This window comes from Aspergillus japonicus (assembly GCF_003184785.1).
Source record: "Aspergillus japonicus CBS 114.51 unplaced genomic scaffold BO86scaffold_29, whole genome shotgun sequence".
NCBI classification, from domain to species: Eukaryota; Fungi; Ascomycota; class Eurotiomycetes; order Eurotiales; family Aspergillaceae; genus Aspergillus; species Aspergillus japonicus.
The window spans coordinates 154,150-275,760 of NW_020291666.1; the positions used below are offsets into that span (position 1 = coordinate 154,150).

Sequence of the window (121,611 nt, forward strand, 5' to 3'; positions counted from 1 at the left end):
GAGGGGTACAGGTACAGGTACAGGTCCAAGTCTGTAAAAGGAATCATCACTACCTAGTAGGTACAGTGCTGGATGGAGTACTGTACTTCCTGTGTTCCCCTAGACAAGAACCCGAGGTAGAGAGACTATCGTTATCCAGACAAAGAAACCTCTGCATCATCAAATGTGTCAGGCAGGCAAAGCAGACTAGAGGACGATCTCCCGTCCTTCCTCACATCGCTCGACCAAGGCAGCCAGCAGCCAGCAGCCAGTCCCAAGAATAACAACCAAGTAAGCTCGAGAAACATGCAGCGGCCCACTGCGGATCCCTATTATGGATAAACCCTTTCTTTCTCTCCAAACCGGCTTTTCTGTTGATCCTCCTTTCGTCCTTTGTACCCCGAGGGTTTTCTCACCGGAGCTTGCGGCGAGCCCTTTTCGTTTTCCTATCGGGGAAGACATCCCGCGCGATCTGGCCGTTGGCCAGAGACATAGACCCTAGAACGGGAAACGGTCGATGGAGCCTGACTACTGCGCTGTGGTGTTGATCACCTGCCGATTTGTAATGGGTGCAACGGTGGTGCTACTGGAGTATAACGCAAGGCAGAACGAGATTGGGCCTAAACGCAGCCCGAGAACCTGTTGCCATTGCCAGCTAGTAGGGGACAATGGCCAGGCAGTGACTCGCCGAGCAGGCGACTTCATGGCTGTTGATGCGAGCTGGCCAGGAATTGACAATACCGCTTCGTCAAAACGTCTGCAGCTAGCGCCTGAGACAGCATCCGCGCAAATGGATGGATTAGACTACTGCTCGTTGCAAAGTGCTTCGAGGAATGCCCTCGCTTCCGGCCGCGGCGTCGGTCCACTTAGTCACATGGTCTCATTTGGTAGGAGAACTGGCGGCCTGCTCTCCAGCTGCAACGGCCGCAGCGGCCACGGCAGCTGAGTTACTGGAGCCTGCACTGGCGACATTGCTGGCATGGGCCAGTAAGAACTTACAGCAGGTGAGGGTATACTTGCAAGCACGCGTCCAAGTCTCATCGTTCTGGTTGAACCCAAGCTTGATGCTCGCATCGCCAATCCGGTCCTTTTTGATCTCGTATGGCAACTTCAAACCCGTCACCGCGGTGCCCGTGTAACCTCGCCGATTGGAGCCCGCCGGCACCGGAGCCTTCTCCACAAACTCGCCCAGTTGACGTAGACATTCCAGAAAAGCCACCATTCCGGCGTCAAACCGGCGGTGAAGCCACGGCAGGTTCAGCGGCAGCTCGCCCGACGAGAACAGATCCAGCGTGGTGACCTTGTGCGCCGCCGATGCTCCTGGGTTGCTTCCACCGATCACGGATTGAGCCGGAGATGTTCGGGTCGGGTCGAGTCGGTCAATCCGAGACATCGAACCCATCGGCTTGATTTGATACCCCTGGAACTGGAACCCCAGCTTGCTAGCAATAGTCGCCAGCAGCAGAGCCGTCTGTCCCCAAGCGGCGTTGATCTCTGGCCAGTCGACCGACGGGTTAGCCAAGCGACCGAGTCGCAGCCCGTTGATGGTGCCGAAGTAGCCATCGTGCCCGATGCAGAACGCATCGTTGTAGACATTCGTCCTCTGTAGCCTCTCCAGCTGCCGGGAATCATGGTCATACTTCATGTTCAGCGCATCGCGTTCGTTCTGGAACTCGGAAAGCGTGAGGGCGAAGGCATTGCGATCCCGCCAGAACTTCTCTTCTTCGAGATCCAGCTGACGGGATTCATCCTCCAGCCCGGCGATTTCCTCATCTAAGGCGGCCTTTTCCTTCTCGAGGGCCACAAGCTCCGCAAACGCAGCCTCCTCCGCAGCCAGCGTCTCCTGCAGAGATTGCTGCGCAGCCTCCAGCTCCTCCGTCGTCGGGACCGAAGACTTTAGATCGCGCAGAAAAGAGCTGTATGCATCTCGCTCTTTCTTCGCGTCTGCCAGCCGTTTCTCCATCCCCTCCACCAGGAGATCGGTACATTCCAGACAGATAGGGTGATCAATGTCCGAACGGGCGGAGATGATGTCAAATAGCCGGGCGGTTCGTTCGACCTGGTCTGCAAACGACCCGTCGTCGATGCCTCCTCGACCATGATCGTGGTTGGAAGGGTTGCCGACGGGCCTGGTGCCGTGTGGTGAACCGTCGCCGTTCCCATTCGTCCCGGGGATTATCCCGTGAGGCGGCCCCACTTGCGACTCGGTGAGCATCACAAACGACATGTTCCCGCTATCGCCGCGACCGAGTCTCGCGGGATGGGGTTGATTGCGAGCCGCCTGCCGCGGAGGGGGGATGGATCTTCGGTTGTACACGGGGGCTGTGGATTGCTTGGATACCCGGTCGTAGAGCTCCCATCGTTCTTGCGGGTAGCTCGGCTTGGAGGACGAGTGGGCGCCATGGTCTGGGACGGATTTGCCCGTGGAGCCTACAGGAGGCGTGCTTGATCAGTTCAATGCTCGAGAGATACACATGGTGGTAAGATGTGACCACTGCACTTACCGACTAGCAGGTCGAAGGCAGCCGGGTTGAGCGACTCGAGAGAGCCATCCAGTTTGAGAGGCGTGCGGCAGTTTTGGCAATACATGGTTGCGAAGGTGTTGTCCGTAACTCCTCATTCATCCTCGTCTGGAAAGTGTGAAGGTAACAGCTTAGTGTGGAGAAGAGGAGGTGGAGGGAAGATGGACATCAATAAGGGTGGTGGTGGTGGTGGTGGTGGTGTTGTAAGAGTTTACTGACTGTAAGTCGAGTGTAACTTAACTGTCGGTTCGGCAGGGGCAGATGAGACGAGACGTCATGCGGCACTGGTGAATGGCGGGTGCGCGCGCCGCGTGTTTTTGGCGTCGTCCGCGGGGGCCTTCAAAAAAGAGCTGGCGAACCTGCACTACAAGAATATCACCGATTGCTCGTGCCTCACCTCTAGGCAATCCACAGTAGAACCCGGGCTGGCGACCGATGATTCCGATTATCTACCTTCTTAGACCAGCGATCAGTCCTCCGCCTTGTGCCATCAAATTGCAATCGCACTGTCATTGAATGAAAGCGCATAATCTCATTTGCAGAATTGACCGTCTGTGTATGCAATACTCAACTCTTTCCTTATTCTAAACTGCGCACCTTCCCTTCATTACTAGCACCAGAGCAACACAGGCTAACAGTTCTCAAGATTGAGCGGTGTTACTTCAAAGGCGCGACTACACAACCCAAAAATCCTACCTACATCCAGCGTCCCTGCTCCGCCGAATCAACACTCAACTCACTCCCTCTTCCCACACCCCCCCAAACCCCCGATAGCTACTAGCATGGAGCGACCTACCAAGCGCGCCCGGTTCGCATCCCCAGTCGAACCCGAGGGAGACGGCGGGGACGATATCGACCTCCACGAGGCACGGGCGCAGAACGACCAACGCCTGAAGTCCATCTTCGAGGGCATCTTCGAGAAATACGGTCGGGACTTTACAGACGTGGGCGATGAGATTGATCTACAGACGGGCAAGATCATTGTGAATAATGGGCATATCCAAGAACTAGAGGGAGAAGAGGAGGAAGCCGAAAACGATGATCACCGTTCCGCAACGACGAACCGGGATTGGCGACGGCTCGAGCAGGAGCGGTCTGTTGCGGAGGAGGAGGGAAGTCTGCCTGAAAATCCCGGTCATTTGGCCGCAGGCATGGATGGGGATGATGATGATGATGGTGAGGCTCCGGATGATGATCGCTCACGGCCTCTCTCTCCCGTGCTGCCGTCGATCCAGGAACTGCAGGCTGGGTTGGGGATACAGCACCACCTGGCGGCTGGGGAAGAGGACACCGGCAAGCGTGACTCGAATTTACATGGTCAAGCGGATGACGACGACGATGCGGCTAGTGTGGACTCCTTGCTGGATAATACGCTACGCATCGAGAGCATCCTGGATCAATCCACCAGCGACAAACTCGTGAGCGAAAAAGCAAAACCTGCGGCTGAAGTAACCGCCCAATCACACAGCAACCGGCGTAGTGAGGCGGTGGAGGAGCTATGGCGGGTGCCTGAAATCGACGCGAGCTTCTCCACGCCGACATGGAACAGGTCACGTCCGGCGGCGTCCACCGTGAATCGCGTTCGCTCGCAGTCTCCACCGGGAGCTGGCTCCCTATGGTCATTGCCTAGGAAGTCGCGACGGGCTCCGCAGAAGAGCCACGCAGGGGCAGCGATGAAAAGCAAACCGCAGCGGAAAGTCACCCAGTCGAGCCCCGTGGTTTGCGACTGGTCCTTTGCAGAGACCCCCGATGGAGATGAGTCCGACGACCCGTTGCAGGAAGACTACGAACCATCGCCCACCCCCAAGCGGAGCATACATGTCCGCAAGACACCCGTGAAAGAACAGACACCGCGTCAATTGAACTATCAATGCTCGGATTGCAAGCAGGTCTTCGTACGTCACGGCTACATTACCCATCTCAGGGAAATTGCCTCCAGACCCTTCGACGGCCAACACGATCGAGCTGAGGTGACCCGCCGACTCGATGCCCTGGCTAAAGAGCCTACTCCGAAGTCGAAGTCCAAGACTACCACATCTATCACGCCAAATATTCTTACAAGTTCGCGCGCAAACGAACTTGTGGATAATAACTCTACTCCTACCAAGAAACGTGCTCGAAATGTCATCCAGCCCGATGAAGCGAGGCTGATCATCACAATGAGACAGGTACAGGGGAAGAAATGGAACGAGATCCTTGACTGCCTTCCGCACACGAAGCTGACCTCGCTTACCCAATGGAATCGCAATCACTGGAGTGATCGCCGGGCTAATCCACCGCCATTGTCCAAGCCTTGGTCTGAAGCCGAGCGGGCCGTTCTAGACAAATTCAAAGAGCAGCAGGGCCTTAGCTGGACCACGATCCGCCAAGGGCTACCTGGCCGACCACATGCCGAGATTGAATTCGAGTTGTTGCAGCTCTGGGCTGGCACTGATACGCAGTGATGCTGTTCAGCAACCGTAATGATTGGACGGCAGGCTCGATCGGTCCCGACGAATCGAATAGCAGATGAACCACAACTGAGTCAGGACCCCCGATTCTGACATGCAGTCCGTCAGCGGGACCGATCGGCCCCGGCACGTCAACTTTCCAGGTCCCGAGATTCGTGTCGTGACCCACTAGGTCGAAAGAAGCGAGCGATGGCGTTCTGCTGTCATAGCCCAACCGGATGAAACCAAGTAAATCTCAGACTGTCGGATTGGGCGGCAGCCGAACAAATTATACTCCCTGTCAGACACTAGCTGCAGTAACCATACGTGGAAGTAGCTTTTTGGGCTTCGCCGCCTCCCCAGGGGTCAACCCTTGTCCATGTTCCTGCCGTGTCTTTGTCCTTCATTGTGGACCCCGGTTAATTTTCTTGTGGGCTTGATATATCACGCGCCTACTCCTCATCCGTGGCATCCGTTGCAGTTAACACATCTTCAAGCTTGGTGTCAACCGCGCCTCCGACGTCTCCTGCCTTCGCCCAGAACCGTGAGAGGTGCCGTGACCCTGAGTCGGACAGGACCGTCACAATTCTGTGGCCGGGGCCAAGCTTCATCGCTGTCCTGACGGCAGCGAAGCCTGTAGTAAGGTGGTTTAGCCACAATCCGGTGAACATGAGAATTTAGGGCAAGACTTACAGTTTACGGCACTGCTACTACCCACGAACAAACCGTCCTTCTCTACAAGCCATCTAGCCATTGCCAAGGCCTGTGCATCGGTCACCCGAACAGCGTCGTTGACCAGCTCCTTGCCCGCTTCGAAGTTGGCTGTCACCCGGTTGATCCCGATGCCCTCGACAATGGTGTCCACCTGTCTACGTCGCCTAGTGCCTTCTCTTTCTTTTACGTCGAACATGACCCCGTAACGGACTCTGTTGTACAGCCCACTGCCTTGAGGATCGGCTAACACCACACTGAGATTGGGGATGCGCGGCTTCAGGAAAAGTGCCACACCAGAGATGGTGCCACCGGTGCCCGCTCCGGCAATAAAGGCATCCAATTTTCCGTCACACTGAGCATAGATCTCGGGCCCTGTGCCGTTGTAGTGGGCTCGCCAATTGGCTTCATTCTCGAACTGATCCGCAAAGAATCCTCTTCCGCTGGCGGTGGAGGATGCAGTTTGTTCCTGGGCAAGCGAGCGTGCGCGATTGACGAAATTGTCTTTTTCGACAATGGGGGCCGGTGGCACGCGGTCTACTATCGCGCCCAGCTTCAACAACAGATTCGACTTCTCAATAGCCTGGTCGGATGGCATGCAGCTATGGTTGGGTCAGTATATGGCAATGCGGTGGCTGTCAACTTAACACGAACATATGGGCCAGATAGCCCTTGGCTCGCGCCAAAGAGGCTAGGGAGATTCCCGTGGAACCGGAAGTGCCTTCGTAGATGGTGTCCCCTGAATGAGGTCTTAGGAACCCGTGCTCTTCGGCCTGTATGGAGTGTGAGAGGGTTATCCCGGTATGTCACGGAAAGGACCTGCATACAATTTGAATCATGCTCAGCGCAACCCGGTCCTTCGAGCTCTGTCCAGCTCCATTCAGAAACTAGAAAATAAGTCAGCCAATTTTTGAGCATCTTTGCCTGGCCCCCAAGACGTAGATCTGAGGTAGAGGCAAATGACGTACTTCGGCCTTGCCTAATATCTCGCAGCCCGTGGCATCGGATAAGGATTTGATACGAAAGAGGGGAGTGTTCCCGATGCAACCTTCAATGCCCTCGACGATGGCCGGTGGACCTGGTCTTGCGGCGAGAGTCTCGGTGGAGAGAGAGAGGTCCTCGGAGTCTGTCGCGGGCTGGGATTGACGACGAGCTAGATATTCATGAATACGCTGTTCTAACTCGGGGTACACCAGATCCTTGAATCCAATGGTAAGAAGAACACCTGCGACGAAGGCAGTGCCAATATAGAGACGGGAATGGTCATCCATAATTGCGGAGAAGGGGGGGGGGGAAGATCAGTCCAACGAAGAGATTCCCCGCGGTGATGGTGATGGTAGGCAAGTTATATCTAAGTTGATGGCGGGCGGAAGAAAAGCTTGGACCCACCGCTGCGCGACCGCCGCCTCTCCGCCTCCCTTCCCTCTCGTCTCGTCTCCTCTCGTCTCGTCTCGTGCTCTCCCCGAGCTTTCCTTCTTGCTCCTCTTCCTACCGCCCCACGAGCGATCATCTACGTCCTTCCCATGGACTCTCCAGTCCTCAATCAACTGCTTAGGCAGTTATTTCGACATCCCGCCTGTCAATCTTTCAAATCTACTCCCTCCCTCTCCGCGCGCCGACCGGGTTGCGTACGCCTGTCCCCGTCCCATCCGCACCACCGTCAACAATGTCGACCCTTCCTCCGAAAAGCCCCCGGCACTAAGAAAGCCTCCAACGATGGCACGATCTGGAACGAACGTCGCTTCATCACCCGAGACATCTCGGAGGAATTGCAGAAGTATCCGATGGTCACGGCCAAAGAACTCCGCCATCACCGCGAGCGGCCGCGGCAGGTGAAGATGTGGGGACGGGAGTTCATCGATGGTAAGGGAAATCGTCGTTGTGAAGGCTGGCTGCTGCTGCTGCTCCTCTGCTGCTGCTGCTGCTGCTGCTGCTGCGACTGGACAACCACTAATAAACTCGGGGTCTCCCTTTTACAGACAGTTTGTACAATCTTCAATACGGCTACTTCTCCCAACATGCCACCATCTTCAGCCCCGGGGAGCCCTTCATCTTCAACGACATCGCCGATGGGCCCGCGTTCCACACCATGTTACGGAATCGCTACACGGAGTTCGAGGACCGGTTAGACGAAGCCGAGCCCGACGTCGCCCGCCAGCTGTGGCATACCCCGACGGAGCTCTTCCAGCCGTACTACGGCGAGACGATCGCGCGGTACCTGGTGTCGAACTATAAGCTGACGCTGTACCCGTACCACGATCTGATCATCTACGAGATGGGCGCCGGCAACGGAACGATGATGCGGAACGTGCTGGACTACATCCGCGAGGTGGACTACGAGGTCTACCAGCGGACCAAGTACAAGATCATCGAGATCTCGCCGGCGCTGGCGAGTCTGCAGCTGAAGAACCTGGTCGCGTCGGCCGAGTCGGCCGGCCACCGGGACCGCCTCGAGATCATCAACCGGTCGATCTTCGACTGGAACACGTACGTGCACTCGCCGTGCTTCTTCCTGGCGCTGGAGGTGTTCGACAACTTCTCGCACGACATCATCCGCTACGACCTCAAGACGGAGCAGCCGCAGCAGGGCGGGGTCCTGATCGACGCGGACGGCGAGTTCCACGAGTGGTACCGCGACTACCTGGACCCGGTGGCCGCGCGGTTCCTGCGCGTGCGCCAGGCGGCCGCCCGGCGCCCGTTCCCGTCGCCCCTGGGGCCGAAGTACATGCGCATCCTGCGGCCGTACCTGCCGGCCGCGGGCCAGTTCTCGCCGCCGGAGTACATCCCCACCCGGCTCATGCAGTTCTTCGACATCCTCAACAACTACTTCCCGGGCCACCGGCTGGTGGCGAGCGACTTCAGCTCGCTGCCGGACGCGGTGCGCGGGCTGAATGGGCCTGTGGTGCAGACTCGGTTCGAGCGGCGCACCATCCCTGTGACGACCCCCTATGTAAGTTCCTGGTTTCACGTCGTGAAGAAAGCTTTCTGACTGGCACGCAGGTCCAACAAGGATACTTCGATATCTTCTTCCCGACCGACTTCAACGTGATTGAGGACATGTACCGGGCGATCACCGGCAAGTTGACGCAGGTGGTGAGCCACGAAGACTTCATGCAGCGCTGGGCGTACATTGCAGACACGGAGACGCGGAACGGGGAGAACCCGATGCTGACGTGGTACAAGAACGCCAGCATGCTGATGACTGTATGAGTGAGGAGTGAGGGATTGATGAGGTGTATGATACAGATACCAAGCATGGCCTACTATCTGTCTTATCTCGGCGGCTACAGCACGGTATCCGGAACTCGGCAATCTGCAGGCGATAGATAGCTGGATAGGCGGAATATATTCTATGATTGGCGTGCTACCGTGGTTGAGGGTCTATTGTGACATAGATAGTGAAGGTGCTGGTGCTGATGCTGATGCTGATGCTGCCAGGGGTGGGGGATGCTGTGCCCAATCCGAGTGAATCGTTATTATCTCCTATCTTCATACTGCGGAGTAACCAAAGGACTCTATCAGTCGTTGGGTATAGCATCCATCCCAATGGCAGATACTCGTATAAGTGAGGATTCTTCTCCGCATGAACCCCGCTCCATTTCCATTGATTTCCCCTCGTTCCGAAACCATAAACTCCCCCTCCACATCGACTATACAACCACACCACACCCTTCCCTTCACAACCTCAACCCCCACCCCCCGACCAACGACACAACCAGACAATCAAGAAAACCGCCAAGATGACAATGACCCAAACCCTCCCGCCAACCCCGACCTGGAAACCCACCGTCTACGCCAAACGCCAGGCCCAACTCGCCGCCATCCCCGAAGCCTGGCGTCTCCCCAACCCACCCCCGACCCCCACCCCCAGCAGCACCGACGACAGTCCCCCAAAACAAGAACAAGACACCCTCACCACCATCCGCACCAGCGACATCCTCACGGCCCAAGAGCTCGCATGGACCGAAACGCCCGACACCACCACGCTCCTCGCGGCCCTCGCCGCGGGGCAGATCACCTCCGTGCAACTGACGACCGCCTTCTGCAAGCGCGCCGCCCTCGCGCAGCAGCTGACCAAATGCCTGACGGAGATCTTCTTCGATCGGGCGCTGGCGCGCGCCAAGTGGCTGGACGAGGAGCTCGCGCGGACCGGGCAGCCGCGGGGCCCGCTGCATGGGCTGCCGGTTTCGATTAAGGATCGGTTTGATCTCGAGGGGGTGGATACTACTGTTGGTTTGTTTTCCTTTCCCTTTTCCTTTTCCTTTCCCCTTCGGGAGGGGGTTTCGTTGAGGGGGCCCGGGGGGGCGGGGGGCATTGGGGCATGTGTGCTATAGGCTCAGGCTCAGGCTCAGGCTCAGGCTAATTCCTATGATGGGGTATGTGTGTGTGTGCAGGCTGGGTCGGACTCATCGACAAACCCGCCCGCAGGTCCAGCTCGATTGCGCGGCTGCTCGAGTCGATGGGCGCGGTGCTGTACGTCAAGACGAATGTGCCGCAGTCGCTGATGGTTTGTGCCTGTCCTGTCCTGTCCTGTCCTGTCCTGTCCTGGCGGGGTTGTGAGATGGTTGGCTGATCTAGTGCTGGGTCTGGGTGAAAGATGTCCGACTCCTACAACCACGTCTTCGGGCAGTCGATCAACGCGTTCAACCGCCAGCTCATCTCCGGCGGCAGTTCCGGCGGCGAGGGGGCGTTGATCGGCGCCCGGGGCAGTGTGCTCGGCATCGGGACGGATATCGGGGGCTCGATTCGCATCCCCGCGGCGTTGCAGGGGTTGTATTCGGTTTGTCCGTCGAGGGGCCGCGTGCCGTGGGATTGTTCTTTGTAGGTTCCTTTCTCTTTTTTTCCTGGGGTGGGTGTCTGGGAGAGTGTAGGGGAGAGTGTCCGGGATGGTAGAAGAAGGCTGACACAGTATGCAAGCATGCACCAACACTACATGGTGCCCCCCGTCGCCGGCCCGATGGCCCGCAGCCTCGCCTCGATCGAGCACTTCATGGCCTCCCTGCTGGCCTCGGAGCCCTGGACCCTCGACCCGGGTTGCATTCCGATCCCCTGGCGCACGGAGCTGGCCCTCAAGCCTGCCACCAAGAAGCTGCGGGTGGCCATCATCCACGACGACGGGGTCGTCAAGCCGCAGCCGCCGATTGCGCGGGCGATGCGCGAGGTGGAGCGCAAGTTGGTGGAGGCCGGGCATGAGGGTGTGTCCTCCTTTCCTTTCCCTTTCCCTTTCCCCTTCCGTTTCCCCTTCCGTTCAAACTACAACCCAGATGTCCAGGCTATATGCGCTTGACACCACCCGCTCAATCAAGCCATGCTAACCAGATGAGGGGAGGAAAGTAATCCCCTGGCCCGCGACCGCGCTACACAAAGAAGGCACCGCGCTGTGGACGAAAGCCATCCTCGCCGACGGCGGCCAGCACTGTCGGTACCTGTGCGACATCGTCGGGGAGCCGCTGATCGAGGGGATGGTCGTGGGGACGTCGGAGGATGAGTTGTCGGTGGAGGAGCGGGAGAAGGTACGGGCTGCCTGGCCCCCTGTTCCTATTCCTATTCCTGTTCCTGTTCCTATTCTATCAACATCAACCCTACCTTACCCCTTTCCCTTACCACCACCCATCATCCTCCCCCACAGTCGAAGACAGGTAGTAACGATAGGCTACAGCTCGAAGAAACGAAATACACCTACCAAGAAACCTACCTCGCGCACTGGACGACCAGCGGCATCGACGCCCTCCTGATGCCCGTGACGCCGTGGGTCGGCTACCGCCCGAAGTCCTGGGTCGTCAGCGCCCAGTGGCTCGGGTACACGGCGCTGTGGAATCTGCTCGATTACGCGGCGGTCACGGTGCCGGTGACCTGCGCGGATGCCGGGGTCGATTGTCCAGAGGGTAACAGCGACAGCGAGATCATCCGGGAGTGGAGGGCGCATGTGCCCCGCAATGCGTCGGATCGGTTCAATTATTTGCAGTGTGGGTTTTGCCTTCCCTCTCTTTCTGGTCATCTTTGGGGGGATGAGTTTAGGGTTTGGACTAACTGACTAACTAACTAAATAACTAACGTTCTTCCAGACGATATTGATCTAGTCAAGGATATGCCGGTGACGGTGCAGGTGGTTGGGGGCAAGTTCGGGGAGGAGAAGGCGGTTGCTGTTGCGAAGGTTTTGGATGAGGTTCTGAGGTAGATTCAGATTTCTGGTGTATGGAGTGGAAGTTGTATATGGATATCAACCTACATATACATACAAAGAACACCGCTAGTATGCGGAACTCAGATCACACAGGCGATGAAAAATTAGATATGGTGAGATATGGACTGCTACCGCTAGATATGATACAAACTTATCCCGTGAACATAAATACCCCGCTCCACCAAGCGCAACCTCAAGTCCTAGAGTTTCGCCTGCGGCTCACGCTCACTGTTATTCTGCCACGCAAACCCAATCTTCTTGCCGATCCCGGGCTCGACGATCACATTCACCACGGTGACCTGCTCGCTCGCGAACCCCTGCCGCGTCGCCGCGACCAGCTCCTCCTCCGTCCGCACGAAGAACCCGCGGCCGCCGCACATGGTCGCCAGCATCTCGTACCGGGTCTCGTACAGCAGACTCGTCGAGCGCAGGCCGCGGGTCCCGTCCGCGCTGGCCTTGGTGTCGTTCTGCGCCGTCTGGTCCTGCAGCGCCGTCCACTCGGCCGCCGAGGTTGTGTCCCCGTGGTAGATGCCCGAGTTGTTGACGACGAAGATCAGCGCGGGGATGCGGTAGCGCGCTAGGGTCTCGATCTCCATGGCGCTGAACCCGAAGGCGCTGTCGCCTTCGAAGGCGACGATTTTCTTCGGCGTCGACGCGCCGGAACCGCCCGCGGCTGCACCCGCCCCGGGCAGCGCGTTGTACGCTTCGTGCGCCGCGGCGATGTACCCCATCCCCACGCCCATCGTCGCGTACGTGCCCGCGTCCAGGCGCTGGCGCGGGTGCTCGACGCTGAAGATCGACCGCGAGATGTCCATCGTGTTCGCGCCCTCGGACACATACACCACGCCGCCATCGCCGCCCGCCGGGTGACTCAGCTCATCCAGCGTCGACTTGATGAGGTGGAAGGCCCGCTGGTACGTCATCGGGGCATCCGTCGGGGTCGGGCGGTTGGCCGCCTGGGCCGCGGCCTTGGTATTCTTCTCGATCGATGCGTCCAGCACGTCCAGGAAGGTTTTGTCAGCAGCACCGGCATCACCAGCAACCGGGGCATAGCGCCAATTCGCCAAGGCGGCGACCAGCTGGTCCACGACCAGGGAGATGTCGCCGACGATGCCCAGCTCGGCGGCGCCGGCGTTGCGGCCGATCTCCTCGGCGCACAGGTCGACCTGGATGATCTTGGCGGTGGGGGACCACTTGGGCGGCTCGCCGAAGTGGAGGATCCAGTTGAGGCGGGCGCCGAGCACGAGCACGACGTCCGCGTGCTTCAGCGCCGCGCTGCGGGCGCTCGACACGTTGCGCGCGTGCGAGTCCGGCAACACCCCTTTCCCCATCGGGGTCGGGAGGAAGGGCAGCCCCGTGCGGTCGACCAGCCGGCGCAGCTGGGCCTCCGCCCGCGCGTACGCCGCCCCCTTGCCCACCACCAGCAGCGGCGCCTGCGCCGTCTTCAGCAGCTGCGCCGCCTTGAGGATCAACGCCGGGTCGCCGCTGGCCTTGGGCGGCGCGGCCACCCGCATCGTCTCCGGCGGGGGCAGCAGCTGCCGACAGTGGTCTGCCGCCGCGCGACCCTGGATGATGTCGGCGGGCAGGTCGACGAAGGTCGGGCCCGGACGCCCGTACCAGCAGGTCCGGTAGGCGTTCTTCACCGCCCCCGGGATGAAGTCCAGCGACGAGGCGCGCACCGCCAGCTTGGTGTGCGGCGTCAGGAAGGAGATGGCGTCGAGTTCCTGGAAGGCGCCCTTGGTGATGGCCGTGGTCTCGGCCGAGCCGGCCAGCACCAGTAAGGGGAAGTTGTTGGCGGTGGCATTGCCGATCTGGTTCGGGGGAATGGCTTTGTTAGCACGAGACGTAGATAGAGGTCGTTACAGCCAAGAAGTCCTGTAGGAACCACGTAGATGACAGGGAGATGGCAGCAATTAGGCGCTTGACAAAAAACTCACCCCAGCCAACGTATGAAGAACCCCCGGACCTCCCACGACGAGACAGACACCGGGTCGTCCGGTCATGTACCCATAAACACTGGCGGCATAGCTGCAAGCCTGCTCGTTGCGGAAGGCCACGAAGCGAATGCCCAGATTGATGGCCTCCTCGGCAATCTCCACGACGGGAATTCCGACAATGCCAAAGATCACGGTGACGCCGAGATCGCGCAGCGTCCGGGCGATGATCTGGGCCCCGGTGACAGAAGCCATTGTGTTTTTGGGGGATGTGATTGGGGAAAGAGCTTGGCAGCTTGGCAGGATGGTAATTAATTAGTGTAGGGCTGAATAGCTAGTACTGAGTAGTAATTATGAGTTAAAAGGCTGGCTGCTCAGCAGTCCAGGGAAATGGTTGGGGTTGGGGGGGTTGTGGGGAACGATAGGCAGCGACGAAGTGAGGTTGTTAAGTTGTAACAATGCAAATGCCACAATCGGCCGAGGCACAACCATTTATCGGCATGACGCAACAGCCGGTTTCTTGCCCGAGGCAGCCATACAACACTTGCATGCCTATACCTATACCTATGAGATCGGTGTACTCTCTATAGAGGAGATGAACTCTCATGCACTCATGCACTCTTGATCATCTTCTGCAGCCGCACAACCTTGTATTGTATTGTATAGTCTTGATGTTGCTGCCCTCCTGCTATGCTGCTACCAATGGTATCTACCCATCCCCTCATTTCCAAAGAACATACATGAACTTGATCAAATTCAAACTCGCTATGCTTCCTGCCAGCAGAATCGTCCTAGAACTCGAATTCCTTCCGGAACACATTGACGTCCATCCCTGCTACGACCTGATCGGCCAGGTCCCGCCGTCCCATCTGGCTGAACACCCGCCGCAGCGTGTCGTACAGGTTGGTGCTTTGGTTCTGGCTGACGTGGAGCATGCGTTCCAGCTGTTCGTCGGCGATGCCCCCCTCGCCGCCGATGATCTCGCGCGCCCGTTCCCGACCCTCTTGCTCGACGACCCGGTGCATCGACAGGGCGCCCAGGAGGTGCTGCGCGGCCTCGGGGTAGCAGCCGATGTTGATGCAGGAGACGCCCAGGTTGTAGCGAGCCCGGACGAAGTTGGGGTTGATGTTCAGTGCCTGCTCGTACGCCTCGATGGCCTCCTCGGACCGACCGGAGTTGGCCAGCGTGGCGCCGAGGCGGTTCCAGAGCAGGTGCAGCTGCTCCTGTTGGTTGGTGGTTCCCGACTCCGTCGAGGCCAGCGCAGCCGAGAAGCAGTCGACCGCCTTGTCGTACTCTTCGGCGCAGTAGAACAGAACACCCAGACCCACCTGCACGTCCGGGTCCATCTGCTCACCCGACGGAGACAGCTGAGCAGCCTGGATGAAGAGGTCAGTGACCCGGTCGTGGAGCAGCTGACGATCCGTGAATCCAAGATCAGCGTCTTCTGATACATCCTTGGGGTCGATGATCTGCGGGTACTTGACGGAGAGCCAGCGCTCCAAAGTACGGTAGGCGGTAGAATCGTAGCCCTCATTCGTGTAAGAGACGGCCAGACCCATGAGCGCGTCCAAGTTGCCGGCATCGATCTTCAGGGCCTGCTCCAGAGCTCGGATCGCGGGCAACTCTTTCTCGTTCTGAGCCTGCGCGGTTCCCAGCATTGTCCAGGCCTGTACGTGCTGCGGGTCCTTCTGGACCGCCGCCTCGAAGGCCAGCGCAGCCAGCGACAGGTTGCCACCTTCCCGCATAATCTTGACACCTTCTTCGAATGGGTTGTTGACGTTCTGGAAAACATTGTCTTCCTCGAACAGGTACTCGCCTAGTTGCGGGTTGCGGAACCGCGTGTTGAGCGTCTCGAATCCATCCCAGTCGCCCATATCGCCCATGTGCAGGTTCTCGTCGATGTTGAAATCGGTCTCACCCTCCGCGAATTTCCTATTCACTGCCGCCTCAGCCTGAACTCTTTGCCACACGTTTTCAAACGCATCGAAATTCTCCTCGATGGCGGTGGTAGTAGTGGTGGGGACTGACCTGTCCAGCTCATTCAGCTCGGCCTCCATGGCCGCGTTGGCCGCATCGTCCAGCGTCCGGGTATCCGCCGTCTCCATCTCCGCGAACTGCGCCTCCCAGTTCTCGTCGTCGAGCTCCACCATCCGCCCCTTACCCTTGTCCTGCGTGACCGCCTCGGCCGGTTGCTGCTGGTGCATGGCCATCGGGCCGAAGTTCTGATGCATCATCCCCATCCCACCACCCATGCCCATGTAGCCCATCGGACGCTGGTAACCAGCCAGCATCGGGGACGGGGCGGAGGCGACCGCGGGGTGAGCTGCCTGGGGCATGCCCGTTCGACTCTGTTGTTGGAACCGGGCGAATTCGGCCGGGTTGAACCCCGCGGGGGCGTTCATCATCGGACCCTGGGAGCCATTGAAGGCGGCCTCCATCCGTGCATGCTCACCGGCATCGAACTCCGCCGCCCAGCCCGGAGATCCTGTCCGTTGGGGTGCGTTCTGGAACTGGTCCAGTTCACGTCTGAGTTGTTCCATCGCGAAGGGCTGGGGGCTAGCGCCCGGCAGCTGGCCGGGTTGTTGGGAAAATTCGTCCATCATCTAACACATCCGAAAGAGCAAGCATCAGTGGAATGGAACACACGGCAGTGGGCCACTCCCTCTTCCCCGCGGGGAGAGTGAGGAGGGGGTGGGGTGGGTTGGATGGAATCTGGAGTTACCTACCTGGTCCTGACCACCCATCATTCCTCTGGACCGCATGCCTTCCTGCATGCCTCCCGGACCGCGTCCGACGAGGCGATCACGCTGCAGCGACTTGTCATCTTGGACATGCTTCGTAAACTGCGTCAGCGGGTTTCCGGCTGTGGAGCACTCGGCGCCACCAAGGAACGACATGTTGTGGGAATATGTGCAGCGACCGCGCTATTCAGTTCTCACGTAGAATAGTTCATATGTATTGAGAATAGGATAAGAGAGAACCAGTGGTAGAAGAGACAAAAGAGGGAGAGATAAGAGGGCGAGAGAGAGGGGAGAGAGAAGGAATAACTGAGGAGACTCGCCCCGAGATGGGCTCTCTAAGCACAAAGACGTGGGGTTTCGGCGCGGCTTCGCTGCCGACCCGCGGACAGATACCGAGGCTCCCCGAAAGTCACGTGTGTCCTGCCATTTGGTTTCCGTCTGTCTACGCCCTACGTGATACTGAATACTGGAATAAGCAGGAAGTGGTGAATGGAATGGACTGGACGACATAATTTTGTAATATACATGAGAAAAATTAGCTTGATATACACTCAAGACTATTACACCTCAGTGTAGACCAAGTGGAATATCTGGAACAAAGCCTCATCCCCTACTCCTGCTGCTGCTGCGGCTGCTCCTCCTCCACCTGCCGCGAGTTAGGGTTGTTGATGCCCTTGTGCTTGGAGCTGTAGTCCAGGCGCAGCTTCTTCCCATAGGGCATCTTTTTGCTGAGAATCTCCATGGCATTGGACGCGCTCTCGAGGTCAACGAAGTCGGCATGGGCGAAGCCACGGGGCTGTCCGGTGCGGCGGTCAATCGCCACGCGCACATCGATGACGTTGACCACGTCGTTGAACAGATCGTTGAGATCACGGTCGGTCATCTCAAAGGGCAGGTTGCCGATGTAGAGCGACTTCGAAGGGGGCGACACCTTGTGCTTCTTCATGCCGTTCTGCGCGAACATGACGCTGATACGACGGCCCTCGAAGATCTGCAGGTGCATCTCTTCGATGGCACGCTGAGCCGACTCGATCGATTCGAAATCCACGTAACCGAATCTAAAGTGAAAGGCATCCCCCGGGTCAGAATCTACACATCAAGAACGGGAACTGGCGCGCTTACCCCTTGCTGATTCCCCGCTGGTCGTGGATGAGGTTCACTCTCTGTACATCTCCGAACTTCATGAAGAATCGTCTGAGGTCATCGCTCGTGACGTCGTAGAAAAGGTTGCCAACGAAGATGGTGGTCTTCGGCTCCGGCTCCTCCCGGTTGAAAGCTCCTCTGTATCTGCGGATACCAGATTCGCCATTGCCATCTTGATCCCGCTGGTAGAAACGTTGTCTCGGAGCTTCCGAAGCGAAAGACTCCTCGGAAGCAGCTTGCTCAGGCGCAGCGGCCTCCTCAGAAGAGTTCTCCTTCTGATCGGCGTACTGCGAAACAGCCTCGGCGATGCTCTCGTTGCTGGTCTCGGGAGACTGCTCGGTGGTGCTGGGAGCTACGGGCTTGTTCTGAGCATCGTCGCTGTTCCACCGGCTTTGAAGCTGAGACTGAACGGGTCTGCTGGCGAAAGCAAAGCGCAACGAGCTGGACGCGTTGGAGCGCGGTACAGAGCGAATGGCGACTCTGCTAGGAACAATCAACAGCCGAGAGGCTGCTTGGCGGAAGCAATACCTGAGTGAAAGCAATCCTGTTAGACAAATACTACCAATGGCAAATGGCACTGAGGAATGGACTCACATTTTGTGTTCAAAAAAATGAATTAATTAAGGGATAAAAAGTGATAGGAAAAGGATGAAGTTTTCTCAACCCAAGAATTTAGTGGCAAAAGAGATGCTTCGGGGAAATTGGCAGTAACGAAAACTTCCCTTATCAGACAGTCACGTGAGGGATATCAGCAGACCAGACCATGCCTAATGTGTACTCGACAATCTGCTGCGCCGGAATGAATGTGCCCGGCCTCGAGGATCTCCTGAAATGCATGTTGCATATTGCTTCAGATATAATATGAGGGGAATGACCGATCTAGACCCGAAAATAGTTACCTCTGCTTTTGCGCGTTCATCAGAGTACTGTACACTAAAACCTACAGACGAGAATGAACAACCGACAACAAGGAGATCAATTATAGAGTGTAGATGACTAGTATTTGCATGACCTATCATAACGTGTCTTTGCGTAATATACATCCATTCCTCAATCGAATATCCATGCCGATTCGATCGTAGGGCACGAATATGATGAATAGCGGTGAAAACGAACGAGAAAGAGCCCAGCCCAGACCAGCCTTTTGAGACCAACCGCATCCTATTCGCCATCCTGTCAAGCTGAAGATCAGTCCTGCATAAATTTGGAACACGACGCAAGTACATTTCACATGAAATGGAATCCAGATTCCCGGCCAACTTTTTATTCATTAGATGTAGTCAGATCCTAGAACGGCAGACACAAAAGAACTCGAACAACATCGTTTAGGTTCCTGGACCGCTACTTGGGTTGTTGAGAGGGGATGGGTTGACAGGATAGCCTGTCGTGGACATGGCAACATTGTTGCCCTCATAGCTGTTAGCATCAGGGGAGAACATATTTGGGCCACGAGGCATAGAACGCATGCGTTCCGGAGCGCTATTTTGTGTGGCTGGCAATTGGGCTGAGGATAGAGGACTTGGGCCCGGTTGTTGCTGTTGCATGTCTCCCGATGGCCACCATTGCGAAGGTATGTCCATTGCTGAACTTTGTATATAGGTATCCCAAGCATCCTTTGATTGTGGTCAGCCATGAATACTTTTACAGGGGATTGGTGTGTTAGCCTACCCAGTCCAGGTTCAGCTGCATATCGGGCACCTGCCCAAACATCGCGCTAAATGGCGAAGGGGCCCCCGGAATCTCTGCCGCGTTTGCAAAGCCACTTTGCATGGGCATTTGTGTGTCTGCCATCTTGTATGCAGGGTCGTTGAGGGTCAATTGACTCGAAGCCATGGGACTCATTCCACTGCTCAGGAGTCCCAATGTCATTGCGGCACTTTGTTTCTCATCCTGTGGTTCAAAAACCGGCGCAGACGCGGTATTACTTTCCGAAAATCCCAAATTCAGCTTGGCAAGCATCACTCCCAGAGCTCCGGCAGCTTTCCATGCATCGATAGTCTCATCACGAAGCTCGTCCCAGATTTCTCGGGTTCGTTGGAGCGCAGCCACCATCTCATCGCGACGTTCCTTAGTCCAGGAGTAAGGATCACTAGGGGTTCGACCCGATGCCTGGAGTTGCTGTCCATGATAAAGATCGAGGCAAAGAATGGTTGCAGCAAGCAGATAGTCGGAAGAGCCAAGTGAGGTTAGCTTGTTGTACCTGCTGCGTAGACGACCTGTGGGCCGAGTCTCGTCATGGAGCATGGATTGGAATCGCAGCAGTTCCATTGCAGAGTCCAGGCAGGTCCGCCTCGAGTAACTAAATCGAGGGTTCTCCCGTGCTCGTACAAGGTATTGTCGATGAAGCACGCATTGTGCTTTGTGATACACGCTCGCAACCTAGAGATGGTCAACACTGCACAAAGCATTTCAACAAGGACAGAACTTACTGCAAATCGTGACATAATCAAGTTTGGAGAGTCTAATGGGCAATCTTCGATAGGCCGAACGAGTAGGTGCTCCGGGATCAAGTCACGAGCTTGACGAAGCTCCGCATCAAGCTCCATCACTTTGTCGTAAGACGTTGCAGTCTGACAACGTGAAGTGTGCTCGCCGACATGGCCGAAAGTGTACGTCAGCCGCGCTTTCGCAATCAAGAACGATATCGGCGTCGGTTCATTTGCTGGACGGGAAGGCGGAAGTTCTTGACAATTCTCATCAAAGTCGTCATCATACAGATTTCGAGGGAGCTCAGTATCACTGTCAGTGGAGCGGATCATGCTCGGCAACCCAACTTGGGAGGAGAACAATAGGTCCGCCTGCCGTACAAAGGTCCAGACGCGGCGGCGCATCTCTCCTTGAAACGGGGTAATGTTGGGGAACATCTTGGAGTCACGATGGTAGCCCATCCTCATAGCCAAGCGCGCGATCACCCCCACGAGAACCCACACCGACACATCTGCTTCCCTGGTTTGACAGAAGTCACCATGAAGATGGAAGATCAGACTCTCAATGACGTACGGGTATGGTTTAGTGTAGTCAGCCAGAGTAAGACACTGAGCCACAAGGTTTCTGAACGTTCCAGCCATGTCCAGGGACTTGCCCCGAAATTCCGGGGGTTCGTCTCCATTGCGATGGTACGAAAGCATAGCTAGTCGCATCATGGCAAAAAGCATGCCAATCCATATCGTGCATGTCTGGGACGGATCTTCCCAATGTTTGTTGTACTAGCTGGGTTTAGCGATACGGTAGTCTTGTAGGGTGATGAACAGATGAGTCTTACCTGTGCCTGGAAAGTGGGCCCGTGAAGAATGTCTACTTCGGAGTGAGTACTGACATAAGGTGTATGCAAAAAGACGTCTGACTTACGTGTTGATGGGTCATAGCAGCTGAAATAGCGCGCGATCAGCATATCGGTCGTATATTTAGAAGGGAAGGACGACATGATTTCCGCCCGAGTCGCAGGTTTCATTGCCCCAAAGAGCAGAGCGGAACCTTGGACGTCAGTCGGAAGTTGGGTTGTCTTCAGCTTCTCGGTCTGCTCCTCGTATTGTTTCTTGTGAGTGGAGAAATAATTTCGGACTTCCGCAATCTGAAGCAGGCGTTAATCGCTTGACGATAGCTCTGGTGCACGCAGGCAACTTACATCGCTAAGGACCGATGCCCAATGTACCTCGCTGATATAATAGGACTTGTTGTTGTCAAACTTCATGATTCCAAACGACTTTGTGACCTGCTCGGTATCACTGTCCTCGGGGCCGCCAGGCGTTTCATCTTCCACATCTATATCGACCGTGTTCGGTACAGACCCCGTGCTGCTGCTACTGCCGGAAATCGCAGCCATGGCCGCTGCGGGGCCTGCGGACTGGGATCCATTAGTCATGAGCGACAGGACGAGGCTCTCAAGTCGATCGATCCTATTCTGCATATCATCTGGAGAGCTCGCAGCTGACGGCTGCGACACATTCTTTTTTCGCGCACCTGCTTGAGCGTACGAGCACGAAGTCGCATCACCCCGCTTGATGCAGTTTTCGCAGGGATGGGCACGGTTGCATTTCAGCCTGATGACTCCACTGTTAGCACAAATGGAAAGGCGGCAAGCGAGGCAGGTGCTTACTTTCGATGCCGGCATGGCGCACATGAGAGGGGAACTCGGTTTCTCTTCCTGATGACTCTGAATTGTCCTTCCGGGGAGAATGCGCCAGCGCTCGACGAGGTTGTGGATGGAGGTGTCGGAGACATATTGAGCTATATTATAACGATCACCTGCGAAACGGTGTTTGCGAGAGTGACTCGGATGAAAATGCGGAGAGGGAAAGAATGGCCTGTCCAGAGACGACTAATGAACCCGTTGAGTATCGCGTAGGATTTCGGCGCCAATATGTCTAAGGGGATTTGGTCCGGAAGTTTGTCCGGTCGACGGCGCAAGTTGTGATGGACAATATGATAAGACCAATGTAATCGGCGCGCAGCCCTCTGGAAGTCTGCGAGCGTAGCCAATACCCGCGCTGTTTATCAAGAGCCCTTATTGCACAACAATTCTCGATCCAGCGGTTGGATCGCAATAGTTGCGCTGAACGCGATCGAGCAGGCTTATGGTACGATCGAGGGGCGCGCGGCGATGGGCGACCGAAGAAGACCGCTGTCCGTCGTGGTTGAACAGGCTTAGAAGACACGGGCTAGTGTTAACTCGACCTTGAAAACAACAGCACAAAGAATCACGTTGCACACGGATCGAAACGACAAGAAAAGAAAGTGCCGAACAACGAGACGAGGAGGAGGCAGAGAAGAGATCCAATGAGGGGCACGATCGGCGAACTGCCTTCGCGGTCGAACTGGGGGAGAAACAGAGGCAAGCAGCCGGTCAAGCTGGGCTTATCGGGCTTAGTATTAAATTGGTGATAGAAAGAAGAGAGAAGAGCAAGTCCAGGTTGATCGTTCCGTGAAGAGGCACGTAGTTGGAGTAGTAGAATTGAAGGAAGGAACGACCTTGCGAAACAAAGGGTAAGTAAGGTAGTGGTAGTAGTAAGAGTAGAATAGGTTATTATCTCCGTTATCACCTCAAAGGCGGTCAGTAGGTAGGCACAGTAGGTACACACAGCTGACGTAAAGACAGTGACAGTCACACGCAAGTGAAGTGACAGATGACAAACTTAATAGTACGGAATATACTGCATCTGATAAACGGGCAGGTCGCAGGTCGCAGCTTGGCTGACAGAAAAGACAAGACGCAACGGTAAAATGGAAATGCGGTTAATTAATACGTAGTGGGAGAGGGGGGCTCGGAGCTGAGTGAGTTGAAGAGAGACTAAGGTAGAACTACCTTAGACCATGCAACCGCCCGTCTTACGGAAACCCCGACACTAAACGTGGTTGGCGCGTCGGCCATCAATGGATGCTTACTACTGCATGGGTTGACTCACTTGACTCACTCGCTCTAAACCGAGAGATAAGCAATGGAAAAGGAATCGAGAGCAAGCGGGCAGCTGAGGTAACTTGGAATGGTCTTGCACACATGTTTCCTTTACTATACATTGTATTTGCATTCTGCCCTTGACCCCCATGTCAAAATGCAGGGAAACGCTGTCGCATATACCAGACAAAGATTCGGCATGCAAAGATACATTGCTCGCAAAGATAAGAGTTCCTCCTATCAATAGCTACAGACTTTCGGTTGTTTCCTTCTTCCGTATGTTGATGTTGGCCCCTGGTTTACTCTGGATTTTGGCTTATTCTCAAGGTATACTCAAGATTTGGCGAAAGGTCTTGTTCTGGAATAGATATATGCATGAACTGAGCAATGAAGCACCGCGCGACGCAGCGATCAGTTTTCACCACCGAAGTTCCAACTCCGCTGGTTGTGGTTTCTCACGCTCTGCCGTTGAGGGGGCGCCATCTTCGTGGGCTCTGGTGACTGGTCATATGTATCCCAGGATGGCTCCAGGGCCTTAACGGCCTTTTGACGGTCTCCGGGAATAGGCTTTCTGTTTTCCGCGTTGCGCTTGCTATCGCGAGGCGACTCGTCGGCCATATCCCAGTGGGTCTCGAGCTCCTTCTTCCGGTTGGCGCCATTGTTGTTGACTCGGGAGAGGGGTGGGTTTGCGTCCTGAGAGAATTCATCGTCTTCCTTGTTGTCGAAAAGGTGGCTCTTGTAAAGGCCCATACCTTTGTTCTGGAATGAGCTGATAATGCGGCCGCCCGCTCTCTCTTCAGGGGTGTCAGTCAACGAAAAATGACTTTCAGCATTAGGACGGGGGTGCTGCGCCCGTGATCGAACCGGGACGGATTTGGGTTCCTGCTCATCATCGCCCCAACCAAAGTGACGGATTTCCTCTCCTCGAAGTTGGCGCTTGGGCTTTTCGGGGGTCACAAAGTCTTCAAAATCCCAGTGAGGGGCCTGGCGAGACACAGGGCGCCCAGGCTTCTCATGGACCTCCCTGGTGCTGTTGTCCCCGCCAAGCTCGAAGTGTTCATAACGTTTGGGGTGAGCCTTGTACGCAATCTGCTGGAGTCCTTCTTTGGCGGCAGTCTCATCGTCATCAAAGATGCGCGATGGTTGTAGGTTCTTGGTGCCAGCCTTAGGGGGGATTCGCTTTCTGGATGGCGACGCGTCGGGAGTCTCGTTGTCGAAGTCACCTTCGGTACTGAGGAAGAGCTCGCCGTAGTCGCGCGCTGGAGGCTGGGCAGACGCAGGGGCACGCGGGGCACGCACAGGTTCTCCTCGGTCCTTGCTGTCCTTGCCTGGCGAAAGAAGTTCGAACAGGGAGTCGGCGGCATGCGGGTCCTTGATGTACTTTTTCCCTGGAGAGGCGACCTGGCGCCCCGAAACACGCGCTTGCTCCTCCGTGGAGGCAGGCGGGGCAGGCGCAGAAGCTGACCCCGGCCCGTGATCGCTGGGACTCGATGAGATGGCGGATTTGAGAAGGCGGAACTGGTCTTTGGCATCACGAATGGGCCAACCACGAGCACGCGAACCGATCACTTCGACTTGTTTCAGTAACGAAGCTTGGTCCCAGTAGATGCGGACATTCTGGATTTGCTGCTGAGCGTTGAAGCGAACAATGTGGACCTAATTGCATTTAAGTATCTGGTTAGCTCGACACAGTCGTATGGAAAGTGAAAGGGTATTGGGCGCATATTTACCGTGGGAAAGGTAGCGACATGATCGGCCAGGAAATTGTCGTCAAGCTGGGGAAGGTACGCCCCGCCACCAGATAGAAACTCCAGAGTAGTTTCAATATCCAAGCAGAGAGAGTTGGTGCTTTCGAAGGCGTCCAGAATGGTCTCCGACTTGGTCTTGACAATGCGCTGCTGTTTGCTGAAATGGCTGACAATCGCAGCGTCACCGTCTACCTTTGTAGTAGTCGTGATGTAAACGAGGGACGCATCAGTGGCCAACGGAACCGACTTGGGGTTGGTCAGGAACCGGCTGTACACATCTTTCAAAGACATGATTTCCGCGACTGGGTTGGCGGAGTTTCAGTTAACGAATGTAAAGGGATGCGGGGGAGATCGGGAGGGAGAGGAGAGGACAGAACACAGCCAGCCGGATGCTGTTGGCGAAGGGGAAGTGGAATGGCAAGATGTGGATGTGGGGGGGAAAACAGAGGCCAAGAGTGAGAAACTGAAGTAGCGAGAGAGAAGGAGAGAGTTGGTGTCTGAGGTGTGAAAGAGAGTAAGTAGCGTACGGAGTAGTAGTGTCTGTGTACAGTACAGTAGTTGGTAGTGCTGAGGAACCCAAAAGAGAAGAGGGACAACAGCGCAGCGGACAGTGTCAGTGCAAGACGGGGAGGGGAGGTGCAGCCAATTACTACCTAGTAGGTAGTCCCAGTCCACTCCGTCCTGATTCACATGCGTAATTTGGGCCCATGCGCTGAGAAGACTTCGGTTAGAATTCCTTAACTATGCGTACTGTACTGTACTGTACAGCACTACTCTTCCCTCTGGGGGTGATTCTGTGTTTGCCATTCCTCTATGTTTACATGTTTAGTGAATGCTTGTCAAAACACATTTTTCTCCGGCCAATCCCAGTGACTACATATAGTACAAACCGGTGCTCCCTAGAAGCATTCAAGGTTGTCAGCATTCTGGGTCTATGGCAAAATCCCCATAACATCAGCAGCATTCAATACTCCCATGTTCTGCCACGGATGGACTGGGGAAATTGCCTGCGCACGGCTCCGACGATGGAGACTGGACACACCAGCGTTTCACAATCCGTTTCTCCGGCAACTGGTGATGCATTCGATCACTCCCCACAAGCACAAGCACCAGCATGAATAATGCGCTGAATGCAATGCGGACACCTTTTCTTGTATAGTACTAGGTGTAGTACAGTGCTTATGCACTGCATACTGGGTGCCTGCACCTGAACTAAGGAGTCATCTCACAACATAAACAGTCATTCATATCTATTTAATTCTATCCAAGTTACTCTTACCATGTTTGATTTTGACTGTACAAAACAACGCTTTTTTCTTATAAAAATTACGTAGCCGATCACGGCTCCGACCATCCGTTCTCGATGTTCTTGTCTTATCTTGTGTTGCCTTGCCATACACACAATAGTCATGTGCGAGACCGATGCTTAGGCGTTGAGGCAGCCCTGTCCGCCTGCGCGGGCTTTTTTTTTTTTTTTTTGCCAGGATAAGCAAGATACCATCCCCCCAAATGATATCCCGCTTGGAGAAACTTTTCGATGCGCTTCTGTGAGGCCTCAGCAAGCGCATCGTCCGGGCATCAAGTTGAGTAGATGATGCTGCGGGCGTCTCTATATAGCGATGGGAGTGGTGGTACGACAGGCTAAAGAGTTCAGGCTTCCTTTGCAGTGGCGTTGGTATCCTCGGATAGAAGAAAAGGAAGAGAAATTCTCATTCCAAGCAAATTACAAGGGTCTGGTGGGAAGTCATGCGCATCAGTAAACCGTTCATCCGTAGCGGATTGGCCACAACTCACCCCAAGAAATCCTCTTTGATTGTACCGATGGCATTGATTGCCGCAACGTCGGGCTTCACACCCAGGATCTTGAGCCGCAGGCTCGTTCCCTTCTCGATCACCTGGTCTGCATGATCCGTATACTGGGGCGGTACCGTGTTGGGTTCCCATTTGATATCAGAGGGAATGTTCTTTTCATCAGTCCGTTAGCGTTCAAGTTCAGACTACCCTCCCCACGCCTAATGTTCGGTATACCTTTCGCGCAATGAACACAGACAACGGTCCCGCCAGAGTGAAGATTCCAGTAGGCTTGACAGAGGTTACGATCGCATCAACCTGCAATTTCCACGGTCAGCGTTGAGGTTAGCCGTGCTGGCAACTCTTCGCAACGTACAGTCTCGCCTCGGAACGGTTTCCAGATAATTGCGCGATATTTGATCGTGTACTCCGCTTGTCCGCTGCCGGGCATCACACGTCCTTCGCCGATATCTACCATGTCCATGACGCAGATCACAAAGTGATCGCCTGTACATCGACCTTCTTCCTCCTCATTTAACCGGGTGATGAGATATTCCCGCATGTTGGGTCCGAAGAAGGACGGGTGCAAGGTAATGACCTTGGTTTCTTCCTTGAGGAAGAACATGATGTCTGTCTGATATTCCTTTTGCTTTCCAAGATTGCACGCGCGATTATCGGAGGTCGAAGATGTGTTTGACACGAAGATTGTTGACCGGTAGCGTTGGTTACCGATGCGTGAATCGGGGCGAACGAAAGCGCTTTAATCGCTTTGATGTTCTGGGTGAGACGGAGTCAATATGCAGGAATCGTGTAGCGATCGTGATCGTGGTGCTAAATGCGCAAAGAGCAATGGCTATTGAAGCTCAATGATTAGTATCAACAACTCGTAGCGCGCGTAAAATCTGGTAGAAGACGTGTTAAACAAAGAACAATGCAGAGGTGGAATCGAGCAAAAAGTGGCCCCAGTCTGAAAGAGAACTGAAGGCAGCCCACGGAACTTCAAGAGCAACCAGGTGATTTGACTCCGCTGTCAATCGAGCGACAATCACCGTGTCTGATCCGCGGGAGCTCGACCAAGTCACATGACAGGGGCGGAGAATAACGAGTGTTACCGTACAGATACCGACCATTACGCCCAGGGTGCTGGATTGGTGGGTAATCTGGCTTCCTAGTGAGGGAATTTCAGTACCTCGGAGGTACAATCATGAGACGAACGGGTGTAAGAATTCACAATATCCTCGGCCCTTCTTGAGTCTCTGTACAACGAATGACGTTGGCACAAGCAACAAACGGTTTGACATAAAATGTCTTATCCTTCCACCTGATCAGGCAACACCTTGTTTGTTGTGGGGAGGAAAGGTAGTCATCTCGCTCTGGATATCGGCTTTCTCCATTTCACTGCTCTTTGCCTTGCCCGACAAGACCCCTGCATCTTCAGTGTTACCATGGCTTTAAATCTTGAGAAGCAGCTACTCTTTGTGAGGCCCATTCTGCGGCACCCCGCCGCGCCCCTCTGATCAAGAGACTCAGTCGCTAACCAACGCATCCTCCAGTATGGCGCCTACCACAATAATCCCGTACGTGCAAAGCTTTTCTATAAATCGTCTCAGGGCTCGGTTCCTGACTTTTTTTTTTCAGGTGAATGTTGCGATTCACATGACATGTGTGCCTATACTTCTCTTCACGGGCATTGCCCTGGTATGACACTCGACACCGGACAACCCAGCAGCATATTCCCTGACACCGTGCTACTCACTAGGCATCTAACACACCCACCCTCATCCCCACGCCTGAGTCTTTGCAGGTTGAGAATCTGCCTCTCAACCTTGGGACGATCGCAGCTATAGTATACTCGATGTTTTACATCCTCCTGGAGCCCGTAGCCGGTGCCCTAGCGACGCCGCTCATCATCGGCAGTGCGGCTGGTGCGAATCACCTTCTCAGTGCCTACGGCACGAGCGCCAACTACTGGTTTGGTGGAATTCACGTGGTTTCGTGGCTGGCGCAATTTGTCGGCCATGGTGCCTTCGAGAAACGGGCCCCTGCACTGCTGGACAATCTGGTGCAGGCTCTACTGCTCGCTCCCCTTTTCATCTGGATGGAGATTCTGTTCTTCTTCGGATATCGCCCCGAGCTGAAGAAGAGGTACCATGAGAGTGTGAACAAGGAGGTCGCGGCATTCAAGGCTCAGAAGAACAAGGCAAGCAAGTGATCGGATCGCGAATCCAGTTTGAGAGCCATAGGTGGTTTCCAGTCTTCGGTGGTAATCAAGATTGTCTGGCTATTTCCAAAGCGACAATAGCGTTCTTTTCGACTTGGCAGCTTGTCTACAAGGTGAGGATGGGAGGTCTGAGTGCAGTAATGTGGTGTTTTGAGAATGTGTGGTGATTTGGATGACAACAATTTGTCTAGTGGTTGGTACCATGAATGAATGAGTTGCAGATTCTCAGGTAAATAAAGTGGGTGTTGTCTGAACTGGTAGGTTCAAGCTACTGTACTGAGTAGGAATCTTAGACCTCACGTTAAAGTGGAGCATGATGTAAGTTACTGAAATCGGAAGAGGATTGGAGGGGGTGACAGGGTTTGCTGCGGCAAGGTTCGGGTTGGCACCCAAGAGCCATTGAGCGACGCCAGCAATCTGGAGGCACAAAGAAAAGAACTGCAACCCATGAGAGAAGATGGTGTAAGAGATGAGACGACCTAGAAAAGAAAAGAGGATTTGAAAGACGACGTCTCAACCGATTGACCGCCTGGAAGGATTGTTCCGTCGTAGATGCATGGACAGCACAGTAGTGGATGGAGACGGAGACGGGGAAAGAATTCCCACCGGAACAACCGGTCAAGCAAGCAAGGCAAGTTTTGGTTTGCTGGCACTGGCACTGGCACTGGCAGCAGCTAGACTAGCAGGGCCTCTGTGCTTGCTGCAGTGCGCGGGCTGCTGCGGGCGGTTGCTGCGACGAAAATGCAGATGAGTAAGCCAGCCAACCAGCCAGCAGTATCCGCAGATCCGAGAGAGAGAGAAACTGAAATACAGTGGAAATGAAAATTGGGAACGGACAGGTGGCCCGGGAGAGCCTAGTAACCAAGCAACCAGCCACGGCGTGCTAGGTATGTTTCAACCCATTTATTTTCATGAAGACGAATGTATAGGGTTGTCTTACAGGGACTAGAATCATTGAGAAAAATAGAAACATAAAGTAAAGGTAAAATCAGATAGACGATCGGTTTGTTCAAACCAAAAATAATAAATACATCACCCGGCGTTTTCGTTTTCTTGGGGACGGGTGGGTTGTCCCGTGAGCGCACTAGGGCGGCTTCGGAGGTTGGTGAGGCTCGGCAAACTAGGATTAGTGCCAGTTCTGAGAGAGAATCCCTCCCAACCCCGACGACAAAGCTCTCCTCTCCTCCATCCACAATCCTTTCTCCTCTTCTTCCCTTTCCCCCCCCCTCCCCCCCAATTACATCTCTCCTTCAGAGAAACCACTCTCCCACACCTCTGAACCCTTTTCACAATGTTCAGGAACGCTTTGCGGCAGTCTAGCCGCACCGTTGCGGCTGCCTCTGCCACTGGCAGAATCGCTTCCGTGAGTCTCATCCCTGTCCAAGTCGCCATCGTCCATTCAATTCGACCTTCTACATCGGGGATGTCATCTCAATGATGCTCCCAATCGCCTCTCTACCCATCGCAATGCATACTATCAGCTTTTGACGCGTTTTGACTGCGTGGTTGTGGTGTTGACAAATTTTGCCTACGTCTTCAGGTTCGCGCCGCTGTTCCCGGCCCCATCTCTGGTGCCTCCAAGCAGATCCGCTCCTACGCTGCTGAGGCCAAGGCCTCTCCCACTGAGGTCTCTTCCATCCTCGAGCAGAGAATCCGTGGTGTTCAGGAGGAGGCTGGTCTCGCCGAGACTGGACGTGTCCTTTCCGTCGGGTACGTGACGAAATCCTTCCGCTGAAAAATTCGGACGCGCTCTCAATATCATCGAATTCATCGAAAAATCATCGAGAAACCATCGAAATTACGGCCGTCAACACTTCTCTCAGGGAACTACCATTCAACTAACACGATTATGTCAACAGTGACGGTATCGCTCGTGTCCATGGCATGACCAACGTCCAGGCTGAGGAGCTGGTCGAGTACGTGCACTCCCTCGCCAATGAGTAAATGATGTATCAGATCACTAACAATTCCTTAGGTTCGCCTCCGGTGTTAAGGGTATGTGCATGAACCTCGAAGCCGGCCAGGTCGGTGTCGTGCTTTTCGGTTCCGACCGTCTCGTCAGGGAGGGTGAGACTGTCAAGCGTACCGGAGAGATTGTATGTTTCCGTTGGATCCGGACTGTCATGTCATTTTTGCTAATACTCTCAACTAGGTTGATGTTCCCGTTGGTCCTGAGATGCTCGGCCGTGTCGTCGACGCTCTCGGTAACCCCATCGATGGCAAGGGTCCCATCAACACCAAGGCCAAGAGCCGTGCTCAGCTCAAGGCCCCTGGTATCTTGCCCCGTCACTCCGTCAACCAGCCCGTCCAGACTGGTCTTAAGTGTGTCGACTCCATGGTCCCCATCGGCCGTGGTCAGCGTGAGTTGATCATTGGTGACCGTCAGACCGGTAAGACCGCTGTCGCCCTTGACGCTATCCTCAACCAGAAGCGTTGGAACAACACCTCCAGCGACGAGAGCAAGAAGCTGTACTGTATCTACGTTGCCGTCGGTCAGAAGCGTTCCACCGTCGCTCAGCTCGTCAAGACCCTTGAGGAGAACGACTCCATGAAGTACTCCATCATCGTCGCTGCTACCGCCTCCGAGGCTGCTCCCCTTCAGTACCTCGCTCCCTTCACTGGTTGCGCCATGGGTGAGTGGTTCCGTGACAACGGCCGCCACGCCGTTATCATCTACGACGATCTCTCCAAGCAGGCCGTCGCCTACCGTCAGATGTCTCTTCTGCTCCGTCGTCCCCCTGGACGTGAGGCCTACCCCGGTGACGTTTTCTACCTCCACTCTCGTCTCCTCGAGCGTGCTGCCAAGATGAACGACAAGCACGGTGGTGGTTCCCTTACTGCCCTCCCCGTCATTGAGACCCAGGGTGGTGATGTGTCTGCCTACATTCCCACCAACGTCATTTCCATCACTGACGGCCAGATCTTCTTGGAGGCTGAGCTGTTCTACAAGGGTATCCGCCCTGCCATTAACGTCGGTTTGTCCGTCTCCCGTGTCGGTTCCGCTGCCCAGGTCAAGGCCATGAAGCAGGTCGCCGGTTCCCTGAAGCTGTTCTTGGCTCAGTACCGTGAGGTTGCTGCCTTCGCCCAGTTCGGTTCCGATCTCGATGCCTCCACCAAGCAGACCCTCAACCGTGGTGAGCGTCTCACCGAGCTTCTCAAGCAGAAGCAGTACTCCCCCATGTCCGTCCCCGACATGGTCCCCCTGATCTTCGCTGGTGTCAACGGTTACCTTGACTCCATCCCCGTCGCCAAGATCCTCACCTGGGAGTCCGACTTCCTTGCTCACCTCAAGAGCAACCACCCCGAGATCCAGGAGACCATTGAGAAGGAGGGCCAGGTCAGCAAGGACCTCGAGGCTCAGCTCAAGGAGGTCATTGTCAACTTCAACAAGTCCTTCAACGCATAGGTGAGCAAATGGCCTCTGGGTGATTAGTCCACCGTGTACTGTTTTTATCCTGACTCTATCTGTATAGACAAGATAGCTTGTACAATTTGAGACCACTGTTTTGTTTTTGTTGTTAAAACCCGGAGCTTCGGATCGGTCGAACACGGCGCTGGATGTAACCGCATCTTTCCTGATGGTATACCCATCTGATATTCTGTAGCTATGACGCAAGGTAAAACGGTGGGACGAGGAAGGCAAAAAGATACGATTAATATCCTGTACGTTTAGATCTTTTCGCGCGACAAATGAAAGGGGGTAGTGGGAACAGATTCATCGACTTTGGATCCGGAATGGTCCAGCTGGTCTTTGCCCATGATCCCGCCATTGTCTACATATATGCAGCCTGAATATGATTTCTTTTGTTCCATTGACCGGCTGGCCAGTTCTCTCCGGTGGAGACTGTAATCGAAACCCCAATCTCCAAACTTCGTCAATAATCCGGGGTAAACAAGGGGGCGTAAGTAGAGGGCGAGATCGATTTCGGCACAGAAGGAACAGACATGGACCGGGCACGGCATTGCCGCGTATTGCCCCGGTTTCTTATTGTCTGAATCTGGTATCCATGTGGTAAGAGCTTGGGACCAGGTTCTCCACCGATTTAGTTCGAATGTCTGCACTAAACGTACTGCTTGCTCAGGCTAATTCAATTCGTAGAATAGTTAGTGCACTCCCTGGTCCTTCAATGACTGACTGGCGCCGATGGGCGGCCGAATGCGGGCATGCAGTGCCTTTTTATCGATAAGCGAGCAGTCTTTCCGTCCCAAATTTTCTTCCATACCCCTCCAACCATAGCCCATCTCAATCCCCCCAAAAGACTGTCTATCGATTTTGTTTGGTTGCTTACACAATTTCTCTATCTTCGCCCAGATGGCTTCTGCTACAGATTCGGCTCCGGCCTCCTGCAAGGTCATGCTTTCCAAGCATGTCGCCAACCGCCTGCTCGAGGAAGTTCAAGAGGGCGTGAAGATGCTTGAGAAGCCGCCTCACCTGGTCGGATTCCTTGCAAACAACGACCCTGCGGCTTTGATGTATGCCCAATGGACGGAAAAGACTTGCATAGAAAAGTGAGCACTCTTTTTCCCATGTTCTTTTCAGTTGGGCGTCTCCGTTTCTGTCTTCTGGAGCGTCGCCCCTATGACTCCCCAACCTGCGATGTCGGAGCCGGTGCGGCAAGCGGTGGCATCGGGGTCATATATGAGTCACGTCGTAGCTAATGTAGTCTTTGTTTCTCTATCGTATAGTGGTTTCCGCTACTCCCTCCGTGAAGTTGCCCGGGACGATCTCGAGCAAGCCATCCTCAATGCCAACGTCGATTCCGATGTTGACGGCATCATCGTATACTACCCCATCTTCAACAACCGCCAGGACCAGTACCTGCAGCAGATCGTCGACGTATCCAAAGATGTAGAGGGTCTCACCCACCGGTACATCTTCAACATGTACCAGAACATCCGCTTCCTGGACCCGGAAACCAAGCGTCAGAAGTGCATCCTCCCCTGCACTCCCCTGGCCATCATCAAGATCCTCGAGTACCTGAACATCTACAACACGATATTGCCCTACGGCAACCGCCTCTTCGGTCACACCATCTGCGTGGTGAACCGCTCCGAGGTCGTGGGACGCCCGCTCGCCGCGTTGTTGGCCAACGATGGTGCTTGTGTGTACAGTATCGACATCACCGGCATCCAGAAGTTCACGCGTGGTGAGGGCCTAAAGAAGGGCAGACACGAGGTCGTGGAGCTCGAAGGAAAGACCCTGAAGGACGTGGTGCCCCTCTGTGACGTTGTCATCTCCGGTGTCCCCGGTGAGAAGTACAAGTTCGACACCAGCCTTCTCAGAGAGGGTGCTGTGTGCCTCAACTTCTCCAGCGAGAAGGTATGCTTGCCAACCGATCCATAGAGGTCTATCCTTATACTGCAGATATATCTGACATTGATGTGAAACAGAACTTCGGACCCGAGGTGAAGGAGAAGGCCTCCATCTTCGTGCCTTCCACTGGAAAGGTGACGATCGTTGTCCTGCTTAGAAACCTGTTGGTACGTAGGACATTCCCGCATCATCCTGATGAAGAGTCCAGCAGCTGACCGTTACACACAGAGACTCATCCAGAACAAGAGATTGGATGATGTGAAACCCGCCGAGGCCACTGAGCGCCCGGGCACTCTGGAAGCTGCCTCGTAAAACGCCCACAGTGGTGATACCTCTTTTTCATTCCACAAAATATAGCACCGAGAGACGTTATAACAGAGTTGGCCATAGATTTTCTTACATTCCTCTATTCTGTTTGAGCTTGTCGAACCCTTCATGTAAATCACCTTGTCAATGCGACACTGCTGCGCTGTTTTGATTATGAGCATCTTTGGATTGAAAAGTTTGGGAGGGGGACCCTAGCGCTACAAATACTATACCGTTGAATGCTTTCCATGGAAAGTGGTTATGGCTTCAAATCGCAGTCAAGCTACTATCTCAAGAGAACCCCGCAAGATACGATTTGGAAAAGAGAGCCTGACATCACACCAGATACATTCCCAAACGTTGCGCCATTTTGACATGCAGATCCGATAATCACCCTGGATGTTTTTGTTCGTGGTAAAACGAGGGTTCATTACGCCGTGGGTTCACTTCCTCTTCTGCCCACCCTTGCCCCCTTCGCCGTGATCCGCCTCCTGCACGGCGACATGACTCGCAACACCGCCCGTCTTCTTCTGAATCTCGTTCGCCGCGAGCCGCAGAACCTCAATCTCGCTCGCCAACCAGTCGCGGAGCGGCTGGATGTGGAACGTCCCGTCGGCTGCAAACCACTTCGTGAAGGACGTTTCGATCTCCTTCTCCTGGATCACCTTGCCCGCCGGAGACGTGTACTGAACCTTGAGCTTATAAAGCGGGGAATGCTTCTTGACGGAGGAGCGGATCACAATCTAGAGTAGCAAGAACAAGCGTTAGCCCCCATATATAAACTTTTGAATGGCTGGTTCCTGTGCCATGCACCGGGGCAATGGACATACTGTTTCACCCGACTTGCGCTTGCCTCGGAACACCTCGCCCGCCTCGACGGCCCAGATCCAGTATGTGAGAAGGGAGTTCAGAATGAAGTACGATGCGACGGCCGCCAGGATCCACGGTGAGCGAGTCGCCTCCCACTTCAGCATGCGGTCTGCGTAGAAGGTGAACCCGGCAATGGCGACGGCCGAGTAGCCCAGCAGCAAGCGCACGTTCAGCATGGTGTTGTCTTGGGTAAATCGGTAGGGTTGCGGCAGGGTGGTGAGGTGTGGTGCCAGGGCATCGTCGGTGGTGGATTTCAGATCTGATAGAAGAACCGTTAGTATGAAGTGGCTTCAATATCTTGCAGCCTTGATCGCAGAAGGCAAGCTGCTGCTGCTTGCAGTGGGAGTATTCGAGCAGCAGGCCTATGAAGTAAACATGCATGCATTGACTAACCATTGCTCGAGTAAACAGGCACCTTGGGTGCCTCTGCGGACGACATTGGTGAGTCCCCTTGTGGTAGATGAGGATACACTAGCAATTCTTAATCCAGAGGGATAAGCTTCTGGTAGTTGACGTTTCCTGAGACAATTTGAAAAAGATGACGGTCTTTGTCGGAAGAGTTGCGGCGAGCTGTCCCTTTCGCAAGGCTAAAGCGGCATGCGCCAAGGCAGTAAGGCCGCCGCCGCCCGTCCACCCCATCCGACTTCGTGGGGGAGCTCCCCGTCTCCATCAGCCTAGTTCTCTCAGCTTCTTGGTTCGAATTGAGCAACGATTTCCTTCATCTTGCAACCACATATCATTCCACAATGGCATTGCAGGGGGTAGAGCAGACGATCCTTCGGGATCCCGCTCTCTTGTACGTTGTTCACCCCATTTCCATAGGAGTAAAATGACCTGGTGTGCAAGTCAAAACTGACTCGAGACGGACGGCACGACCTAGCTATTGGATCGTATTCCCCATTACGATTGTCATGGTACGCTTCCATCAAACCCCATCGAACACCTCTCTCGCAAATGCTAAGACCTAAGACAAAAAGATCCTGACCGGCATCCTCCGCCACTACGCCACCGTGCTGATGAACAACCCGCCGAAACCCGCCGCGACGCTGGCCGAATCCCGCGAACGCCTGGGCCTCATCCGCGGCGTCAACTTCCGCAACAACGCCTACGTGCTCAGCCCGGAGTCGTGCGAGATGCGCCGCAAGTACCTCATCGCCGCCTACCAGGAAGGGGCGTTCCTCAAGGACCCGGAGAACCGCGGCCAGCCGCCGGCGAACCCCATGACGGATCCCGCGGGCATGGAGGCGATGATGGGCATGATGAAGGGGAACATGATGATGATGATCCCGCAGACGTTGATCATGAGCTGGATTAATGCTTTCTTTTCGGGGTTTGTGATTTGTAAGTTTCTTTTTTTTTTCGTTATGTCTTTGTGTGGGTGGGGTGAGAGAGCTAACTTGGGGGGTACGATGCGAAAGTGAAATTGCCCTTCCCTCTTACGATTCGGTTTAAGTCGATGCTGCAGTCCGGCGTGATGACTCGGGATCTGGATGTGCGATGGGTGTCGAGTCTTTCTTGGTACTTTTTGAATCTGTTTGGGCTGCAGTCTGTGTTTGGGTTTATCTTGGGAAGCGATAATGGTGAGTCAAGTTCCGCATGCGACACTGTTTTGTGTCTGTGTTAGGGGAATAATTTGTGCTAATTGGGGGTATGTGAACAGCTGCCAGCCAGATGGCCCAGCAGATGGCTGGTATGAACCCTGCGGCCGGCATGAACCCCTTCCAGCCGGGTCAGGACCCCGATAAGATGTATCAGAATGAGGCGGAGAACCTTGCGGTTATGGAGCACTTCTGCATCCTGGATGGAATCGAGGAGCGCATCTTGCAGAACTATGGCTCCAGCGGAGCGTATTAATGTGGTCGTTGTCGGGGGGTGTAGACTTGCTTTGGGTGTGGTAAAGCTCACAATGTAAAGCTCGTATCTAGTGTGATGACGCAGGTCAAGATAGCTATTTGTTTTTTGAAAAATGTTATATTATCACCAAAATCTAAATGTCAATACATGAAAATGGTGGCTGTTCATCATAACCTACTTTGAAGGGTTGTCACTGCGGAAGTCGCCCATCCCGCAACATATATCTACACACATCCGTCCGCTATACACTATACCTAGCGATAATTAATCACCCCATCAAGCACCCACACCTCACCATTCGCAACCTTCTCAGCAATACTATCAACCTCCACATCACCCGGTTGAATCTATCCCACACCGAAATTAGCCCACCCCCAACAAGGGAGACAGTTAAGAAGACCTACCCGAATCTTATCCCCAACCCTGGCCCACGTCAACTTATCGCCCGCCAACGTCTCGGCCTCCTCCCCTTCCTTCCAGGGGCTCGTCGCCACAACATGCGCCTTGACAAACCGCTCGAGATTCCTGGTGGCGCGATCCTGGCCCTCCTGCCCCTCGTACGCCTGCTGCTCGCCGAACCGCGCGATGTCATCCGGGTTCTCCCACGGCTTGCGCGGCAGCTCCTGGATGGCGCTGTTGCGCGGCGCCAGCACGGTAACGTTGTGGGCTGCGTCGTCGAGCCGCGCCTCGACGGACTCGAACTGCCGTGTCAGCGAGGCGAAGACGTTCACGCCGCGGGCCTTGGGGAGGACGTCGGAGAGGATGATTCCGTTCTCATCGGTGTTTCCTCCGGCGTGTTTGGGGCTGTTGCTGTTGTTGTTATCGTCCTCGGGCGGGAGCACGGCGTTGGTTGAGGGGTTACTGCTACTGCCCATTATTGCTGGTGCTGCTGCGCCTGCTTGTAGGGGTAGTTGGTTGACGAGCCACTGCTTTAGGTTGAGGGTATCGAGATGAGGTCTCTCGCCGAGGGGACGGGGGAGGCGTTTGCGGAACTGTAGGTCCCAGGACGCTGCGGTGGCTGTGGGGATGAGTGTTACTGTGAGTAGAAGGACTAGTAGTATAAAGGTTATTCTCAGTTGAAGTCTTTGCATCTTGACATGGACAAAGAGTTGTTGGTGGTGGTGGTTGCAGCTATATAGTTTACTGTCTATAGTTTGGGGGTGGTCAGCGCGCGCGCGGGCCCATGACGCAACGGGGCCGAACCGGCGGAAGACCAAACCCACACGTGATATCTATCGATAAGGGTCTTAGCCTGACAGCGTCATGTTTCCGGTCGCGGAGATTAGCAAGCGCGGGGAGTGGGAATTTGAAAGTCCCCATGCAGTGACATTGTAATCTCTCGATCATCTTGCGCAAATACAACAAGACACAAAAGAAAACCACGCAACCAGCATGTCGGCATTGCAGACTTTCCTGCTGGTCGTGGACCACGATAAGCAGGAGGCCAAGCAGATTGCTGAACGAGTTGCTCAAGGTAAGCTTTTCTCTTTCAAAGGCCGGTCGGGTACAGGACTCTTCTAACTTGCACGCATGGAAAGATGTGGAGAATAAGAAGACGACACTCATCGAAGTCGTGCAGTCGCTAGGGGAATACATCAACGATGACGATCCAATTCTTCGCGGCAAAGCGGTCTCCTACCTCACTGCGATCATCAAGGAGCTGCCCGCCAAGTTCCTCTCGAGGCAACAGATTCAGGTTCTGACGACTTTCTTCTGTGACCGGATTCAGGATGGAGGGGCGGTTGCGGGGCTGGAGACGTTGCAGAAGCTGGACCGGTTCAACAAGCCTCTGGCTGAAGAGGTTGCTCGGGCGTGAGTGCTTGCTCTTCCCCAGTCGAGCAATGTGCATTGCATGGGCAGAGGGGGCTGACTTGCGCGCACAGGATCTTTGAACAATTTCAGGAGCTGCAGTCTCGTTCCCAGTCTCAACGATTCCAAGTGTATCAGTTGCTGAACGAATTGATGCTGAATTATCGTGGCGGTGCGTTTTGGGGACCATCCTATCTCCCGGGGCTACGAGCAAGAGTATACTGACTGGTATAGCACTTCATGATATGGGTGATGAGTCTCTGGTTGGAATTGTGGATCTTGTTACCGGCGAGAAGGATCCTCGCAATCTGATGATGGTGTTTTCCATACTCAAAGTGGTCATGGTGGAATGGGACATCTCCAACCATGCGGAGGTACGTGCTGCATGGAATCTGCTTAGAGGACTGCCAAAGCTGACCTCTGAAGCTGCTGTTTGACTCGGCCTACAATTACTTCCCCATCACCTTCAGACCCCCACCAAACGACCCGTATGGCATCACGGCTCAAGATTTGAAGGACCGCCTGCAGGACTGCATTTCCTCAAACAGTCTCTTTGCTCCGCACTCTATCCCTTCTTTGCTGGATAAGATGGACTCGACCTCACCAAATGTCAAGGTATGCTGTCTATGTTCTGGGTGAGAACTGTCTCCAGGCTGACTTGCTTAAAGAGAGACGCTCTCAATGCTTTGATCGCCTGTATTGAGTCGTATGACCCTAACACGGTGTCCCGCTATTCCATCACGATATGGGAGACCCTGAAGTTCGAGATCCTCAACGCCCAGGAAGAGTTCCTCTCCGAACTGTCCCTCCTGGTGCTGAAGGGTATTGCTAAGCGTTTGTCAGAGGGTGTCTCGCAGATCTCTGATCAGCTGCCTCTTGCACAATATTTGCGCCCCATCACCAAAGAGTGTAACGAGCAACTGCGGGAGCCCCAACAGAAGCAGGCAAAGCCTGCTCAGCAGATCCTCAGCGCTATCTCCTCTGCTTCCGCTCCCGCGTTCACACTAATAATCCAGGCAGTCGTGGCACCGCTCTTGACTATTTACCAAGAGGCTGACGGCATCGCCAAGCAACGAGCTCTCCTGGATACACTCAGTGTTCTCTTTGACTCCTCTATCAAGGTGTTCGGTGAATGGACCTCGCGTGACGCAGAGGTTGCTTTCGAGAACCCCCTATTGGAGTTTAAGGATCAGTTCTCCGAGATCTTCGGCCAGGCATTGATGGGTGCTATCAAGGAAGAGGTTTCGTTCCGCATCTCTGCGTTGAAGGGATTTTTGCGCTTGTCGGTTCTGCGCGACTTCTTCCAAGACAACGAGATTGGCTTGTTTGTGCAGTATCTCGACGAGATCCTCCTGAAGGAGGAGTCTGTTGGCCGTGACGACCTCAAGAAGGAGGCGATCGTTGCTCTGACGGAAATCTCCAAGCACAAGCCTCGTTTAATCCTGGACATCACGTTCCCTGCGTTTGTGGCCACGCTCCCTGACTTGATCGAAGCGGACAGCGGCTACATGAACACCCTCGACGTGCTTGCAAAGATCAGTGTTGAGAAGGATATTTTTGAGACCCTGGTTCGAAGATTGCTCAGCAAGCTGAGCATTCTGCTGCAACAGGAGCAATCGGGCTCCGTGGAGTACCCACGCGCCATCCTCCTCACTATTCTCTACGTTATGAACCAGAGAAAGATGGAGGAAGACCCGAACCTGGAGTTCTACTATGACAAGATCGTGGTCAGCCTGTGCCGCAGCGCTGCGGTGACTGCTACCTCAACCACGACGTCAAACAACATCCTCCGCGACGCCACCGTCCTTGACATCCTCGGACGCGTCTGCAACCTGCTGGTCCGAGCTCTACCCAGAAACAAGCAGGACGAGATCGCGCAGAATGTCTATACTCTCTTCACATCGGCCGAGGAGTTCCAACCGGTGCCCTTCGCGCCGTCGCCCAGCGCCGACCAGAAGCGTACGATGATCCTGTCGACCTTCATCCTCGCGGGGCTCCCAGCCGACGTGCAGAACCTGCCCTACACCACCAACCCCAACATGTCCGCCCTCCTCACGGACATCGCCACCCGGGCTACTGGCGAGACGGAGCTGGCGACCCAGTATGCCTTCCTGCGGCACCTGGCTCTCCTGGCCAACAAGTTCCTCCCCAAGTCCGACCTCCCGCTCGCGTCGGACCTGTTCTACACCCTCCTGCCTCCCGGCAGCGAAACCAGCGAAGTAGTCCCCGGCACGATCCACGCCGTCTTCTGGCTCTCCAAGGGCCTCATCCTCCGCCTCGCCCCAACGACCACCCAACTCCTCACCTCCCTCCTCACCCTCGTCTCGTCCCCCGACGAAGCAACCAGCCTCACCGCCGCGCGCAGCTTCTCCATCCTCCTCCGGGATGACGAGATCCTCTCCGCCACCAACGGCGCCAACATCCGCCTCCTAAGCAAACAACGCGTCTTCACCACCCTAACCCCACTCATCTCCTCGCGCATACGCGAAGTCAACATCTCCTCTTCCACCTCCAGCCCCCCGCAAGAAACCCAACACATCAAACCCGCCCACCTCACCGCGCTAAGCGGCATCCTCTCGACCATAACCCCAGACCTCGTCCTCCCCGAACTCCCCACCCTCCTCCCGCTCCTCCTCCAATCCCTCGACCTCCAAACCGCAAACTCAACCCCCGTCCGCCTCGCCACCCTCGCCACCCTGGCCGTCATAATCCGCGACAACGGCGTCCCCGTCATCGACAAATGCGGCCACGTCCAGAGCCTCGTCACCCGCCTCCTGGCCACAGCGGCCATCACCCGGGCCAACCACCACCCAAAGCTGCGCGTCGACGCCCTGACCTGCCTGTACCTGCTCGCGCAGGCGCCCACGGACGCCCCCGCACTGGCCCGCGCCGGCCGCCTCTCGCCGCTCCTGGCCGTCAAGAGCCAGGTGGTCCGCGCGCTGCGGGCGGTGCTGGACGATCCGCGCCGGGACGTGCGCAAGGCGGCGGTCGATGCGCGCGCCGCGTGGCTGCGCGGCGTCGATGATGCGCCCGAGGAGGAGGATTGATCCCCCTCTCTCTCTCTTAGTCACAACAGCATTGATGAGGGGGGAGTTGTGCTAGAGTGTATGTTTGTTGATTTGTAGATGTGCGGTTCTAGGTTATAGATTCAGGGGATCGTCTATCTGATCTGACCTGTTGTGTATGTTGTGGTGGGATGGGGAAGGTATACGTTTACAGTATGGTACTGTGCGTGGGACGGATACAGATGCAGATGCAGATAAGGATATACAGGAGTGTTTATAAAAGTGCTTAGAATTTGGGACCTGTCTATAGGGCTCGTGATGGATAATACACTTACACCAGGAATTTAGATGCGAATGGCCCTCGTGAAATCAGGTCTAGTAAGCATAGCTACAGATGATAACTTATAGGCTCCCTTGGACGGTCCAATAGTCAAGGCAGGGTATTGTCTCTGGCCCGATTACCTATTTTGGAACTCCTGAGATAGTAATATGCTGAACTGAAACTTTACGCGCCCATTTGCTCATGAGAAGGACTAAAACAAGCCAATTGGAATTGTAAAATTATGAGATATTATCAAACCGCCCTCCCCCTCATACCATCTACCCAAGCCAACCAACACCCACTGTAGGAACAGGATTGAACCCCAGCCCAACCCCGGCATCCATAAATCTTGAAAATACAGTCTGGCTTCTTCAACTCCCTATCTCCTCTGCCATTACAACTCCCCAGAAACGGACCGTAGGTCATACTCTCAACGTCCTGAATTAAATCAAGCTCCTTACTGATGGCAGAAAATTTCCTCTTCTTAGCCGCCGACACCGTAAAAGACTCAACCCCGTCGAGTGAAGCAAAGGGAGAAGCCATCATGCGCGGTATCGGATGGCACAGCAGGGGAATCAACAGTACATGTAGCCGTGCACTCGAGGTGCCCTCGCCGTCAAATCAGTCTACTGCCCCTGCCATGTACGGAGACACCCTCCCAACAAACAGCCCCTACCACACCTCAAAAAGGAAAGCTCAAAGGTACAGTAGACTACCAATACTCCTGTGGCGAAAAGATATCCACCTGCGCCGGGTACCGGACGACCCCCTTGGAATCCACCCGGACACCTAGAGTATCTTCACTGCTCTGCGAGTCGTCATCCTCACCTCCATATGACATGCCGACCACGCCACGCGCCCGCGCACTGCTGCGGAACGAGGCGGTGGTAGTAAGGGGCTCAATCGGGACGTCCATCCCGGGTCGAGCATTCCAATACCCTACCGCGTCGATGCGCTGGATCACCGTCCTGGCTAGGCGGAGCATATCTCCGAGACCGGCGTGACCGATGGCTTTGGCGACGGCACTGGGAGTCTCGTCTTCAGTCTTGCCCTCGTTCGCAGTTGCGTCACCGATCAAAGCAGCAGCGTCGCGGCCGAACAGGTCAATTCCGCGCCAGTCGGTTGTTGGCTCGCCAACTTCGAGGTCGGCGTTGGAATTGAGAAGAGAGTCGATTGCAGGACTGACCAGGGATACCTCATACCACAGTCGGCCGTTGCTCACCATCTCCGCCGGTGCTGTGGCACGAGCTCGCTTGACTTCTGGCTCATTATAGTGCTTGCCGAAGAGCAGGTCTTGCACTTCAGTGATCTGCAGGAAGATATGGGAAGTGGGATTGATGTCGTCCTCATTGATGGCCTTGTCAGGGCTGGTAGCCACAGTAGCTGAAGCCGGCTCCCGAGTGATACAGGCAGCAGCCTCGTCGCGTTGCAGATGGCGGTGGCGAGTCCAGCGCTTCATGTACATCTTTTCCAGTGTCACTTTATTCTCCATCTCAGTGGGCAGGCGTGTGTAAATGCAAATGAGGTTGCGATCCGGTTCGACCCATATGCTCTTGGCGAGGTGCTGGGCGATCTGTTCAATGTCCGGGTTGCTCTCGCCAACAAATCCCATCACTTGGTTGACCGACATATTGGCATCCCATGTGTAGGCTGGAAAGTGAAAGTTGACCCCTCCTAGTTTCTTTCCAGGCTCCCGAACGCTGTATCCCCCATTTTCGTCGATGACTACCATGTACACTTGATTGGACCGGGTGCGGAGGTGGAATTCGCAGGACACGCCGTAATCCGTGTAATCCTGCTCAAACAGACGAAGTTTGCCATCGGCCTTGGAAGTACGAATGTCCACAATATGGTCAATGTCGGCACCAGAGGTCGTGAGTCGCTTGATGAACTTGGTGGTTGGAGCCGAAAGGCCGGACTGTGGACGAAACAGTTTTTTCCAAGCATCTGCAGTCATGGTTTCTTCTCTGTAGGACTTCGGAAGAAGGGGTACCAGAATCAGACCGAATTGCATCTCGATGTTCATCGCCCCGGGAAAGCATGCTGCCGAGTCGAGGATTGGGATGATAGCATCATAGAGACTTTTCACCTGCCGTTGAATGCTCTCATCTTTCACCGGAGCTGGCTTCGGCACGACCAAGCTTGCAGCTGGTTTCTGACCTTCAGGAGAACTGACAGGTTTTTTCTTCGGCTTGCCGATGCCCCAGGAATCTTCTAGTGTCGCTTGTCTCCTTGCCTTAGCCTCGGCTTTGCTTTTAGCAGTGGTCGCACTCTTAGCAGCCCTGTGCCGTGTGTGGCGAAACTCTCTGGAAGTGACCTCGCTTGAAGACTCCTTCTCCAAGCGCTGTGCTCTTTCCAAATCAGTCACCATAGCCCTCACCCATGCCTCATTTGCTTGACTGCGTGAGGCGGCGGCATTCGGGAGTTCGTCTGCCGTAGGCAGTACTTCAACTGCCGCTGAATTGTTGCTCTGACGCAAAGCATTAAGCCTTGCATCTTGACTCATCAGGTTGCTGCTGCGCCAGGAGGCTGCTTCCCGGCCAGAATCTGAATCGCTGGAATTCAAGAGGTTGCCAACCCCAATAGTCAGCCCGACAAGGTCAGACGTGTTTTTGTCTAGCAGGATTGTGGTTTCGGAGCTGCTGCCGCATGGTGATGATGCTATAGGAAGTAGTGCGGGCTGATCAAAAGAAACAACTTGGGTGCTGGTAGTAGTGCTGACTGGCACGTCGATATCGATCAATTGATTCTGACGGGCGACCTTCCGTAGTGCGGCTGGACCAATGCTGGGATTACCTCGTCTGCCAAAGGACCGTTGTGGCGATGATCTCGCAAGACCGTACTTGGTCGAATCGAACTTTGACGACATACTCCGATTGTCCTCTGAGGACCGCGCTTGGGCCCGAGGTTGAGACTGGGAGTTAGGTACCTTAGCCTCCATCTTGACGCTCTGCAAGTCCTGGTCCCCATTTTTGACATCATACTGCATAACCCAGCGTCTACGGAGTGACAGATCGGTTCCCTCCGGATCTGGAGATGTAGGTTTTGGTGATCTGGGTTCAGCCGGTGGAAGAGTTGTCGTAGAAGCTGGTTTGGTTTCAGGGAGTGAGGGAGCGGCCTGTGCTTTCTGCTTGATACTGGCTGGAGCGACCCTGCGCACTTTCACACCGGCCGGTCTCTGAAGCCCAGGTGCTTCGAGGCCGTCGCGTGGTGTACGGGCAGGAATCTTGGGAACAGGAGCTTGGAGAGTCGGGACTGGACCCTGAGTACTAAGAGTCTGGTTGATGCTAGGAGCCACGGATTCCTGCTCAGGGATATCCTTCTCCACTCGCGCCCCTTCAACAACCCACTGGTTCACCTGCTTCGCCTTCTCGACAGTCAAGTAAGGGTGCAGCGAGGGTGGGACAGCTATGGTCATCACATCGGTTCTCGGGATAGCGCTTTCAGCCATTTCATACACCGTATCGTATCCCTCATCGCTACCAAGCGGCTGGAAGGTGAAATCATTCCAGATGCGAGATTTTCCAGGGTCGTAAACAAGATGAGGCGGGTTCGCCAGATTGGGAGGTAGTTTCAACGCGTGAGTTTCTCCGTCGATCGCATATTGTATTGAAACATACATATCACCAGGATCGAGGCGTGGGTCTAGAGTCAGGTCTGCTAGAACTCGACGCTCCGCAATCGGGTTCAAGGTGTTGCACTTCACGAGGCGATAGCGCAACGCATCGTCTTCCGGCGACACAAGGACGTTGGTCGTGATAGGACGCTGAACACATGCCTAGCACACCAGTGAGCCAGTGCTGCTTCGAGATGTCAAGAAATGGACCTACCAATGGCCTCTCAACTCGAGTAAGCTTAGTCAGGGCGTCATCTACATCCACTTCACTGGTACCCGTGACTTGGATTCCCTTGGTATCGTCGAGCATAGTGATCTCGGTTGAAGTGAGGTCGGCAATGCTAGCCAGTAGTTTCCTGGATTCGAAGGAGAAGCATCCCACCCCGCCATTCGGCGAGAGCCAGAGTTTGGTGATATGGATAGATGAGGTAGGGATCAGTTCGCAGCCATCCTCCAGGCATGGGTTCATTTCATCCTCATTGCCGAGGTTTTGGAGACTAGATGTCATATCTAATTGGTAAATGCGCGGTTCCTGCATCGAGTTCATGGGATTAGTAGATGAGTCGGTCAAACGGCCAAGATGACAGGAAATAGAAAGGGTCAGGCTCTAACATCAAGTAGATCTTTGTATTCGTTCCCAGAAATGGTGTTGGAAACAATCTCAGCGACCTGTTTTGCGTGTTGTTCCCCAAGACCTTCGACTGAGATGACCTTGAAGGGTGAATAGGTCAGCGAAGTTTGGACAAAGGGATGTGACAAGGGAAGCTTGCATTGTAAAGCTTAACATATTCAATATTGCAGTCATGTTGCGAAGTCGCAGCCCTGACAGAGCTAAGTCAATAAAGCTGAGCCAGAAAACTGATTGACGGCACGCCATACTTGATCTCTTCACTAACTTCCCGAATCTGAATCAGATTGTCAGATTGGCATAGTCTTTCTTGTGAATGCGACAAGTACTTACACCAATGGGCTCAAAGCCCCATGTAGAGGCGAGCACCAGACGCTGTTCCATTTCGGCAAATTGCACTTCAACGACGGCGAGGAGGGAGGGCGGCGGGCGACGGGCGACAACAGAACGCGGCCCCAAGGCAGCTCTTGGCCTAAGTGATGGTTTACAAAACCGATTTATGAAGATTGTTGCTGCCAAACTCCGAGGAAGGGTATCGCGTAATGGAATCAATAATGTGATAGTAAGAAGAACATGGGATGAGGTAGATGGGAAAAGAGAAGATGGTGGAGCGTGGGAAGAGGGAGGAAGGAGGGAGGAAGGGAAGGGTAGTAGCAACAAACAGTGTTGGTCTGAGGGACAACATACTATACCCCAGATAACCGTGAACTCCAGGTGACAACCGGTCAAGTACATACGATGGCACTGCACGATGACGGTGCGTGATGGCAGTGTGCGAAGACAGTATGTGAAGACGGCGTACAAAGACACTGTACAAAGACAGTGCAATCAAACAGAAAGCGGATCAATGCAGCCAACGGTTACTCCTTTACTTCCTTGCCATCGAGCAACCAAACGGTTTGTCATTCTCAAAAGTGCAAGTTGGCACATATTAGCGTAATGTTGCATATGTATCTATCAAAGTATACTGAAGTATATTGTGTCTGGACAGCACTGTACGTTGAACAAGATAGTGACAAGTAGGGACATGACGGTCTATGTTTCCCAGGGTATCAAGCACTCCCAAACTCCTTATATCTCCCAGAGATATGCCAGGGAGCAAATATGAATAAAATAACAGTGGGTAAGAAACAGATAAAATGAAGGTTGGAGATGAAATGGGAAGAATGAAGAGTACAAGAATGGAATGCAGAATATGCATGATATCATGGTCCCTGATCACGACGACTGCCATGTTGATGTAGCGGATGAAAAGGTTTCCATTGGGATGCTGCTGGATTGCAGGCTCGAGATCTTCCACGATCAAGGTGGTCAACGTGCCCGCCGTTGACTTGAGCCTGGCAATCGAAGGGGCCCATGGCAGTAAATATTGCTTAGACCGTCATAGACTTGGGGATATTCATTGGGCGTCTTTGACTTGCTGCTTGAGTTGAATGATCCACTTCATCGTTCCTTCGGTCTCTTTCAGCGAAGTCAGGGCGGCGTCGATCTTGGCATCGCCTTGCCGGCCCGACTCAATCAGCGTTCGGAGATCTTCGTCTTGCGCCCGCTTGTAGGTCTGGAAGTTGGCGTATAGCAGGTCGAATCGGTCTCGGTTGAGCTCAATCTCCCGGTCCTTCTCGGCCATGATTGCATCCAAGCGCTCCAACTTGGTGTTCTTGTCGTCGAACTGCTTCTTCATGGTCGTGATATCATCCCTGATCGACTTGAGCCGTCTCTGCTGCTCCGCTCGTTCCCGGTGTGCCGATTTGGCCAGAACATCGTACTGGGTTCGCGAATGATTGGAGATCTCCTGCAACTCGGCGCATTTGCGGTGGAAATCGTCGCGGGCGACCCCCATCAGTTGGTTGACTTTCTTGGCCTCGCCCTCCGCCTGAACCCTCCGGTCCTTCTCGGTCTGCACCTCCGCACGTAGCTCATCGATCTTCTTGTCTTTCCGCACGATCGAATGGAGGTTCGTCTCGTTCGCTTGCTCGAGGTTCCGGAGACGTTCGGTCATGTTCTGGACCTGAACCTTGAAGGCATCGTTCATGCGCTGCGTCTCTTCGGCGCGGGAGCGATAGAGACTACACTCCCGGGTCAAGCGCGCGACTTCTTCTTGGAGGTTATGGATAACGCGCCCGGACTTGCCCGTGGCCGCATGACCGACAGCCGACGACCATTCAGTTGCCGGAGGATCTTGGTTGGTATCGTGGTTCGCGACGCCGTTGGTGCCGCTGGGGGACGTGGGTCTCACGGGTTCTGTTTCGCAATACACATGAGCAAACTATGGGAAACGATGCGCCGTGGGAGGGTCTTTCCAGCCGACGCTGGGTCGCAAATCCACACGGAGGCAAAACGTACCTGGCGAGGAAGGGGCGGGCGGAGCCCCATTCAGCTGGTCGGGGTTCGAGATTTCATTGAAGAGTCCATTGTATTGATGCATATTCAACTGCGTTTCCACATGGGGAAGGCTGACACGAGGCGCTCGACGAGGATCTGACGTAGGCAGCGAAAGCATGTCCGGGTCAGCATGGTTGGTTCCTGGCTTGGGTGACTTCTTGCCCCGACCGAATCGGGCCATTCCGACCATAACGGGGAATGGGTGGAATGTTCAATCTGTTTGGGTTTGGGGATGAAGGTGAAAGCGCCGCAATTGGCAAAGGTGCAGGTGAGAAGAGCGGAGCAGGAATCCAAAGCAGGAACCTGCCCCAGAGGAGGAAGAGGAAGCAGGCGTTTTGTTTTGTTGGGCTGCAGTAAGGGGAAGAGTTCAGTTTGACAACCAGTCCGGCCCCGAACCTGACCTGTAAACACAACCAAACGCAGCTGACAGCGCACACCCACACGGAGGAATCAACAAAGCAATTGTTGGAAGGGGCGGAAGTGGCAGGGAAAGGGGACGGACGAATGGTGCGGACGACGATTGAATGGCGACACAAGATGAAAGAAGGGGGAGAGCAGAAAAGCACATACCACGAAGTGGATCAAGGCTTGATTGCAGGAGATCTGCAGCAGGAACAGTGAAATGATGGTCAGTCTGATGCTTATTCATCGCCGAGACATCACAAATAATCTCCGAAGGGGGGGGGGAGTTGCGGGTGGTGGACGAGGGGTTGCTGAAGGGGTTGCTGGAGGAAGGTGAAGAGATGCAGCAGAAAAATCGATCGATGAAGTAAATTGCTTCCCAAAACATACCGTCACTGTCCAAGCACCACAACGTGGGGTGGCGCCAGCACAAACTGGGCTGATTAATCTGAAGATCCTGGCAGGTCCGGTAAGAATAGGCACTGAGGAAGAAATGATCCTAAAGTTGGTAAAACTGGTAGTTCAAAATATCCAAGATGAAAGAAAGGAAGACAGGAAGAAAAGATGAAGAGGCAGAAGAGGAAAAGGAAGGAAAAGAGTGAGTGTGTGAGAGAGAGTGTAGTCTTATTCAAAGAAAAGACAGTAGCCAGCAGGAAATGATAGATAATGAATGACTGGTAACAAACAATTACTGAATAATATGATCGATCTGCTGTCAAGCTTGAACTCTCTTAACTCTTTTGCCGCCACTAACCAACTCAACTGGTCAAACACCCAATCCTTTGTCTTCCTTTTGGTCCGCCTGAACTACCGTTCGGAACTGTCATCTACAAACAAGTATGGAGTACAGTACAATTCAGTCCTGTCAGATTGTTTATTAATAGCAGTAGCGGCAGCACTGTGGATTACTCAATCTGATCACACAAAACTCGAGCACTGTGAAGGCGTCTTGACTGATCTGCAAGCCCAGTCCCGAGAAAAGGATTGTGGCTCGCCCTCGGCCCGACCCCTGTAGTGTCTGGAGAGAAGATATATATATACACAACAGAAGAGAAAGAGAAGCGAAAATGAAAACCTCAACCAACGCCTGTCGCCCAGAGCAATCCCAGCACCGCTCGGTCTCATGCGAGTTGATCTGAAGAAGAACGATAAACCTAGACACGCACGAACCAAGTTCTGACAACCAAGTAAGACCAAGTTCAATGTTTGCCAAGCATTACCGGGAAGTTCGTCCAAGTCTACTAGACGAGGTAAGCCACCATGGCAAGAGCACCCAACATGAAACCCATCCCCGTCGCGCGAACAGAGGCAGCACCACTCTGCATATAGGCAGCCATAGCAGTCTTGCTGTTGGCGGCCCCGGCTGCGTTCGCACTGGGGTCGTTGGCGGCATTGACGGTGAAAGTCTGGCCATCATTGCCCTTCTGGACTGTCTGCATCTCATCGTGAGGGGCTGTGTCGGTAGGGTATGCAGTTGCAATTGGAGTGGCAGGGCTAGGAGCTGGAGGGATCACTGAGGCTACCAGCACCGTTGGGCTGGGTTTGAGGACTGGGGTAGACGCGGCCTTGGTCGCTGGGCTTGCTGGAACCCCACCGGTGACCTGTAAAAGCCCCGAGTAGTTCACATAGCCGTTCTGCTGGATCTGGAAGGCATAGTCGTCGCCGTTCTCTATCGTGGAGTCCGGAATCCAGGTGAAGGAGCCTCCCTGGGCGTTGCTTGCCAGGGTCTGGACGGTGTCCAGGTTCTGAGAATTGCCCTTCCGCAGTGTGACGGTCACGGGCTAGATTGGGCGTTAGCGAATGGAACGCAGCATCAAGGAGGAGTGGTAGCAGCATACAGCATCCGAGTCCGTCTGCCAATTCAGAGTGGTAGGCTGGCCAGCACGAATGACCGAGGGCCATTGGGTGAAAGACAAAGCTGCTTCGGCAATCCCGATCTGAGCCAGGCATGCAAAGGCCGCAGCAAGAGAGCTTGACGCGCGCATCTTGATATCGAGTCGTGATGGACTGGTATGAGAAAGATGGTTCTTCACGTGTGGAGTGTCTTGGACTGCAGGTTTCTTGCTGCAAAGAGATTCTTGGGATGCAGAGTGATATCAAAGAAACCTGACCGACTCTTGTGGACCTGCTAGATATCGAAAGACACAGACTATGCCTTCTTCGCTGTGGTTAGTATCGAAACAACAATACGTACCTCGTTGACTTGTCGGACCCAGGACTGGCGCGAAGTATCTGTGGTCGAGTGGGAAGGCGAGAGCAAGGTAGAAAAAGAAAGCCCGTGAGAAGGCTTGAGGCAGAAGATAGCTCTTTATTGGCGACCAAAACAACGCGTTGCCAAACAATCGATCTGCCTGAATGCCAATGGAGGCGAAAGGGCGCACATGCCGGGCTTGTTTTGTAGCATTCCTGGGGGAGGGTTTGTACTTGGCATGAGTACAACAACAAGCTGGGGAATGACTGAGCAGCAGAACTCCAAGCTCTACCGCTCGCTCGTGGCTTTACGGGTGGCGCTCAGGAGAGTTGCCTAAGAGAGTGAGTTCATCATAATGATTTCGACTCATGCTATACTGCCGGCATATCAGCAGAGCAGCAGTGCTGGGAGTAGCTGTTCGTGATCATCCAGGTGCTGGCTGAGTGTGTGGTTCGTTCTCTCAGAATGGTCCCTTGGATCGACCAGGAATGCAAGACCTGCTGCATGGCTCGTGATGATCCAGAGGAAGCACAGCGATGAGAGAGAGGTCGAGAGTCTCATTTCGCCCTGAACGAGAATTAAAGGGCCGTCCATGGCATGAGCACCATATCCTTGTGGCACGTCAGAGCAATAGGGTCCTGAGCGAACCGCTCCCTCCCTTCAGACACCTTGATAGAAGGTAAAAAGCTCGTCAAATTACCGAACACTACTTCGGGTATCCATTGTTTTGGTTTTCCACCTTGGGGAAAAATGTCAGTGCGGATGGACGGTTTTTACCTGCAAGGGGCAACACAGGACAGGAGTGGACGCAGCCGATCAACCCCATATTCGCCACGATCGAGCCCATCCTCACTCGTCTTACTCCTGGCCGATCATCGCCGCTGATGAAATCACCCACCCGATTAGCGAGTATGTGGTTCATGCAGGCCCGATCCTCTATACCAAGTCTTGGCGCATCGACAGCCGCCCCCCCCCCCCAAAGACGGATTGCCGTTCAGACACAGGACGTTTACGGCCTCACCTCAGAGGAACAGACACCGCAGACCCAAACTCTCGCTTTGCCGACTCCTCGACCAAGCCAGACTTGTTGCGGAATCGCTCGCGCACGATCGGGACGGTTCAAGAATCGCAACGGTGACATCTGCCCCGAACCTCCCGATGCCGGCTGCCGATTACCGAATGCGGAGATGCAGAGGACCTCACCTCCAGCACGCATTGCACGGGTCGACTGCCAAAGTTAATCGGCTCTTCATCCCGGTGCAAGCTCACCAAGCTTCACGGATATGGGTCCAGTGACCGGATGCATCACTGGGTCTCTTCTCACGGAGGTTACTGTTGCTTTCCGAGTGCCCACTGCACCCTGGTCTGTTCCTTCCACGATGGGGACGAGCACAGAGAAAGAAAAGGACGACACCAGCCCAGATGGCGGATGCTGTCATCATGTTCTCTTCTTACTCTCTCTCCCTCTCGCTATTTCACAATCAACTATCATTCTTACCACTAAACCTTACCAATGGCATAAAAAAGCTGTCGCGTCACTCGTTAAGTTACCATCAGCCACGCTCGTTTCCACACCCTCATAACCTCGTCTGTCGCTACCACCAGACCCAGCTTAACTTCGACCCATCCTTCCATAACATAGAAACCAACGTCAAAAAAAATACCAGCATCTGGAATGTTACACGCAGGCATATCCGCGATACCAGTGCCCGGTGCATCAATATCCTCAGCCTCACCAGCAACCCTAACCCACACGCCCGAGACAACAACAACAACAGAAACCACCCCAACAACCCAGACCCCCCAACGCTTCTACCGCCTCAAAAACCAAGAACCGACCACTACTCCCCCCACCGCGAATCCCCCCACCACCCCCGCGCACCTAATCGAAACCACGCGCCGCACCGCGCTCTACACGCTCACCCTGTGCCGCAACGTCATCACGATCCTGGAGTTAACGCGGCTCCGCAAATCCCGGATCGGCTTGCTGCACTGGCTCGAGTTCTGGAACCGGTACTACGGACGGCGGTTCGGGCGGGCGCTGGCCGCGCACGTCACGCAGGCGCTGGGCCGCGTGGACGCGCTGTTCCGGGGCGTGGCGGCGGACCTGCACCAGCTGACGCAGCGGGTGCAGCACGCGGTGGCGACGGCGCTGCACACGGAGCACGAGATTCTGGGGCTACTCGAGCGCATGGAGGACGAGGTCGGGGTGCGGCGCCGGCGGCGCCGGAAGAAGGCCCAGGCCATTCTGGGCGGCATGCGCGCGCGGCTCGAGGCCATCCCCGTCAAGGTGAGCGATGAGTTGCTGGATGATCTCAAGCGCGGCGTGTTTGCGTTGGATGTCTATTGTGATTATTATCCTGGCGATGAAGGGACCGGGGTGGTAGGGTCTTCGGCTGGGGTTGGAGGGGAGGATGGGCGTCGTGGTGGTGGTGGTGGTGGTGCGTGGACGGAGACGCGGTATATCACGCGCAGGCCGGTGAGTACGTTGGCCGTGTCGGGGACGCTGGGTTGGTCCTCGTCCTCGTCCGGGTCTGGGTCCGCGGCGAATGGGGCCTGGATGTCGTTGTCGATGCCGGTGCATCTTCCTGACAGGTTTGATCGTCGGCTTGGTCATTCTGCCCATTGAAAATGCTCTCGCCTTTCCTTTCTTTTCTCGAACTCATAGACTTTTGATTTTTTTTTTTTTACCCTGGAGCTTCCTTCCCCGGTTAGGAGGGCAGATACCACCACCACACTCCTTCGTGCAAATCATGCTAGTGAGAATGCGGATGTAGTTGGTTAGATAGAATAGGATAGAATTAGCAATTGCTCACTTTTGCCCCGCCCAAGGTATGGCGCCCAACTACACTCCTTAAATTTCTTGGGTGATTGGGAAATATGGATAGTGATATATATCGAATTATGTACAGAAGGTTAGTGATATATTGCTTTTAGTCGTAACCGCCCCGCGCCACTTTCTCCCCACGCTATGCAAACTCCCAGAGCCCTCGGAGCAAGCTGCCCGGCGCGGTATCCTCGCCGCCGTCCTCCTCCAGCAGACGGTCGGTGAAGATTCGGCGGGGGATCTGGTACTCGACGACGGGGATGCGCTTGAACGGCTTGTCCTCGGAGCCCAGCTCGGCCTGCAGCATGCCCTGGTAGGTGTAGTCGAGGAAGTCCTCGAGGTGGTAGAACTGCTTGGTGAACTGCTCGGCGAGGATGCGGACGATGGCGGCGACGTTGGGGTGGTAGTGCGACTGCAGGGTCTCGAGCTCCCACAGACTGCTGTCGAGGGCGCCGGAGCGGACGGGGTCGGGCTCGCGCGGGTCGTAGGGGTCGTCCATGCCGCGGGCGGCGAGGAGGGCCTGGCGGTCGGCGTCGCGGATGGGGCGGTGCAGCATGAAGGCGCAGGTGGGGTGCTCCTTGAGCAGGTTGTAGACGAAGGGGGCGATGGCGACGATGGCCGGGGGCGGGGCGTTGAGGGCGAGGCGCGCGAGGCGCTTGATGAAGCTGGCGATGAGGGCGGCGGGGAGATGCGTCGAGGCGAGGAAGGTGTTCATCAGGCGGAAGAAGCGCGACCGGTGCTTTGAGTGCAGCAGGTCCGCGTCCAGCAGCGAGTACAGCTTCGGGTAGAACTGCGGGTAGTCCAGGTTCTTCTCCTGGATCAGGTAGAACAGCCCGGACAGCGCCAACAGCGACGTCGCCCCGCCCACGTTGTAGGAGTCCGTCAGGAAGTCCATCAGCAGCTCCGGCCGCAGGAACCACGGCTCGATGTTGTGCACCATGATCCGCAGCAGATGCTTGCGCTGCGCGTCCGACAGGGTGTTGCGCAGGATCGCCAGCCAGGCCTCCTGCGCGTGCTTCTTGTGCGACTTCGCCGACACCACCCGCTTGTTGTTCTTGCTGGTTTTCGTGTAGAAGCTCTCGAACTCGTGCTCGGGCGTGGGTATCGAGTCGCAGGCCGACAGGATGGTGATCAATGTGTCGATGGTTGCGGAGCTGCGTGGCGTGCTTGCGTATTCACTTGAGACCAGGCGTTAGCTTGATGAGAACGTGCATTGAACGAGATTGACATACGAGATCTGTATGAAGGTATAGTAGCGCACGTCCTCGAACTCCTTGGCCTTCTCGATGAACTCGGACAGGACCGCCTGGCCATTGTTGGCCTCCACAACCGCTTCCACGACATTCTTGAAAAGACCCGTCAACCAGATACCCTCTTCTCCGGGAAGATGTGTGGCGCGCTCGTTGACAATGCAGAGACACAAGGTTAAGGCGGTGATCTATTCGACCGACGGTTAGTCTACCTCTGCCCGTGTTGAAGATGGCATCGCAGGAACGAACCTGAGACGAGGGATCGCTCTCGCGAATGATAGAGAGCAGAGCCTTCTGATATTCCTTGAGACGCTCCTTCAACCACGCAACAATGATCTTTTCGTTCTCGGCGGCCCGGCTCGACTCGGTCAAGTTTCCTCCCGCGATCAATCGGCTGAATACACGACACAGAGCCAACGCGGCGGGGACATTCGGTTTATTGGCAGACCCTTGGGTGGTGAGCATGGAAATCAGGGTTGCGATATTGTTGTAGTGCTTTCGCGATTCGGAGATTTGGTCTTCCAGCCGTTGGATGTCGGCCGTCGCATCGGCGGACTCAGTGTCCGCGACGGCACGGCGTTTCGACGAAGGCACGCCGCTCTCTTTGACATTCTTTCTTTTCTTGGAGGCCGGAGCCATGGCGATCGGGGCAGGCATCGTGGACCGAATCGAATCGACAAATCGCAAAACCGGCGTAAATGGAGGAGCGCTAGCTAGTCCACCGCAGGGCCACTTTTTTTTGGGGGGGAGGGATAAGAGAAAGAGAGAATCCCTCCTCCTCGGTTAGGCGGTTTCTCCGGCCCACGACACCAGGCCCAAAGGGGTTTAGTGTCTTCCGCACCGCCCAAACCGCCATCCCGAACCTCACTCAGTCTCCTCATTTCCGTTCCAAACCCATCCACACCCTGTCACGGTTCCTGTCCATCGCTACAATGGCTTCGCGTTTGGCTAAGAGCACCCTCGGTATGCCCGCTCTTGCTCTCACTTACAACACCCACTTGACATTGGTCATTAACCCCCCTCGCTAGGTGCCGCCCGGTTGCGGCCGACCCTTCCCTCGCGCAATGTCGCTCCCATCACGGCCACTTTGACCGCGTCCCGGTCGGTCTCCAGCGTCCCTACTGAGGACCCCAGGAAGAAGGCTCAGTCCATCCTCGATGCTCTCCCCGGCAACTCCCTGGTCTCCAAGACTGCCACGCTCTCCGCCGCCGCCGGTCTGTCCATCGCCGCCATCAGCAACGAGCTCTACGTGATGAACGAGGAAACCGTTGCTGCGTTCTGTCTGCTCAGCGTCTTCACTGCCGTCTTCAAGTACGGTGGTCCCGCTTACCGCGAGTGGGCTGAGGGCCAGGTCCAGAAGCACAAGGACATCCTCAACGCTGCCCGTGCCGACCACACCAGCGCCGTCAAGCAGCGTATGGAGAACGTCAAGGAGCTGTCCGGTGTCGTTGAGGTCACCAAGCAGCTCTTTGCTGTTTCCAAGGTACGCCTTTTTATATATCTCTGGCATCGAGTCTGGGAGGGGCCGTTGCTAACGATGACGTAGGAAACCGCCCAGCTTGAGGCCAAGGCCTACGAGCTCGAGCAGCGCACTGCTCTGGCCACCGAGGCCAAGCAGGTCCTCGACTCGTGGGTCCGCTACGAGGGTCAGGTCAAGCAGCGCCAGCAGCGCGAGCTTGCTGACAGCGTCATCGCCAAGATCCACAAGGAGCTCGAGAACCCCAAGGTTCTTCAGCAGATCCTCCAGCAGAGCGTTGCTGATGTCGAGCGTAAGTTAGATGATTGTAGGTGCTACTGCGAGATGCTAACTTGGGATCCAGGCATCATGTCCTCCAAGGCCCAGTAAACGAACTCTGCATGGATAGCTTTGCTATAAGAATCATGTACAAATTAAAGATCATTTCTGTTATCAGTTAGAAATACCAAGTACCACTGGTCGAGAGTCCCGGTATGCCTGTAAGAGCTTACGAGAGCTTCGACTTCAGCATTAATCCCTTTTTCTTTGGCAATTGGAGGGCGCTGGATTGTAGTTGTACCTGTAACCTCACCGCCATGACACCGAGTAGCCTAAGTAGGAGCTTTGCCTGCTATTGCACTTCTCTACATATTCCTCTGACTTGCAGCGATAGACTTCTAGGCTAACTATAATATATGGAGTGATCGAATTACACTCGAGCCCATGACGAATGCACAATGACTTAGCAGGGGTGTTGTGGACCAAACGCCACGCCACGCCACGTACAAGCACTGCCATCACCGTCTCACCTCCCGCTGTCCTTGTGTATTCAATATATGACAAAAGCAATCAAAGCGCGATGAAAGAAATTGCCGCCAAGCCGACAGCCGGGGGAGAAATGCTCCAAGCCTCCAACCATGGTTTGCGGTTGGGCCGGGGATAAAAACTCCCCTTATAACCACCAGGTGTTATTATCATTATTATTATTATCGATTCGATGGATAGATTTGGTTTGATGGCGAGAACCGAGTTTCTTTTCTGCACCCTTTTAACAAACAAACACGCACACAGCCTTCGAACCCGAACCCCCCAGTCCAGCCCAGCCCAGCCCAGCGCTTATTATTCTGATTCTTGGTATGCCGGCCGCCCGCGCACCCCGACCGAAGTGAAGTAAGAGGGAAGAGGGAAGAAGAGAATAGGCTGGCAGTGAATCTGACCTGATGAACTTAACTTCGACTACTCCTACCCCTGCTTTTGCTGCGACTCCAACTACCACTACCACTACTACTACTACGACGTATAACTTCCAATCTCATCGTGCCTGCTACTTCCCCAGTTCTGCCTCCCAAATTCCTTTCCCCCTTCCAAAACCCCAAGGGGAAATCCTAACCGGCAAACAGAAACCGTCTCCGTCTCCACTTTTCCCATTCCTCCGCCGATAAGCCGTATACTTCCGTGGCTCTGCCCCCGGGGTCTGCGCAACAATGCCACTTCGCGACAAGCTCCAACGTCATAAGGAGTCCCAATCCCTCACCACCAACACCTACACCACCTCTACAGACCAGGATGGCTCCACCACAGCTGCTGGAGGGATGGCACCCACGACGCCCGTGAGCAGCCACAATCCCACCGTCCCGCAATTCACCTTCATCCGCACCGACACCACCACCCAAGAAGTGATCCGCCCGCCCGTCTTCGAGGGGGACGCCCCGGACCCTGCACCACCACCAACAGAATCACTCTCTCCGCCGTCCTCGCACCACCGCAAATCCCTCAACCCCTTCCGTCGGTCGCGAGCGCCCTCACAATCCTCAGGCGTGACGTCCCCGCCGCGAGCCCGGGGCGAAGGCCGGCTGTCGCATCTGCTGCATCTGGACCGCAGCGGTGGTGGAGGTGGTGGTGGTGGTGGTAGCGGTGGCGGCGGGTGGTCACGGAGTTCGAGCTCCTCGTCCGTGAACATCCCACCCGACCTTCCGCGGATTATCACCAGTGGTGGTGGGAAGGGGGGCGATACCGCTGCGGCGCGGGAGGATGTGGAGGCCGAGTGGGAGCGGCGGGCGACGGTGCTGGTGCAACGGAATCCGCAGTTCGCGGCGTGTCTGTCGCCGACGGGGTCCACGGCGCCCACGGGGTTTGGGATGGACGGGGCGGTGGCGTCGCGGTCGCGGAGTTCGAGTTGCAGTCGGATTAATGATCCGGATGGGGATGTGAGTTTTCTTTTTGGTTGGGAGGAGCAGGGGTTGTGTGGCTGACGCGGCGGGCGAGAATAGGTTAATATCCAGGCGGCGATTCGGCTTCATGAGGCTGGAGGTATGTCTTGGTCCTTCGGGAGATGCTTCAGGAGTGTTTTCCTCGTTGCTAATGTTGTGTGCTGTGCGTGATGTCAGATCTGGAACGATCCACCGAGATGTTTGGTCGCTTAGCCGATCCCGAAGGGGCCAACAATGCGCTCAGCCAAGTGCTCTATGGGCTTGCACTTCGGTAAGACCTGACTACGGTTGCGAGCTAGCGCAGTGATACGGACTGACACCGTCCTTAGACATGGCTGGGGATGCGCGCCAGACCAGGACAAGGCGATCACGTATCTTTCGGCCGCGGCGGCCAATTCGGCCTCGGTCGAGTCCGAGGCGCTCCAGGCCGGCATCAAGAAAGGGGGCGCGGCCAAGGGCGAGCTGACGCTGGCGATCTTCGAGCTGGCCAACTGCTTCCGGAATGGTTGGGGCGTCAAGAAGGACCCTGTCGCGGCACGACAGTACTACGAGACGGCCGCCAACCTCGGCGATACGGACGCGATGAACGAGGTTGCTTGGTGCTACCTGGAAGGGTTCGGAGGGAAGAAGGACAAAGTAAGCCTTGGGTCTGCTCGGGCATCAAGATTTTGAGGCTCGGTCGCATCACTGCTAGGGAAGTAAAAACTAATTTGGGGACATAGTTCGCGGCCGCCAGATACTATCGATTGGCAGAGGAGAAAGGGAGCAAGATCATGGGCAATTCTTGGTAGGTTCTGCAGTGACCTTCATCACCTGCAGCGAACGGGGGGGGGATGGGGATTGATAGGCGCTCGTGGAGTTTTGGCCGGGACGCTTCCAGCCAACCAACGGCCCGTTCCCCTCTTTTTGCACTACACTACCGAGCGAAGTACTCAGGCTGACATGACGTTTTTGATGGATGACAGGATCTGGAAGGACAAGTACAGCCCGCATTGAATGTGTCGTTGATGGTAAATTTGGACCGATGACGACGGTCTGGCCCCCGTCCACGATCCGGCTCTAGGTTTGGTGGAGCTGAGCTGAGCTGAGCCGAACATGAATGAACAATTGATACCCCAGCAACAAGGCTGAGACTGAGACCGTCTCTCTCGGTAGCAGGCGTTAAGACCGTGCCGTCCCATGCCGCCTCACATGTTGACGTTGGGGACACAGACCTTGCAGATAGAAAGACCTAGACTTGGCGGTTATGGCCTCTTCACGTCATCTTCTCCTCGGGACTCACTACTAGACTACTGTTACTGCTGTAATCACACAATTAGCCAGTCTAGAACAGTAGATAATGAATCCAGTCATCCAATTTAACACAAAGAATTAGACCTATTCACAAGACGTCAATTCAGTGTCAACTTCCCGTCAGCCTCATTCCGGACCTCTAATCCCTAGCCTCCTCGGGAGATACACTCCCATTCTGTAGGTGTAAGCCCTAGGGCCGTGGACTTCCTGCCCATAGGCAATGATAACCAGACCCCGGAAGCAATATGTCTTTAAAGAAGGGTATACTTAACCCATCCACCCCGATGCCATATCATCTATTTTAAAATAGCCTAGATCTACCGTGACAATAGACAATAGCCAGCGCTATAGATCCAACAACCCTCACCACGCTAGAGTAAAATGAAGGAAAGCAAAGCAAAGCAAAGCAAGGAACGTACCTACCGATCTACTGCTATACACCAGACATATCCACCCCTCCTCCCCCAGTGACAAGACATACCGTACTATACTACACTGTACATGAACGCATCCCATCCACCGTGCATCCAATGCAAGCACAAACATACACATACATCAATACATACATGCATACATGCATGCATGCACTTAATAACACTACATCCATTGACCCAGCCACTCCCCTAGCATCAATCCTCTAACCGACTCACACTGTGTCTCTACTACCAGTACCGTCCCGTACCGTCCCTCCCTCGCCCGGATTCAAGCTGGGTGGGCTGTGTTGTGTTGTTACTCGACCGGTTATAGAGGAACTTTAGAAATGAGAGAATGGATCACAGAGTGAAATCCCTCCCTCCCATGTCAAAAGAAACTCCAAACTAACACCATCGAACGAGCACCGGCATCCCCAGACTCAAACCAGTCAACTTACCGACCTACCCTACCTATACGTATCGTACAAAGGCAAGTATCAGTCCTCTGTCACTCCCCAGCCCCCCCCCCCCCCCCCCCTATCAAGGGAAGGCGGGAAACTACCCAGCCCATCTTTCGTCTAGCATAGAACAAATCCCGAATGCCAGGGTTTGAGGGGGGGAGGGTCCTGAGGTTGAGGTTGAGGTTTGGGGAGGGAAAGGTACGGGTTTAACTAGGTGACTTAGGTAGGTAGGTAGGTAGGTAGGTAAGCAGCCAGGTAGGTACTGCCCCTACAGCCCGTAATCCATGCATGTCCAGCCAGACTACTTAAGTATACAGTACATACAGTGACAGTACTAAATCTATACAGCGAGCCAAGAGCAAGTATGCTCGGGATCCTTCATTCTAATCCTGAATTTCGAAGCGAGGCAGTGCCTTACTTCTCCTCGAATCCTCACGGACCAGCTACAGGTCTTACAGTCTTTCTAACCAACAACCTACGAAACACAAGATTCTAAAATCCCCAAATTCATCCCCAATGCATTTGTCAGAGCAGATCTTAGATACACCACCGCCACCCACACCGGAAAATGCACAGATGCAGACAAAAGAGACGAGTGTATGCAATTCTGTAGCAAATGAGTGAATCTTATCGGGTCGACTTCCACCACAACATGCTACCACCACCAAAACCACCACCAGCATCATCCAACTGCTGCAGTCAGTTGGTTGATCACCAGTGATCAGGTGTGAGTAGTCATAGTCAGGTGGAAAACTCCCGCCAGCAACCTGCACCGTATTAACGCATGCAGATGCTCCAAGAAAGAAAAATAAACCTGTCTGACAAACGAGAATGAGAAAGAAAGTCGGAGCTTCCCTGGGGGAAACTCCACAAAATCCAGAACCAGAAACAAAACCATCCCCAAAACCATCATCATCATCATCGTAAACATTAAACCATCCCGCCCAAAAACATAACATAGCATCGTATCGTAACACATTATCATAAACATAAAGCTGCCGCCAGGCTCCCAGCCCAGTATCCTCGCAATGCAAAAGAAACAAAAAAAGCCACAACGAAAAGCCAGATCAAAAGCGCTGCGCTAGAGCATCTCAAAGTCAAAGTCAACGTCAAGTTGCCGTCCCGTTTGTACTGTTGTTCCCATCATCTGTTTGTTTGTTCGTCGGAGATAAACACAGTAGAGGTCCTCTGCGTATTCCCGTAAAAGTGTGTGTGTGCACGAATTCCAAGGTAGGCTGCCACCACCAACCTTGGGGAAAATGTTCTGGATCAAAGCGAATGTGCAAGAAGAACAGTCTCGCCGAAGTCGTGTAAGAATGTACACGAATGCAAGGTAAGCCCCGTATTTGCCACCCCATCGGAAGGGGGCACGAAGTCTGTTCATAGATATAGGCTGAGGAAGCCGAAGGAGAGAAGCGTAAGCGCGCCGGCCAGCAAAGAACAACAGCATCGCTAATTTGACAGACGTGATTCACAATGGAATGGCTTAGCCGTCAGATATATCCAGCCGCGGTGAAGTGAATGGTTTGGTAAGTTGGTAAGTTGGTATGCTGAGTAAAGCTGTCTATGTATATATGGGCTAATCATTCTGGCTTATCTGGGCCATGCAGTCGTAGGGTCGTTTAAAAAAGGCACTGTCACTGTGCTGGAGAGAAAGTTGGTCTTCCCAGAAGACTCAAGGTTGCAGAAGCGAAAGGATGAAGGCAACAGAACTCAATCAGGTCGCTTAAGGTGTCTGTGTGTGGACGCAGAGAAGAAACGCAGGCAAATGGAGGAGGAGCGGAGGAGGGTGGGTTGGGTTTGATGACGAGCCACCAACCCCAGATCAAAAATCTACTAGTGGACAAAACTGGCGTCTTCTTCCTTGACCGGAGAGACACCACAGTCTTGGACCATGCGGCGGAAGTCCCGGATCACCTTTTCAGGGACCCGGTCCCACATTAGAGACCGTGAGTAGACGTCAGAAGTGGCCTTCGTCGACATCTTGCTCTGCACACTGCCTCTCATGGCAGCCAGGGCTTGCTGAAGGTTCGATGGCTGCTGTTGCTTGTAATCAACACCAGCATCATCGTAAGTAGTCAAAGAGTTGTACTGGTCCGCATTGAGAGCAAAGACCTGCTCCTGCTCCTGCTGCTTGGAGGGCATGACCAGTGCGCTGTGGAGCTCATCAAGGTTGGACGGCGCCGCAGTACCAGTCATCTGCGCCATCTGGGCACCAGTAATGGTGCTGGGCATAACGCCAGCAGCCGAGGAGGGGGCGACGGCGGCCTGGCCCATCGGCTGGGCGAGCTCGGGAGGAGACGACGCCAACACGGCCTTTAGCACGTTGGCTGATTCCGCGCGGTACTCCTCCGAGAGCTGAGGCATGGAGCGGGCAGAAAGGGAGGGGCCGTTCGAGGCCACGAACGCGCCGAACAGCAGGCACATATAGAATGCATTCCAGCTGAACGGGTAGTCGCTGTTCGCCTTATCCTTCTCGTTCGATGCGACAACCATCGAAGTCGACGGGGCCGACGGGGCGGCAACCGCCTCGGCATCCAGAGAGAGACTGTTGACCATGGTGAAGTCCTCCCAAGGGCTGCTATCCATCGTCAAGTTCTCAAAGTCAGAGAACTCCGAGGGCAGATTCGAGGGAGCCGAGGGTCTGGCGTGACGCTCGAGTTTCTCCACGGTCTCCTTGAGAATGTTGTTCTTCTTACGAAGCTCAGCGGTCTCGAGGGTGTGCACGCGGATCAGCTCGTCCTTCTCCATGTGCATCGTGTTGATGTACTGGGTGATCTCCTGCTGGGCGGCCATCCATTCGCTCTTCTCGCGAAGGAGCTCCGCCTCTCGGAGGCGCATGTTCTGCAGCTCCTCTTCGAGGTCGCTGATGATCTGTGTGAACTGCTTCTTCTCCTCTTCCAGCTTTTCCGTGTGCAGCTTCTTGCGCTGGCGGGAGTCCAATCTACAGTCTTGTTAGTGATGTCATTGCGCGTGGGAGGAGGGGCACTTACGCCGCCTGGCGGTTTCGCAACAGCCGCTTCTGCTGCTTTAGTTCCTTGATCTCCTCCTCATTGGTCGATTGACCGATGAGCTGGTCAATGTTGCTCAGCGTCCGCTCTGCAGGGATCTCGAAGCGGGCATTCTTCTTGCGGATGCCGTCCCGACGCATGCTCAACGGGGAGCTGTTGCGGTAGGTGGGACTCTTGGTTGGACGGGCCACGGCATCGGCCATGTCGGTGGCGGCAGGCATCCAACCCTGACTCGATTGCGGCGACATAGCCACGGCGGCCGGGTGGGCGAAGGCCATGCCGGGCCGGTAGGACATGGAGGGGATGTTGATGGTGCTGACGGGACCGACGGCGCCGCCTGCGAACGGAGCGGAGGCGCTGTGATCCATCTCGGAAGGGAAGTGCTCGTACATGGCGGTGGGAGTGCATGCGCCCGAGTCTTTGGACAGGGACCACGAGGCCTGCTGAGCGTATGCTGCGGCCGGGTGAGCGCCATCGACGCGCATGAAAGGATTGGGGGCGGATTCAAAGAACGGGTGGCCGACTTGGGAGTTGTGGCGGGACTGATTGCTAGAGACTGAATGAGAGAAGTCGGACCAGACGGAATCTCGATGCGTGTATGCATCGGGTGCATGATCATATGAGGTTCTGCGGTGGTCGGCAGCGGAGGAAGCCATGTCGGGGGAAGTAGAGTCCAGGATCTTGTCGTCTAATACACTCATCTCATCCTCTTCGGGAAATGCAGGTTTGGCATCCAAGGTAGTGGGGGACTGTTGATAGAAGTCAAATGATGACGGTTGGGAATATCTCGCCATGATGGTAGATAATGTGAGTGTGATGGAGAGAGAAGAAATGGGGGAAGAAGAAGAAGAAGAAGGAGGAAGCGTAGGTCGTGGCCCAAAGAGAAGCAGGCGTGGTAATACGACCGACTGGCAAGAGGCGGTGTGTAAAAAATAAACAGGTCGAAAATGAGGTGCGGGGTTGGCGATGGAGATGGAGGCTGGTGGGCGATCAAAAGGCAACGATGATCGTCGAGGGAGGTAATGAGGATAGAAGGAAGAAGTAAGACAAGAGCGAGACGATGAGAAGAAAAGATGTCTCAAATGGTCTCGACGAGAGAAGGAGGAAGAGGGAGTATTTAGAATGCGCGAGTAACCCAGGAAGAGGATTGGTGGTTGCAGGCGCGAAGGAGGCAAAAGTGGAGGCAGGGAAGAGGGCGAGGAGGGAGGAAGTATATCAATTTCTGTTGGGATAGTGTAGTAGTAGTAGTGGTGGTGGTTATTGTTGTGGTTGATAATGATGATGTTGATGAAAGGGGAAGAGAGCAAGTGACAAGCGGGAGGGGAACGAGTCCATACATATACTTCACTTGCAAGTATCGATTCGATCTTGTAGTCAGTCAGGATCTCTTTGATAGTTGATAGGAACCTGAAGTTGGTCCCTGAATAATGTCTGTCTGTCTACCAAGACTCAAGAGAATGGGAAAGCATCCAAATCGTACTAAATTTGAATTAGACTCCCAATTCCAAAACAAAGGCGACTAGATCCCAAAATCATAATTCTGGTTAATTGAGAGAATTATTTTTCCCAAGAGAATTGATGCTGACCCAAAACCCCCACAGGCTGCCTACTGAACCTACTGTGAGATCGAGTAGCATCTACAGTGCAGTACGGAGTACATCGCGAACGAAAAAGAATAAAAATAACGAGAGAGAGAGAGCGAAATAATCCAACCAACCGACAACAGGAAGAACCAAATAATGACCCTTCCCAAAAAGGAAGCCCACTATACTGCTACATACTATACCAGGTTCTACCAACAGTCCTATGGAATATGGATTATGGATACTCAAACCAAACCCACAGCTTCCACTCTTCTTCTAAGGGGACTCCATCAACTCCATCAACCTCAACCTCGAGGTAGAATTAGCCAGACCCATCGGCACGCCAAACCATGAACTCCTTAGTTCCGTTCCTCCCACGAAGATAGAAGCCCATCCCATCCGGCGGTCAGCGGAAAAGTCAAAAGACGAGGCGAGGATTTCTGACTGTTCCCGAGATTAACGAGCCGCCATCATTGGATGCTTCGTTGGGCAGACGTGCAGCGGGACTGGCAGGGGGAGAAAAAAAAATAAAAGGAAAAAGGAACGACTCAAGACAAGAAAAGAAAATAAGTGTTTCTACGACATGAATAATCAATCATTGTCTCTTTTTACGAACGAATAATGATCATGACGCTTCTCGTGCTCCTTCCTTGACTACTAGGTACAGTACTATCTATCGCATGGGCGCGACGCTTGCTTTGCCTGCGAAAAAAGACTTACTGACATACCACATGCATACATAAATAAAACCTATGTACATACGTTAGGATATACTCTAGTGCCTAATCTAACTTATTCATCGTGCTGCTGCTTCCTTCTGATCAACCGCCGGAAAGGAAAAAGAAGTTGGCCCGTGATCCTCCTCACACGGTCCTTTCGTGCGTTTCGGCCCCGATCGCCCTCTAGCCTCTCTGGCTGGGATGGATCCGTACTTTTGGTTTTCGTTTCTTCTTGGTCCATGCGGACGGAGTAGACTACTTACTCGGTCGGTCGACTCCGGGTGTACAGTACAGTGCAGTGTAGTGTAGTGTAGTGTAGTGTAGTGTAGTGCACGGTGCACTGTGCACTGTGCACACAGGGCATACACCAGGTTTCCTAATGACTTCGCTTGGGTACGTACTGCACATACTACTACCACACGGTATATACAACAGGAGAAAGCGCAATAAACTCCTCAAATGCGATGCACATCACATCAGTATCGTGCAGGACAGGACTGGCTTCTGCAGCGAGAACAAGCGAAGCTAGAGAGGTCAGATATCTGGATCTCAAAAGGAAGGTCAACCCTAAGTACTAGGTCGTAAGCCGCAACGCAAAGCTAGTGGAAGGGCGGTAGGACTGCCCTGACTGACTGCCGTCGGTCATTCCACCCCTCCCTCCCGAGTAGTAGCCCTCTCTGCCTTTTCGTATGTCATCAGTCAGTCAGTTAGTCTAGTCAGCTTCTCATCCCATAAGCAAGATACCGGTACGCCATCCTTCACTAAAGTCGGAGTATCACAATCCCGTTGCCGGAGGGGCAAAAAAAAAAAAAGCAGTGGTGGTCGGTATCTGAAGGCAAGAGCGATAGCCTGGATTTCGGATGGATGATAGCGATAGATCCTATGGATGGAGGGCAAAAGTGGGGCAGTCAGTTTCCCATCGGTTATCGATAGCCTATCGATTAACGGCTCAAACTGACCCCTCTAGTCTAACTTGTAGCTACAACCGTCGCAGCCCGACAAAACCCGCGGCCAGGGCTTGACGTCTGGGTGTTCGTGATGTCTTACTCTTCAAATGGTTTCTCATCACATCTGCGGCCAAACGATTGGTACCTGGCTGAGCAAATGACTTCCAAGTGTATCACTGGTTCCAATCTCCCAGTAGGCACTGTACCTGAACGGAGGGGGGGGGAGGGGTGGTGGGTTACGTTAGCAGAGCAACGGTGCGCATTGTGGGCATGGATGGAGGGGCCGTGGCCCTTGGCCCGTGGGTTGGTCGTAGACTCGTAGCCCACCGGTCGTTACTCCGTACTGGTAGCCTCGATGCTGCCCGAACGAGCGATCGTCTGTGCGCGTTTCGCAGTCAAGGTGCACCCTATTTCCCTTCCCACTACTCCGTAGTCGTCCCATGACCGCGTCCTGAGGAGGGACATGGTGATTCTGCTTTATTCTCCGGGAGCAGGAAATCGTACTTGATCAGACAGTGCGAAGCGATACCCACTCGAGTCTGGTACGAGGAGCAGCAGAGGCGGGACGGGGAGAGGATCAGATGGACAGAGGGACGGGACGGGTGTTGTCATACAATACGGGTAAATCAGGATGAGTTGAGTCTGTTGCTCGGGTGAGTCGAAGCCAATCGATTCGGGGACGGTGTGACATTGACGATGAGAGATGGCCTAGTCGTAGGCTAGATTCACCGATGACGATATTTGATTTCTTGTATTGTAGGTAGCAGGTCTTCTCTGTAGTGTACTGTTTACTGTGGATTGAAAAAGAGTATGTAAACAATAATCCATCTCTGGTACCGTTAGGGCCGGCCCGTTAATTGAGATCCAGTGATCCAGCCCAGACCATGTTTGCGGTCTCGGTATGGTTTAGCGTGCCACTGGGTTATTGCAACTGCCCGCCCCGGTTACTGACACGCCCGGCGCATTACACAGGAACGAACGCATTTGCAAAATGCACATTTGATGCAGAGTCAGGTCTACAGTACCGTACATATCACACAACCAGAATCTCAGATGAGGAACGATGCCGAGTCAGGGTTGAGGATACGAAACCCGGGTCAACCGCAGCGAGCGACAGCCGAGCTGAGCTGCAAAAGCTATGCTTCCTCTTTGGTATACGCACAGAGGGGGGGATACCACGAGACGAAGGAGGTTGAGTGAGCTTAATCGCACTCGTCATCTGCATTGTCTATCGCGAGGCAGTCTCCCGTAGAAGATCGGGAGTGTTACCTCATCTACCCACCTACAGTGCAGAGGAAGTGATTATGTCATTAGGACTCATTCCTTGGAAGTTACCTGCTAGAACTGTACATGAAGTCTCCTAACTCAACTCCAGAAGCATCACTCTCTACCCAAGATCCAGCCCTCTAAGCTCCGTAGTTATGTCCCAACCGTACTCAGTACCAAGAATAAACCAAACCACCCAAACAACCCAAGACTGCCCCCCGACCCAAGCCCACGGACCGTCTGCCCCAAACCCGCAAATTAACCTCCTTACCAAGTACCGACCCTCACCATCTACCCCCAATGACCACATTCAACTCGTACATACCGAAAAAAGCACAAGTAAGGCATCAGTGCTTTCCTCCAACCTCATGCAGGGAACACCACTCACCTCACCTCACCTCATCACATCACTTAACCCCTCTCCCCAAGAACCCACCTTACCTCACCCTGACCCTTACCCTTACCCTTACCCTTACCCATAGCTTACCCCCAAACAAGACCATAACCCGCTCGGATCGCCAAGCCAAATCCACCGCACCGAGGCGAAGGGAGAAGCAGAGCACCGACCACCGATCTGGACCGGACCCCGTCTGGCATCGGGAGAGAGCCACGAGTGAGGCGAGATTCCTGGTGTCTTGGGGCACTATTCAGCTTTGGGTTGAAATGAATGCTGCACGAGGATGGCAGGAACGCCAAAGCTAGTTAGTGCGTAAGCGCGAGCTGAGGGTTCGGGTGCTTGCAAACTGGGAGATTATGTCGTGCATTTGACATGCTATCCCTGTTGTTCTGGGTCTAGTGGGCAGTAGGGGTGGAGGTGCGGTGCAGCTGTTGTGCGGGTGTCCTGGTGTGGTGTGGTGTGTTTGGGTATAGGAATGGGGGTATGCTGTGGGTTTGGTGTTTTTCGGGGATGGGGATGGGATTACACTATGCTGTAGGTTTGGAGGGTGCAGGATCTGAAACACGAGGACGCTATATTGATGCTGTTTGGCAACAGGGAGATGTGGTAAGGCTGATTTGGTGGTGCTTGGGTTGGAGTACTATTGTTGTGCTGGTGCATGGGGGTGCGAATGATGAGGTTATACTGTGGATTGATACCTTTTGCAGGAGTAGTAGGAGTGAAAGGCAATAGCGATTGCAATAGCATAGCAGCAGCTAGCAGAGTTGAGTAAAGCTACCATACCTTAAGAACAAGAACGAGAGCAAGAGCATAACTTACCCCATTTGATCTAGTTTCAGACACCTTAGTACTCTAAGGTACCACTGTCCAGTATATACTCTCGCTAGGTTGCTATCTATAACCAGCGCGCCTCCCCAAGCCCTACCGTACTCACAACACAATCCAACAAGCACCCTTCTATAGAGATAACATAAACCAACACCGTTCAATTATTGATCAGATAAGCAATATTTGCTACCGATTTGCTTTGTACCGCGATACCCGGCCTATGTTCCTCACCCAGTGCAGCACACACACAGAGAAAGTACATGCATACACAGCTAGATACACACCACTACACTACATACATACAAACAAACATACACCCCTATGCATCGCAGCTCAGATCCAAGGCACCCTGGATAAAAGATCTAACTACCGTATCTTATCCCCAACCTCGACCGGCAGGTAGCTAACTTCCATACGCTAGCATACTCCTAGCATACTTCTGGTTTACCCCCAGCTAACCCTCTATACTGCATCTTCACCACGAATTAAGGTAGAGTATAGCACTACAATGTCTATCCGCCAGGCTAAAACCAAGCCCAAGCCCATATCCCCCCCTTACATAGTGAGAACATACCCTACCAGCCGAACTACAGTACCAAATCCCATCCCATACCCAGGTCAAAGATGGGGTACATACATACCACGCCTACCGACTTACATACAGCACACACCCACCTCCAGCAACAAATAACAAACACCAAACATCAACCGATCCCAGCACTAAGAAACCAGCAAACAAACGCCCGACATACTATCACATAACACTGGGATGCTATTGTCCATTTCACATGCACTGCACCTAACAATCAGATAGGATACCACCAGGCTAATGCAGTATGCACCTAACGAAAAAGCAAGGCACGAGTTTCTCCATCCCTCCTAACGGTTTTAGGTCTCGTGCTACTGGTCCAGCCGACAAACTCCCAGGGAACCTTTTCTTGGGGGAGGGACGATGAGTTGGTGTTTCAGGTTGGGAGTGGCCAGTGGCATAATGCGGCGAGGAGAATAGGGAGGCTCGTGGTGGGTTTCTAGTAGACGGATGTGTGGACGGTTGTTATGCGTGGGTCTGAGAATTGTCTATGTACAGGACGGTACAGTATATCGTGGTGGTGGAGAGCCACGGCTGAGTTACTGAAGCTTTGGAAAGTACTGTACCCAAGCCACCTGGTAAGGGTCGCTACCCCCGAGAATCGATACGAAAGGGAATGTGCGAAGGGTCAGGTTGATTCGATGCCTTGTTCTTCGGGTTCGTCAGCTATCAGCTATCAGCTATCAGATATCGCGGACCTCCATATGAAGATTGAATCCAAGGCTCTTGTCTGCATCAGGACTACTGTATATGATTTGCTGCTTTGGAAACCGACACAGAGCTTGACTGATTCGCTGCTTCGACCCAAGCACTGCACAAGGCTCGAATAAGAGATCTTCTAGAATGCTTACCTAACCCTGCTCCCAGCCCTAGCTGCCATACCTACACATCGTGTACAGCATCCGTCGCTTCTCGCGATAAGCGCGTGAAGGGCTAGCTATATGCACAGTGCCTAGAAGAGAAGAGGAGTGGGGGAGGCGATCAGTCGCTCCTCGCGCCTCGCTCCCCTCTATCGCCATGCATACACTAATTGCAACCTCCTGCTCACCCGGTTACCGTTGCTGCACTGCACACATGCACGCACTTACCACCGATAAAAAGTCCCCGAGATCATCTTCTGTAATACCACACCACACTTCGATGATTAGACAAAAAGACTGCTTCCCAAACTCCCCACCTCGTGTGCCATTCCACTCCCCACCCTGGGCGAATCACATTCCGACAGCGCACAAGAAACACCCAAAGCTCCCAATCGGATGTGGTAGTCGGTGAACATGAAACATGATCAAGGCGAGTGTCTCCGAGCGGCAGAGACAGGAAGCAGGAGGCCTTGAAGTCGCAGTTGCAGATGGCAAAGCATCAAGACCGAAACAGGAGGCGAAAAGGTACAGTACGGTGTGTGCGTGGTGGGTATACACTACCGAGTAGTCCCCACCTGGTTCCTGGATGGAATAGGCCGTGCGTGCGTGTGGCGTACGTAAAAGAAGCGGTCGAACAAAGTTTCCGCCGTCATGTCTCCGTCAAAAAAGAAAAAGTCGCCATCGCGGAAAGGAAGATCACTACCCATCAATAATATTATCGGTGACAGCCACTGTTCCGGGTAATTTGCTCGACGGAATGGTTTTCTGGAGATGTCATTCTGGCGGTGTACAGTACAAAGGCCGGCGGGGAGGACCCAAATTGGGAATGTTTAACGGTGGACCTAGCTGGAGCGCTTATATCCAGGCAGAGACGGATATATCCAAGTAACCGCCTTTCTCGAAGCACATGGGGGTCGTCGGTATGATAGTGGATATTCTAAGCTCCGTGAGCCACTTTCAGTCAAGTCCGATGGTTGAGATCCTGAGTACTGTGGCAGATCAACAGCCACGCACGGGAAGAAAACCCTCAAAAGTCAATTAGTGCGAACGGGCGATCAAACCCGCCTGCAACGCTTATCCCGATCAGCAGGGCCGTCCGGTAATTAGTTATGCTAAATTTCAAGTCGGGAAAGAGATCAGTAGCCCGGTTGTTGCTCGGTTGCTTTGTCAATGATTGGCCCTTGGTTCAAGAATGTGGTTGCATGATGTGATTGTTGCCCAACGCGGTAGCTACCGATAGTCACGTCGTAGGGCAGAGCAACCATTGACCGGTATTACTATGAACATCGTGAGCTCCAAGTTCTAGGGAAAAGCGAAGCATTGGTGGTTCGGTCCTTGAAACGTCTGCAGTCCGGGGATGGCTGGCATGGTTGACACTGGGGACGAACAGTAATCACAGGAAATGTCCGTTCATCCCCAGAGGTGTGTTTCGACCTGACACTCTCTTTTCCCATAGGCCAACGATTCAAGGCTGCTGTGTAGCAATCAGCCTTGGAAGAAGTAAGGTAGAGAGCTTGCGGAGTGTTTCAACCTGACCTGATCTACGTGTAACCACGAATCATTGTTCCTCTGGGCGGGTCCGACAGTTAGGTCAATATACCAGAACCACGCGAGAGAGAGGTTCAGTCAGCCCGACGGATGAATCGGTAGGTACCAGGAACAGCAGAGGATGACGGAGGCAAGCGCAGCGAAGATGGAGAAAAGAGGAGCAGCACGATGTGGACCGAGTCAGCACATCCGTCAAGTCCCACTTCCTCCTATCGGAAGAGAGTTGATATTTCCCCCCAGGAAGTTAGTGGACGAGGTCCTGCAGTTTCAGTTTCTAGTTCCTGGGAACCAAGGAAAGAAGAAAGCTATTCGGTGTCGACAGGAAGAATGACGATTGGCGGGGGCAGCAGCTTTCTCCCCAATGAGCGGTGATGATAGAGAGCCAAAGGAAAAAGGGGAGAAGCAGAGCAGAAGTAGCAGCAGCAGACCGAAAGAATCAGGCACGGATTTGGCTGCATTGCTGCACTGCTGCATTGACCAGGGGGATCGGATCGCCTTGTCATGCAGCACAACATGTGTGATTTAGTGTATGCGCGCTGCGCTATGCGCTTGTTGCGGTGGACGTTCGGACCGCCTCTTTCTCCTCACTTACTGTGTGAAGGATTGTAATTGAGTGACAGACAGACAGACAGACTGACACCCTATGCAGGTGCAGTGTGAGACGATTCCCCCCCGGATACTGCATCCAGCTTCCGTGGAACATCGGATGGCTACCAGCCCACCAGCAGATCAACGCCTGCAAACATGAAACAGTCCCTCTTCTTACCCCAGAAACACGCGGTCACCATCTGACGGACTGGAGCAGCATGCGTTAGGTAGGCATAACACTACCCAGACGAAAGGCCATACCCCCCCCCCCCCGCAATCAAAGGAGCATCGGATGAAGCAACCAGTGATGCGGCGAGGTTGCTAGGAAGACTGCAGCACCGTTGGTTGCAGCTCTCCCTCACCGACCTAGGAGGAGAGAGTGGGCCGCTGGTTCGTTAGGGAAGATAGGAAAGAGGAAAGAAAGGGAAGGGAGCCTGCATTGCATTGCATGCCCATCGGATGCGGATCCACGGGGTGTGGGTTTGAATGTGGATTTGGATGTGGATGTGGAGGGGGGTGGGAATGGGGTTGACACTGCATAGACACTTATTCGAGTTCGTTATTAGGGGTTAATTAGCTGGATTAGTGGAAGTTGATCAAGTAGCTAGCTGGAAGTCAAGTCAGGTAAGATAAGGTAGCTAACCTAAACTACCTAGTACCTAGTAAGCTCTACCTGATGATCACCGACTATTCACCTGGTCGAGTGACTCACAGATGGGTACTGCCTGATCTCCCCCTCCCTCCCTCCCTCCCCCTGGCTTGGGATTCTGTATGTACCAGGGAGGTGCAGACATGAAGATTCGAAGCAGAGCAGTGTGAGATGGTCCTGCAGCGCGGGGATTTCTCCCTTCCTTCATTCGTTCTCACGGCCAAGTGCTACACTGTACTCAGCTGGAGACACGATCATCTATAATATTCAATGCTCGCCCAATTCAGGTCCAAAACACAGTCTCATTTCTATCTTTAATCGATTGACATACGAAACATCCTGAGGAGGGGTATCATTGCCTGCAACTGGTACACGACAGACAGTCCATGAGGTATCAAAAATCTTATTCCAAACCAAGTCTGATTTCACTTTCTCCATTCCTTGTTTTTCTTTCTTCTTGCATCCCAGTTTCACTTTTTTTTTTTTCTTTTCACTTCGTCTTGTTTCAGATTCTGCCAGCGATCCTATTCAATTCCATACTATCACAGCCAAGTGTCAATTACAGAACTGCTACGCGTGTCAGTGGGCAAAAGGGTGAACAATTAGAGGGGGACAAAGTCCTGCTGCCGCGCGAGGTCACCGATGTCATCCCCGGCGGCAGCGATGAGCTCCGGCTCATCATCGTCCAGATCGTCCGAGTCGACGTCATCCGAGTCGATTGCGTCGTATTCTTCGTCATCGCTGGAGGCGTCCGACTCCTCGTCGTCATCGTCGCCCTCAGTCTTGGTGGCGGCATTCTTCCTGATCTGCCCGGCGCGGTCGACATGGGGCAAGCGGCAGTTTTTCTTGTGGCACACGCCCGTGTTGGCGTAGTCGGGACACTCGTGCACGTGTCGTTGGTCGCACGCGGCGCCTTTCTCGCAGTACCCTAGGATGGCAAAGTCTCTGCACACAGGAGCGCCAGGTGTCACCCGAACATGGGCGTAGCGACACTCGGGGTTCGCGCAGCGCCCGCGAAGAAAATGCACACATGCAGGGGATCGATGGGGCGAAGGCTCATGGGAGAGATCACAACTCATACCTGAGCTGCATTTACCAGTCTGGAGGAAATCCTTGCAAATGGCGACTTTGTGGGGATCGTGCGTGTAGGGACACAAAGGTCCTTTGTAGCAACTGCCTATAGATCAACCGATACACAGTCGGGTTAGCACTTATCTAAGGCAAGCAGACGGTAAAAGGAAGGGGTCAAAGGGATAATAGGCGACCGAAAGCCTATCGTGGGGAAAGTGTCGGTACCCGTCGTAGTAAATCGCTGGCATAGAGCGTCCTTCTTTTTAACCGCCATCGGCTTTCTGTAATACATGTAAGTGCAAGCACACAAGGCTCAAAACGAGACAGTCACCTTTTCGACGTAACGGCACCCAGCCGATGCAGGTTACCATTCTTGCTGCGCACAAAGACCACCCCGGCGATCGTGACTCTCTTGGGCGTGTTGTTGGCCGTATTCGGATCATCTACCATCGGTAAGCCAGCTCTCGCACAAAGGAGGGAGGATCCCCAGAGAGAGAGAACGGAAACAGAAGATCCGGAAATAGAAACACGCACCAGACACTCTGATCAATTTACTTCCGCCGCGCGCAACTCGGAAGGGCACCTCGTTGACCAGAACTTGGTATTCAGCACCCGGCTCACCCGCGGCAACGGCGGTAGCAGTAGTAGCAACCTGCGGCGGGGCGCCGAACCCCGACGGTTGATACATCCGACCATGGCCCTGCGCATACCGTAGCACTCTGGCCTGCTCGATCTGGGCCTTCTTCTGCGACTTTGCCTTGCGGCTCGCCTCCATCGCCTTGGCGCGCGACTGAGCCTCCTTGTCGTAAATGGCCGAGTTGATCAACTGCATATGCCGGTCGCGCTTTGCCACCCATTTGTTGTTGTTGTTGTTGGTGCCGCTGGCTTCCCCTTCAGTATCCGTCCCGACTCCCGCAGAAGGCGTCGAGCCGGGGGTTCCCGAAGCCGTGGTGGTGTTGTTGAGGATGAGCGTGCGGTGGCGGTGGGGGGCAGCGACAGGGCGGCCGCCGCGGGGGTGGTATTGTCGGCCGCGATACGGCGCCCAGCCTCGTCCCCGCGATGGCACATGCCGTGATGCATATTGGCCGGCGGGAATTTCGCTGGTGTAAGGGGACTCCGTGTGTTGGTTTTTGTGTCGGTTGATCTGGCCTGGTGTCGAGGGGTTTAGCGGGTTGCAGTTGGATGAGGGCGCTCGCGCGCAAGGATGAATGAATGCTCCGGCTTACCAGCAAGCTGGCTAATCTTAGCCATGAGATCTTGATCTTCTGTCATAATGGCGAAGTCAAATTACCGGTCACGTTAGTAGGTTACAGTGTGAATGAGATGTTGTCTGTTTGGAGAGGTTGGTTGAGTTGTGAATGGGAGTCAAGCTACTGAGCGTGTTGTTGATACGAGAGAGGGTGAGTGACGAAAGCCGTCAGCGGCAAAATAGTCACGTGATTACGTCCTTCAACCGTGTTGTAGAAATACATGCCTGGCAAGAATGTTGATCTTCGCTTGGCCAAAGAAGCTGGCCTCACTGGAAGTTTACTTAAGTATTGTGATACAATAATATCGATAGCTGGTATGTGATGGGTGAGCCAGTGGTCTAAACCCTCACTAGATGTATCTAGAACAAATCTGTATGAAAACATCACTCCAGTAACCCAAAAGAGTGAAAGAAGAGAGGAAACGCCATGGCCTATGCAAGATACATCCCGGTGCTCTTTAGACAACATTCTCAAACTGTGCATCATCATTATCAGTCACCATTCCCGACGCCATCGGGTCATCCTCCGAGGCTTCATCAAAGTTATAGTCGAGACCAGGAGGAAGCTCCTCCTTGGCATTGCCATAGGCCATCGCGGTCGCATAGTTGCTCTCCTTGAATTCCGGCTTGAGCTCCCAGGTCATTGCGAAGTCTCCCGACTTGACCAAATGAGCCACCAGCTCCAGAGTCTGCTTGAGATATGCCTCAGGCTGTCGTAGCCGGGCCTTGAGCGTCTTAAAAGGCCAGTACTTGTACTCGCGGAAGGCCTGGTAGATGAGATCCAGCAGCTCGTTCTGCGGCATACGCGTGGTTTTGTTCTCCTGGGCCTTGAGCTTGGCAGGCTTGGTAGCTTGCTGATCGGTGATTTAGCATAAGATCCGAAATCAAGCAACCCAGGATATCCACAACTTACCACAAAGGCACCCTTGTCGCTCGGCAGCGCATTCCGCGACTGGAGCAGTTTGCCGGGGATCTTATCGATGAAGACGGTCTCACGCTTGGGTTTCAGCGCCTCCATTGCCTTCTTTTCCGACAACATCCTGAATTCCTCATTCTCAACCGGCAAGCAGTTAAACTCCTCCCCAATACTGCCAACCAGCGCCGTTTGTTCTAGTATCCGTGTAAGCGACAACATCAAGCCCAGCACCTCCCCCCGGACAATACATACTAGGCACAGTCTTGCGCACGTAGGGCTCCCACTTCTTCTTGCGCTCCTTCTTCTTCATCTCACGCTTCATCGATTCGTACAGCGCGGAACGAGCCTCGCCAAAGACGACCATGCGATTTTCCTGGCCGGGAATTTCCCGTTCCGTAAAGAGGTAGGTGTTTTGCGTCGAGTGCGACGTGGCTTCCGTGTTTATCGTCTGTCGCTGCAGGATATAGTCTTTGGGGATTTCGCGGTTATCGTCTCGCTCGGGGATGCGCAAGCTGACCTACAACGCGAGGGAAGCTCGGTGGTTAGCTCATGCGCAATTCACTCCCGACGCCGAAGCTATCCCGAGCGGAAAAACAAGTTCCACCCGGATCTTTTCTGCAATGGTCGCTTACTCGTTTGATATCTTTCGGTGTCCCTTCCACTCTCATCGTTCCGATCTGAACCTCCTCGTCGTCGTCCAGGTGGTTGGTGATGTTCGACCAATGCTCCCATAGCGACCGGGGCAGGCGCGAGAGCCACACGCTCCGCTGCGCCTGCGAGAAATCTAGGTCGCCGGCATCTTCGTACAGATCCTCGTCGTCGATGTCGGCGAGGACGGTGTCTTTGCTCTCGGGGTCGGGTTTGATGTATGGCGCCGTCTGAGCGTCTGGGTCCTGCTTGATTTGGGGAACCATGACGCCAGGCAAGTGGATTGTTACGGTGGCGCGGGATGTCGGGGAGGATGGCTCAGGCGGCAGCTCACAAGTGCAAGGGCGTCTAGTTCTCAAAGTTGGGCGACTGTCAATGAAGTGCCCCAGGAAGTGGTGAAAGCAATGGAAGAGGGGGGAGTGAGAGTTGGTTGATGGGGGGAGGTTGCATGCTTTGGTCTCTTTCTTTCTCTCCGCTTTGCGGTTCTCCGCTTTGCGGTTCAACGGGCGGGATCCAAGGCGGTGTGGCAAACTCTCGGGGGGGGATTGGTAGAAGCACTCCAGCCTGTGTTTAGAATGTTCTTTGAAGGTTGTTTGAAGGTTCTTTGTTTTGACTTCAGTGTTCTTAACTTATTCTTTGTTTCGGTTCGCGGATGCGGTGGAATAAACTTAATGAGGAATAACATTTCCTGTTTCATGATTTCTAGCTGCATGAGACATCTAGGCAGATGCCTGGACAATAGTGATTGATGGTAAGACTGACTGATTGATAGAGGTAACACACCCCTGCATTAGATTCCGGTAAGGTGGCCATCCCAGCTAAGGCATCGCCTTAGCACGTCCTTGACCTCTTGCATATATTCCTTCAGATGTGATTCGATAAAAATCGGGCTAATTGGATCGTCAACCTCACGGGTGAAGACAGTGGTGTGTTAACTTTATACTTTAATCGGAGCTGAGCTGAGCCGCTTATCGATAAGCGGTCCTCCGCCTCCAGCTTCCATCGCCGACGTCTTCCACCGACAGAGCAACAAGCAACACACCCCTCATCTTCTGATATCCAACCTGCCACGACCTTTATGCCAACACTCCCACAATACTTTCAATAACACTCCGGACTGTGACACGCCCTATCCTTCTCACCTTCTCACCATCTCACCCCCGACAAACTCCTCACAACATCCCCACCATGGCCTCCCAAAAACTCACCTCCGCATTATCGGAGATTGAAGCCTCGACCAACACGCCCACCAAGTTCCAACAATACACCGACCTCCTCACCGAGCTCGTCAACACGACACCACCCACCCAGCTACCCCAAGATCTAACCGCCTACCTAGACTCGATCCTCAGCGAAAGCCTCAGCATCGTGGCCGCGCGGCCGCTCCTCGACCACTTCGTCACGCTCCTGCGGCCGCTCCCCTCGACCACCAAGATCACCGTCGGCCAACACGCCGTGGCCCTACTGCAGTCGCGCTCGACCTCGGTGGAGGAGCAAGACGCCTCGATCCGGGAGATTCTGGCGGACGCGTACGAGGCGGAGGAGGACTACCTCGCCGCAGCGCGCGCGCTGCAGGGGATCCACATCGACAGCTCGCAGCGGCAGGTGACGGACCTGGCGAAGGTGCGGCTGTGGATCCGGATCGTGCGGCTGTACCTGGAGGAGGACGACACGACGAGCGCGGAGGCCGTCCTCAACCGGATCAAGAACCTGCCGACCAAGATCGCGGACCCGGAGCTCAAACTGCACTTCAAGCTGGCGCAGGCGCGCATCTTCGACGCCCGCCGCCGGTTCCTCGACGCCAGCCAGGAGTACTTCGGGGTGAGTCTGGCGGCCGGCCTCGTGGACGAGGCGGACCGGCTGCACGCGCTGGCCGCCGCCATCCGCTGCGCGGTGCTGGCCCCCGCCGGGCCCCAGCGCGCCCGCCTCCTGGGCACCCTGTACAAGGACGAGCGCGCCACCTCCGTGGACGAGTTCGCTATCCTCGAGAAGATGTTCCTCGATCGCTTGCTCGTGCCCGCCGAGGTTGCCGCCTTCGCCCTGCGGCTGGCTCCCCACCAGCTGGCCGTCACGGCCGATGGCTCCACCGTGCTGGATAAGGCTGTCGTCGAGCATAACCTCGTCGCCGCGAGTAAGCTCTACGAGAACATTACGACGGATGCGCTGGCTGTGATTCTGGGGCTGCAGGCGGGTGGCGAGTTTACGGCGGGCGAGAAGGCCGAGGCGTATGCGGCGCGCATGGTGGAGCAGGGTCGGTTGAAGGGGACTATCGATCAGATCGATGGGGTCATCCACTTCGAGGCGGCCGGGTCGTCGTCTGTCGCCTTCGGGAGGCATATCCGGCAGTGGGATGCGGGCGTGCAGAGTCTGGCGGAGGATGTAGAGCGCGTGGCTACGAGTATCACGGAGGCGTTTCCGGTAGGTCGGCCTGTTTCTGGGAAGATGGGGCAGGGGTGCTAACTTGTGGCTCTAGGAGTTTGCTGCTGAGCAGGCGGTGCATTGAGCATGCTCGGGGATGTTTGAGCGTGGTGAGGTTTTGCAAGGGACTCTTGTCAGGTGCACACATTAGGATCTCGGCCGGCTGACAGGTAAAGTTGGAAACAAGGAGTTCTATGCAGATGGGGAAGAGCTGGATGGCGGGGAAAGGATACAATAAGTCGTAATCTTCGTTGCGGTCATTAGCGTTCGTCTATTCTAAGTTTTCTGTTCTATGAGATCAACATGCTGAAAGTAAAGAGTGCGTCGAGGCAGAAGAGGAGCGTAGATCCCTTCTACCTCACTTGAGGGTACTGTGTCTGTCCCTTCGCCTCGAAGATGAACACGGCCGAGGAAATCCGCGCTCTGGTCGGAGGTGTTATGTGCCAAGGAAGCCTCGTCCACCATCACCGTAACCCGTAAACCACGATCCAGCCTCACACCCTGCATACTTCGGCGAACCCTCTCACCTCGTTGATCTCGTTGACCTCTACAGAGGCACAGCTACTGCAATGAGGAACGGGAGTTATCCCCGCCCACCCAGCTGTGCCGCATTCGCCACCCACCATCCAGCCCATCCATCCCACGCAACCCCCCCAAATCTTATCAGATTCGCCCCGAACGCCCTCCCACATGGCCATCTCCCCCACCCTCTCACGTCCCAACAAACACGTTCACAGCCCTACAAGTGGATTTTCGTGATACTTTCACATCTCGCCAGCGCCAGACACCTGATTGCCCCCCCCAAGCGCGTCCACGCGTCCCGAGTAACACAGCCAGGAGCTCAGCCCTAGCGGTGGAATTTCATGATCGGTTGACATCTCAACGCAGCGCGGGAGCTGATTGGCCAGACGGCGTTTCAGACCCCTGGCGACGCGTCCCAGGCAACACGGTCAGCCTTATATGTGGATTTTCGCGATGGTTTTGACATCTCGACGCTGTAGGCAAGGTACTTGGTTGGTCGGGTGGCACATTGGGGGCGGGGGAATTTGAGATGCCGGTTATGGCTCGTGTTGCGCCTGGGTACTGACTGGTTTCCTTGAGGTTTTGGCAGTTGAGATGTTTAGCGAAGCGTGCAGATGGCTCTCACGCACGACCGCTCGAACTGTCCTCGCTGATCTTGATGTCCGTGCGCACGGTGATGTCCATGGGATGGTGGTGGTGGTGATGGCTCTGCCCGAAGATGGACGAGGTCGAGCCGTCGCGCTCGTCGGTCGAGGTGGAGCGCGAGCCGAGGCCTTCCTCCATTTTGTAGAAGTCGGAGGCAGCGGCGGCAGCGGCGGCAGCACCGGGCTTGGCGCCGGCGGCGGAGACGACGAACTGCGAGGTGCTGACGTCGGTGGGGATGTAGTAGGGGGCGGAGCGGTAGCGGCGGTGGCTGGGGACCTTGAAGCGCGGGAACAGGCCGCGGATGATGGGCAGGCACGAGCAGATGAGGCCGATGGAGGGCTCGACGTGGGTCCACAGCGTGGCCTGGTAGACGGTGTAGGTGGTGTCGGCGGCGTCGATCCAGAAGAGTACGACGATGCGGTAGACGCTGGCGAAGCAGACGAAGGCGCCCAGCGCGAACACCCCGTTCAGCGCCAGCTTGTCCTGCCAGGCGCGGTGCAGGCCCCAGATCATCGGAATCGGGAGCACCAGGATCACAAAGTCCATCAGCACGTTGAACGCCTGGTTCGTGATGATCAGCGTCATCCCGTCCAGGCACTGGCCCGCCACGCTGTGGTCCCAGTAGGCCCGCAGCGGCCGGCACTGCAGCGCGCAGGCCAGGAAGATCGCCAACCCCCACAGCGTGATCAGGATGTTGATGCCCAGCGTCGTCCATTGGAAGGGCTTGGTCGTGAAGACCCGCCGGTAGAAACAGATGATCGAGACCTTGATGGCCGGGCACAGGAGGAAGTAGGTGAATTGGTTGGCTAGGAAGATCTATATCTTTGGGGTTAGATGCTTGATCAAGTCTCTTGAGAGAAAGGGAGGCTTACCTTGTAGAAGTTCATCATGGTGCCATTGTTTAGGCTGTCTTGGTGGGCTCCGTTGCCTCCGATGGTCACCCCTTGGGGTGAGGTTAGCGGGTTTTGAGGTGATGGCGGCGTCGCTCGACTTACAGAGCCCCAGTTCAATCAGCATGCCGAGGAGGAGAATAATTGACGCAAAGGAAAGATAGTCGTCAACGCCAAAGTGAACTCTTCGCTTCAGTCTGGCGATTGCGCGTAGTATGACTGCAATAAAGGAGAGACCGACCAGCACCGACACGATGCATATCATCTCCTTCCCTCTCGCGGTGAGGACCATGGTGGATGTATCGGTAAAGGTTATAGTTGGATGAAGCGAATGGATATGGATAAATGAATGACAGGTCATATGTTTGAGGTGAAATGTGACAATCACAACATCCTTGATTGAGTATGTACACGGGGGTGGATACTAGGCCAAAGCCAGTGGTATCAACACCTCAGAAAAGTGTTGTAGCGATCCTAGATATTGACGATCGATATGAAGGCCACCCCCGGGTCAAACAGCAATTAGCATAAATGAAGACTGAGGCTCACGGAGTCTGCAGGAACAAGTGGAAACCCGCTTAATATGTAGCCTACACATTGCATAGCCAGATCATATGAGAACCTGCCCGATGGGTCTCAGCATAGGAACTCCGGAGCGAAGGATCCTCGCCTACTAGTGCTTGCGAACTGGCGCATTTGTCATTTATTGGAAGCTTGAGACATTGTGGGATGCACTGGGCAATCTCATTTCTAGCTCGACATCGATGAGTAGGACCACCTGCTGCCACAGTGGAGTAGGTGATTGCTTCAACATGGCAAAAGAGGCTTTCACCCGCCGATCTTGAGAAAGCACGAGCCGCGATCAGAGGATCTGCGTCAGCTCGTGGCAAGGCAACATTGGAGTCCAGTATGCACGTTCTGAATCTCAATGAGATTCTCTGCAGGCAGAAGAGGTGAAAATTTTCTGCGGGTGGTTCATAGTCTCGGCCCAATGAGCTTATACAGGGATTATCTTCCTGATGCATCGCTTATTCTAGAAAAGGCAGGAGCAGGAGCAACCATTGATTACGTTGATTAGGTTGCTTATGCGAATAAAGTAGGAGGTGAAACCACGCACAACTAGCGGCTTGCAGGTGGCATGGCTCGTGCCATTGAAATTGGGCTCCACCGTCCAAAGAAAGAACCACAGAACCCTTGTTTCCGGACGGATAGGAGCGGGAGAAAGGAAGCGAGAGTCACAGAGAAAGAGAGAGCTCTACGGAGTAGATTGGAACGAGTCAGTTCAGACTTCAGAGTCCGACGGGAATTCGGCGCCATCCCGCCACGCTTGCCTCTATCGGTTCAGGGCGGGGTTCCGCGGGTTCGGACCATGAGTGAGTCCATGACGGTACCGATTTAGTCAAGCTTGACGACCATCGGCTGGCGATTGATTGCTTGCTTGCGTATATACTTAGTACTCGTACTCCGTACTTAGTACCAAGTAGCAATGCAACCGAGGCATCAGTCTCCTCTCCTTTTCTCGTGACAATCATTAAGGGATGAAATCGCTCAAGAACCAACTGTCTGACCCATGGAGGTCGTTCACGAGTCGCGCCTTCACCACCATCGCTCTGCACCTGCACCATCGATTCGAACTCCTAGCCGGTCAAATCCGGTGTGGGTGGGCAGACCAATATGCGCATCTGAACGGCAGCCTAACAGCCAAAGAGGGAACTGTGATGGAGCATTTCAGCTGCTCTCTTCCCCAATCCAGATGATCATCGGAGTCAGATCGCCCTTTGATTGAACCAGATGCCAGGAAGCCAGAATCCACCGAGTCTCCCCTCCGGCCAGGCTGCTCCACCACGCTGAGTGGATACTCCACCACCACAGACAATGGGAGTCGAAATTGAATCCTGTGCTTTCGGCCGTAAAGAGTCCAGAATCCGATTCATCGCTTCGCCAATTGATTGCGCTGACAAAAGCGCTCCTCGATCATTCGAATCCGGCTGTCCTGCTCTTCTTGTTGACTAGGAGCAATAGTCTACACCTTTCGCGGTGCTGGACCATGGTCGGCCGCGCCGATCAATTGTCTGTGACCCCCAGAAAGGTCGTGCGTTACCTAAAATCAACGGTCCAGTGCCCATCGGTTAAAAAGGCCGGCAAGTCAGGGGATGGCCTCCTTTTAAAGGCACACAACAATGCCCACATGCAATTCTGAACTCGATAAAGAATCACTTGGTGCGTCCTTTGGTGGGCAAAGTTGAGTCTAAGGCAGTTAGCATCTTCAATAGTCTCAGTAAGGTTAATCCGCTGTCAGCTGGAATAGGTAAGAATCATCGCTGGGATCGACTTGCATGACGGCATGCCATGTGCAAAACATGTGGACGATGAATCACTTACAGAATTAGCATTAGGAGAAGCCTCTGGGGTGCGTTGGACATTTCCAGCATTGAGAATGTCCAGATCATGGCCATCATCTAGATGACATGGAACAAATTGCACTGAGACCATAAGTACCAAGAATAAGTGCAGGTTGATTGCACTTCTCTAGGCTGAGTCGGGAGTGGGGATTTCCGTCCGGCCCGTTCTTGTTGACCTGGTTTATTCTTCCCTCGCCAACCCAGCAGCCATACTTAAGATGAAGATCGCACTCCCTCTTTGGCAGGGTCCAAGCCAGGACACTGCAGGTTTTTGCCAGGGTATATATCAATTTCAGTGCATGCTCTAACCTACTTGCTTGGTTTTGAGTCTAGTATACCACAGACCACATTCCTTCCCACCATGACGAATACTCCCCTCGCTACGAAACCAGCGTTGACTGCACCCACTCGTCCCCAGGTGATCCCCTTGATCATCAATGGAAAGGAGGAATTATCAGAGTCTACATTCGACGTAGTCAGCCCCTACACCAACGAGCCTTGCTGGGCAGCTGCCTCGGCCTCCCCACAAGATGCCATCCGCGCAGTGGAGGCAGCAGAGGCGGCGTTTCCGGCGTGGTCGCAGACAAAACCCACCGTGCGGCGGGACATTCTCCTGAAGGCGGCCGACATTCTGGAAAGTCGCCTCGAGCAGAACGCGGAGTACATGCGGACGGAGATGGGCGCAGATGTGGGTGCGTCGCAATTCTTCGTCGTTCCACTCGGGATTCGCATGCTCAGGGATATCGCGGGGCGCATCACTTCCATTTGTGGCAGTGTGCCCGTCGTCGAGGAAGAGGGCCAAAGTGCGATGATCTACAAGGAGCCCATGGGGGTCATTCTGGGTATTGTACCTTGGTATGTGCTGTGTTCTCCCGGTCGTCGTGCAAGGCAGGCAACGCGCTCTCCACAATTTGGGGATGTGTGATAAGATTGACTGACTCGCGTTTCTGAAAAGGAACGCCCCGTACGTCTTTGGCGTTCGTGCAGCCGCCTGCGCGCTCGCTGCCGGTAACACAACAATCCTTAAATCCTCCGAAGCCACTCCCTGCAGCTACTGGGCGCTGGCCCGTGCGTTCGTGGACGCAGGCGTGCCAGCCGGCTGCTTCAACCTGATCTCCTGCCGGCCGCAGGATGCCCCTGCGGTGGTCAACGCCATGGTTGAGCACCCGGCGGTGCGCAAAATCAACTTCACCGGCAGCACGGCCGTGGGCCGAAAGCTTGCCGCCGTCTGTGGGCAGAACCTCAAGCCCTGCTTGATGGAGTTGGGCGGAAAGAACAGTGCCATCGTGCGCGCGGATGCCAACATTGAGACCGCCGTGAAGGGCGTCCTAGCGGGTGCTTACCTCAATGTGAGTTTTTCCGCCTTCAATTCCTGAGGGGCTGGGCCATTCTGATGCCACTGTAGTCGGGGCAAATCTGCATGTCCACGGACCGCATCCTTGTGCACTCCTCCATCGCCCCGGCTTTCATCGATGCGCTCAAGGCGACGCTTAACTCTAACCTTGATTCCTCGTCCCCTCCTCCGACACTGGTCAACATAGCTTCCAAGAAGCGGGTCGAACGGCTGGTTCGGAATGCACTTGAAAATGGCGCCCAGCTGCTTTCTGGTTCGGTGGATGAGGAGACGACCCGGGTTGGAGGTGGTGTGCGCATGCCCCCCATCCTTCTCGGCGATGTGACGGAGAACATGGCCGTGTGGCAAGAAGAGGCCTTTGCTTCGTTGGCAGCCTGTATGGTCGTGGACAACGACGAGGAAGCCATCCGCCTGGCTAATGACAGTGGGTATGGCCTGTCTGCGGCGGTGTTCACGGAAGACCTGCGCAAAGGTCTGGCGATGGCCCGGAAGATTCAATCAGGGTAGGTTTCCCTCTGTCGCACTCTCTGACTCCCGAGTCCAGTTTGCTAATTGCCATACGTGCAGCGCCGTCCATATCAACAGCATGACTGTCCATGACGAGCCCGTGCTTCCCCACGGCGGAGTGAAGAACAGCGGATGGGGCCGTTTCAACTCATCCCAAGGGCTGGAGGAATTCCTTGTCACCAAGAGCGTGACTTGGATGGACTAGACCCGGTGTAAAAGCAAGCAAGCCAGATCCAGCCGATCTGATGTACTGTACATAGAAACCTTTTCTAGCGCGGTGTGTGTGCATGATATCCCGACCGCCGTGAGCGACGAACCTAACATCCTTTGCCCCGTTGACGCGACGTATCCCTCCCTCGCGAGAGGTGGAAATTACCCCGAGAACCACCAATATGTGGCATCCCAGCTCGCCCGACCACCAGGGAAAGACAATCTTCCTGTAGCAGTTACCCCGAATCCCCGATGCGTCCTCCCCCTACGGTCGGGCTATCTCGCCCCGAGGGTAAAGCACATCCAGTAAGGTAAATTACAGAAACAAGCTTTCGCAACCGTGCAACGATACAGAAGAACTGCTTTCCATACCAAGCCTTCAGAGATTTTGTCACTCTATCCCATCGCTCTGTTGATAACCTTAAACCCACCGCATGCAGACACCCTGGGGCTGGGGGCGAGCCTGGAGAGTTATCGAAATGACGGATGCGTGGCATGCCGGCAACTGAATCTACCTAATCCGGAAATTTCAATAGACGACAGCTGCTACGTCATGAGTTGTCGTTCGGAATTCAGGTGGGGGGTTGCTGATTGGTGGATTTAGTGGTGCTGTCAGCAGGGGGTGGGCAGTTGCCGACTGGGCTGGGTCAGGTGATCAATTGCCGATTTTTGGGGGTGTGTATCGTCGGTGTTACATGTACATACAGTACCATGAGGGTGGGTTGTGGGGGTCTTGTTGTATAGCATGCATGTGTCTTGTCCGGTCTGATGATTTGGGACCGGAGATTGTTTGTAGGCTTTGATGTTGATGTTCGCTTGGGAGAGTATTGTTCTTCAGGGTGAGGAGTTGAGAGTCGGTCGGTGTGGCTCACTCTTGTCGGAGGGGAAGTACTGCTGTACGGAGTAGATCAATCAAGCCACCATCCGATGTCTCGGTCCGAGGTACATTGGACTTGGACAGGGATGTTGGTCTGCTGAAGAGAGGGAGGTGTGTCTGGGGTTGATTGATACATAACTTGCGAGTGATCTACTGGTTTCTGTTTTGGGTGTATTACGATGGGTTTGTCTCGACGATTATACAGTAGAACTCAAAAGGTAACGGTTGTTCTCGTGATTCTCTGAATGCTGGAGTGCTCAAGTGCTTCAGCGACATTGTGGACACAGCGGGGGATTCTCTCAGACGGGGAAAGATACCTTAAACAGTGACAATTGGAAACTGGCACTTCCAAGATGGGGAGAAGTGATCGTCCGCGCGGGGGAATGACGGGCTGACTTAAGCCTACACGCTCATTTGCTCTTCCCAGCGGCATGTGAAAGGGACTCGAGCTCCATTGTGTCATCATCATGGGCTGGGGAAGGAAAGCATCTGCTGACTCTTCTGGGGAAAAAACCAACTTGCGTTTCGGCATGTGATGGTATGGATGGAAGAGTTGTATGTAGTTTGAAGAAAGGGGGAGGTTTTGTGTTAATATACAGGTACACACATTCCAGTGGGGCAATTTATAGATAGCTATCATCCTCTTGAAGGTCGTTGTGGTTTTTAAGGTTGTGGTGAGCAGTCTGATTAAGGTCACACTTGTCAATAAGTATGTACTGTGCTATACTAGCACAGACTGACTGAAGATATTCAGTCTGTCAGTATTGAGCTGTTCCCATACAGTACCTCAGGATTGGAGCTGGAGCGGGCAGACGGTATCGATACGTATGGTATGGACAGGGTATGGGGATGAGCCTCGGCCGATAAAGCAGCTCTCCCCCGATCGGCTTCTGAACATTGGAATTCCCTCTCGCTCCCTCTCGCTCCCCCGGATCCTTGGGGATTTCTCTTTCTTAAGATCTGCCCATCATCATTCTCCTTCTTCAAATACTTTTACCTTTCTTTCTCCCGATCTCACTTCTGTTTCTCCTTTTACTTCACTCCATCCTATCCTCCATCCTCTCATACACTCACACACATTATGACGACTGCCCCCAGGATTATTGTAGTTGGCGGTGGATGTGAGTGTCTCCGACTTAACCGCTTCCAGCTTTCCCCGCATTGCTGACCATTGCCTCGTCGCTCAGTGTCCGGTCTTAGTGCCGCCCACACCATCTACCTCAACGGTGGAAATGTCCTCGTTCTAGACAAGCAGGGTGCGTTTTCTTCCCGCTATAGAAATAAGGATCGCAGTCTAAAGCCGCCATATTCTCTCTGTCCTCGAGGCTAACTCCAGACAGCCTTCTTCGGTGGCAACTCCACCAAGGCTACTTCCGGTATCAATGGCGCCCTGACCCGCACCCAGGTCGACCTGGGAATCCCCGACAGTGTCAAGACCTTCTACGAAGATACCCTCAAATCTGCCAGAGATAAAGCTCGTCCGGACCTCATTAAGGTCCTGACCTACAATTCCGCCTCCGCGGTCGAGTGGCTGCAGGATGTCTTCAACCTCGATTTGACGCTAGTTTCCCGCCTGGGGTGAGTTGTGCTTGTGACCGGACCATCTTGGTGACTTCGAGCCATCATGCTAATTCCGCGCAGCGGTCACTCCCAGCCCCGCACCCACCGTGGCCACGATGCCAAGTTCCCCGGAATGGCCATCACCTACGCCCTCATGCAACGGTTAGAAGAGCTCACCGAGTCGGAACCCGACCGTGTCCAGATCATCAAGAAGGCCCGCGTTACCTCCATCAACAAGTCCGGAAATACTGTGACGGGTGTCACCTATGAGTACAACGGCGAGACGCACACTGCTGATGGTGTGGTCGTCCTGGCCACTGGTGGCTACGCTGCCGACTTTGGCGATGGATCCCTGCTCAAACAGCACCGTCCGGACACCTTCGGGCTGTCCAGCACCAACGGCACCCACGCCACGGGTGATGGTCAGAAGATGTTGATGGAGATCGGCGCCAACGGAATCGACATGGACAAAGTCCAGGTGCACCCCACGGGTCTTGTCGACCCCAAGGATCCCACCGCCAAGTTCAAGTTCCTGGCTGCCGAGGCGCTCCGTGGTGAGGGTGGTCTTCTCCTCAACTCGGACGGTGAGCGCTTTTCGGATGAGCTGGGTCACCGTGACTACGTCTCTGGACAGATGTGGAAGGAGAAGGAGAAGAACAAGTGGCCCATCCGCCTTGTGCTAAACAGCAAGGCCTCCAATGTGCTCGACTTTCACACTCGTCATTACTCCGGCCGTGGCTTGATGAAGAAGATGACTGGCAAGGAGCTCGCCAAGGAGATTGGCTGCGGCGAGGCTGCCCTCAAGAAGACCTTCGACGACTACAATGCCATCGCCGATGGCAAGAAGAAAGACCCTTGGGGCAAGCGTTTCTTCCACAACTTGCCTTTCAGCATCGATGATGACTTCCACGTGGCCCTTATGGAGCCCGTGCTTCACTTCACCATGGGTGGTATTGAGATCAACGAGCACGCCGAGGTCCTGAACAGCGAGCAGCAGCCCTTCGAGGGTCTTTACGCCTGCGGTGAGCTTGCCGGTGGTGTCCATGGCGCCAACCGCCTGGGTGGCTCTTCGCTCCTGGGCTGCGTCGTCTACGGCCGTGTTGCCGGTGACAGCGCCAGCCAGTTCCTCTTCAAGCGCCTCCTCTCCGGTGGCGCGTCCACCGCCCAACAGCGTCTGGGCCAGATCTCCCTGCACATCGACCCGTCAACCCCGGGCAAGATCGCCGTCGAATGGACTGGAGCCGGTAGTGGTAGTGGTCAAGTCTCCGCGGCTGCCGGAATTCCTGCTGACTCGGTCCAGGCCGCGAAGTCTAGCGCCACCCCCGCAGGTGCCCCGGAGTCTGCCAAGCCCACCAGCCCGGCCAAGTTCAGCATCCCCGAGACGGAATACTCCATGGAGGAGGTGGCCAAGCACAACAAGAAGGAGGACCTGTGGATCGTGGTCAAGGGTGTTGTATTAGACGTGACCAACTGGTTGGACGAGCACCCCGGTGGCGCCAATGCTCTGTTCAACTTCATGGGTCGCGATGCCACTGAAGGTTGGTTTTTCCTCTACGATGTTTAAGAATGAGACTGACCAGCCACTTTTAGAATTCGCGATGCTCCACGATGACGAGGTCATCCCCAAGTACGCTGCCCACATTGTGATCGGTCGCGTCAAGGGACAGACTCCCAGCCTAGAGCTGTGATTTGCGCGTTAGAGTCTGTTTTTGTTACTTGGATGAAAATGATCTTGCAGCCATGTTGATACATACCCTCGTCAGTTTAATTATTTTCTTTTCTTTCGCTTCGCTTTGCTGTGATGCATGCATGCATGCCTTTGATGGGGCTTAGACGTTTGGTTCTTTCTGCGGTGGTTGTAAAATACAAGCAGTATAAGATATCAATTGAAGGATATTCTTGGATTCTGCTGTATAATTCAGCAACTATAGCAAGGGTTCATCCTGAGGTCAGGCCCGGTGTTGATGACATGTCGGGATGCGTAGATGGTGAGTCGAATGGATAGGACTAGCTCAAATTGCCTTCTTGGGCGAAGTCCACGAGAGACATGACAGACAGTAATGGGACAGGGGGTATATGTGTAAATCATAAGTAGCAGTGATGCACTAAGGCGCTGGGATGATGATGTATTACATTGTAAAATGAGGCGTGGGTGGGGGGTCACGCAACGGCAACTATAGCCCGCGCTGATTCTATGCAGGTCCGTCTAGGTTCCTGGGAACGAGTGACATTTGAAACAGACCCTAATCGAGGATCCTTGGCCTTCTAGACCCCTCGTGTGGATTACACTGTGAAAACGGGTTCATGGAGCCATGGTCTGGTGTATAGATCAGATAATTGCTCAGGTCTAGCTCTACTAGCACGAGCGGAGTTGGATCCATGATTTTAGATGCATAATGAAGCATGTTGGGCGTATTCCCTCGGGCTCGTGTTCGGACAAGACTTGATAGATGAAGCGATTTAATTGCTTTTGTTTCTTGTTGGACAGGGATGGATGACATGTCTTATACATGCATGATGGCCGTGGTGGTACGCTTACCTAAGGATCTTAGCTTGGTTCGTATCTGTTTATTGTTTGGCTCCTTTTGGTTGTTGAACCCGTCACCGTCTGCTTTTCTATCTCGACCATCGGAACAACTGATCGAATTGACTGACACCTTGAGCTAGCTCAAGGGAGGCCTGGTAAAGCCAATCTAGATCGGTGCCTGACTCCACCTGCAATCTCCAACATGATTCGACCTCTCTAGACCAAACACGGTCATTGGTGGCTGTTTCAAGTGGCCTGATCGCTTGCCTGTGCCTGTGCCTATGCTGACCTTACCCCCCCCCCCGAGATCGATGTCCGGGATTTCCGGCCCATTCCGACGACGGCAAACGCACGCGGGCAACGCCAGCCGCAACTTTCAACAGCAAGCAAAAAACAACAACATGCAGCCTTCGCCATGATTCCACTATCTTATCCTATCCCGCCACCATCATCGACTATAATCCTTGAATACGACCACCTCTGATCAACCCCCAACCCAACCCCAACCCTGTCATTCCCGCCGGCGATATCCCGGCCTCGACACACCTGCCCTCGGCCGAAGAGCCCCCTCCTCGTGTGGTTCGGGGATCGGCCCCTAATTACGATTCACCTTACTGATCATCTCTGTTCAATGAGTGCTCCACCACCAATCCCACCCAATTGCGGGGTGGGATCGGGGCAATGGTACCCGGCGCGAGCTGAAAAGCTGCTGGGACCACTCGCAATCTCGAATCCGGGTCTAATTGACAGGGGGGACGATTTCGCTTTTCGCTTTTCGCTGTGAGAGTGGGGGGCGCTTGTCTTTCGCTGCAATTCCATCTTAATCTATTTGCCGTGTGGTCATTGGGCCGCGACATGAGTCGTGCTCAGCCGCCGGTTGTTAATGGGCAGGGGTGGGAAAGTGGGCGGTGCGGACTGAGAACCTGGTGAGCTGGCTGTCCTGTCCTATCCGCTTCTCTCTCGCACATGTCCGTGGAAATGAGAGCATGCTCGGAGGTGGTTACGTTGGATGTGTGTACTGTATAGTACCTGCGGCAGCGGTGGCCTGTGGAGCATGGCAGGGAAGTGCGTTCCTCGGGTTGCGTGCGACAGGGCCCAGATTCCCCGAAGGACGCAGGCAGGCACTCAAGGGCTGAGAAGTCGCGTGCTAATGGTGGTTAGCTGCTGTTGCTGCTGCTACTGTTGCTGCTCGGAGATAGTACAAATGCTGGTCCTCCTTTCCCTGACACACGCGAGGCCCTGCGCTGCTTTTTTTTTTTTTTCCTCTCTACGTCCAGCGATCCTTGATCTTTTTGACCCTCCTGTTCAACCTGCGAGAAATACTGTGCTTAGTGGCTGGCCACTGACTCTCTGATACCCTCGCTCGCTTTGTTGGATTCTCAGTGCACGTGAATTGGGCCTTCCAGCACCAAAGGTATCGAAAAGTACCAGCTACACATCTTGCCACCATGCCGAACCGGCCTAAGTTGGATCAGTTTGATATTCGACATGTGGATCGTCGGGAGCTATACACGGACTTCAAGAAGCGCATCGCATATTTGAAGGCGTTCCTAAATCTAGTGGAAGGTGCGGATTTCTTTCCCAATTGATCTTATAGAGGTTCTAACCTAGGTTGCCTGCTAGATGATATAATCGTCTTCAACAAAGGCGCCAAGTACCTGAAGACGGCGATCCCCGACCTCACGCATCGCCTGTATTCCAAAATGCTCGAGTTTGACATCACAGCCCGCGCGTTGCGGACTCGCAACACCGCCTGCCACGCGCACGTGGAGGATCTCTTCACGATCGACAGTCCGCACGTCGAGCGCCGCAAGATCTTCTGGAAATGGTATCTGACCCGGCTATGCAACGACCCAAGCCAGATGGAGTACTGGGAGTACTTGGAGAAGGTAGGGTAAGTCTCCGGCTATTGCTTACATGTGCGCGTATCAGATCTCTAACGTGGTCCTAAAGGAGGATGCACACCGGTAAAGAACTGCTGCACCCGTTGAACATCGAATACATCCACATGAACGCCTGCCTCCGGTACGTGGAAGACGCGCTGATCGAGTGGGTCTCGCTGCACCCGGAGATGACCGTCCGCTTCAAGTTCGCCCTGATCCGCGCCCTGAACAAGATCATGTGCATCCAGAACGACCTGATCTCGAAATGCTACATCCCCGCCGGGCAGGAGTATGAAGAGGGGTCCGAGGAAGGCGGGCCGACCACCACGACAACGATACCAACGGCGGATGACCCCCGCCGACCGAGCGTGGACACGATGGCCTCCTCGCCATCCTCACATTTCCGGCCCCGCGCCGAATCCCAGGCCACCACCGGCACGACCGCCTCCAAGACCGCGAGCAGCATCCGCAGCGCCGAGACCCAGCTTTCCGTCCCGGACAGTCCATATCTGCCCCATCATCCGAGCTGTCTAACCCCGGGGTTGGTGTCGAGGCCGACCTCCTCGGCGGGCGAGTCTTTGAGCGCGAAGAGCATGACGGCGACGACGACGACGACGACGAATAGCCAGATTGATCTGCTGGCTCGCGCGAGCCCCTCCACGACCACCACGACCACCACCTCCGCGACAATAGACTCACGTAGTCATTACCCGACCACCCCGCCCTCCACGTCCTCGAGTAGCAGTCTGCGTCCGGCGCCGACGAATCTCTGGCGCAATTCGATGATCGGACTCGTGGCGCCGTTGACGGTGGAGTCGTTGCAGACGCTGGAGACGAAGATTTGGTCGGAGAGGAGTTGACCTGGTTGACTGGCAGTAGGTGAAGCGAGGAGGGTGGTGCGCTGATGCGACCCTTGCATTTGAGGGTTGAGGGTGGTGGTTCCGTATGAATTGTATATAATATTTATTGGCTGGGTATGAATCTGTCTAAAAGTGATATTTTCAATTTTCCGGTGATTGTTCTTGGGCTTTAGTAGGTTTCCAATGGTGAGTGTTAGGTAGGTAGGTTTGTTCTGGAACGTTATGTAGTAACCGGTGGGTATATTGCAGAGCAGAGTGAGAGAGGTCCGAGCGAGAGCAGAGGAGCACGCGGGAGTTGTAGTTCACTACACAGACTCCGGTCATCCCTGATACCCCCATTTGCACAGATCCTCAAAAGACCGAAGCGTCACTGCAGTGTGCTATCTACTATGTGTCCTGGTCTGTCGACCGCTCCCATGTCGACCTGCAATCCTAGGACTACTACACCTACAGTACAGTACATTCCCAACCGAAGGCCGTGCTGGACTGGACTGGAGACCGGCTTCCGCTTCTCCGCTTTAGTTCGTCGGCGCGAACCTGGTTTCCTTGAATCGAATCGAATCGAATCGAATTGAATTGATCTGAACTGTTACCTCATTCCATGGCTTTTTTGTGTTGTTTGGCTTGTGTCAGTGGAGGTATGGCAGAAAGGTTATGATAGGTTACTGGGTGGATGCCGTGTATTATCTGTATATCCCGTTGGGGTTGGGGGTGTATATACTTCTGGTGCGGTGGTTCGGTCATTCGGTGGCTCTATTGCTGGGTGTAATTTTGTGCGTGATAGTCTTGTCTAGGAGGTATCGTCTCAATTGGATCCAGATCCCCAGAGGGGAAGAAATCGAGGATTGAGGTTGTATATTCGATACTCCGTCCTCGAGGATCTAGTTAGGAGGAAAGGTCCGATGTCTGTGGGCCAGTGGGGATTGCGTTCCTTCTCCCAGGTGAATTTGGCGTGGGTGGAGTGGGGGACTTGTTGTATATCCTAGGTCAGGGGTGGAGTGCGCTGCAGTGTATAAGTTAACTGGATGGTGAGGTGGATGGGTAGATGAATGTGCTGGGTGGTGTTTGTATTCCCTGGTCTCCCGGTTCTTTGGCTTTGGTTGGTTTGTATTAGGAATCCGGGGTGGATTTCCCCCATTGACAATACAATTGGGGGAGCTACTCTGCCGGTGGATATGATTGTTCTAGCTAGGTCTGGCTGGGTAGAGTGTGTGTTCGATTCTGGTGTGGGGGGGGGGGGGGGGGGGGGGGGCGAGCTGTAGATATATCCGAATGGACGGTCGTCGGCGCTGGATACTGGGTATCTACTGGGGCTGTAATTGAAGATGGAAGACTTGTCGGTCTGCGTTTATATCGTGGTATCAAGGTATAGAGGCAAGGAGTTTGTTTCGTTCGCTTGGGCCCGTAAAATATACTGTAAATGCCGTCTGCACTACACTGTACTCAGGCAAGTATGGTTTAGTTGATTTAGGGGTTTTGTGGTTGAGGAGATGATGGGATAGCTGCTATTATTGGGGTACTTTGCTTGGTGGTTCTGGTCTACTATATCCATCGGGTCAAATGCTATTTGGGTGGGTATACACACAGTGTAGTTGTGTTGCTTGATGGGGAGTGGAGAGTTGTGTTTCGAACGGACGATTTGCACTGCGTCTGGGTGCTGATCAAGCGTAGAGATAAGGAGTCTCCTATTGTTGATTACAAATACGATAGTGTGCATCTGGATTGGGTATTCAAGGAGGTATTACTTAGCTTGTTTTATGTGTGTATTTGGGCAATTAGAATTGGATATATATATACTTGATATAGTAGTGGAGCTGATACTTGACGCAGCGCTGTAATTCAACTCGATGGACAACTCTAGATGCTGCACAGACTGTATCCCTAGACGAGGCCTGGCCAGGAGCTGTCTCATGATACATAAACACATGCATCGCGTCCACCTCCCAGAAGTGCTACTTTCCCATTGCACCAGGACCCGTCTGCATATGCTTCAAGATCATCCTCAGACGTCGTACAGCAGGGCCATCCGCCTCTTGACCATCTGAACCATCCCTGTCCTTGGACTGTAGCTCCTGGGCGGCGGCTTCCAGCGTAGGTTGCAGGTAGCCCCATACCTCGTCGTGGTATCGCTCTTCCACCCCGAGCCAGTCCGCTGCGCCTGGTAACCCCGCCATGACCGCGTCGCGCAGGGTCACGGCGTCTGTATTGGCTGCTGACGGGACGGTGTCGAGGAAGCTGCTTATATCAGGGACGAGACTATTTGAGTTTACGTGGTTGGTGGTGTGTGTGTTGGTGGTAGAGGTAGGAAGCACGCGACGGAACGATTCGAGGATCTGGATCTCCGCGGGGGTGAGCTGGGCTGGCGCGGAGAGTTCGGTTTCAATGATCTCTGCCGGCTCGTTGGCGGACGGGGGAAAGTTGGGGTCGAAGGTCAAATCGGAGAGGAGGGAGACCACTGCGGCGCCGTCAGACGGAAGGGCGGACGCTTGTCCGCCTTGTTTGTCCTGAGACAGACCCCATTCGCCGACAGCGTGATGACTCGGTGTCCATCTCCCCTTGCCTTTGCCCGTGTCGACTGTGCTTAAGTCCGCTGCAGTGGGTGCAGTTGCTGCAAGGTACATTCCATTGCTGCCGTTGAGGGATTCTTCCCCATACGTGCGCTGGAATTCGTCTTTTGTGAGCGAGGGAAGCTCGAACCCTCCGGCGTGGGCGGTGGACGATGATCGGAATGCTTCGAATCGTGTGGCCGGTGCTTGATCTGCTGTCCGTGAAGAACTCAATCCGGTGGTTTCGTGGTATTGCTGCGCTGCTGCTAGGGCGGACTGTGAGGAGGACGAGGCGGACGGGGCTTTCCCACTGCCGGCCAGCAATTGAGCGGTCTCTGCAGAGGGCTGGCCCGAGGTGGAAAAGACATTTCTGACGAGTCCAGACGCGGAATCTTGGATGCGACTGGCTAGCGAACGGCCATCCTGGTCGCCTTCGTGGGCCCCGGCGGAGGATTTGGGCTCGGGCTCCTTGCGGTGAGGGTCGGCGGGTTTGTCGTCACGGTTGCCCCGCTTCTGGTTGTCGGGCATGGTTCGTGACGAGCGGGGAGAGAAAGGGAGGGATCAACCTACAATATTCTGTCAATCGGTGGTGGCGGGGACAAACAAAGAGATCGGCCGATAAAGAAGATAAATCAGAATTGTCACAAAACTGTCACTGAATTATTTTCTCCCGCTAAAGCTATATAGTATGTAGTAGTGTAGTCAGTCAGTGTTCGGCTCAACGGGCGTCGCTGTCGCCGTCGGTCGGGATGAATAGACAAGTCGAGAAGGACAAGCATGTGAAGAGCCTCAGGCTGCCGGCATGGCAATGGAAGGAAACCCTGATTCTCAAGGCAGCTAAAAACGCCCGATGGGGAAGTTGGTAGTGGGAGAGTCCTGAGCTGAGCATCCTCAAGTCGCTCAAGCCCGAACGGATCCTCCGGTCATTGTGATGGATGAGAAAAGATCCTTTGCAGCTGAATGGTCAGTTATTTGGCATCGTTCATTGTTAGTAATGGCCATCGTAGTGGTTAGTTAGCTTGGAGGTGGTCTGGACGCTCTAGCTATAACACGACCGGGTGCAGAAGAACAACCGGGAAGTTGAATAGGTAGAATAACGGTCGAACAACAGAAGTAAAGGTAAAGAGCAAGAACAAAGGTCAGAAAGAATATTGCTTCATAAAAGACTCAATCATATTTCGACACAAACCCCCATGATGGCGGAAGATTCATTGATATCTACTTAGTACCTTATTTATCAAACCGTCGAAAATGAAAAAGAGTGGTTGATGTCAGCGCCCAGCTCAAGTTGGGTTGGGTTGACTTGTTGCTGCGTGTGGGTTTTTTTCGAATTACGGGCAGCCACTCCATCCTCTCCTTCCTCCCTCCCCCTCCCCACCAACTAACCACCACTGCACTGACCGACCGACGGGCGGGTGTTTCCAAACCACCGCCTCACCTCAACCACATACACCACCAGTACCAGCACCCGCACCCAGCACCACTACTACTACTACTACCACCACCACCACCGCACTTCACTCCTCCTCTGCCCTTCTCCTCCTCCTCTCCTCCTCTCCTCCTCCTCCATCTTACCCAGTATCGTCATCCTCTTCCTTCCCACTTCCCCTCCTCCTCCTCCTCTTCCCCCCTCCCCATCCCGCATTTTCAACTCCCACCTTCTCTCTGCTTTTCCACTATTTTATCGGCCACACTATCTGGCCGGTTTCAGCCGTTTCCTTGAGGTTTCTTTCTCTTTCTCATAGATAATCCCGCCCACTCCAATCTTGATGCACCCGAGAGAAGGGAGTTTGAGGCACGACTAAAATCCCCCCCCCCCCCATCCCCCCACGAAAAAAAAAAAGACCGCCAAAAAACTCCTCTTCTTTCCTCCATCCTCTTGCTTCTGATCTTGTCAGCTCTGGCTGCCAATCTTTCGTCTTCTCCAGCATACAAGTGACTCACCCGATCTCTGCCAATTCACCTTCTCGGCGGATATCACGGTCTTGATTCCTTTCCTCTCCGCCCGCTGCATTTCCTACCCGAGCGTTGGAACCTACCTCATCCTCACGCAAACCTCATCCTCTTAGCGTAACTTGTCGTCTTACCTACGTGACTCGCATCAATCGATTCCTCTTCCTAGTCGCCCACCACATAGATCCTCGCGTGAAAAGTTCTCCCGCTCGAGTCTCTCCGCACCATATCGATATCGGCAAACCCCACCTTAATTTTCTCAACCCAAGATCCTCGACCTGTGGATCTTGACACCTTCCTTCGTGCTTTCCTGGACACTGCCCCGACAAAGGGTAGAATCGGAAGAAAATGGTAGACAGGGATCCGGGTAATCCTACCTGGAAGTTCACGCAGTAAGTGTCATCTGCCAAGTATCCTCTTCCCGGAGAAGCTTCCCTTGAGCCCGCTGCGACCCTCGTTCCTCATAGTCTTGCTGCCCGGCAAGGAGTTCGATAGGCCCTCGTGGAGGCGCCTCGTTCTTCGTTCTGTACAACTCGTATTACTTCGTGGTACTAACCCCAACACTAGGTGCTTCGGTGACAAAGGAGATGTTGAGGATATCACGGAAGGTACGCCTTTTGAGGACTCATTCCCATGCATTTGCCTCTCGGAAGACCTTTTATATAACGCTCTGATGGCCTCCGCGGGATAGCTGACATTTTTTGGTCGTCTAGCTGATATTATCTCGACGGTCGAGTTCGACCATACTGGAAACTATCTAGCTACGGGTGACAAGGGCGGACGAGTGGTGTTGTTTGAGAGGAACGAAACGGTACCGGCTTCCACAATCCACTTTGACGACGGTCGGATCTAATGATACGCGCAGAAAAAAACCTGTGAATACAAATTCCACACTGAGTTCCAATCGCACGAACCAGAGTTTGATTACCTGAAATCCCTGGAGATCGAAGAAAAGATCAACAAGATCAAGTGGTGCAGACGGCAGAATGCATCCCATTTCCTCCTTTCGACGAACGATAAGACGATAAAGTTGTGGAAGGTGTTCGACAAGTCTCTGAAGGTCGTGGCGGAGAACAACCTCTCGAGCGAGCTGACTCCCGCGGGTGTGGGTGGTGGCGGCGCGCCCCGTGCGCCCCGACTGAACTTCAAGGACCCTTCCATGTTGAAGCTTCCTCGGATGACACATCATGATACGGTCGTGGCCGCTGTCCCCCGAAGGACCTATGCCAACGCGCATGCGTATCACATCAATAGCATCTCTGTCAACAGCGATGGGGAGACTTTCATTAGCAGCGACGATCTCCGAATTAACCTGTGGAACCTAAACATCCAAGACCAGAGCTTTAACATCGTCGACATCAAACCGGCCAACATGGAGGAACTTACGGAAGTCATCACAGCTGCTGAATTCCACCCAGTCAGCTGCAACTGGTTTATGTACGCCAGCTCCAAGGGCACAATCAAGCTTGCCGACATGCGGCAGCGAGCATTGTGCGACGAACACTCCAAGCGTAAGTACCCGCCACCTCTGATTGCTAGACCTCGTCTTGACATACGTCTCTTTTCCAGTTTTCGAACAAGAGGAAGACGCCTCCTCCCGCTCTTTCTTCTCCGAGATCATCTCCTCGATTTCAGACGTACGATTCTCGCACGACGGCCGCTACATTGTATCAAGGGACTACCTGACTGTTAAGATCTGGGATGTCAACATGGAGAGACAACCTGTGAAGACGATCCCCATCCACGAGCACCTGCGACCCCGCCTCTGCGACACCTACGAGAACGATAGCATATTCGACAAGTTCGAGGTTGTATTCTCGGGTGATGCAGAGAACGTCATGACCGGAAGCTACAACAACAACTTCATGATCTACCCCACCGACCAGAGCAAGGAGACGGAGATTGTACTACAGGCCGACAAGTCTGCTTTCAAGGCCAAGAAGGTCGGTGTGCCGACACCCATGAACAAGGGTGCCAATGGCAAGAAGAACGGGTCTAGAGCTGGTAGCCCGGCCGGCCCTGGCAGTCGGATGAAGAAGGAGACCGATGCGGACCAGATCGACTTCAACAAGAAGATCTTGCATATGAGCTGGCATCCTTATGAGGACAGTATTGCTATTGCTGCTACCAATAACGTGAGTCCCTCTGCCCCTGCACTCTGTGGCGTCCATTTGCTGACTGAAGCGATAGCTCTTTGTCTTCTCCGCACTGTAAGTATTTCGTCCAGGTGGCTATAATCATAATTGGACAGGGCGTGTCAGTATGTGAAACAAAGCAATCATGGGACAGATATGAGACAAATGAAACTCCTAGCAGCAGCATTTGAAGATCCAAAATTAAGTTGCCAGTTCAAGTTCAAGTCCTTCCCCTTTCGTTTTATTGGAGCTTGGTCGCGCAATGATGTTACAAGTCCTTTGTCCGTCTATTTTCCACCCTTGCTGTCTGTGAGCACCTGGATGCTATGTTGCTTCCATATTTCCTTTTACAGGGGACCCAGTGATGCTTGATGAATCTTTTGGGAGGCGTTCAATGGCTTGATAGAGAAAGACTACGTGGTACCTTCAGAGGGTTTGTTATCTGTTCTTCTTCTCCCTTTTCTGTCCCAAACCAGCCTTCTTTAGAAAATGGACCACGCTACGACAAGGTATTCTGGAAAGTGGACGGGTTGATTGTGTTTCTGTACTAGGCGATGATGAGTTCGCAGTAGTACACGATGTGCGCCAGAACTCAATCGACCCTTTTCCACTGCGATTAGAACAGGAATTCAGTAGTTCTATTAGTAGTCAAAAATTACCTAGTCACCATAGTTCGTTCTTGCTGGCCGTTTCGGGTTATGATTGCTAGTTGTAAAATACGCCAGCAGGTCGACTGTGGTAGTGTCGGACGCGGATAAGTCGGGCGTGTCAACGCCGGATTGATCAGGTCAATGACGTCGGGAAAGTCAAAGCCCGACTAGCCGGCCCAGGCACTGCTGCGTCATGCATCCTGGGCCAATCACTTTCTTCACCGCCTTTTCCGGAATATCCTTCGATCCGAGAGGTGACGCTATGGCCAAAGATGGCTTAGCGCGGTCAAATGCCTCTCCGCCTTCACTCTGGAGTCCAGCCGTGATCGGTTGCGCGCAAACCATCACCACGGATCTCGCTCACTACTGAAGAGCTAAGACTGTCATTTTGTGGAGTTTTCTCGTTGTCGATTTATCCTCTTTCATTCTGTCTTCTTGCCCTCTTATCCCTGCCTAGGCCTGTACCTATTTCCCCTATCTGCAGCTGGCAGGCATCGGCACAGTGATGTCGCTGTGAAATTGAGTTGGGAGGAACAGAAACTCAAGCCCCCGTCCGAAAGGAAAACAGTGTTGGAGCCCCAACACCCATTTTCCTCACACGCAAACCATTCTCTCTGCCTGGTCTGCCACAGCTCTATCCTTTGCCCCATCAAGGCACATTGCTGGAATTCTCTTCATGCGCATAGACCATGAACTCTTCTGGGAACGATAACTGGCACCCCGGTGGCCCGCCAGCGCACCCGGGGATGGACCAGATGAACCAACAACCTCGTCCTATGGGCTCATTTAGGTATGTATCTGGGGAGATTCCATGCTGGTGTCAACAACGTCTGTAGTGAGTTTCTCACTGACCTGACTTCTTCTCCAGTCAAAACCCACAGCCGCAACAGGGTCCATCAGCGCAACCCACGGGGCCAGTTCTCCCACCTCCAGGCGGTTCGAACTCCTTTCTGCTTTCTCTTCAGCTTTACAATAGCGCTCGTCTTGCTGATCTAGTTGGTGTCATCAGGTCCTTATCACCCCGCGAATCAGCCCGGCGGCCATTCTCTTCCTGGTTTGGCTGAGCTGAGCCAGGGTCACGCCGGCCCACACCAACCTCCCGCCTACGGACAACACCCTCAGGGCCCTTCTCACAACCCTGGTCACTCGTTACCGGGTATTGGCCAGGCTATGCAACACCCTTCGCCGCAGTCCCTGAGCCGGGACCGGGAGCGGGATTCTCGGGAGCGAGAGCTGCTCGAGAGACAGCGCCAGGAGGAACTCGCACACAGAGAGCGTGAAGTGCGCGAGCGCGAACGCGAGCAGATCGAGCGGCAGCAGATGGAGCGACAACGTGAGCAGCAACATCACGGGGTTCAGCATAGTGCTGCCTCGATTCCTCTGCATCAGCCGGTAGCATCCAAAGTGCCGAATTCTATCCATGGCCCCAATGGACTGCTCTCCAATCTGAGCTCGAACCCCGCAAATGGACCTCAGGGCTCCATGCCAGGATCCGGTGGTCCAGGTGCACTATATGGTCAACAGATGCAACATGGCGAAGGGACACCAAGGTCTTACCTGCAGCATCCTGCAGGGCCACCTGGCCAGCCGATCTTGGGGTTCAACGGGGCGGGCGCTCCGATTCCTGGAAATGTTGGCAATGTTGCCGCCCTTGCTGCTCAGCAGCAGGGCCAGCAGCCGATCTTGAATGTGAGTGGTTTATTTTGTCACCCCCGTTCAGGGAATAGCGCTCCGGTCGCGAGATGATAGATGCTGACAGTCACGCAATAGGATGCGCTCAGCTATCTGGACCAGGTCAAGGTTCGATTCGTCGATCAGCCTGATGTTTACAACCGCTTCCTTGATATCATGAAGGATTTCAAGAGTCAGGCGTAAGCACCCCAGACTCTGATCATGGCATGTGTTCCATTCCCTAACGAGATGTAGGATCGATACCCCTGGGGTCATTCAGCGTGTCTCAACCCTGTTCAATGGCCACCCTACTTTGATCTCAGGGTTCAACACTTTCTTGCCACCTGGCTACCGAATCGAATGTGGAACTGAGGACAATCCGGATGCTATTCGGGTCACAACACCGTCAGGCACCAACACCTTGAGTATGCCCCGTACAAGACACTCCTTAGAGTCTAGTGGAGAGCTTGGACCTTCAGGAGGCATGACCTCTCATGGCCGGGCTGAGTACTATGAGCAGTCTCGTCCTAGCTGGCAACAACCGCAACCTCAACCACAGCCCCAGCAGCCCCAGCCCCAACCCCAGGGCAATCTGCCAGGGTCGTACTCTCCTGGGTCGCGCATAATGCCCGGAATCTTTGGACAGCAGGGTGGACAGAACCAGCCCCAGGATCATCACTTCGACTTCCCGACTCAACAAGAGCAGCAGGCTGCGGCGGGAGCAGCAGCCATGGCCCATCAGGCAGACCAGCGTGGCCTTCACCTGCAAGGGGCTCCCTCCGCCGCTGCCGCAGGCTTGGGAAGACCTTCGTTGTTGCACATGGCTGGACCCTCTGCCCAGGGCCCTAATATTAACCAATCCATGAACAATCTAGCCGGGGTCGGAACGGGTATGCTTCAAGGCGCCCAGGCCGACTTGAACAAGCGTGGTCCCGTGGAGTTCAACCATGCCATCAGCTATGTCAATAAAATCAAGGTGAGAGAGAAGCATGACAGCACTCGACGTTCGTCATCAGTACATCGTCTAACATCGGGGCCTCCCCAACAGAACCGATTCGCAAGCGCTCCTGAGATCTACAAGCAGTTCCTCGAAATCCTACAAACCTACCAGCGTGAATCGAAGCCAATTCAGGATGTGTACGCTCAGGTAACCCAGCTGTTCAACACGGCACCGGATTTGCTGGAGGACTTCAAGCAGTTTCTGCCTGAGTCGGCCGCTCATGCGAAACAGCAGGCCGCTGCGCGCCAGGCAGAGGAGGCTGCTCCTACGAGCAACCTCCGCGGAGAAGCCAGCTTTCCAAGCGCTACTAATCTTCCCTCACAAACTCCCAGCCGTGATGTGAAGATGCCACCTCTGGGCCAGTTTAACGTCAAGGACACCGCAAAGGACGGCAAGAAACGGCGGGGTGGGCCTGGTGCTCCCTCCACCATGGGCTCGTCGATTTCTGGACCTTCTGCTGAGGCGGCTCGCATGGCCGAATCTCAGGCTGGTCGAGCTCCAGCGATGCAGCCTGGTGCTGCTAACAAGGTGAGAAGGCTTCTGTTTCAGTTACGCTTCACTTTGAGCCTACCGCTACCCTGATTTTCTTCTCTCAAATGTGCCTCAAAAGGTCCACGTTCTGTGACCGCCGCTGGATTCACTCTGATGATGCCATCCTTCCTGATATTTGCTGCGCGATACATGCTGACCCAACGAAGCGAGCCAAGGTCCATCATAAACCGTCCCAGGCGGAGGCGCCAGCTGTGTCGCCAACCCTTGTTCCTGCGCTTCCTGAGCCCATACAACCCTCGTTCTCGCTGACGCCGACTCAAGAGGAGTTCGCTTTCTTCGATCGGGTGAAGAAGTATATTGGGAATAAGCAGACATTCAGTGAGTTCCTCAAGCTCTGTAATCTCTACTCTACGGACTTGATCGACAGACACGTTCTCGTTAAGAGAGCTGCCAACTACATTGGTGCCAACCCCGAGCTCATGGCTTGGTTCAAGCGCTTTATGCATGTTGATGAACCTGAAGACAAGATTGTTGACGTCAAGGCCAAACAAGAGCCGGGTGTGGTCAATCTCTCACACTGCCGCTCCCTTGGGCCGAGCTACCGATTATTGCCAAAGCGCGAACGGCAGAAGCCCTGCAGTGGCCGCGATCAATTGTGTTACAGTGTTCTGAACGACGAATGGGCCTCTCACCCCACGTGGGCGTCTGAGGACTCTGGCTTCGTGGCTCACCGTAAGAACCAATTCGAGGATTCTCTGCATCGCATTGAAGAAGATCGGCACGACTACGATCATCATATCGAGGCTTGCACGCGCACAATCCAGCTCATCGAGCCGATTGTGCAGCAATTCCTTGTAATGACCGATGCGGAGCGGGCCGCCTTCAAACTGCCCCCTGGTTTGGGCGGTCAGAGTGAAGCCATCTATCAGCGTGTGATCAAGAAGATCTATGACCGCCAGCGTGGTGAGAAAATCATTAAAGAGATGTTCGAGAGGCCGTGTCATGTTCTGCCCATCATCCTCTTCCGCCTGAAACAGAAATGTGAAGAGTGGAAAGCCAGCCAGCGCGAATGGGATAAAATCTGGCGCGAGCAGATGCAGAAGGCCTATTGGCGGAGCTTGGATCACCAAGCGATCGCCAGCAAGGGTACCGACAAGAAACTCTTTGTGGCAAAACACATCCAGACTGAAATCCAGAACAAATTTGAAGAGGGTCGAAACCTGCGCAAGGGCGGGTACCAAGTCCCTCGACATCAGTTTGAGTACACGTTTGCGGATCCGGCTGTTTTGATCGATGCGACACACCTGCTGCTCACCTTCATCGACCGGAACTCGGCTGGGTTCGGAGCCGATCCTCAAAAGGTTATGACCTTCATCAAAGACTTCATTCCAGTATTCTTCGGTATGGATCGTGATACTTTCCATGTCTACATGAACGAACTGTCGAGCGGTACGCCGCCGATCGACGAGGGCGATGATGAGAGTCTGGCTGCGGACGATGCTTCCACTCCCCGCAGTCGCAAGGGCGGTGCCGGAAAGAAGATGGGCCTTCTCCGCGATGTCTTAGAACGTGCCGGTGAGAAGGTCCATCGGGCCGAGAAGGAAGGGAGTGCTCCGAACAGTCGCGATGGCACGCCTGATGCTGTTCTGGTTCCCTCGACCCCGATCCCTGACCCCGCCGAGTCGTTCGATGTGGCCGAGTTGAAATGGATGGAGCATCCGGGACAAGGTAACTTCAACCAGCAACGGGAGTACAACCTCAACGAAACCTACGAAAAGAAGGTGCACCACTTGTATGCCAACCTGAACATCTACTGTTTCTTCCGCACGTTCGAGATCTTGTATTCGCGCCTGCTCCGCATCAAGCTGCACGAAAAGGATGCCCATGACGATGTGCGGCGTGCGCTGGTCGGAAAGCCGGCGCAGGAGCTTCACCTCATTGACAAGTTCCCCACCGACTTCTTCTACGACTGCGACCCGAAGGCCAATTTCTACCAACAGATCGTTCGGATGTGCGAGGAAGTGATCAAGGGTGACATGGAAACCACACATCTGGAGGAGACGCTGCGCCGGTACTACTTGCGCAGTGGGTACCAGTTGTACAACCTGGAGAAGATGTTCACGGGTATCTCGAAATTCGCGGGAGCCATCTTCAGCGGCGATTCGAAGGACCGCAGCTCTGATATCATGAACCTCTTCTTCAAGGAGCGTGATCGAGAGGAGACCACGCACAACCAAGAGATCCAGTACCGCAAGCAAGTCGAGCGGCTGGTGAAGGATGGAGACATGTACCGCATTACCTACGTAAGTGGTTTTAATCTTATTTCCAGGTATTCGTGCTAACCATCTCTGCAGCACCCTGGCAGCAAGAAGGCTGCTGTGCAGCTGTTGACTCCCGAGGACGCCACGCTGGAGAACGAGGAGCTCAGCCCCGAAGCGCGCTGGTCGTACTACGTGTCGGCGTATACCATGCGTGATCCGACGGAAGGCGTGGCGTTCTCGCAGATGCGCATGCCGTTCCTGAAGCGGAACCTGCCGGCCAAGCTGGAGCAGGAGGAGGAGTACAACCGGTACTACCGGCCGTTAGTGCACCAGGACGGGCTGATCATCCGCATCTGCGCCAACAGCTACCACATCCTGTACGAGCCCGGCAGTTCCGACTGGTGGTGGCGGCCCACCACCTCGACGGACGAATCCGCCGAAGAGGTGGCCAAGGAAGACGCGGCCGTCAAGGAACGACGGCGGGACCGGTTCATGGAGAAGCTGGTGAACAACCCTAGCTGGGCGCACGGGCTGAGCAAGGATCAGGTGGACGAGTCCAACCAGCGGTTCCGATCCTGGATCAATGGACCGGAAGGCGACCAGAGCGGCGCAGCTGCCGCGTCCGACGCTCAGGACGACAAGGCCGATACCGAGATGACGGACGTCGCGCCGCCTGCTGCATCCGAGCCCAAGGAGTAATGAGGCTTGGGGGGAGCGGGGAAGGACTTCCGATAGGTGTACCACGTACGGATGGGAGGGGATTATGATGATGATTGATAAACCAAACTAGCCGAGGAGAGAGAGCTTATGTTGACTTTTTCCTTGTTGACGCGCGATATTTGTTTCTTTCTCCCATCCCCGGGGCGGGCGTAACTGTGTGGCATGTAAACTTTTTTTTCATCTTCTTCGGACCGGACTGAATCCCGCCAGGTTCCAGGTTCCATGTTATTATTGATGTCTGTACTTTTTCTTTCCTATCGGTCTTCGCTTTCAGGTCCATGATGAGCGGATACGGGTTTTAACTATGGTTGCACGAATGGGAATTTTTCTTTGATCTATAAGTACGGTACTTGCAAGGGGTTTCAGGCATATACGAGTCGAGTGGTAGGGCATGGGTGGAACTTGTCTCAGTGTCTGTTGTAGGTCGGGGCCAATCACCGCACAGGCTGATTGTTTATACAGCTCGGAGGGAGTCACATTAGTGTTTGGAACCTGTGACAGGGTTAAACATTCTTTATTTGTGTTTGAGCTTTCTTCTTCTTCTTCTTCTTCTTCTTCTTCTTCTTCTTCTTCTTCTTCTCCAAGAGGTATACCCTTAAAAAAGATCTTAATAACTCTTAGATATGCCTCAAATTTCTTAAACTCCTAATTTGACTCAGTGACCTCGTGCAGGGGTGGCATGGGGGCTGGACTTTTCTGGTTATGGGATTGGTTTATCTTGAAATTTCTGTGATGGGGCCTAGTCGGTAAGCGATTTGATGAAGCTCATGAATGGTGATATAGAACACAATCTTGATTCCTTGGTACTCGTAGTCAGTCCGTTACTATGGTAAACCAAGTAAGATATGGATATTTCAAGCAGCCCAGTAAACCGCCTAGGTCATATAGCCTGATGACCCAGGAATCCCGGACCCTCCTCTTCAACCGCACCATCTGTGATCTGTGAAGCCCTAGCACACTTTACCAAAGCAGCAACACACTAAAATACCTATGTATAGTTTACTTCAAAGCACTATCTGGAGGTCGGACGGTTTGCTCTCGGAATCCTTTGCACCGTAGCTGGGCCGGTAGTCTGGGTAAGTTACCTAGTCGCCGGTCTGTCGCCGGTCTGTTGCTCCCTCGCGTGGCTGGCCTATGAATCTCCTGGCCGGTGGCCATATCTGGTACCTAGCCGATCTAGCCGATCTAGCCGATCTATCTCGTGCCCTAGCCCATACGAACTACAGTAATGCCTTTAGAAACTCCCTTTGGGTTGTATAGATCTCTTGTTGATAGCAGCAAGTGGCGAAGTCTCGCTTTTCGCGGCGGTTGATCGCTTGGAAAGGCTTCTTTTGTTGCATCGCCCATCCAGGAGATCAAGAAAGAGCTCTTAATGCACATTTGTTCTTACTCTGATTTGGGGGGCAGGCTGGCTTTTTGAGGGGTGGGTCTTGGAGGTAGGATCGTGATCGATGGAGTAACAGATTCGATGTAGAAAAATACATGGATCGGTATAAGGACACGTGGATTCGAAATTTTGTGGGCTTGATTTGTTGGCTTGTTGATGGAAAGATGTATAGACTCAATAACTTTGATAACTTATCAATTGTTAAAAAAACACACATGGGTCTTTTAGGAAACATGTTAGCTGAGTTAATTTTAACCATCTCGGTAGTTATACAAGGCATCAAATTCAATTATTCAGAAAACCATAAGTATACAAAAGAACTTATCCTAGAGGCCTAAGAGGCTCCAGTCTCATAAACCGTAAATAATTGAACAAAGCTCAGGGATGGGTAGTATAGAACGATATCTTGATTCCTTGGTAGTCGATTAGTTGAACTTGCTAAGAGATTCTGAATATATGTCAAGCAGCCTGTTAAGCCGGCTTGGTCACATGGCCGGATGACCCCGGGAAGCCGACTTAGTCCCCAGCCTGCTTACAGCACTATAACCCTTCAATGTGTTGGAAGTAGTGCTAAAGCTTCTTGACCCATTGCGTCTGGCTCTCAAACAAATCCCTCTCCTTCCCCACCATAGCTTTCAGGCCCAGATCTCGTAGCTCGGTGAACAGCGCAACGGCATCCCAGTACAGATGATGCGGGGTCCAGCCATCTCTCGATACGACGCCCGCGACGATATTCCAGAAGTCTTGCACATCATTCCACCCGGCATCTTCCTCTGCATGGACCCGGAGATCTTCCTCGGTGAAATGGATCGGACAGGGAAAGTCAAGTCCTAATTCAAGGAATGATGATTTTAGCGGAAGGAAAAACAAGAAAAAAAGAACCGGGGGAAAAAAAGGAAAAAAAGGAAACACGCTATAAAACAGGAGGAGTTATGCGGAAATCATGCCGTTCCTTACCTCTCGAGCCTGATCAGCGATTCCCGCAAGGGTAGTAAAGGTCGTCATCCCATGTGTCGCCCACGAACAGAATTGGTTCGCACCTTGTCCGGCCGTGGTCCCATCGGAGGACTTTATCCAGTAGGGGCAGCTCTTTGGCAATCTGCTTCTCGTAGAGGTAGAGCAGAATTAAGCAACTTATAAGGCTTCTAATCCGGGTCTTTTCCGTCGGATCTAGATGCATAAAGTCCTCGGGGGCTTGCAGAATAACTTTACTGCTGTAATCAATGAGCCTTGGGTAACATGCTTAGAGGATCAAGAGCCCTTGCCAGTCTATCACACTCAAGGTTTTACTGTTGTGAACAAAGATGTTCCCCGTGTGCAGATCAGTATGCCAGACGTAGAGTGCAACCACAGCAGGATTATATGCTGGGAGCAGATAAGGAGCTACTCGAGTTCTGCGTTGCTGAAGTCACTAGCGGGTCGTCTTTGGCTCTTGGAGTTGCGTATTACTAGATCCATGCCTCTTCTTAGTAAGTTAGCAAGAGCACATAGTCCTATGGTTATTTCCCCTTTTTTTTCTTTTTTTTTTTTTTTTTTCGCAATCCATAAGTATTAGTTAGGACAGGAAAGAAGAACAAAAACAAGGTAACAAACATGGTCCTCGGTCCAAGACCATTTCTGCGCGTTCTTTGGACCAATAGTATCTTTCTATAATCGGGTCGATCACCAAACAACAGCAGATTGTATCTTAGAGCTTAGCAGATATTTCTGCACAGATATCGGCGGGTACGGTACCTCTGATATTGGCACCGGCATAGTACAAACTCCCATAGCTTATAAGTCATAATTAGCAGGATAATAATAAGTCATATTCAACTTGGGGGTTTAGAGAAAACCTATTTAGTAGCACTTGAAGCATTTTTCTCTCAAGTTAAACTAGATCCTTTATAACCACTATTTTCCTCTTAGAAGAAAAATCCTCCTATACAGCTTCTAAATTCGTACCGCAGGCTTCCTCGATAATAATATACTCAGAACCGACAGGGTTACCCCCCATCTGCATTCTAAGCGTACCCGCGAGGTATGGGTACTCTAAGGATTGTACAGGCCTGTATTTCATCTTATTTAGAAAAATATATCAATCATACTGGGAAATTTATGTTCAGGAATTCACAAACTCCATTGTTGCAACTTCTAACCCTGTGGTGTAGTATATTTGGCTGACAGCTTCATTGTTGGCTTGAATATGTGAAAAGGTCGCCGCTGCCGGCGTACCTACATAGTGGTGAAGTACTGTACTGTACTGTAGTCACGGGTAATTTTACCAGTTCCTTTATTGCGACATCTCTGTTATCACTGGTTGACCCCCGGCAAGCCCCACACAGTCTCCATGTGAGCCCCACAAAAGCTTTGACAGTTATAGAAATAGTGGATCAAGATAACAGATCTATGTACACCCAATCCAGTATTCCTGCAGTTCACACAGCGTAGCTCGCTCCTTGCTCCTGCTCATTTCGAGCCCTTGAAGTCCACCAGGCGGCTTACGAAGCTGATCATCTCGGAGCCTTCGAAGTACTCAAAGCGTGACCACCCGCGCTTGTGCTTGAGTTGCTCCATAAAATATGATTCTCCGCAGCCGGGCATATCATGCGGCCCGATTACTTGAGTAGGATCTGCGGTGGTCCTACCTATGGTCACGCTCGCGTGGAAAGAGCCGTTGACAGGCTCAGGCAGGATGATGTGGCAGGAGAAGACAGTTATAGTCAGGTAAGTCGGATTGTCGTTCAGATATTCTGCTTCTGTCTCTTCTCGGCGACAGGTCCTGACCGGTGCTCAGGAAGAAGCTCTGAAAGCCATGTCTACAACATCCGCAATGCTTGGAAACCCGGCTGTTCGCAATGCCGCAAGTTCCAGACGGGTTTTCGAGTTCCCATGGCTGAGTAACCATGTTAAGTATTTTCAAGGCGAGGAAAGTCGAGATGGATAGCCGACATTCGTGGATGGGAGAAAACCCTTGGCAGAACGCGATCATATGCACAAGCCGCAGAGCTTTCATAGCTGGGCTTTTCTTTTGCCTTTGGTGAGGTGATACTGCGAGTGATCGGTAAGTCAATTGCTTCAGGAAGGATCGAGTGTGCTGAGTGCAATACACTTATGTTAAGAGCATATGTCGCTATGAGTGAATACAGACTACTAATCTTCATAGCCACCCCAACGTATTCAGTCTCGGTAGATGGTTGGGCCGCCATTCTCAACCCTGGCATGATTACTTGTAGTTGTGAAGACTCGGTCGCTCCTTGCTCCAGAACAATCTTCCACTCCTGTTCGCGCCCTCTCACCGGCTCATGTGCCTGATATTCGCCGAACCTTCCGCGGTCCACTGCCGTCTTCCCCGTCGTCCACTCCTTGACGTCTTTTCGTTTCGTAGCTGGTGGCATCGTTCACATGCTCGACAAACTTCGATGGACTGGATTCCACCAGCTGGTCCCTGAGGCGGCCGGCAAAGGTATCATATGGCTTGTGAGGAATCATCTTCCGATGAATCATAGGCCACGTTATACGCATTGCGGCAGACTTCAGGTTTCCGAGCGCGTCAAGAATCTCGGTGGTGATCGCCGCTTCACAGAAGAGTATTGATTCCTGATCTAAAGCGTGCGTCACGAGGAGACGAGACTGGGAAGATCATAAGCATGGGTTAGTTAGCATGGTGACGGTCAGAAGATGAGCAGGCGAATGAACGTACCATAAAGTGGCTTTCTGGTCCTGGTCCAGGGGATCTGAGTCGGAGAACGTGTTGACGCTGCGCAAGAGCCAGCAGAAGATAAAGGAAGTAAGGGTCTTCAGTCCAGTCCTTTGGGGTTGTGAGAGCGAGAAGATTTTGACGCCGACCAGGCACTCTGCTTGCTCGGGCAAGACCCTCGCAGTGGTCTATGCGGTCTCCATTGATATCGGTATAATGTACGTAGCCCACCAGCGGCGGCGAGCTATTATCGAGTGGGGTTTCACGACTCGGGACGATAGAACGCCATATAAGATGGGCGGTGGATCGGCCGGCCTTGGAAGTAAAAGTGGGTCCCTTGGCTGCTCCGCAGCGATGTTAGTGGGAGGATAATACTCAGTAGATAAATAGATCAATAAATAATGACTGTGCCTCTTACCGAGCGCGTGCAAAGTTCCGCCCCTCGCCTAACAAGAGTCTGCAGAGAGAACGGAGCTTCACCTCGGGAAACAGACGATGAGCTAGCGCTTCAGCATCGGCAGTACCCTTGGCATCTTTCGGCGCGGACTCTGAGTAAGCGGACGTCTTAAGATCGTCGAAGTGGCATCTCAAAGTCCATAGGAGAGGGTGATCTAGGACGTCACGCCGACCGTGGACAAAGTCCAGGAGCGGCTTTGGCGTAGAAGCCTGTGCCATCATCGGGATGGCAACATCGGTGGTGGCATTCTTGAGTTTGATGACTGGAAATGAAAGCGAATGACGCTTAATTGAGCATTCTGCAATAATGGGAAACAAACTGGAAAGGATAGTAAGGTATCTATCTATCTATCTTAAGGGATCTCAGCCTTGAATCAGGAAGGACAAAATCAAAGCAGGCAGTTTCTCACCGCCTAGGCAGCCGTTCCTGACCACGGCTCCACTGGTCCCAGTCCTGGCGACCGCCTCTCCGGTTCTTGACCCCGATTATCTATGACTAAATTCACTAGAAGGTAGGCATCAATTGAGTAACAGGCAAACCAGTTACCGAATATTCTTTGTCGAAACTTAGCCATAGCAACGGTGCCCAACAATGCTACATATGGAGGGAGTATGAAACCGGAATAACGATGATGCAGACATCCCACTTGTACAGTACAGTGCTACTTTCCGAACCTTTCTATTCTACCAAGGCTAAGTAGCTCGGTGTAGATTTCAGATACATGACCCCCCATCGTTCTGCCACACTACGACCACTATCGATCGTTCCTCCACAACACCAGCATTGCCATCTCTCATTTCGCGCAGCGACAAAGCATACCCTTGATCGATCTTCCACCGTTATTTCTCGATGCTGATGTTCGCGTGATCGTGAGGGAGCTACCTGATCCTCAGGATGACTGGCAAGATCAAGGCATTACGTACTATACATTTCGATGAACAATGCGCCAATCCCTATCTGCGCGTCCCAGGGGCTACATTCAGAGCATAATGCCAAACCCGAAAAGACACTGCCGCTCAATCTTTAGGGCTTCAGCGTCGTCCTACCCTCGCTGTCCCGCGAGCATGGACATGGGAGCTTCTTAGACAGGTAAGCACGCCCAATAGAGCGCAATTCAGCATATCACTCACTCGTTCCAGATTGGAATCTTCAGAATAATTTTTTCAAATTCACTCGTGGCCGCTTCCTTGTTGATGCGGCAGAGAATGCGCGAAAGCGAGAGATCAGATTTGACATGAACAGCCTCGCGAGAGTCGCAGCGCAGTCGGTGGGAGCCGCGCGATGCATTGCTATTAAAAAGTACCCTGACGGCATGTTCAACAAAGCGTTCCTCATGTCTATGGACGACGGTTAAGAAGTTGTAGCCAAGATTTCCAACCCGAATGCTGGCGTTCCGCACCTTACTACTGCTAGTGAGGTCGCCACGATGGACTTTGTAAGTTTATTCTGAACACTAATAATATTCTAGTCTTGCTAACTTCCCTGATCCGGGGAGGCTAGAAAATTTCTTGATACACCAGCGCCTCGGGTATACACTTGGAACTCGCGAGCCAATTCGAATCCTGTTGGCGCGGAGTTTATTATTATGGAAAAAATTAAAGGCGTTCCGCTCTTCCAAGTCTGGAGCACGATGACATTACCACAGAAGCTTCAAGTGCTTCTTGCTATAACACGTCTCCAGAAGCAATAGCTCAGCGTTTTATTCTTGCATTACGGCAGCTTGTATTACACGGAGGACACGCAGCCACCAGCAGGCAACCACTTTGTCAAGGATAGCCAGGCTGTGAGGAATTCGGGATTTGCCATTAGCCCGGCTACAGGCCGGGACTGGTGTGATGCAGGCCGATCCGATTTGGACGTCGAGAAGGGGCCATATACGTCGTGGTTTACGTTACTTATTTTATAGTTGCTGATCAGTTTACAGGGGCTTCTCTAACGCAGTATCTGCAAGCAGTCGGTACACGAGAGATGAAGGCAATCCAGTCTCTGGAACCTCCAAAAACAATTGTCTTATTCTGCGGCCCAAAGCTATACCGGCCAGACACACAAAAGAAACTTACTGCTTTAGCATGGTACCAACATATTGTTGATGCTCTTATCCCCAAAGATGCAGCCATCACCAGACCCTGCCTCTGGCATAATGATCTGCACGATGACAACGTCTTCGTAGACCCGTACAATCCCGGAGAGATTACGGGCATTATCGACTGGTAGTCCTGTCACATCTCGCCCCTCTTTAACTACAACCCCGATCCGGCCTTCCTCAACTGGGATGGCCTCAAGCCCGAAACACTGGACCTGGCACCCCGGCCCGACCTCTTCAGGCTTTTGCCGGAAGAACGGTCAGCTGCTGTCCAGAAGTACGCCATCCAGAACATGTTCATCGGATGGCGGAAACTCATGCATGCCAAGAACCCTGACTTATACCAGGTAGTCAAATTCCAAAGGACGGCCGCGTACGGGCTGATATTTCTGGCCCACCAAATGTTCAAGTACGGCGAGGCGCACTTCCAGTCGCTTCTGGTGGATCTGCAAGATACGTGGACGGACCTACCTGCTGTTGGTGACGGTAATGCCCCGTTCTTGTTCGACTTTTCGGAAGCAGAGATCGAGCGGATCAAGATGGATAGCAATGGTGCGGTGGCAGGGACCGAGCTGGTTGCTGAATTCAAGGAGCGGATGGGCGATCTGTGGCCGGACGAGGGCTTCATCGAGCACGAGCGATACAATGATTGCAAAGCTGCTCTCGACGAAGTCAAAGGCTTGATCCTGGAGCAGTTGGCTGAGACCGACGAGGAGAAGGCTGAGTATGAGCGCTATTGGCCGTTTGAATGAATTCTCTATACTAGGTAGTTTCGAGGAAGGGCATGTTTGTGAGGAAAGCATTTTCATCCATAATTTAATAGATGAGTGGGCGTGACGTTGAAAATCTAAGAGGATGTTTGAAGCAGCGATTTCTTGTCCATCTTGGTTTTTTCTTTCTTCTTGTTTTAGTTTCACTTCTCTATCGGTGTCTTGCTTTCAGGTCCATGATGAGCGGATAAATTTCACCTATGATTGTACGAATAGGAATATTTCCCTGACCAGTCTTTGTAAACTGGAGCCTCAGGCATGGATAAGTAGAGTCGTTGAGGTATAGTAAGTGTGGTTGACGGGGCGTGCTGCTACTGTTGTTACTGGTCCTATAGCCGGGCCGGAACCTCAGGATCAGCCACCGCGCCACCCCACGACCCCAGGAATTGTTTTTCCTTTTTTGTCTTGTTCGGTGTAGATTTGGGAGAATCAATTGAAGTGGATACTCTGTGCTTGCCTTCAGTTTTGCTTTTTCTGATGTTATTTGTGCGGCTAGGCAAGTAGGTTTGTGATGCCTCAGGAATCCAGCTAATTTGATCGTCTGTGTACATACAGGACACAGTACTACTCATAGTAGTAGCTAGATACCCGCGCTGGCAGTTGTTATTAACCGGGTGGCCATGATTTGGCTTCTGGGCTGGCTAAGCTGCCGATCGTCCATGCAGGGGAACCCAAAAGCTCCGTGTGGCCGAGACTGTTTCAAGGGTGCGATAACCGATACAGCCCGAGACTAGCCCGGTCGCTTGTAGCTGGGCCGGGACAAGTTCGGGGCGGTCGGAGATCCGTCGGGATTTACTGCATATTGGTGAGTTGGTTTCAGGGATGGATTATTCTATTGGAAACAGGCATTTAGTCGTACCTTACATGTGTCTCTTATGCTGTATATAGTGTATAAGAAGTTGGATGAGATGGTCCAGTAGAACCAGATGAAGATGCAAACAGAGCACTCCGGAAAGGGCCAGGCCTGGAAGGCGGCGGGCCGAGAAATCGCCGGGATGACGTCAACCACCAGTCATGGACTGAATTTACTGTAGCTTCTGCGACAAGACCTCAACGCCCCGAAGCTACTCGTACATCTGGCCACCTTGCAGCTTGTCATCTCGCTTGTCTTTGACCCCTGCAATTGACCACCTATGCTGGAATTATCTCACATAAGAAGAAGAGAAACCCTCAACCAATGGTGTGAATTAGCGAGCTTCCCTGAAGCTGAGCTGATAACCGCCGCGCGCGGCGATAAGTTCCACAGCAGCTGGCGCGGAGTAATTATCACCCACGGTGGACTGGACTGGACTGGGGGATGTTCATCATTTGCGGGGTGAGAGCACGTTAGTTCATTAGTTACAGTGTAGTACGTACGTATGTCAGTATTGTAGTCAGTCTAGGAGGTAAATAGTAAGTGGTACAATTGTGAATTATGGAGCCGTGTCTGACTCCGTATCCCCGAATCAACCCCGGGGCAGTGGAACGAGGCGGGGGTGGATTTTCCAGCGACAGCGACAGCAACAGCTCGACCGTATTTCTATCCCACCCTCTCCCCTCTTTTCCGGCCTTGCTCTTTCTCTTGTCAAATTTCCCTCTCTTTTTCTTTTTTCCTCTCCTTCTTCCCATTCCTCCCATCTCACCCCCACCCTCAATTGTCTTCCCTCCCTTCCTTTCTCCCCTCCTTTCTCCCCTCCCCTCTCCTCTCCCCTCTCTCCTCTCCCCTCCTCTTGAACCAGTCCCACAATGTCAGCCTCCGCCCTCCTAAAAAGCCGTGTCCGGCGACCCTCCTACCTCAAGAAGCTGGCCAAGGCCGAGGACTTGATCGACCTCTTCCCCCATGGATCGTACATCGGCTGGTCCGGATTCACGGGTGTTGGATATCCCAAGTGCGTTGCCCCATCCAACAGTTGAACCCTTGATCTGCGCGATTGGATTTTGCTCCAAGCCCGGACTCCCGGCTAATTGCCCTCCAGAAAAGTCCCCACGGCTCTGGCCGACCACGTCGAGAAGAACAACCTCCAGGGCAAGTTGAAATACAGCCTGTTCGTGGGCGCCTCGTCCGGCGCCGAGACGGAGAACCGGTGGGCGCGGTTGAACATGATCGAGCGGCGGAGTCCCCATCAGGTCGGAAAGGAGATCGCAAGGGGGATCAACACGGGGGACATCAAGTTCTTTGATAAGCATCTGAGCATGTTTCCTTCGGATTTGGTTTATGTAGGTCTTCCTCTCTTGCTTCAGATGGGGTTGAGGTGGCTGTCTCCGGCTGAACTCTTACTAACCCTCGAGACGTAGGGCTGGTACACCCTCAACAAGCCCAAGAACCGGCTCGATGTGGCCGTCATCGAGGCCTCGGCCATCACGGAGGACGGCGGCATCATCCCCGGTGCCTCGGTGGGCGCCTCCCCCGAGTTCGTCCAGATGGCCGACAAGATCATCATCGAGGTCAACACGGCCAGCCCCTCGTTCGAGGGTCTGCACGACATCGTCATGTCGGACAAGCCCCCGCTCCGCAAGCCTTACCTGATCATGCAGCCCGAGGACCGAATCGGCACCCCGCACATCCCCGTCGACCCGGAGAAGGTCGTCGCCATCGTCGAGTCCGACTACCCGGACCAGACGCAGCCCAATGCCCCCGAGGACGCCGGCTCGCAGGCCATCGCCAGCAACCTGATTGAGTTCCTCAAGCACGAGGTCAAGCACGGCCGCCTGCCGCAGAACCTCCTCCCGATCCAGTCGGGCATCGGCAACATCGCCAACGCGGTCATCGGCGGTCTCAGCAAGGGCGGCGCGGACTTCACCAACCTGAAGGTGTGGACCGAGGTCCTGCAGGACTCGTTCCTGGATCTGTTCGACAGCGGCAACCTCGACTTCGCCACGGCGACCTCCATCCGCTTCTCGCCCGACGGCTTCAAGCGCTTCTACGACAACTGGGAGCGGTATGCGGGCAAGCTCCTCCTCCGCCCGCAGCAGGTCTCCAACTCGCCCGAGATCATCCGACGGCTGGGCTGCATCGGCATGAACACCCCCGTCGAGGTGGACATCTACGCGCACGCCAACAGCACCTGCGTGATGGGCTCGCGCATGTTGAACGGCCTCGGCGGCTCGGCCGACTTCCTGCGGTCCAGCAAGTACAGTATCATGCACACCCCCAGTACCCGGCCCAGCAAGGTCGACCCCACCGGTGTCAGCTGCATCGTCCCCTTCTGTACGCACATCGACCAGACGGAGCATGATCTGGATGTTGTCGTCACGGAGCAGGTATGTCCTTCCCCTCTTACACTCGTTTCAATGAATCGTACTGACAGACGGAAAAGGGTCTCGCCGACGTCCGCGGCCTCTCCCCCCGCGAGCGCGCCCGCGTCATCATCGACAAGTGCTCCCACCCGGACTACAAGCCCATCCTCACCGACTACCTGGACCGGGCCGAGTTCGAGTGCCTCAAGAAGGGCATGGCGCACGAGCCCCACCTGCTCTTCCAGGCGTTCAAGATGCACCAGAACCTGCAGGAGAAGGGCACGATGAAGATCGATTCTTGGGAGTAGACCCACGCGTTTGGCGCAGTGGGAAAAGAAAGTGTAGGCTGGGGATGGGATGGAGTTATGATTACTGTGAAAGAGGGTGCCGGGAATGTGGATTATACCATAATAAATCATATCCTTTTTGTACTGCGTCGTTTTTGGTCAGGTGGTAGGGTGGGTTCCTGGGTTATGTACCATGAATGGATGCGATTATCCTGCTAGCAAGAAGAAAAAGAACCCACGGTCTGAAAAGAAATCCTACCACAAAAAGACAAGTATTTATCTTTCCACTAAGAAAAGCTCAACATAACCCGAACGTCAGATTGCGGATTTGTGTAGGGAACCATGCTCATGCAGATGATGCTCGTACAACAACACCTACCAGAAAGCATGTAAGAAGGAAGGGTTTTAAGGCACGAAGCTTAAGTTAATCCCACTAGACAGCGGGGCGGGCCGGCGGTCGCCCGACCCCAGCAAGCTACGGGCTGGAGTACAGTACATGTACAGTACGCTACTGACCGTGCTCGGTCCTTTGCACATAATCCACGACAGAAAACCCCCACCCCCTTGCCTCATTGAGTAGTACTGTACTTCGATTCGGTGACGAGAGAGACTTCATAGCTTTTGGACTGCTTGCCTGCTAAACAAAACCACTTTCCCTTCCGACATCGCACAACCCAACCCAGCCCTAGCAGAAGAGGAATATACTGTATAATGTCTGTCCATCGCGCGTGAACTCTAATGAACGGATCGAGTCAAGACAATCTTGTTATTGCAAATCCTCGTGGATCTCTCTTCCAGGACCCCGCAGGCACCCTGAGATACTTGAAAAGAGAGGGGGGAGGGGCGGGATCTTCCTAGGTACCATCCATCCTACAGGGTGCTTTTGTGAAAGAAGATTGCTGCTGCAGGTAACGGAGTACTGTACTGTGTATTGGACACATACAGGTACAAAAGACCTATGAACACCGAGTTTAGCAACTTGGTCCGAGCGAGGACGGGGCCCCTCGCTACTTTGCCCTTTCTCGAATTTCGAGAAAACTTGGGATCTGAAACTACAGGATATTCTATGGTAAAGAATGCTTTTCTCTTGGTAACTTGTTTTCTTTATTCGGGAACAAGAGAAACAAAACCTAAGACTGACCTACTTACTTCCTTACTTACGTGAACTTTCCTGGTCTAGTATACTTGGGGGCGAATTTGATGTACAGTACATACAGTTGACTCAAGGAGCATGGTTGGGGCTAATAGACAGAGTTGGCTGGACATATGTTCACTGCCGAATGAATCATACTGGTACCCTGAAACTGGAACTATACCTCTGCGCTAGAACTCGATGATGGGCGAGTATCGGGTGATTTGTGAGCAAGCCAGCTCGT

The 121,611-nt window shown here is 53.9% G+C and overlaps 39 protein-coding genes across 39 annotated transcripts; 20 read left to right on the forward strand and 19 right to left on the reverse strand.

Annotated features, from left to right (window-relative positions):
- Positions 1–859: 859 nt before the first annotated feature.
- Positions 860–2,568, reverse strand: BO86DRAFT_314808 (beclin 1; the record flags this gene model as incomplete). The annotated part of the gene is made up of 2 exons (XM_025668063.1): positions 860–2,409; positions 2,484–2,568. The coding sequence occupies 2 exons, from the start codon at positions 2,566–2,568 to the stop codon at positions 860–862; spliced, it is 1,635 nt and encodes a 544-aa protein (XP_025526974.1).
- A 300-nt stretch (positions 2,569–2,868) lies between these two features.
- BO86DRAFT_456737 (Myb-like DNA-binding domain protein) lies at positions 2,869–4,945 on the forward strand (the record flags this gene model as incomplete). The annotated part of the gene is made up of 2 exons (XM_025677182.1): positions 2,869–3,057; positions 3,148–4,945. The coding sequence occupies exon 2, from the start codon at positions 3,284–3,286 to the stop codon at positions 4,943–4,945; it is 1,662 nt and encodes a 553-aa protein (XP_025526975.1). The 5' UTR covers positions 2,869–3,057; positions 3,148–3,283.
- Positions 4,946–5,382: 437 nt separating this feature from the next.
- BO86DRAFT_379904 (putative cysteine synthase) lies at positions 5,383–6,912 on the reverse strand (the record flags this gene model as incomplete). Its single annotated transcript, XM_025670694.1, has 5 exons — positions 5,383–5,564; positions 5,624–6,243; positions 6,296–6,414; positions 6,469–6,528; positions 6,610–6,912. The coding sequence occupies 5 exons, from the start codon at positions 6,910–6,912 to the stop codon at positions 5,383–5,385; spliced, it is 1,284 nt and encodes a 427-aa protein (XP_025526976.1).
- A 567-nt stretch (positions 6,913–7,479) lies between these two features.
- Positions 7,480–11,819, forward strand: BO86DRAFT_419561 (amidase signature enzyme; the record flags this gene model as incomplete). The annotated part of the gene is made up of 10 exons (XM_025675130.1): positions 7,480–7,504; positions 7,621–8,591; positions 8,642–8,845; positions 9,370–9,874; positions 10,036–10,148; positions 10,239–10,402; positions 10,610–10,836; positions 10,976–11,154; positions 11,301–11,607; positions 11,707–11,819. The coding sequence occupies 10 exons, from the start codon at positions 7,480–7,482 to the stop codon at positions 11,817–11,819; spliced, it is 2,808 nt and encodes a 935-aa protein (XP_025526977.1).
- Positions 11,820–12,025: 206 nt separating this feature from the next.
- Positions 12,026–16,656, reverse strand: BO86DRAFT_419562 (uncharacterized protein; the record flags this gene model as incomplete). The annotated part of the gene is made up of 4 exons (XM_025675131.1): positions 12,026–13,636; positions 13,763–14,054; positions 14,639–16,362; positions 16,486–16,656. The coding sequence occupies 4 exons, from the start codon at positions 16,654–16,656 to the stop codon at positions 12,026–12,028; spliced, it is 3,798 nt and encodes a 1,265-aa protein (XP_025526978.1).
- A 454-nt stretch (positions 16,657–17,110) lies between these two features.
- BO86DRAFT_314546 (nucleic acid-binding protein) lies at positions 17,111–17,765 on the reverse strand (the record flags this gene model as incomplete). The annotated part of the gene is made up of 2 exons (XM_025668048.1): positions 17,111–17,558; positions 17,623–17,765. Coding segments are annotated over 2 exons (591 nt in total), but the record flags the coding sequence as incomplete, so codon positions are not given.
- Positions 17,766–18,968: 1,203 nt separating this feature from the next.
- BO86DRAFT_314703 (putative C6 transcription factor) lies at positions 18,969–21,864 on the reverse strand (the record flags this gene model as incomplete). Its single annotated transcript, XM_025668055.1, has 7 exons — positions 18,969–19,256; positions 19,312–20,022; positions 20,073–20,849; positions 20,906–20,937; positions 20,992–21,214; positions 21,269–21,683; positions 21,740–21,864. 7 exons carry the CDS (start codon positions 21,862–21,864, stop codon positions 18,969–18,971), a joined length of 2,571 nt encoding a protein of 856 aa, XP_025526980.1.
- A 1,241-nt stretch (positions 21,865–23,105) lies between these two features.
- Positions 23,106–25,380, reverse strand: BO86DRAFT_363649 (uncharacterized protein). The gene is made up of 2 exons (XM_025669982.1): positions 24,766–25,380; positions 23,106–24,691 (listed from the first exon to the last, which is right to left on the reverse strand). The coding sequence occupies exons 1-2, from the start codon at positions 25,072–25,074 to the stop codon at positions 23,447–23,449; spliced, it is 1,554 nt and encodes a 517-aa protein (XP_025526981.1). The 5' UTR covers positions 25,075–25,380; the 3' UTR covers positions 23,106–23,446.
- An 865-nt stretch (positions 25,381–26,245) lies between these two features.
- Positions 26,246–27,667, reverse strand: BO86DRAFT_389812 (DNA-directed RNA polymerase II subunit RPB7). Its single transcript, XM_025672227.1, has 4 exons — positions 26,951–27,667; positions 26,812–26,892; positions 26,578–26,747; positions 26,246–26,516 (listed from the first exon to the last, which is right to left on the reverse strand). Exons 1-4 carry the CDS (start codon positions 27,197–27,199, stop codon positions 26,507–26,509), a joined length of 510 nt encoding a protein of 169 aa, XP_025526982.1. The 5' UTR covers positions 27,200–27,667; the 3' UTR covers positions 26,246–26,506.
- Positions 27,668–28,019: 352 nt separating this feature from the next.
- On the forward strand, positions 28,020–28,786 carry BO86DRAFT_314834 (2-hydroxy-palmitic acid dioxygenase MPO1; the record flags this gene model as incomplete). Its single annotated transcript, XM_025668066.1, has 4 exons — positions 28,020–28,052; positions 28,128–28,151; positions 28,213–28,272; positions 28,334–28,786. 4 exons carry the CDS (start codon positions 28,020–28,022, stop codon positions 28,784–28,786), a joined length of 570 nt encoding a protein of 189 aa, XP_025526983.1.
- Positions 28,787–30,027: 1,241 nt separating this feature from the next.
- On the forward strand, positions 30,028–32,430 carry BO86DRAFT_389814 (F1F0 ATP synthase subunit alpha). The gene is made up of 6 exons (XM_025672228.1): positions 30,028–30,158; positions 30,336–30,505; positions 30,655–30,711; positions 30,771–30,891; positions 30,948–32,201; positions 32,269–32,430. Exons 1-5 carry the CDS (start codon positions 30,087–30,089, stop codon positions 32,199–32,201), a joined length of 1,674 nt encoding a protein of 557 aa, XP_025526984.1. The 5' UTR covers positions 30,028–30,086; the 3' UTR covers positions 32,269–32,430.
- Positions 32,431–32,961: 531 nt separating this feature from the next.
- On the forward strand, positions 32,962–34,670 carry BO86DRAFT_107129 (methylenetetrahydrofolate dehydrogenase (NAD(+))). Its single transcript, XM_025665896.1, has 4 exons — positions 32,962–33,304; positions 33,482–34,115; positions 34,187–34,276; positions 34,338–34,670. The coding sequence occupies exons 1-4, from the start codon at positions 33,108–33,110 to the stop codon at positions 34,419–34,421; spliced, it is 1,005 nt and encodes a 334-aa protein (XP_025526985.1). The 5' UTR covers positions 32,962–33,107; the 3' UTR covers positions 34,422–34,670.
- Positions 34,671–34,712: 42 nt separating this feature from the next.
- Positions 34,713–35,825, reverse strand: BO86DRAFT_389817 (signal peptidase complex subunit 2). The gene is made up of 3 exons (XM_025672229.1): positions 35,679–35,825; positions 35,246–35,544; positions 34,713–35,158 (listed from the first exon to the last, which is right to left on the reverse strand). The coding sequence occupies exons 1-3, from the start codon at positions 35,722–35,724 to the stop codon at positions 34,859–34,861; spliced, it is 645 nt and encodes a 214-aa protein (XP_025526986.1). The 5' UTR covers positions 35,725–35,825; the 3' UTR covers positions 34,713–34,858.
- A 127-nt stretch (positions 35,826–35,952) lies between these two features.
- BO86DRAFT_389818 (ER membrane complex subunit EMC3) lies at positions 35,953–37,292 on the forward strand. Its single transcript, XM_025672230.1, has 5 exons — positions 35,953–36,081; positions 36,132–36,199; positions 36,263–36,626; positions 36,704–36,865; positions 36,946–37,292. Exons 2-5 carry the CDS (start codon positions 36,197–36,199, stop codon positions 37,137–37,139), a joined length of 723 nt encoding a protein of 240 aa, XP_025526987.1. The 5' UTR covers positions 35,953–36,081; positions 36,132–36,196; the 3' UTR covers positions 37,140–37,292.
- A 166-nt stretch (positions 37,293–37,458) lies between these two features.
- On the reverse strand, positions 37,459–38,249 carry BO86DRAFT_389819 (uncharacterized protein). The gene has a single exon (XM_025672231.1). The coding sequence runs from the start codon at positions 38,228–38,230 to the stop codon at positions 37,487–37,489; it is 744 nt and encodes a 247-aa protein (XP_025526988.1). The 5' UTR covers positions 38,231–38,249; the 3' UTR covers positions 37,459–37,486.
- Positions 38,250–38,439: 190 nt separating this feature from the next.
- Positions 38,440–41,995, forward strand: BO86DRAFT_363670 (MET18/MMS19 family protein; the record flags this gene model as incomplete). The annotated part of the gene is made up of 6 exons (XM_025669983.1): positions 38,440–38,613; positions 38,678–38,951; positions 39,023–39,120; positions 39,183–39,322; positions 39,375–39,563; positions 39,617–41,995. Exons 1-6 carry the CDS (start codon positions 38,532–38,534, stop codon positions 41,993–41,995), a joined length of 3,162 nt encoding a protein of 1,053 aa, XP_025526989.1. The 5' UTR covers positions 38,440–38,531.
- Positions 41,996–42,941: 946 nt separating this feature from the next.
- On the reverse strand, positions 42,942–46,903 carry BO86DRAFT_456753 (uncharacterized protein; the record flags this gene model as incomplete). The annotated part of the gene is made up of 3 exons (XM_025677183.1): positions 42,942–46,053; positions 46,106–46,423; positions 46,853–46,903. 3 exons carry the CDS (start codon positions 46,901–46,903, stop codon positions 42,988–42,990), a joined length of 3,435 nt encoding a protein of 1,144 aa, XP_025526990.1. The 3' UTR covers positions 42,942–42,987.
- A 932-nt stretch (positions 46,904–47,835) lies between these two features.
- BO86DRAFT_107216 (uncharacterized protein) lies at positions 47,836–49,258 on the reverse strand. Its single transcript, XM_025665897.1, has 2 exons — positions 48,863–49,258; positions 47,836–48,760 (listed from the first exon to the last, which is right to left on the reverse strand). The coding sequence occupies exons 1-2, from the start codon at positions 49,089–49,091 to the stop codon at positions 47,919–47,921; spliced, it is 1,071 nt and encodes a 356-aa protein (XP_025526991.1). The 5' UTR covers positions 49,092–49,258; the 3' UTR covers positions 47,836–47,918.
- A 1,159-nt stretch (positions 49,259–50,417) lies between these two features.
- On the reverse strand, positions 50,418–52,710 carry BO86DRAFT_410417 (GPI anchored serine-threonine rich family protein; the record flags this gene model as incomplete). The annotated part of the gene is made up of 3 exons (XM_025674497.1): positions 50,418–51,084; positions 51,142–51,288; positions 52,516–52,710. 3 exons carry the CDS (start codon positions 52,708–52,710, stop codon positions 50,545–50,547), a joined length of 882 nt encoding a protein of 293 aa, XP_025526992.1. The 3' UTR covers positions 50,418–50,544.
- Positions 52,711–53,169: 459 nt separating this feature from the next.
- BO86DRAFT_379923 (uncharacterized protein) lies at positions 53,170–54,352 on the forward strand (the record flags this gene model as incomplete). Its single annotated transcript, XM_025670695.1, has 2 exons — positions 53,170–53,977; positions 54,327–54,352. The coding sequence occupies 2 exons, from the start codon at positions 53,170–53,172 to the stop codon at positions 54,350–54,352; spliced, it is 834 nt and encodes a 277-aa protein (XP_025526993.1).
- Positions 54,353–54,385: 33 nt separating this feature from the next.
- On the reverse strand, positions 54,386–56,311 carry noc4 (ribosome biosynthesis protein NOC4). Its single transcript, XM_025672232.1, has 3 exons — positions 55,821–56,311; positions 55,554–55,759; positions 54,386–55,499 (listed from the first exon to the last, which is right to left on the reverse strand). The coding sequence occupies exons 1-3, from the start codon at positions 56,226–56,228 to the stop codon at positions 54,464–54,466; spliced, it is 1,650 nt and encodes a 549-aa protein (XP_025526994.1). The 5' UTR covers positions 56,229–56,311; the 3' UTR covers positions 54,386–54,463.
- Positions 56,312–56,474: 163 nt separating this feature from the next.
- Positions 56,475–57,562, forward strand: atp4 (F1F0 ATP synthase subunit 4). Its single transcript, XM_025672233.1, has 4 exons — positions 56,475–56,534; positions 56,600–57,054; positions 57,118–57,340; positions 57,392–57,562. The coding sequence occupies exons 1-4, from the start codon at positions 56,504–56,506 to the stop codon at positions 57,415–57,417; spliced, it is 735 nt and encodes a 244-aa protein (XP_025526995.1). The 5' UTR covers positions 56,475–56,503; the 3' UTR covers positions 57,418–57,562.
- A 692-nt stretch (positions 57,563–58,254) lies between these two features.
- On the forward strand, positions 58,255–60,600 carry BO86DRAFT_389825 (tetratricopeptide repeat protein). The gene is made up of 6 exons (XM_025672234.1): positions 58,255–59,234; positions 59,298–59,337; positions 59,415–59,508; positions 59,567–59,873; positions 59,960–60,024; positions 60,203–60,600. The coding sequence occupies exons 1-6, from the start codon at positions 58,512–58,514 to the stop codon at positions 60,231–60,233; spliced, it is 1,260 nt and encodes a 419-aa protein (XP_025526996.1). The 5' UTR covers positions 58,255–58,511; the 3' UTR covers positions 60,234–60,600.
- A 2,201-nt stretch (positions 60,601–62,801) lies between these two features.
- BO86DRAFT_107292 (putative bZIP transcription factor) lies at positions 62,802–65,370 on the reverse strand. The gene is made up of 2 exons (XM_025665898.1): positions 64,398–65,370; positions 62,802–64,348 (listed from the first exon to the last, which is right to left on the reverse strand). The coding sequence occupies exons 1-2, from the start codon at positions 65,207–65,209 to the stop codon at positions 63,241–63,243; spliced, it is 1,920 nt and encodes a 639-aa protein (XP_025526997.1). The 5' UTR covers positions 65,210–65,370; the 3' UTR covers positions 62,802–63,240.
- A 3,086-nt stretch (positions 65,371–68,456) lies between these two features.
- BO86DRAFT_107308 (uncharacterized protein) lies at positions 68,457–69,027 on the forward strand. Its single transcript, XM_025665899.1, has 2 exons — positions 68,457–68,472; positions 68,533–69,027. The coding sequence occupies exon 2, from the start codon at positions 68,549–68,551 to the stop codon at positions 68,858–68,860; it is 312 nt and encodes a 103-aa protein (XP_025526998.1). The 5' UTR covers positions 68,457–68,472; positions 68,533–68,548; the 3' UTR covers positions 68,861–69,027.
- Positions 69,028–74,991: 5,964 nt separating this feature from the next.
- Positions 74,992–76,732, reverse strand: BO86DRAFT_379928 (CCCH zinc finger protein; the record flags this gene model as incomplete). The annotated part of the gene is made up of 5 exons (XM_025670696.1): positions 74,992–75,566; positions 75,620–75,741; positions 75,792–75,903; positions 75,995–76,609; positions 76,687–76,732. The coding sequence occupies 5 exons, from the start codon at positions 76,730–76,732 to the stop codon at positions 74,992–74,994; spliced, it is 1,470 nt and encodes a 489-aa protein (XP_025526999.1).
- A 435-nt stretch (positions 76,733–77,167) lies between these two features.
- On the reverse strand, positions 77,168–78,539 carry BO86DRAFT_314755 (transcription factor IIF subunit TFG2; the record flags this gene model as incomplete). The annotated part of the gene is made up of 4 exons (XM_025668057.1): positions 77,168–77,563; positions 77,623–77,819; positions 77,878–78,142; positions 78,258–78,539. 4 exons carry the CDS (start codon positions 78,537–78,539, stop codon positions 77,168–77,170), a joined length of 1,140 nt encoding a protein of 379 aa, XP_025527000.1.
- Positions 78,540–79,110: 571 nt separating this feature from the next.
- BO86DRAFT_340276 (COP9 signalosome complex subunit 4) lies at positions 79,111–80,953 on the forward strand. The gene is made up of 2 exons (XM_025669039.1): positions 79,111–80,691; positions 80,747–80,953. Exons 1-2 carry the CDS (start codon positions 79,462–79,464, stop codon positions 80,774–80,776), a joined length of 1,260 nt encoding a protein of 419 aa, XP_025527001.1. The 5' UTR covers positions 79,111–79,461; the 3' UTR covers positions 80,777–80,953.
- An 881-nt stretch (positions 80,954–81,834) lies between these two features.
- On the reverse strand, positions 81,835–83,040 carry BO86DRAFT_314802 (uncharacterized protein; the record flags this gene model as incomplete). The annotated part of the gene is made up of 3 exons (XM_025668061.1): positions 81,835–82,674; positions 82,731–82,801; positions 82,854–83,040. 3 exons carry the CDS (start codon positions 83,038–83,040, stop codon positions 81,835–81,837), a joined length of 1,098 nt encoding a protein of 365 aa, XP_025527002.1.
- A 2,471-nt stretch (positions 83,041–85,511) lies between these two features.
- BO86DRAFT_379932 (aldehyde dehydrogenase) lies at positions 85,512–87,216 on the forward strand (the record flags this gene model as incomplete). The annotated part of the gene is made up of 4 exons (XM_025670697.1): positions 85,512–86,005; positions 86,106–86,499; positions 86,556–87,007; positions 87,072–87,216. The coding sequence occupies 4 exons, from the start codon at positions 85,512–85,514 to the stop codon at positions 87,214–87,216; spliced, it is 1,485 nt and encodes a 494-aa protein (XP_025527003.1).
- A 1,692-nt stretch (positions 87,217–88,908) lies between these two features.
- osm1 (putative fumarate reductase Osm1) lies at positions 88,909–91,558 on the forward strand. Its single transcript, XM_025669040.1, has 5 exons — positions 88,909–89,219; positions 89,286–89,354; positions 89,439–89,676; positions 89,740–91,196; positions 91,249–91,558. The coding sequence occupies exons 1-5, from the start codon at positions 89,180–89,182 to the stop codon at positions 91,344–91,346; spliced, it is 1,902 nt and encodes a 633-aa protein (XP_025527004.1). The 5' UTR covers positions 88,909–89,179; the 3' UTR covers positions 91,347–91,558.
- A 1,541-nt stretch (positions 91,559–93,099) lies between these two features.
- BO86DRAFT_107580 (uncharacterized protein) lies at positions 93,100–93,779 on the forward strand. Its single transcript, XM_025665900.1, has one exon. The coding sequence runs from the start codon at positions 93,195–93,197 to the stop codon at positions 93,537–93,539; it is 345 nt and encodes a 114-aa protein (XP_025527005.1). The 5' UTR covers positions 93,100–93,194; the 3' UTR covers positions 93,540–93,779.
- BO86DRAFT_314624 (protoglobin family protein) lies at positions 93,634–94,928 on the forward strand (the record flags this gene model as incomplete). Its single annotated transcript, XM_025668052.1, has 3 exons — positions 93,634–93,751; positions 93,809–94,079; positions 94,139–94,928. 3 exons carry the CDS (start codon positions 93,634–93,636, stop codon positions 94,926–94,928), a joined length of 1,179 nt encoding a protein of 392 aa, XP_025527006.1.
- Positions 94,929–96,677: 1,749 nt separating this feature from the next.
- BO86DRAFT_107598 (uncharacterized protein) lies at positions 96,678–98,097 on the reverse strand. The gene has a single exon (XM_025665901.1). The coding sequence runs from the start codon at positions 98,000–98,002 to the stop codon at positions 96,881–96,883; it is 1,122 nt and encodes a 373-aa protein (XP_025527007.1). The 5' UTR covers positions 98,003–98,097; the 3' UTR covers positions 96,678–96,880.
- A 1,402-nt stretch (positions 98,098–99,499) lies between these two features.
- BO86DRAFT_107604 (protein phosphatase 2A regulatory subunit CDC55) lies at positions 99,500–101,787 on the forward strand. The gene is made up of 6 exons (XM_025665902.1): positions 99,500–99,819; positions 99,995–100,035; positions 100,141–100,238; positions 100,293–100,938; positions 100,997–101,562; positions 101,618–101,787. Exons 1-6 carry the CDS (start codon positions 99,776–99,778, stop codon positions 101,639–101,641), a joined length of 1,419 nt encoding a protein of 472 aa, XP_025527008.1. The 5' UTR covers positions 99,500–99,775; the 3' UTR covers positions 101,642–101,787.
- Positions 101,788–102,560: 773 nt separating this feature from the next.
- BO86DRAFT_410431 (transcriptional regulator SIN3) lies at positions 102,561–108,671 on the forward strand. The gene is made up of 8 exons (XM_025674498.1): positions 102,561–103,002; positions 103,081–103,148; positions 103,222–103,901; positions 103,983–104,083; positions 104,139–104,859; positions 104,932–105,411; positions 105,582–107,678; positions 107,730–108,671. Exons 1-8 carry the CDS (start codon positions 102,902–102,904, stop codon positions 108,333–108,335), a joined length of 4,854 nt encoding a protein of 1,617 aa, XP_025527009.1. The 5' UTR covers positions 102,561–102,901; the 3' UTR covers positions 108,336–108,671.
- A 4,354-nt stretch (positions 108,672–113,025) lies between these two features.
- BO86DRAFT_400322 (uncharacterized protein) lies at positions 113,026–114,097 on the reverse strand (the record flags this gene model as incomplete). Its single annotated transcript, XM_025673700.1, has 4 exons — positions 113,026–113,355; positions 113,426–113,763; positions 113,841–113,868; positions 113,903–114,097. The coding sequence occupies 4 exons, from the start codon at positions 114,095–114,097 to the stop codon at positions 113,026–113,028; spliced, it is 891 nt and encodes a 296-aa protein (XP_025527010.1).
- Positions 114,098–114,773: 676 nt separating this feature from the next.
- Positions 114,774–116,714, forward strand: BO86DRAFT_448694 (uncharacterized protein; the record flags this gene model as incomplete). Its single annotated transcript, XM_025676660.1, has 7 exons — positions 114,774–114,798; positions 115,019–115,214; positions 115,293–115,314; positions 115,375–115,533; positions 115,570–115,737; positions 115,797–116,045; positions 116,094–116,714. 7 exons carry the CDS (start codon positions 114,774–114,776, stop codon positions 116,712–116,714), a joined length of 1,440 nt encoding a protein of 479 aa, XP_025527011.1.
- Positions 116,715–118,457: 1,743 nt separating this feature from the next.
- coaT (acetyl-CoA hydrolase ACH1) lies at positions 118,458–120,256 on the forward strand (the record flags this gene model as incomplete). Its single annotated transcript, XM_025677184.1, has 4 exons — positions 118,458–118,600; positions 118,688–118,928; positions 119,007–119,972; positions 120,020–120,256. The coding sequence occupies 4 exons, from the start codon at positions 118,458–118,460 to the stop codon at positions 120,254–120,256; spliced, it is 1,587 nt and encodes a 528-aa protein (XP_025527012.1).
- Between the last annotated feature and the right edge of the window lie 1,355 nt (positions 120,257–121,611).

Coding starts and splice junctions, on each gene's coding strand:
- BO86DRAFT_363649 (XM_025669982.1), bottom strand. CDS start 25,074: ATGTCTTTGAAAGATGTGTACAGCCGGTTCCTGACCAACCCCAAGTCG. Junction 24,692..24,765: donor ATGTCGCTACCTTTCCCACG/GTAAATATGCGC, acceptor AAATGCAATTAG/GTCCACATTGTTCGCTTCAA.
- BO86DRAFT_389812 (XM_025672227.1), bottom strand. CDS start 27,199: ATGTTCTTCCTCAAGGAAGAAACCAAGGTCATTACCTTGCACCCGTCC. Junction 26,893..26,950: donor AACCGTTCCGAGGCGAGACT/GTACGTTGCGAA, acceptor TGGAAATTGCAG/GTTGATGCGATCGTAACCTC. Junction 26,748..26,811: donor CTGTGTTCATTGCGCGAAAG/GTATACCGAACA, acceptor ACTGATGAAAAG/AACATTCCCTCTGATATCAA.
- BO86DRAFT_389814 (XM_025672228.1), top strand. CDS start 30,087: ATGTTCAGGAACGCTTTGCGGCAGTCTAGCCGCACCGTTGCGGCTGCC. Junction 30,159..30,335: donor CCACTGGCAGAATCGCTTCC/GTGAGTCTCATC, acceptor CTACGTCTTCAG/GTTCGCGCCGCTGTTCCCGG. Junction 30,892..30,947: donor TCAAGCGTACCGGAGAGATT/GTATGTTTCCGT, acceptor ACTCTCAACTAG/GTTGATGTTCCCGTTGGTCC.
- BO86DRAFT_107129 (XM_025665896.1), top strand. CDS start 33,108: ATGGCTTCTGCTACAGATTCGGCTCCGGCCTCCTGCAAGGTCATGCTT. Junction 33,305..33,481: donor GAAAAGACTTGCATAGAAAA/GTGAGCACTCTT, acceptor TCTATCGTATAG/TGGTTTCCGCTACTCCCTCC. Junction 34,277..34,337: donor TCCTGCTTAGAAACCTGTTG/GTACGTAGGACA, acceptor CGTTACACACAG/AGACTCATCCAGAACAAGAG.
- BO86DRAFT_389817 (XM_025672229.1), bottom strand. CDS start 35,724: ATGTCGTCCGCAGAGGCACCCAAGGTGCCTGTTTACTCGAGCAATG. Junction 35,545..35,678: donor GCCTGTTTACTCGAGCAATG/GTTAGTCAATGC, acceptor TTCTTCTATCAG/ATCTGAAATCCACCACCGAC. Junction 35,159..35,245: donor AGCGCAAGTCGGGTGAAACA/GTATGTCCATTG, acceptor TTGCTACTCTAG/ATTGTGATCCGCTCCTCCGT.
- BO86DRAFT_389818 (XM_025672230.1), top strand. Junction 36,627..36,703: donor CTTTTCGGGGTTTGTGATTT/GTAAGTTTCTTT, acceptor ACGATGCGAAAG/TGAAATTGCCCTTCCCTCTT. Junction 36,866..36,945: donor TATCTTGGGAAGCGATAATG/GTGAGTCAAGTT, acceptor GTATGTGAACAG/CTGCCAGCCAGATGGCCCAG.
- BO86DRAFT_389819 (XM_025672231.1), bottom strand. CDS start 38,230: ATGCAAAGACTTCAACTGAGAATAACCTTTATACTACTAGTCCTTCTA.
- BO86DRAFT_107216 (XM_025665897.1), bottom strand. CDS start 49,091: ATGGTCGGAATGGCCCGATTCGGTCGGGGCAAGAAGTCACCCAAGCCA. Junction 48,761..48,862: donor GCCCGCCCCTTCCTCGCCAG/GTACGTTTTGCC, acceptor ATTGCGAAACAG/AACCCGTGAGACCCACGTCC.
- noc4 (XM_025672232.1), bottom strand. CDS start 56,228: ATGCCTGCCCCGATCGCCATGGCTCCGGCCTCCAAGAAAAGAAAGAAT. Junction 55,760..55,820: donor AGAGCGATCCCTCGTCTCAG/GTTCGTTCCTGC, acceptor TCGGTCGAATAG/ATCACCGCCTTAACCTTGTG. Junction 55,500..55,553: donor TATACCTTCATACAGATCTC/GTATGTCAATCT, acceptor CCTGGTCTCAAG/TGAATACGCAAGCACGCCAC.
- atp4 (XM_025672233.1), top strand. CDS start 56,504: ATGGCTTCGCGTTTGGCTAAGAGCACCCTCG. Junction 57,055..57,117: donor AGCTCTTTGCTGTTTCCAAG/GTACGCCTTTTT, acceptor ACGATGACGTAG/GAAACCGCCCAGCTTGAGGC. Junction 57,341..57,391: donor GAGCGTTGCTGATGTCGAGC/GTAAGTTAGATG, acceptor CTTGGGATCCAG/GCATCATGTCCTCCAAGGCC.
- BO86DRAFT_389825 (XM_025672234.1), top strand. CDS start 58,512: ATGCCACTTCGCGACAAGCTCCAACGTCATAAGGAGTCCCAATCCCTC. Junction 59,509..59,566: donor CTCTATGGGCTTGCACTTCG/GTAAGACCTGAC, acceptor CACCGTCCTTAG/ACATGGCTGGGGATGCGCGC. Junction 59,874..59,959: donor TCGGAGGGAAGAAGGACAAA/GTAAGCCTTGGG, acceptor TTGGGGACATAG/TTCGCGGCCGCCAGATACTA.
- BO86DRAFT_107292 (XM_025665898.1), bottom strand. CDS start 65,209: ATGGCGAGATATTCCCAACCGTCATCATTTGACTTCTATCAACAGTCC. Junction 64,349..64,397: donor TTGCGAAACCGCCAGGCGGC/GTAAGTGCCCCT, acceptor ACAAGACTGTAG/ATTGGACTCCCGCCAGCGCA.
- BO86DRAFT_107308 (XM_025665899.1), top strand. CDS start 68,549: ATGTTTGCGGTCTCGGTATGGTTTAGCGTGCCACTGGGTTATTGCAAC.
- BO86DRAFT_340276 (XM_025669039.1), top strand. CDS start 79,462: ATGGCCTCCCAAAAACTCACCTCCGCATTATCGGAGATTGAAGCCTCG. Junction 80,692..80,746: donor GTATCACGGAGGCGTTTCCG/GTAGGTCGGCCT, acceptor TTGTGGCTCTAG/GAGTTTGCTGCTGAGCAGGC.
- osm1 (XM_025669040.1), top strand. CDS start 89,180: ATGACGACTGCCCCCAGGATTATTGTAGTTGGCGGTGGAT. Junction 89,355..89,438: donor CCTCGTTCTAGACAAGCAGG/GTGCGTTTTCTT, acceptor AACTCCAGACAG/CCTTCTTCGGTGGCAACTCC. Junction 91,197..91,248: donor GGGTCGCGATGCCACTGAAG/GTTGGTTTTTCC, acceptor AGCCACTTTTAG/AATTCGCGATGCTCCACGAT.
- BO86DRAFT_107580 (XM_025665900.1), top strand. CDS start 93,195: ATGTGTGTACTGTATAGTACCTGCGGCAGCGGTGGCCTGTGGAGCATG.
- BO86DRAFT_107598 (XM_025665901.1), bottom strand. CDS start 98,002: ATGCCCGACAACCAGAAGCGGGGCAACCGTGACGACAAACCCGCCGAC.
- BO86DRAFT_107604 (XM_025665902.1), top strand. CDS start 99,776: ATGGTAGACAGGGATCCGGGTAATCCTACCTGGAAGTTCACGCA. Junction 99,820..99,994: donor CCTACCTGGAAGTTCACGCA/GTAAGTGTCATC, acceptor CCCCAACACTAG/GTGCTTCGGTGACAAAGGAG. Junction 100,239..100,292: donor TGTTTGAGAGGAACGAAACG/GTACCGGCTTCC, acceptor TGATACGCGCAG/AAAAAAACCTGTGAATACAA.
- BO86DRAFT_410431 (XM_025674498.1), top strand. CDS start 102,902: ATGAACTCTTCTGGGAACGATAACTGGCACCCCGGTGGCCCGCCAGCG. Junction 104,084..104,138: donor AAGGATTTCAAGAGTCAGGC/GTAAGCACCCCA, acceptor AACGAGATGTAG/GATCGATACCCCTGGGGTCA. Junction 104,860..104,931: donor GCTATGTCAATAAAATCAAG/GTGAGAGAGAAG, acceptor CCTCCCCAACAG/AACCGATTCGCAAGCGCTCC.